We start from the raw sequence: 144,179 nt of genomic DNA, 5'->3' as shown, positions 1-144,179 counted from the left end.
ATACATCCTGGGGCCAACCCCATGGTTTAGCAGTTAAGTGCGCACACTCCGCTACTGGCGGCCCGGGTTCGGATCCCGGGCGCACACTGACGCACCACTTGTCGGGCCATGCTGAGGCGGTGCTCCACATACAGCAACTAGAGGGATGTGCAACTATGACATACAACTATCTACTGGGGCTTTGGGGAGAAAAGGGGGGGGGGGAGAAATACATCCTGAATGCAGGAAAAAAGATACTATCTGAGAAAATATCTGGGCTTCAATATTTGCACACTTCAATATAAAAACACTGAATTAAGAATACCCTCGATTTAGCAGCGTTTGCTCTGAACTTACCAGGTACCTCAGTCCCTGTAGAGAGAGATTTTCTCAGGTAGACAAAGTCTGCAGGACAGGATCATTGAAAAGTATCAATAATTTCAAACCTATTAGCTGTAAAATGCAAATTTGAAGAAAATTGTAGGCATTAAAAAATTTTAAAAACACCATATTTAAAAAGATAAATTCTTCCAAAGATAGCAAGACATGATACTGAAGATAGATAATGTTAAGAAACTGATTAAAGTTCATGAATATGTAGAAAATTAACAATTCTTATACATTTTTACAAAGAAATATTTAATTTTAAATTTTATTTATGCATAAGATAAATATACAACAGAGCAAAATCAGAAGTGTAGAGTTTATTGATTTTCATAAACTGAAATCAGCAATCAGATTGAAAAACACCACGCTCCCAGGACCCCCGATGCCCTCCTCCAGTTCCCACCTACAGCTCTCTAGGCAGCCACTCTCCTGGCTTCTATCACCATCGATTAGTTTTGCCTGTTCTTGAATGCTGTTCATGCATTCTTTTGTGTCTGGCTTCTTGTGCTCAGTATTATATTTGTGAGACTCATCCATGGTGTTGTGTGTAGTTGTAGTTTGTTTATTCTCATTGTTATGTTCCTCCATTGTATAAATACACTACAATTTTTTATCCATTCTACTGTTGATAGACATTTGTGATGTTTTCAGTTTGGGGCTTTTATGAATAGTGCTATAAATGAGTGTATTCTTGTATAAGTCTTTTGATAAATATGTGTACACTTTTCTGTTGCGTATATTCCTATGAGTGGAATTACTGGTTCATATAGTATACATGTATTCATGTTAAGAAGATGCTGCCAAATAGTTTGTCAAAGCAGTAGTACCAATAACGTGCCCATCTGCTGTACCAACAGAGTTCCAGTCACTGAGTGCATCCTTAATAACAATTGCATTTCTTTCCTCCTCCTCCTTCTCCTTCCTTTTCCCCTTCTCCTCTCTTTCCCCTTCTTCTTATACTCTTTCTTCTATTTCTCCTCCTTCTGTCTCTTCTCCCTCCTCCTTTCCTTTCTCCTCTTCCTTCTTCCTTAGCTCTCCTTTCTGGTGGATGTCTACTGGTAACATTGTGGTTTTAATTTGCATTTCCTTGATGTCTGATGGACTAGAGCATCTTTTCACAAGTATTGGCTATTTGGATATTCCCTTTTGTGAAATTCCTGTTCAAGTCTTTTGTCCATGTAAAAAAATTGGGTTACGTGCCTTTTTCTCATAGTTGTGTAGCTCTTCATATATTCTGGATGTGAATCCTTTGTCAGATATACGTATTTCAATCATATCCTCCCACTTGGAAATTATTACTATTAAGTGTGATATGTGCTATACATTTTTTATAATACTCTTTATAAGAAAATGAATTTCCTTTTTAGTCCTAATTTGCTGAAGTTTATCATAAAAGAGTGTGGCATTTTATTAAGTGCCTTTCTTCGTCTTTCAAGTTGATCATATGTTTTTTCTCCTCTGTTCTATTAATGTAGTGAGATACATTGATTGCATTTGGAATGGTAAGCCAACTTCAAGTTCTTAGATCAAACAGTTTGGTCATTATACATTTTCCTTTTCTTTACATTTCAGAATTTCATTTTCTATTATTTTGTTTAAGGTTTTTGCATCTATGTTGTTGAGAAAGACTGGTCTATAATTTTCATTTCTTTTTATATCCATGCCCAGGTTTAATGTCCAGGCTATGACAGACATTATAAATATTCTTTTTTTTATATTCTCTGGAAAACATTATGTGAGATTAATTGTTGTTGCTTCCTAAAATGTCTGGAAAAATTCATGAGTGAATCCATCTGGTTCTGGAATTTTCCTTGTGGGATGGTTTTAAATTACAGATTCAACATTTTTAATAAATATAAAATTATTTAAGTTTTCAGTGTCATTTTTGGGAAGCTGTACTTTTCATGGAATTGGTCTAGTTCATTTAAATTTTCAAATATATTGACATAAATTTATTTATAACTTCTCATTATCATTTTAGTGTCAGTAGGATCCATAATTATGATGTCTTTCCCATTTCTGATATTGTAATTTGTAGTTTTTTTCTTTTTTCTTGATCAATCTTCTTAAGAGTTTATTCTTTTCATTAGTCTTTTCAAAGAACCACCTTTGATTTGTTGACTATTTCGATAATACACCAGTTTTCTATTTCAATAATTTTTGCTCTTTATTATTTCCTCTTTTCTACTTCTTTTAGGTATAATTTGCTGTCCCTTTTCTAACTTCTTGATATGGATACTTATTAATTTAAAAACCTTTTGCTTATTTGAATATCTGTGTTTAACAAAATAAATTTTCTTATAAGCACAGGTTTAGCAGCATCCCACACATTTTGATATGCCCTATTTTTATTAACCATATTTAATATTAAAAATATTTTCCAATTTCTACTGTGATACTTTCTTTGATCCATATTTAATTTCTAAGCATCTGGAGATTTTTAATTTATCTTCTTGTGATTAATTTTGAGCTTAATTCCACTGTGTTGAGAACTTTGTATGACTTCAATATTTGAAAATTATTTGCGGCCTATGAGTAATTTGGGTAACTATTCCGTAGACGATTGCAAAGAAAGTATATCTGCAATTGTTGGTGCAGGGTTCTATATATGCAGGAAAATTTTGTTAATCATGTTATTCAAATTGTTTATGTCCTTACTGATTTTTAATTTGATTATTATATCAGTTACTTAGAGATACATGCTAAAATCCTCCATTATGTTTGTGGATTTATCTATTTCTCCTTTTAGTTCCATAAGTTTTTGCTCTATATATTTTGAAACTAAGTTATTGGATTGGTGATCTAGTGGTTAATCTTCCATGCTCTCACCACTGACTAGATTCGTTCCCCAGTCAGGGAACCACGCCACGCAGCTTTCGGTTGGCATATTGTGGTGGCTGTGTGTTGCTGTGATGCTGAAAGCTATCCCACTGGTATTTCAAATACCAGCAGGGTCACCCATGGTGGACAAGTTTCAGCAAAGCTTCCAGATTGAGTCAGACTGGGAAGAAGGAGCTGGCCACCCACTTCCAAAAAAATTGGCCAGGAAAACCCTGTGAATAGCAGTGGAGCATTGTCTGATAGAGCACTGGAAGGTGAGAGGAGGGAGCAAAAAGCCCGGGCAGGGTTCTGCTCTGTGGACAGGGTCACTAGGAGTCAGAATGGACTCCACAAAACTAACAACAAAGCTATTAGATGACTAGAGATTTAGTATTATGTGTTACAGTCAATTGACCCCTTTATCATTAATAAATGTCCCTTTTTATCGTTAGTAATGATTCTTGCCTTAAATATTATCCTTCTGATACTAGTTTCGCCTTCCCAGTTTTATTTTGGTTAGTGTTTGTATGGTATGTCATTTTCCATTCCTTTTATTCTTATCCTTTCTTTGTTTTTACATTTAAGCTGTATCTCTTATAACCAACATGTATTTGTGGGTTTTAAAAATTATCTGACAATTTTTGTCTTTTACTCAAAGTATTTGTTGTATTTATATTTATTTTAATTACTTAGATATTTAAGTTTATAGTGACCATCTCACTATTTGTATTCTATTTGACCCATCAGTTCTGTTTCTCTCTACTTTTAACTTCCTTTGGATTAACAAAGTATTTTTTTATTATTCAACTTTTCTGCTTAATTAGTTAATTATATACTCTTTTACTATTCTTCTACAGGTTACCTTAGAGACTACAACGTGCATTCTTGACTTTTTGCAGACTAATATAAATCGTCACTTTTACTCCTCTCTGGATAATGCAAAGTCACTTCCATTTTATTCACCCTTCCTGTCCTTTATGTTACTGTTGTCTTGTATTTTAATTCTACACATAAGCTAACCCCCACAAGACATTATTATCATTATTTTGTGGAAATAACGTTAACTTAGATTTACTTCTTCCAACATTCTTCATTCTTTTCTTCATTTCCATGCTTCCATTTAGATCATTTTTCTTCTGCTTAAAGAGGTCTCTTAGTGTTTCTTTTAGTAAAGGTTCTCTCAGTTTTTGTCTGAAAAAGGTCTTTATTTTATTTTCGTTTTTTAAGAAATATTTTCCCCAGATTGTGTGGCAGTTACTGATTATCAACACTTTGAAAAGGTTGTATCTTGTCTTCTGGATTCCATCATTTCTATTGCTAAGTCAGCTTTCAGTATTATTATTGTTTCTTTGAAGGTAATGTGTCTTTTTTTAGTTTTCAGCAATTTGATTATGATGTGCCTTCGTGTGATTTTCTTTGTATTTATCCTGGACTCATAGGATTTTAAAATATGTGGTTTGATATCTTTGGTCAATTTTGGAAAATTATCAAATATTGCTTCTGCCCCACTGTTTTTCTGGGTTCCAATTACATGTATGATAGACCCTTTCAGCGTATCCCATCTCTCTCTTATATATACATTTTTTTTGTATTGTTTAAACCTTTTTTTCTCTCCTTATGTTATGGATCCTGCACTGTGCTACCCACATCCTCCAGTCAGGACTGGAAGCTTATTTTCTCAGCTGCTGGGAGTGTTGGGGCTGACAACTTGCAGGTGTCAGTCTTTTCTAGGAATTGAACTCAGTTGAAGAGAGTCACCTCCCTGAATTTCATGCCCTCTTCATGGGAACAGCCTGAGTCAAATGACTGATCAATGCAAAGGTATAAAAGATGGGCCCTGTTGCCCCCTTGGTGAAATTCTATAGGGCTTTCCCAGCTTAGAGTTTCCCGTGGAGTTGGCTGATTCTATTGAGACCCAATTTTTCCCTCTGCCCAATTCTACTTCCTTCACTTTCTTTGCTTCCCTCCAGATGTTTATCCCAAGTGCTCTTCCCCAAACTTCCTGCATGCTAATCTCCATCTTAGAGTCTGCTTCCTAAGGAATCTGACCTGCAAGACTATGCTTCAGTCTGCAATTTTTCTACTTATTATGCAATTCACTAATCCCGTCTATTGCTGTGACTAGCTGTAGTTAACTACCTATGGAATTTTTTGTGTGTGTGTGAGGAAGATCAGCCCTGAGCTAACATCTGATGCTAATCCTCCTCTTTTTTGCTGAGGAAGATTGGCCCTGGGCTAACATTCATGCCCATCATCCTCTACTTTATATGGGATGTTGCCACAGCATGGCTTGACAAGCGGTGCGTTGGTGCGTGCCCGGGATCCGAACCTGCGAACCCCGGGCAGCCAAAGCGGAGTACAAACACTTAACTGTTATGCCACCAGGCCGACCCCAACTTATGGGGTTTTTAAGTTCAGTTAGTTTATTTAAGTTCTATCTTTTCCTTTAGGTGCTTTTTTTTTCCCTTGCTGAGGAAGATTCACCCTGAGCCAACATCTATCGCCAATCATCCTCTATTTTGTATGTGAGCCGCCGCAACAGCATGGCTACTGACAGATGAGCAGTGTAGTTCTGCGCCCAGGAACCAAACCCAGGCCACCAAAGTGGAGTGTGCTGAACTTTAATTAACCACTAGGCCATTAGGGCTGGCTCTTACATTAATTTTTAATATTTATATAATCAAGACAAATAAGTTTTCAAAATTTTATTCTAATGTACAAAGGTATATTTTATTTTTAAGGGAGAATTTTCTTTTTAAAGATAGTTTTTGAATAGAACCCTTGTACATGTATGCCAATATAATAAGCCAATTTACTGATAAAGTGTGTATATATATATACATATATATATTTTTTTTTACTATTTCTAGTGCCCCTTTTCCCTCTCAACACTGTCCTCAGTTGGAAATACACCATTTTTTAACAAAGAGAATCCTAAATCTTGAAAGCAGAGGCCTAATTTAAATCACTTCAATAGAAAGTCACAGCCTTCGCGCAGTTTCTAGACTGGAGTCAGTCAACTGACTTACAGCCCCTGGAGGATAGTCCCTGCAGAAATGTCACAAGTACTTACTATAAATATGCTTCTTAGCTTTATGGTAGGGAGCGTGAAGTAGAATCTCCTGGAGCTCTTCCTCCATGACAAATAGTAAAAATGAAGCAATATTAATACCATTTAACTCGCTTGTATGACTGTGAAGACCTGGAGCTTGGAGAGTGACAGTGGAATATCATAAGCTTAATCAAGTGGTAGCTCTGCCTTCTTTTATGCTGTACCAGTTCCTTTTTCTTTTTTGGTGAGGAAGATTGGCCCTGAGCTAACATCTGTCGCCAATCCTCCTCTTTTTGTTTGAGGAAGATTGTCCCTGAGCTAACATTCATGCCAATCTTCCTCTGTTTTGTGATTGAGACACTGCCACAGCATGGCTTGATGAGCAGTGTGTAGGTAGGCCCCCAGGATCCAAACCCATGAATCCCTGGCAGCCGAAGCAGAGGATGTGAAATTAACCACTATGCTACCGGGCTGGCCCCTATACCAGTTTCTTTTTGCAACTCAGTTAAAGCATAGCCGCTAATTCAGATTTTAAGACAATAAACCAAGCAAAAAATTAGAATCAATGCTAGCTGCTCTACCTAGTATTTTAAACCTCAAATCTCTAAGTGCATCCACATCATTAAATTCAGCTGATGTAAATTATACCCCTCCCAACCCCTGGCCTTGGTCTACTCTAGCACTGTCCGAGTCCATTTCCTTATGTTTTTACCAGCTTAGTGTTGCTGTTGTTGTTTGTTGTTATACATACAGGGTAGGTTGAAAAAATGGCTACAAATTCTTTGCACCATCTCCATCAGGAAGAGGAGTTTATTTCTTCACTTCTTGAAAATGAGCAGCCTTTGACTAGCTTTAACCAATAGAATACAGAGAAAGTGACAAGTTCTGAATCTAGGCTTCAAGAGGTGTTGTAGCTTCTGCTCACACTGGGAATCATTCCACTACGATGTGAACAAACCCAAGCTAGCCTGTTGGAGCATTAGAGACCATGTGAACAGTCCACTGCCATTCCAGCTGAGGTCCCAGACATGTGAGTAAACCAGCTATGAATAGCTGATCCTAGCCCAGGCCAGAAGGACCACTCAGCTGTTCTCAGGCCAAATTGATAAGCACGGACTCATGAGCTAGATAACATTGTTATTGCTTTAAGCTGCTAAGTTTTGGTTAGGTATGTCATGTAGCAATAGGTAAAATTAATTAGCCAAGTTTTGTAATTTTGAGGCACGTAAGCATTCTCCTCCTGCGTTTGACTTTCGAATTGGTCTCCTGGGGCATGCAGGGGTATAGATAAGAGTCTGAAGGCAATAAGAGGCGGGATAGGTGGAACAGGAAGAGACTTTGAGCAAGAACAGTTTCAGGGAATAAGAGGGTGATCCTGCTGTCAAAGGCTGATCAGCAGAGTTTGGGGAATTCAGAATCATCTTATTCCTCCCAAGTGTCACCATTTTAATTCTCATGGTTCCACTCTTTCTCAGTCAATGCTCTGTTTTCACATAAAATATGTTGTAAGACTTAATTCCCCACCCAACATGATGACACTACATCTAATTTTTAGCTACATCATTCTTGAGATAAAAGATAAGAGATTCTTTTAGGGTCAACTGAGATATTCCCTGGCTCTCTGATCATTACATTTAAAAATTTACAACACCAAGCCTTAAATTTTCTTTCTCTAAGCTCTGAAGTACAGTTAGAAGATCCAACTCCCAGGTCTCACATTTCTTGTGCCTCTCATATTGTGCTCTGAGAGTAGTCCCTGTCTGCCAAAATCATTTCTTCAACAGGCGCTTTCTCTGTGTGGCTGTAAATGATAGTTTAAGTAGCTATTTTGCCACTGCATGTTGTGAATTATGAGTATTCCATTCCTTAATAGCAACTGGGTCTTCACTACCTTCCAACCCAACCAAGTCAGATAACCAGTCCCAGTCAGTCAAGGTACCCCAGTGAGAGTTCAGTAGCAGATGAAGAATCCCTTCAAGCCAGTTTAAGAGGAAAGAGATTTAGTGTAGGGTATTAGGTGCTTATAAAACTTTGAAGGCTGAAGATGCAGGCTCTAGTCTGAGCTGCTAGGAATGACTCCCAAAATGATATGACAGACCGGCCCACAAATTGAGCTTGCGCCTCTGCCACAGTTAGGCAGCTGAGAAAATAGGAAGCTGCCATCACAACTTCTGGTTCTAGAACTGCTCCCACCCCGACCTCTGCCATGATGTGGGCCAGGTATACGGATCCTCTGCTCCTTACTTCTCAATTCTCACTGAGCTAGCGATGATCTTAAAGGACCAGCTTCTCCCCTCTCTGACACAGAAATACCTCCATGGCACTGTTTTCCAGAAGAAGTAATAGAGCACAGCTTCTACCTTTCTAGATACCCTAGAATTTGAATCTTCTAAATCGTATGCAGGTATGTCTGCTTGGCCTAAGCTATGTGACTAGCTGAACTATAAAGGAATCAGGGAAATGTAGTTTTTCACTTTTCATCTCTATTTCCTGACTATACAGAGTATTATCTGTTGCCCAGTGGCATCAGCATCGTCTCTAAGGCAATAGAGATAGGCAAGCTTATCTGTAGTACCTGACCCAGAGCTAAAATGAATGGAATATGCTTTGTACAAGTGCCGGTAACAAAGGTAACACTCAATTCATGGTAACTGTTTCATTGTTGTTGTCGTCAGCCTGGAACTGCTCATCCATGGGAAAAAGCAGACTCCAGCGTCGGGGAGCCTGAAGCTTCTTCCGCCAGAGTAAAAACATGCCTTTACACGGTTTTCTTTTTGCTACTTGTGTTGTGCTCTTATAAAAGGCTTTCCCCAAACACTGATGCTGGAAGGGGGTTAGTTTTTGATGAGTGCTTTTCATACTGTCTCTCTCGTCATTAACTCTCTTCATCAATTATCTCAATGTCCCGTTGAAGAAAATTCCACTTTCTGTCTCTCTTTTCCTCGACTTTCTGTTTCTGCTTCTTGCTTCCCTGGTCTCCTTCCCTCTTTCTTGCTCTTCTCTTCCCTCCTTGTCTCCCTTTCCTGCCCTCAGAATAAAGTTTTTACATTATTAGAAATATTTCATGTTATTCTTTTTCAAGAGTAAATCTCTTTTGACTTCACTATGATGAATTAATATTTGTAAAGCACTTAAAAGAGTTCCAGGCACATAGCAAGCATAGTTTGAATATTCACATTTCTTTATTTACTAATTTTAAAAAAATGGACATACTTTAGGCATACTCTGGGACCCATTTTTTCTTACAGTGATTTCCTTTTAAAACTTCAGGAGTTAAACTACTTTGGATGGGATCCAAGATAGACCTATTTCATAGTGAATCTGGCTCTGGAGGGAAAAATATCAGAGGATGATTTTAGTGTTACCAAGACAAAGATCCTAAATCTCATCAAAGCTGCAGGTAATATATTGCAGGGAGAATAAATTGGTGCTGAACATCAGGTCTAATTTCATGTGATTAAACCTAAATATTAGAAATAAAAATAACCCAGTTGTTTTAGATGCTCAGTTTTGCATTTCTTTTAACATCTGGTTTCACACTTACTTGAACTTCTGCTTAACAAGATTGAATGCTGGTTTTCCAGAAAAACCCAGGAATAATTAAGCGGGAAATACACACCTATTTATCACATACATATTTGTATTGGGGACAGTTTTAATCATAACCCAAATGTAGGTTTTTACAAAAGACTTTGGAGACAGTAAGAAAGAAGGAGTGCGTGGACAGAGAATAAACACTTTCAAGTCTGAGAGGGTGTACTAGAACCTGCATTCTCGTGTCCTGGGAAGCCCATATCCGGGCAAGCCTTGCCTGCAAAGAGGTCATTTAAGACTTGCAGGGTGTGGAGACAGGGATGTGAGTGGGAAACCCCGAGTCTGGCTGCCTGGGCCCTTACAGCTGTTAGCTGCTTGGGTTTCCTGCACTTCAAGCACAGTTGGGTTTAATAAGGCAGTTTGATGGTCTTCTTGTCTACACGTGCTTCCTTATGTTTTCTTCAGCTGTGACCAGCCCGTATGGACACTGTGTGCAGAGCTGTCAGCCTCTGAGATAGCAATTTTATCTCTTAAGTCCCTTCAAAGGAGCCTTTTACAACCTCTGCCTCTCAGCTCTTGAATGTGAGGAAATGATCATTTAAACAAGGGTTGCAACAGACCTCAAATTTGGCACCTTCCTTGTTAGATTTAACCACTTCATGAGTAAACAGGATGGCAGAGTGGAAGGATTTCAACAAGAAAAATGGCCATTAGCAGAGTTTCATTCAAGAACACATAGATCCTGATGTTTGCAAACTGTCCCTTACTTGGAAGTACATATATTGTAATGTAAGTTCTTCAGCAATGTTGATGAACATCCATAAACATTGAGTTGCCAATCAATGCTTGTGGCCAAGCAAGGAGCCACCTGTTTCCTCCAACCTGACAGGGCTATATCAGCATAATCAGTGTGACTGACAGATGACTACTTTACAGGTTTGATGGCCATATATCCCCATTTTTCGGGAAAATCCTGGTTTATACATATTGTCTCTGCATCCATCCAGTTGATAGCCCCATTCACTCTCAAGCATGTCCAGGTTTGGATGATAAACATTATGGACAACTTATTTCTAAACAGACAAGAGGGGAGGAAAAAGTCACACCAGGATATGCAACATTGGCTCTTACCCTATAGAGTTCCTGGAGTTCTGATAAATTGGTGTGATTTCTGCTACTTGAATTGGGAACTGAGTGGAATCTTCATTGACAATGGGAGAGGTGTCCTTCCCACTAATCTATACCCTCCTGAGCACTGAACCCTCCCTCCAGCCTTTCCTTAAAACCATAGAAGACAAGACCATTGGCATCATTATGCCCCTTTCCCATCTCCTGCCTCCTCTCCTTCATTTCCTAGCTGCTGTTGCTGCTGCTGCTTCTTCAGAAACTATTGTTCCAGATTGTTTTTATTTTTTATTTTTTGCTGAGGAAGATTAGCTCTGAGCTAACATCCATTGCCAATCCTCCTCTTTTTGCTGAGGAAGATTAACCCTGAGCTAACATCTGTGCCCATCTTCCTGTATTTTGTATATGGGACACTGCCACAGCATGGCTTGATGAGTGGTGCATGGGTTCCTTGCCTGGGGTTCTGAACCTGCGAACCTGGGGCCACTGAAGCAGAGTGCGCGGACTTAACCACTACGCCACTGGGCCAGCCCCCAGATTGTTTTTAAATTACATTTTCTATTTTGGGAATCTTTGCTCAAAAATTGGAATACATGTTATAGCTGCACTATAAGAAATTATTTGTCTTCATTATATGCTTTACTGGTTAGTTGTTCTATTTCTTCTATTCTTGTTCTATTTCTTGTATCACATGTCCTGCCCTTTCTTGGATTACATTTTTATTTTAAGTAATATTTTCAGTAGGTTATGTGGGTGGCAAAATTTCTAAATTACTTGCATGTTCGAAATTGTCTTCATTTTGCCTTCACGCTTGAATGGTAATTCAGCTGGGAAAAGTTTCCAAATCCTTTCCCCTCAGAATATTTCTCCATGGTTTTCTAGCTTCTCCACTGGCCAGTCAGAAGTCTGGTGCCAGGTTCATTCTAACTTCTTTGTAATTTTTCTTTCCTTCTCCCCTCTCTCTCCTTTGGAAGGTTGTAGTATTTTCTTTTTATTCTTGTAATTCATAAAAATCACCAAAATATGGTGTTTCTTAATATTTGCATAAAGCACATGGTGGGCCCTTTTGATCTGAACACACGTCTTTCTTTAGCATTTGGAAATTTCTTCCGTTATTTGTTTGATTTTATTTTTTCCTCCACAATCTCCGTTCTCTCATTTTTATTGGGTAAATATTAGATCTCTAGATATAGCTCCATATTTATTAGCTTTTCTCTCATAGTTTTCATTTTTCTTTCTTTTTAAACTATATTCTTGGAATAGTCCTAAGCTTAAGCTTCCAGGTTAACTAAGTATGCCTCTAGTTCTCTCCATTCTTCTATTCAGACCTTCTACTGAATTTTCATCTTAGGAACCAGAATTTTAGCTTCCAAGAATTATTTAGTGTTCTCATGCTTCAATTTCATACTATCCCTTCTCATTTAATGGATATGATTTTCTTGAATTCTCAGAAGACATTTCTGTAAATCATATTTTAGGATTTATTTTCTGTCTTGCATTAATTCTGTTTCCCTTGAGGATAATTCCCCGCCTTATTCCATTTATTGGCTTTCTTTCTTTTTTTCTCAAATGTTGGGGCCTGGCTCTATAAGTGGGTAGGCCTGTGTGACAGGTGGGCTTCATCTCAAGGCCAGAGAAGCTTATCTTCTGAGTATGGGGCTCCATGTCCACAGCGAAGCCAGAAGTGGCCTGGGACATTGCCCTATAGCTCTCTCTCTCTCCAGTCCCAGGTCTCGTGCTGGGCACTCCCCAGAAGTAAACTCTACTATCTGGAGAGGTATCCTCAGGGCTGTAGGCTGGGGGCAAATCCTACAGGCAACTGCTTGGAAAGCAGATTCCCACACTCTGTTAGGTTTTGTCAGCGTCCAAGTCCATCTGCTTTATATTGTACAGGAATTCCTTAATATTCTGGTCTACTAATGATACAGCTTTTTGGTTTTCTAGTGCTTCTAAGGATTTCTTCTTTTTTTTTTTTCTTCTATGACATTTTGAAGAGAGCAGTAAGTAGTCCACCCATTTTGAGCTTTAAGGCACACCAAGTTCACCAACTATTCTAATCCCAAGGAAGGTTTGCCCAATCTGAACCCTATGGACTTTATGGTCGACGTTGTACCTCTTATTATATGCTTCCATTTATTGCTTTCTAATTGTCTCTAATTTTACAATTTTTCTAACTTCTAATTCTTTCATATGGAAGGAAATCTTGACAGATGCTACAACATGGATGAACCTCAAGGACACGATGCTAAGTGAAATAAGCCAGACGCAAGAAGACAAATACTGCGTGATTCCACTCAACTGAGGGTTCTGGAGTAGTCAAACTCTTCAAAACAAAAAATCGTAGTTACCAGGGGCTGTCGGGAAGAGGGAAAAAGTTTTTGTTCAATGAGCATAGAGTTTCAGTTTTGCAAGATGAAGAAGTTCTAGAGATCTGTTCCACAACAAGGCGCTTATAGTTAACACTGTATACTTAAAAATGGTTATGATGGTAAATTTTATGTTGTGTGTTTTTTAACCACAAGAAAAAAAAAATTAGAGCTTTATATCTCAGTTTGGGAGAGGCTTTATATGTAAATACTCCAGGAAGAGGGAAACAATTGGCTTAAACTCAGCGGTAGCTATAAATGACCATAGTAGTTCATGAAGTTGTGAGCTCCTTTTGAAGATTAGTTTGTATATGTGAATGTGCTGTGAAAAGCTAGAAATATGCAAGGTAGGTATTAATCATGATGAAATCAGCAACAAGAAATTGTTTTGACCTGCTTTTCTTTATTAAATCCCCAGTCAACTAACTTGCTAAAAGCTAAATTTAAAAAGCCTCCATATTGCAAGAGAATTCTTCATCCTGTTCTAACTGTATGCTTCCAATTTCATGGTAATAAAACACACTAAGCTTTAAGAAGAAGTTATAAAATAACAAAATTCCAAGTGAACTAACTAATTTTAAAGATCAGGAAATACTAATGTTATCTTTTGATGGAAGACCATGATGACAAAAACAGGACACTCAAAGTTTTAAGCTGTAACTTTATTTCGAGCAGGAGAATTTTCCTTACGGAAAGTTAACGGTTTTAATTACCTCAGGAAAAACTATTCAAAAGCAACATTTTATTTCGGAAGAATCTCGCTTAAGTGGTTTTCTGTCCTCCTCTCTTCTCGTTATTATGAATATTTGCTTCATAAATATATTCTCCCTTGTAATCAAATCAGGTGACGAAATTACTATCTGTACTGAGATATCTGAGATCTGAAGACTTGGTTCAGATCATTTTAAATTGACACCAGCACAGTGTCTATAAGAAACTGATAATGCAGATTAATGGGAAGAAAAGACACATTCCAACAGAAAAAATGGGCAAAGAATATAAACAAGCAACTTTCCAGCGATGAAACAGTGGTTATAAACATATTGCTAAATATATAGTCGGATTTATGCTAATTAAAACAATGAAGTACTGTATTTCCCCATCACAAAGCCAACCATTAAATAATGACAATATCAAGGAGTTATCAAATTATAAAGAAATGAGCACTCTCATATACTACTGGTGAGAGAATGAATTGATGCATATACTTTGGAGAATAATTTGGCAGTTTCTATTAAAGTTGTCTGTGTTGTATGACCTAGCTAGAGAAACAATTGTACATGTATACAGGAAGTTATGAATTATGATCTGCATGATTCACTGCAGCATTTTCGTGATAATGAAAAAAGTATGAACAACAAATGACTATTACTTGAGGAATAGTTAAATAAAACGTGGCATATTATACAATAGTTACTGTAGTTAAAGCAATAAACTAAATCCATATGAATCCACAAAAATATATCTCAAAAAACTATACTGAATAAGAAAAAGAAGTTATAGAATAAATATAGTATATAACTTTATGTTTAAAAATGACACAAAACAATTTTATATTTTTATCTATGATATAAAAATATAGAAAAAGGTCTGGAAGGATACACAGCAAACTCTTAGTAGTAACTTCCCCAGAGAGTGTGAAAGTGGAAGCTTCCAGGCCTCTGAAAGACCCAGAGCTTGCGAAGGGTCATTTCAACTACATGCTGTTGGTCAAAGCAAGTCTCAAGTCCAGCCCAGATTCAAGGGGACATCACCTCTTGATGGGAGGAGTGGCAAGCACATGGGCAGCATTGGTGGTGGTGGGATTGATGGTGGCCATCTTTGGAAAATGTCCACCATATTTCCCTTCCCCTATTTCAGGCAATTAGCCTCTTCCAGCTCTCCACTCCTTTGCTTTCTCCTGTCTCTCCCATCAAAGCCTGCTTTTAAGAAAAGATTTTATAGGATTCTTTTACTTTGTGAATTTAAAACAAGATATGCCATTCTAATGGGACATTTACATTTTATCTCTCTCTCTGATTATGGCAAGAAATGATTTATCTCTTCTTCAGGCAAGTTCAGGCATTAACAAGCAGGGGAGGTGCTTTTCAGAGCTTTACTTTTGAGTCACTTTTTGGCTTTCTAAGTGCTTCATCTCCTCCACCTTCTTGAAAGCTGGCTGGGGATAAAAAGATAATGTCACCCCAGAGGGCCCTAGCTCTCTAATCACAGATGCTGCACAGATGCTGGCTCTGAGCTTCTGAAGAGGTGTCCATTGTTATCTGGAACAGAGGTGTTTAATGACGTTCTCACGGCTTTCTGGGCCAAAGTTATTCATTGTCCCTGTCAGATATCAGATAGGAGGAGAGGAACAACAAGAAGTCATCCATTCAAAAATATTTGTGGAGGCCAATGTAGCTGGGTACTATGCGAGGTACTGTTGGTACTGTGTACCAACAGTGGACAAGGGAAATGGTGAATGGTCAGAGTCTGCCCTCATAGAGCTTATAGTCTGATGGGGCATATGGATAAGGAAATAGCAAGTGCAATGTGTGTTAACTATAAATAAAGGGAAATTATAAGGTGATATGGGAAGGCCACAGAGGGATCTAAACAGTAGTATGCTGGTAAGTGTTTAACAACTGGATCTGCCAAAAAGACAAAACAAAACAAACAAAACAACTCCCCCCACCCCTGATTTGTAGTGTTTGCCAATTTCCGTGGTGTAAAGACTCCCACCAATTTCAAACTACCAACATGATGTCACTGAATGGAGTTATGAAGAGAGACGCAGCTCTTGAAAGCCAGTACATACCAACTCAGCACTCCACTGATCTAAACCAGTTGAGGCAGGAGGAGGGGGATGTCAGATGTCAGGCAGGCTTTCTGGAGGGAGAGCCATCTAAGGGGGGAACTGAAGAATGAGGAAAAATGAGCCAGATGAAGAGGGTCACAAAGAAATTTTCCATGTAGAGGAGACAGCATGCGTCAAGGTCTGAAAGGTGAGAGAGGGCATGGCACACCTGGAGGATTACGGATCAGTGTGGATCAAGGGCATGGTGCTGAGCTGTATATTTGTGTGGGTCATGGAGGGAGGGGGCATGTGGACATGTGTTGTCTGTAGTGTGGTATGTATATATGCATGATATGGTATATACATATATGTATCTATCATGTGTATGTGTATGTGTGTGGTGTGGCATGTATATCTGTGTGTGATGCAGTGAGGTAAGGGAGTGTGCGCATGTCTTAGTCAGCTTGGGCTGCCATAACAAAACACCATGGGCTGGGTGGCATAAATGCCAGACTTATTTCTCACAATTCTGGAGGCTGGGAAGTCCAAGATCAAGGTGCCTGCAGGTTTGGTATCTGTTGAGGGCCCTCTTCCTGGCTTGCAGAAGGCTGCTTTCTTGCTGTATCCTCACATGTAAGAAAAAGGGAAAACTCTGGTCTCTTCCTCCTCTTATAAAGCCATTAATCCCGTCATGGGGACCCCATCCTCATGACCTCATCTAAACCTAATTACCTCCAAATCCTATCAAATTGGGAGACGTAGTTTCAACATGTGAATTTGGCTCGGATACAAACACTAGTCCACAGCAGTGTGGTGTGTTACTGATGAGAGAAATGTGGGGCTGGGATGTGAAGAGTTGTAGAAACCAGGATGCTGTGTCCTGATCCTCTTCTTTAACACAAGATTCTGCCCAAACTGTGGGGCAATCCATCTTTCAGGGAGATTTTGAAAATATCACAGGAACCCAGCAATTTTACCACTTTCACCTGGTAAATTTTCCTCTAGCTGAAGGCTCCTTCATAGACTCAGTACTCTGGTACGTAGGGAAGATCCAGTTCAGTTCATCTGTGTTTTCTGTGAGTAGGACTTGGGTGCAGGTAGGGGCTTTCCCAGGATCGCCTAGAAGGGAGTGGTCACTAGTCCTTAGGCCTTCAGAGCCTCAGTTCTCGATTTTTCAACTCTCCCATCAGTAGAGTTGGTGTTAGAAATAAAATAATTTAATTCAGTTAACTCTTATTCTAAACAAGTAGACAAAATACTTATATAAAGCTCTACTAAACAGTGCTTCATTTCATAGCATTATTAAATAGAAAATGACCCATGCGATGAACATCCTTCATGGGTAAATAGCTATTTGATGAAATAGACTATCTTCTTTTCATTTTCCTGCACGGCAAGATGAGGACTACTGTCATCTTAGCAGCTATAGCCTTCCAGCGACCCATCAGCAGCTGGCCAAGATTTGTACCTTTAGGAAAAGTGATACAAGCAGAATGACAACTATTTTTGGCCCTCTTTACGTTGCTGAGTTAGCAGAGGCCGTAGGAAATGCTGATTATACATCTGGGAACCTAGAGGCTTGGGCTGCAGACCAGGTTTAGACAACCTCATACTTCCCAAGTAAACCTCGGTGATTTTCCAAAATTTTAAGTTAAAAAAGCTGGCAATAATAGGAGAAACATGCCCATTACTTTATGGAAACCAGTCAAGTTTTACTTCGGGATGACAATACCAGGAACCTGGCCTTAAAGTAATCAGTCTCAAGTAGCTTATTCACAAAGGACCCTGATAAAATGCTCCGTGAAGCTGTGCCAGGGAGGCTGAGTCATGCTGGACAGGGAAGAATTGGGTTTCTGTCTTTCTCCCTGCACCCTCCCCAGAGCTGGTGGAGAAACTCCAGCTTAGTGGCAATCATACTAAATGTCAAACTCAGTTTAAAGATTGCTGTCTGGGAGCCCTATTGCTAGAGCTACTCACTGCCTGAGCCAGGCGTGGGATGTGCAGAGAGCAGGAGGCCAGTTGCAATGTGGCGATTATTTTGCTGTTACTCCCTCATTCCTGGGTCCTAAATTTCGCTCCAGTAAATTGGATATAATATTTTCTTTCTATGAGTCTACTAAGCTAATCAATTAGACCCGAATCAGACTGATTTGGAAAAAAATTCAGATGGCAGTGAGTTCATGTTTTACTTAGTTACCTTTTGTATCTTCCCTTTGCTCTGACCTGGCCCCCTCCATCCTACCTCAAAACACACACACACACACACACACACACACACGCATGCACACTCACTGCCATCCTAGAATTAGAGTGGCACATGGTGATGGTACCCACCATTTTGTACTACTGTGTACAGAAACTTTAGAAAAAATGGGGCCCGTACTCTTTGGACCACAGAAGGCTAATAAGGTTGTTTTTGTTTTTGTTTTTGTTTTACAAAAAGCATATTTTATTAAATTTAGTTTTTTTTTTGTTTTAAGATGTACATTATCTTACGTACCATTAGAAGAGGAAAACTGCTGCCAATTAGATTGAGACACAATGCTTTTTTTTTCCTCTTTTTATTTTTGTCAGTCTTGCTAGAGGTTCATCAATTTTATTGAGTTTTCCAAAGAACCAGCTCTTGTTTCATTGATTTTCTCTATTTTCCTATTTTTGATTTCAGATATATGCTCTTATCTTTACTAATTTTTATCCTTCTGCTTGCTCTGGGCTTACTTTGTTTTTCTTTTTCTAGTTTCGTGGGGTATATAATCTAGCATTTTCCATTTTATACTGTAACTATCTATATATATGTGTCCCTCCTCTAGACTGTAAGCTCCTTAAAGACCTAGACTACTCTGTATTCTTGTGCCTAGGGTGGTATCTGGCACATGGTCTTCACTGAATAAATGTTTGTCCACTAAATTACTCAGCCCGAGTGGCCAGGCATATTATTCCTCAGAAACATTTGACGTATCTACTCACTTTCAAGACTGAGCTACAGAAATCATTGCTGTAAGGTATGCTTTGAAGCTCTCTGATGATCCTTCATTTATGACTATTGCCAAACATTTGTACTAGAGATGCGACTGTTACAAGGATCTTCCGATATTTCCAATGATTCCAAGCTAAATGACCTTGGGAACTGCTTTACACAGAAATTATTTCAACAAGAATGAAGAAACTAAAGCTCAACAGATTGAATGACTTGCCCAAAACATGGGTCTGGGACTCAAGTCCTGGTCTACTAGCTATGCTACACCATTTTCTTCAACAAGTCCTTCCTATCTCTTCCCAACCCCACCTCTGGCCAGGGTCTGCCCCATCCTTTCAGCTTCTGCTTTAGTCATCAATGCCTGTTCCTTAGTTGTGAATTGCAGTTTCATCCAATTCTGCCTTTAGACTCAGCTGAAAATATAAAAATGTATACGAATTGGCAGCATGCTTTAGTTATTTTTCCAGAAAATATAAATTGGCGGAAAAACTTTTCTTTTTCTTAAAAGTTTTTCCTAACTAGAAAAGGAATATATGGTCTTTGTAGAAAATTTGGAAAATAACAGAAACGTATGAAGACCAAAACTAACATTACTTACTATTTTGCTACCTACAAATATCTACTTCTAACATTCTAGGTCTATTTCCTTTTTTTCTATTCCTATTTTTCTACTCCATGCATTTTTAGTATGTAAAATTGAGATAATAGAGCTTTTATTCTTGTTGTTTTTCACTTAATATCATACCATAGTTTTTTATTTCATTATTGATTATTCAAAAAAATTTTTAATGACTGCATCATAGTCCAGCCTATGAAGGTACTCGAATTTATTAAATCATTCCACAATTTTGGGCATTTGGAGTATTTCAAAATTGTAATCCATTATATGTTGAAAGAATACATTAGTACATAAAAGTCAATTCACTTCTCTGATTATTTCCTAAGAAGAGATTCCTAGAAAAGAGATTAGTGGAACAAAATGCGTGAACTTTGTATTTCATAGTTTCCTCTTGCTGCCACAACAAATTATCACCAACTGAACAGCTTCAAACAACACTCATTTATTATCTCACAGATCTGTAGGTCGGAAGTCTGGCTGGCCCAGCAGAGTACTCAGCTTTGGGTCTCACAAGCCTCAAATCAAGATGTTGGTGCCCTGGGCTCCTATTTAGAGGCTAAGTTGTTGGCAGAATTCATTTCCTTCTCACAGTTTCCGGGTGGTCTCCTCCATCTTCAAGCCAGCAAAGGTAGGTTGAATCCTTCTCATACTGAATGTTTCTGATTGCAGTTGAAGAAAGTTCTCTGATTTTAAGGGATCATGTGATTAGATTATTTGGGATAAGCTCCTTATTTTAAGATCTGTACTTCAATTACATCTGTGAAGACTCATTCGTCATGTAAAGTGACATGTTCTTGGGTTCTAGGGATTAGGGTGTGATCATCTTTGAGGGGCCGTTCTGTCTACTACAAACATTTTTAGGGATCTTTATAAGTATCGCCAGAATGCTTTCCAGATAAATTTAGCCAAGATTTCTGCATTGAATGAGACTGCTCAACTCCCCACACTCACCAGCACAGAATGTTATCTTTTCTTTATTTTAGTAATATAACAGACAAAACAATTGTATTTAATTGTGTTTTTACTTGCATGTGTTTGATTCATAGTGAGGTCAAACTATTTGTAAATACTCCTTCACCATTCATTTTTCTTCTGTGATTTCATGTCCACTGCCCATTCTTATACTAGATTCTTAGTATTTCCCTTGTTGATTTTTATTGTCTCTTCATACATAAAGGATATATGGGTCTGTATTTTAGAGTAGTTTGTGTTTTTTTAATTGTTTATCCTTTAATGTGCAGGATTATTTTTTACTGTTGTATAGTTGTATGTATTCATCATTGCCTTTGTGATTTCTTCCATTGTATTTTACTTTCACGTGCAGCTATCAAATAGTTCTTCCTAAAATGTCTACTGATTTTGGGGCTGGCCTGGTGGCATAGTGGTTAAATTCGGGCACTCTGCTTTGGCAGCCCGGGGTTCATGGGTTCGGATCCTCGGCGCAGATCTATGCACTGCTTATTAAGCCATGCTGTGGCGGTGTCCCACATATAAAGTAGAGGAAGATGGGTACAGATGTTAGCCCAGGGCCAATCTTCCTCAGCAAAAAGAGGAGGATTGGCAGCAGATGTTAGCTCAGGGCTAATCTTCCTCACCAAAAATAGAAAAAATGTCTGCTGGTTTTGGCGTTCATATTGAATTTTTTCATTTTGGTGTGAGGTGTGAAGAAAAGCTCTAAACTAATTTTTTCAATCAGTTTCTTCAACACTATCTATTGAATAATTAGTACAAAATTTTTTATTGGAAAAAGATAGTCATGAGGCTATGCAAACTGCTTTTGCATGTGAAGGAAAATGCAGGGTCAAGAGAAAATGTCAGAACTTCCAAGCTGGTAAGTAAGAACCAAATGGAGTCATTTCTCCTGTTTCATCTATATGTCCCTGTGACAAGAGCAGAGAAAACTAATATAAAGTTGATTACAAGTAGCCAGAAAGGGTTTTTGACGTCCTGGGCCTATCTAGGTAGTACTGGGTTTCCTAACCAGGCTTCAAAGTGACTTAGAAAAAGTTATTGTTAATCAAATATCTGTATAAAACAAGAACTAGATTAGCATACATTAAATAAAGCTAACTACAAGGCAAAAGTGTATACCAACGAAAAAAAAAAAAAAAGAAGAAAAAGAAAGAAAGAAGACTCTTACCCTCCAAATTTGAAAATCCAAACATTAATTATGACAAGACCATTCTAATTAATCTTATCCCAGTAAGACAGGAATTGCAGAACTTCAAGCTATAAAGATCTGGCCCCAGAAAGATGTAATTAAGACACCTTTAGGAAAATGAGTAGGCATATCACAGACTGGGAAAATATATTTGCAATCTGACAAAGGACATGTATCCAGAATATGTAAAGAACTCTGACAAATCCACAATAAAAAGACAACCTAATTTTAAAAATGGGAAAAAGATTTGAATAGACACTTCATAAAAGGAGACATGAATGGCCATTAAACACATGAAAAGTTTATAACACTAGTGATCAGGGAAATGGAAATGAAAATTCCAATGAAATACCATTTCATACACACACTCAAAAGGCTATAAAGTACAAGAGAATGCCAAATGTTGGCAAGGATGTGGAGCAACCAGAACTCATATATATTACTGGTGAAAATGAAAATGGTCCAGCCACTTTGGAGAACTATTTGGAAGTTTCTTAGCATACACTTACCATATGACCTGTCAATCCCACTAACAGTCCCTTTCTACCCAATCCTCGGCACTCCCGTGTTGTTTTCCCTTCTCTCAAGTCTTCCACGTCTTTTTTTACTATTCTCATGTTTCTTCTATTTTCTGTTTTTTTCATTGTAAATGAATTCTCCCAAATGAACAACAAAGAGACTAATTTCTTCTACATTCATTCTAGGAGGTAAATATGTGATGACATAAAATAAAAATGATTTAGGGTTAGCTGTGTATTTTGCCAAAATAAGATGGCAACTATTTTTTGGACAGCTATAGATATGAGTTATATGTCAAGAGTAACAGTAAAAGTGGAACGTATACCAACACAGGAAAGACAATATTTGGATTTAACTTTTTTCCTGTGCAAATAATTCACAGCTTTCAACAATAGAAAGAAAATCACATCTTAGTCATTTGAAAAGTTCATTTATTATATACCAATATACACTTTCTGTAATAAAAAAAAAAGCCTCCCAATACATTGAACCATCTTATAAATGAAATAAGAAAATAAAAATTTCATCTGTTTATAAATGGGGTTAAATTAACCAATACAAGATACCATATGTATGTCTGCCCTGCAGTCTATATGAACTCTAATCCAGAAAATGGCCATGAGAACAAAATGGTGCTTTATTATTTGGCACATATTATTGCTCTTGAATATTTATACAATTACACATGTTGATATTTTTGAGTTAGTCATTTCAAATGTAAAGCATTCAAAATATATACAGATTTTACAGTTTTCCAATTTTTTGGATTAATCTTTGATATTTACATTTAAATACAACCAGATTAAACATTTTTTTAACACTCAGAAGGTACCTTTTTCCCTTTCTATTTTGATACATTCTTTAGATGAAGGAAAATGAAAATATATCTTAAAGATGATATTTGGCAAATTTTTTCCAGTAGTAGTAACTCAAAAGTTATGATAGTTTCTAGTAATGCTCAATTTCCATAGCTTTGCACCATTTTACAGTATTATGCCTCTAGAAAATAATACATAAAACAAATATATGTTTTCTTAAGGCACATTCCAGAAAAACTATTGAAATATGATTTAATATCATCATACTTATATCATACTTGTATTTCATAATTGGCTATACTAAAATATAAAATATACAACCAATGTTCTTGCTACTGATTTGAAAACAAATAGTAGCAAACTCTGGAAATTTTAGGCAGTGAGTACTAATTTTTAAATCCATTTCGTGTAAGTATGTTGTAGAAGTGAGCAAGAATATTAGTTTGCATCTCTTTGTAGTGTTAGCACTTTTATTTTTATGGAGAACTACTCAACATTGTATTAAATGGCAAATGAATGTCAGCTGTGCAAGCTAAAATAAACTAAGTCCTATTTTAGACATGATAAATTAAAAGAACCTTAGTATTGATAATTATTTGCAAATAAAGAATTTATTCTCTTACAGACGATTATGATGTTATTGTAAACATTGAAGAAGAGCATTACTGAACTATATATAACTTAGGTCTCAAATTTAAAATATCCCCAATAGACAGATACATACAAATGGATTTTTGGGCTCATCAACTTAATTCCTTGCCCCCCACCCCAATAATATAAATGTTTTGACTGTGAAAAGAGAAAACTACACATGTAAAAAATAAAAATCAAATGTACCATACATTAAAATTCTGATGACTACAGAATAAAATTATATACATAAACATATAGCAATCACAGTTTCCTGCACTGAATATTTATCAAATAAAAATGTATCAAACAATACTGGGTAGTGTATCTCCACATGAATCGTGGTCTTCTAAAACTTCTGAATGAGAATGGAAGACGAGAGGGAGGGCATTGTTCAATGACAAAGTAAGACAAAAGGACGAGGAATAACATTAAAAAGCAAATGACTCCAGAACAGGCAGTTTAGCTACAAGCATTATTTTTGTTGTTGCTCTATAATTTAAATAAAGCCCCTCTCTATGTTTAGTAAGATGTTTTAACATTTATAAAAACATCTATTGAATGAAGAAGTCACTAATTCAATGTCACAAACAGGATGGGCAAAATATTCCTTTACTGTTGACAATAAGATGTTCTAGCCTGGTGTCCGATCATTCATGTGTCTTATAGGGACAGTTTATACGACATGCCTTTTGCCTCTGCTATTAAACAGACCCAGGGTATTTGGTGTAAGACTAGGAGAAGGCATTTAGTGGTGATAGCTTTGCCACCAGGGAACTTTTGCTTGCTGTTCTGAGAATACAAGTATTTAGTACTTTTCTGGGGGGAGAACAGGGGAGGGGGAGGGTGAAGGGTATTATCTGATGACCATACATGCAGTTACCCTTATTCTGCTTGTCCAGCAGCAAAAATACATCATCTCACACTGCTGTAGTACAACCTGGGGAGAAATGTGCACCACAGATTTTAAACATATAAACAGCCATTCTTGATAAAAATGATGATTTTCTCTTCTGCAGGTGACTGGTGATGTTACTAGTAAACATTTTTGGAATCTTCCTGTTATTACCTATGAATAACATTCCAATAAGGAAACTCAAATGTCTTTTGGAGCATAATTTGCAACCATTTCCAACAGAAAAAGCAAGTATTTTCCCTTGGGTTAGTGATGCTTGGAATTTGGGGGATTGTAAATCCAGTCAATGATAATGAGCGCCATGCTTCCAATCATGAAGATGATTCCAACCACAAGGAAAATTAAAGCCTGTAAGTTAGAGAAAACTTGTTAGGGAACACAGGAACCATACTTAGCATAGTTTGCTTTTATAAGTTGTTTACCTAAGGCTGCAATCTCATTTGCATATTGAATTGTATTATTCTTATAGCTCAGATGCCCATGCCTAGCAGTTCAGTCAATTTAGAACCTTTGTTGGGAAAAGAGGGTGAATACAGTGGAGAGATTTAACCAAAATGTTCAAAATAGAATAATGGTTAATTGACTTGGTACATCAAAATGATGGAATATTCTGTGATCATTAAAATCAAGTGGTAGAAAAAGATTAATGACCTAAACAGTACTCACAATCTTTTAGGTGAAAAAGGGCAGGTCATAAAAGAGTAGTATTAAATTTTATAAAGCAAACAAATAAAAACAAAAGCCCAATATATGTTGCATATTCCTTGAAAAAAACCCAAAGTGTGTATATATGTATGTGTGTGTATGTAATACACAATATTTCAGAATTTTAATGATAGAAGGGGACTTATATATTACCACACAGATCAACCACCTAATTCTATATATGAGGAAGCAATAGCTAAAATTTTTTTCACTATAAAGAATCTAGGAGATAATTTTACTCATTTTTACATCTTGCCATATTGAAAATGGGTCACGAGCAGGACAAGTAATTTGCCAAGGTGACACTGCTATAAAAGTCCAACTAAGATGGACTACATAGACTGGAAATGTGGGGCTGAGATGATAGGAGGAGCTTTTGATATCAAACTGTCCTGAAATCCCTGAACAATCCCAAGAGGTGAATGACTTCTTGAGAAATTCAGGGTAATGCAGTAAGAGGCATTCATTTGAAGTCTTAATATAAGACTTTATTAAGCCGTCATTGATAATATTTAATTACTGGAAAAAAATTATCTCTAGTATATGTTTTTGTAGTACTGCTACAGAAAAGAAACATATACTCTCTAGTTTAATAAGACTGTATTGTATATCTAGAGAAGTTAACTGGAAAACGAATGGTGCTGTTCTGGATCTTAGTTCACACCAGGGGATAACAAGGTACTGCAGAGGGGGAAAAAAAGCAACATCATTTTTCTGGCCTTACAAACCTAACAAATGAGACCAAAATGTTGAAATTATTTCATAACACTGCTAGGGAGCCTAAATCCTTCCTGCATAATTTCCTGTAGACAGTGCAGCAATGGCTTGGCGGGGGTGGAAACTGGTGCGCATGTATGCCTGTGGGAAAACTCCACTAGCATTTGACAGGTAGGAAGGACTCAACCTAAGATATTTGATATTCGAAAGGAAGAAATCCTGGAATCATCGGAATACCAGAAATCTACCCCTCTTCTCTCTGCCAGAGAGCTCCAGCCCACCTTTGATTTTTGGTTCTTATCCATCGATTCATTTTTTTGAATCACATGCATTTTCCGGTTTAGTCTAAGTTGTCAAAGAGCAACTCATAACGGGGGAAATTGCAAGCCTTACTTACCCCGACCTTTTGGGTTGACCTAAGAGGCTCTTTCTTAACAAGTTTCAGATAAAGAACTGCTGGGAGAATGAAAATCAGCATAGTGGCAGAAGAAGCCCCTGAGGAGAGAAACACAGGACAGGTCAATGTCGTACACAGCGGGTCTGGCTCAGCAAGGCAGAGACCAGGGGCACGCTCTTTAAAGAAACCAAATCTAAAGCTACCCCAACCCTAGCAGTAAAAGCTCTATAAGCTCGTCTTGGTGGCTTATTCAAAGAAAATACGTTGATAAAGAAAATTAAAATGCACCTAACTTTAGCTGCAGACTAAGTATACATAACACATAATAAACAATAAAAAGGCTAAATGTTACAAATTTACAGGAAATTAGTAATAGAAATACATACTAAGGAGGCTGAACCCATTGCACACTCTTCCTACCCACTTCTAACTTCTCAAGCTGCTTACACCTAATTTTTCAAAGTTTTATATTGTATTTTAAATTTGAATAATCCCTCAGATCAGCAGAATGAAAAATTAAATATACTAACAGGACACATAGTTAAGGGAAATATGCTTTACAAAGTCAACCTCCTCTTCCTCCTTTAAAGATATCCTTTAATGCTCAGCTGATACTCACAGATCTGAGAGAGCATCTTGTAGGTTAAACCTATCTTCTTTACTTTTTGATGCAGAGTTAAGACCTAAGTCCAAATCCTGGGTCCCCTCCAAGTTGTATGGCTTGACTTCTACGGGGCTCAGTTTCCTCATCTGTCAGAAAAGGCAGCTGGACTAGATGAACTATAAGGTAGCCTAGCGCTAACATTTTCTGATCCTGTGAATAACCTCCAGTGTCACCTGGAAGGAAGGGAAAGTGAGCAGCTGGAGCCCAGCTGGGCTAATAGGAATCCTGTGAGCTGAGATGGACTGGGGATCCTTGATCTCCCAGCTCTGGATTCCTGTCTGCCCTTTAAGGAGGTATCAGCTTGTGTTGACTAAATAAAAGCCTTTCTGAAACTTACCTATGAATCCAAAGATGTATTTTATAGTTGGCACACGGATGACCAAAACATTATTAAGTGCAATCAGTATGGCTGCAATCAGGAAATGTCTTATCCAGCTGAAGGGTCTTTTGGGAAATAATAGTGTGGTCACTGATGTACGAATCTGCAACAAAGTTCAAAGGCAAGGTCACTGCTTTGCTTTTGACTTTATCTACTATTTCAAATATTCTCACCCCTCTAAAGCATTTTCTGTTTTTTCTTTTTTTCCCAGAAAAGATCTCGGTGCTCATTTTTTTCTGAATTTTTTTATTGTAGTAAAACACACATAAAATTTACCATCTTAACCATTTTGAAGTGTTCAGTTCAGTGGTATTAAGCACATTCATATCGTTGTGCAGCCTTGATGCTGATTTTTCATATTTGAGATAGTGCCATTTTTCCTTGGCGATACGTCTTGTGCTTACATTCTCAGCTTTCAGAATTTTTTCTTAAAAATAATCTCAGTCAGAAAGAGGCAAAATAACAGGTAAGATATATAATTCAGAGATACAGTCAAACCCTTGTTGATTTCTAATTATGTCTCATCAGACTGGGCCAAGTATGAAGGGCAAGCACTGAATTGATTTGCACGTGATTGTGAACGGAATTTTTCCAAACTTGGGTTTTTTTAATTTTACATTTTCTTTAACATTTCTGCCAACCGATATTTAAAAAAATATGATACTCTTTGTATTTACGCCTTTCTCTTTCTCCCCTTTACTCCTGCCCCCATCAACAGATTATATATGCACAGGGCAGGGAACAGGACCTGATGATATTAACACTCCTCAAAATTTCTAGTTTGGTGTCTTGCACACAGCAGGCACTCAATAAATGTTGAATTAAATTAACAGAATGAATCTTTTCCCTCCCCTCCGGAGGTCCTTGACAGACTTCAGCCTATTTCAGCGGCTGAAATAACTAGGTGAAGGGTCAAGAGGTTCCGTTTGCAGCAGTGGCTCAAGTTACTCTGATGTAACTGGATAAAAAGATCCCTGTGAGTAGAGAGAGGGAGGGAGTGCTGTTTATGTCTCAACAGCTGAACAAAGTTGAAATTACTCTTATCTTTTGGAATCTTTTAGAGGACACTTTAGTCTATTGGCTTTTCAATAGGTGAGCACGTCAGTTAAGCTAGGACTCCACATTTTTAGAAATGCTGGGGTTGATTTTCACTCTCAAATTTTACTTCTCAAGTGTCTTAATGGTGTGGAATGGGAACTCATTTCAAAGAGAGAAAATGTAAATGATATTTTGAAACACACATACGAATGACAAAAGCTTCAAGCTGAATTGCTTGCAGTGTCTAACGTGTCGTCCCTTTCATACCACTCCACCAAAAATTAAAGCCACCTGTTTAGGTTTAAAAGGCACTTCATTTCCAGAACGGCAAACCAGAGAGTCTCTGGAAATGGTGTAAGAGTGAGTTTGTACACGATTTTAAAAATTGAATTGGCAAAAATTATGAAACTCACTCTGAAAAGTAGACTGAGCAAAGCAAATGGTTTGATTTCGTTTTCCCAGCAGCCTATAAATTCTACGTTATGACCTACAATTAATGCATATTCAGTGTTGTCCAAACTCGTCTAATGGGTAGGCTTATCATAAGCTTTCTATGCTACATACATAGTGCTTAAGGATTTATTTGTCTGAAGTGCTAAACTTATAGAATAAATAAGGAGAATACAGATTATTTTTAGGCAGAGGGCACATGTATGTGCTTTTCAGTCTTTTGTTAAAATACTGCATTTAATTCAGTAAGCTGAGTTAGAGGCAACCGTATAAGTACATGGCCTCCGAATGTAAATGCAACTTCCTAAGGTCTCATGGCTCAGAAAGTCTCAGAAAGAGTCTCAGAAAGACTCAGGTTTGGCCTAATGATGTAAGAATACAGAAAGTTTACAGGAGTAATGGTTGGAGTAATTGGAGAAAGCTTGCTCCTCGGAGTGAATAAGGAATAACAAAATCCAAAATAGAACTGAAGACATATAGAGTTGCCAATGCATTCTTGGAGAGAGCAACAGGGAGCAAGTAGGCTGCTGGTGGTGGTAGGTGGCAGTGGAAAGGAATAGAAGGGAAATGGAGTCTGTTAGGAGGTGCTGTGTTTTAACGTGGGGACCCAATGTGAAAGTTAGAAACGCAGAGGCAGAGTGAAAAGTGGGAGCCTGAGCTCTGAACTCTAAAAAAGAAAAAAAAACAATTCTATTGCTTAGAAGTGAATCAGTTTTATTTTGCAGGATTGCTTAGGACAAGAGTGTTGGAAATACCCATAGATCGCCACTCTATTCCAGTTCACAGCATCATCTGCCATATTTCTATGCCTATCTCTACATCTGCTTCAAAACAGGAGATCTAAAGGCAACATACGTGAAAAGAATGATTTTACTATGACAAAATGAAATAGAAGTAGCTGGAGAGTCTGAGACGTGACTTTTTTTTTTTTTTAAAGGGGTGGCAGGTGGAATTTGAGTCTGTATGTTCTTGATAAACCTGTTAGGATTATTTGGTTTTCTGTTTTTCATGGTGATGTGTGAATTTTACTGCATAAAAGGAAGCACAAACTGAAAATGGCATTATGGGTCCTTGGGAAGGAGGTGCAGTCCCGTAATAGACACCCCTGCCCCACAGTAAGAAAGAGGAAAAAAAATGTTGGGCTGCTAGTGAAAAAGCTGGTCTTAATTCACTTCATTTATTCATTTGTTCAACAAACACTTCAAGCAGTTACTTTTGTGTTTTACATTAAGAAGGAAAAAACTAATCTAACTTGAGAAAAGAAAGATAATAAATGGAGTAATGAAAGGAAAAACTAACCAACCAACCAGACACCACCAATAAAACCTTTGTCATCTTTTCCTGGGCTCCTAAGAAAGCGAGCCCATTTATCATTTGTTGAAAGAAGAAGAATACAAAATAATAACTAAAACCGATAGATTTTAATCCAGATTAGGTTTTGTTTGTTTTATCATTTGTATGTGGGGATATCAAGGCAAAGTCAATAAACTTATTGGTCTAGAGTTTCTTAATTCAAAGAAACCTGTCAGGAGAACTGAGCTGTGACTCAGCATTTGACACATTGAACATTGTGGCTCTAAATTGTAAGAAACAAACAAAAACACTGCTAACAACTTCTATTACTTTAGGGAAAAAGTGTCTGAATGTAGCCTTGTGGGACTTGACTGGGACAAGGAGGCTGGACCCCCTTTAATGTCATCCATCACATCCACGGAGGCTTGGTTCATTTAGCCAGGATCCTCACACAAACCGAAGTTCATGGCAGATGTTGGCAAGGGGAGTAGCCTATGCTTTTGCTAGAAAAGGTAGTTTATATGTCTCAGGAAAAGGCAGGACTCATTTGGAGACCATTTTCCTTAGCAAACATTGCTGGGCTCATCCTGTGCCCATCAGTCACTATGCACATCCCTAGCCTCCAGGGACTTAGAACCCAGAGGAAAAGTTGATACACAGATCATCTCAATGTAAGGCTGTAAGGGTGAAGACAGAATTATGTACAAAATGTTTCATAGATGCTACTGTTGAGTGAAAATACATAAAAAAGGAGAGGTTAGTTATTTTTCTGAAATTTGGTTCTAATGGTCAATTCTGATTCTAACGGACATCTAATGGGAGATGTTTACAAACTATTGCCCTTCCTGATGGTCAGATTTACACCAGGGCCTTATCCGTCTTATAGGGGAAGAATTTCTACGGGGAGATCTGGATTTTTAATGTTGAGGTGAAACGGTCATTAGTAAATGAAAGGCTGACTTTCACTTCCCATTATTATGATGCAGCCATCAGTGTCACGCTCTGAGCGCTGGATTAGTTCAACTGCTACCAACTAGCTGCATGACCACAGCCAAGTCCATTAATCTCCTGAGACCACGACTTGAAAGCACTATATTTAGGGCTTATGAATAAAGCCATATAGAAGCACGTCACAGATTTCTTTTATAAAGTGCTTTGATTCAGCAGTGATGTGAGTGCCTACTGTGTGCCACAATTTAGTTAGTGATATCTTCACACACAAAAACAAGGGCTGCAGATATACTCTTCTCAGAGACGCTGTTTGCTTGGAATTTTACCCCACGATACACTTCCTGTCTACAGCTGTCTTCTGCCTTGTGCCCACCACGGAGCTGATTTTAGGCTAAAGCTGTGTGCCTGTCGTTTGAAATACCTTCAGATATATGAGAGGCAAGACATTATTTAAGAGTAAAATATGAGCTGCCATAGTCATAGGATCTGATTTCATGCACTCATGAGAAAGGAATGTGCCAAAAAATATTTCAGCACACAAGCTGCATTTAAAGTGACCACAGTGTCGTTATATGAGTTGTCCTCATAGGCTAGGCCCTATGGAACATTCTGTACAGGACAGTGCTGCTTACTGTGTTGCTTGTTTTTCCCCCTAAAATGAATGAGTAAATTCAGTGTTTATGAAAAGAGAAGAGTTGGCAGGAGACTGCAGACTTGTGTTTATCCATAGGTGGTGGTTTTAACTCATGTAGCCCAAATATCCGCAACCAGCCCTGCTCTGTGATTCCAGAACAACTGACGCCAACGGCAAATGCCAAGAAGGGGCCATCTCAGAACAAGTCTGGCAGAGGGCACATGTCAGTTTTGGGGGCAATAGAAGAGACATATGACAGATAATGTAACTATTTCTCAAGAAACTTGGTTCTAGTATGTAATTTACTTAACATGAATCCCCTTCTCATTAGCCTTCAAGGAATCACATTAAATAAGGTGACTTTTGGATGCTACTGCAGCACAACAAACTGGGGGGAAAAAGTGAGATATCTTCAAAACTGTGGTGAAAATGCAATATGATTCAAAGGTTAATGTGGTTTTGGCTTTCAAGTTTCAGAAGTTATGTGAATTCCTACTCATTTCTACTGATCCACAAGAGAGAAATTCAAGAACTGCTTTTTGAATTTGAGTTTAAAAATAAATTTTGACCTCAATAAAACTGGAAAATAGAAATAAATTTTGTGACTTTTTCCCTTCACTTTAAAAATACTTAACATCTAAAAATATTTGCTATATCTACATATTAAATGGTCCATTTTAAATGGCTACAAAATGCTACATAAAAATAATAAAGTCCTTGGGCATTGCAACTGTAAACTCATATTATAACTAAATCCACATCAAGTCAGAACTCATGTACTAATCTATGGGGTCAAGCAGGATTCTTTCATCAAAGCTTCATGTACTTACTGGGAACAGGACAATGGGCACAGTTAGTGTTACTGCCACGAGGACCGCCAGGCGTACCATGAGGAGAGGGATGTCAAATGTGTACACTTTGCTGTAAGCATGAAGTAATTCATCTTCAACTTCTCCTACAAAGAGGAAGAAGAGAATGAGTCCACTGGGTGTTGTCAAGTTGGCACTGGTTATCTATGGCGACATTTTACAGAGGGAACACAGTACAGCAGAAAGAACCCAGGTCTGGGAATCCAGACACCTCCATTTTTATCCTGTCTCAGAGCTTATTAGCTGTGTGACCTTTGTTCAAGTGATCAAAGCAACCCTGAAGTTTAAAGTTGCAGGAGCCAATACAAAATTATTAAGATGCTTCTCCAGCTAGCTACCTTTGCTATTCAGAAGCATCGCAAAACAGATAACAAGTGGAAGTGCTCTGTTTGGAGGGTGTGAAAGGCCCAAGACCCACCAGCCTGTCCCTCACATCCTGCCACCCTCCTCTGCTCCCACCTGCCCAGCGATCCCTGCTCCAAAACCAGTAGGGAAATCCTAGAACAAATGATCTCTAACTTAATTTTTTCACGTTCAATGTTATGACTCCAACATGACACTGATACACATACTTTTGGGCTTTTTCAAGTTTTTGCTTGTCTTTTGAAACTCATTAGAGTCAGTATAAGTAACATGCAAGAATGAGTTAATATGATTTTTACAGAGTCTTCCAATGAATATTGCTCTAACATTAAGATGCAGCCCTCCTGGAAAACACATTCATTCAGAATTCCAGACACAAATGACATGGAGGTGCTTATAGAATCAGATGTAGTTTGATTTTCCCACTACTGCCTTCAAAATCAGACAAAGGGGGGTAAAAATACCTTCCATGGTATTGACTTGACTTGCATTAACTTGCAACCAGCAAGGAGTTAATGTCCAATCTAAAGTGAGTGCTTGGTTAACAGCCAAATATTAGTCAAATAGAATAAAATCCAAGCAAATGGTGCCCCCCCAGACCTTTCTTCCCTAATTTGTCTTTCAATCAATTTAATTTACCATATCAGTCAAAAAAAAATCCAAAATGTTAGAGAGTTTTATACAAAAAATATAGTTGTGTTGAGAGCATTGATTAGTGTAAACATCTGCTACCAGGTCAATGTTTGATTCCCTGAAATTAGTCTACAGGGTCATGCTTCATGGAAGGGAATCCTACTCCTTTTGTGTCCTGTTAAGATGCCACAGAGGAAACGTTCCAGGCAAAATCTAATGTGGCCATAGTCACTTTTTGTTTTGGTAGTACATTCTTAGATTGAAGGGAATTCTGTCATGTCCTTCTCTTTTCTGAGGAAACCATTCACTATAACCGAACAGAATGCGATAAGCCAGAAAATTTGCCTAATGCTCTAAGCCCCCAGATTCCATTTGACTGGTAAATAAAAAGCAAGTCCCAGCTTAAGGACTTTGTACTTTTTCTTCCATTTGTTTGGTAGTTAGTTACTCCACCAAAACAACTTTACAACATGCAATTGGATTCACTCTTATTGCTTCTAGCTTGAGATGGCCTAGAGAGTCAAGCCAAATAAATATAATTTATCCCTTAAGGAAAATAATTAAATTTGAGGGGTGGTTTTTATAAAATATGTGTGAATTCACAAACTGTTGTAGCCCGTTAGCCAGGCTAGTTCAGGTCCTATTTTCTTAGGTCAAGTGACAAAGCTAAAACAGTAGGTTAATTGAAAACATGTATCTACAGATCATGCTGCTTATAGAGGGTAATTAAAAGAATTATACCTACCCGGGTTAATGATCAGTCCAACTAGGATTTGCACAAAGAGAATGACTGTGACACAGTGACCTACCATAAAAGGTTAGGTAACCAAAGAGGGCAGCAAGCAGGTACATGACGAGCATCCCTGTGATGGAAATATTTGACACTGTTTGCATCTTCCTCCGGGACCGACTGAAAAGAACAAGAACACTGAGTTTTGTTTTTTCAAACTTATGAAAATATCACTTTTTACAATCAAAATAAAAAAAATAATGATTGTATGTCTCTGTTGCTCATTATAAAACCACGTCTCTAGTGCAGAAATATAGCTTATTTAAATTTATCTTAGAGAGCTGTGGAGGATTTGTTTCCATTTTTCTTAATCACTACACCTTCAGTCTTAGAAACAACCATTTTCCTAGAAGAGGACCAGTTTATTTCATGTTGATAAGTAAGCATGTCTACTGAGGATCTAAGAATGTAATTAACATGAAGATCAAACTGGCTCCTGATGTAGAAGACTTCATATTTCACAGTGAGATGGATTTAATGAGGACAAGAACCTACTAGAATCTGCTAAGCACTACTTCCAGGAGTTCAGACTACCAGGAAGCCTGATATTGTTACCTGGACAGCTTCTGGAAACCATTCCAGAGAGCACTCAGCTTCTTAAATTCAATTGTCAGGCCTCTAGAGTAACTGCTACATATGATTTTTCAAGTAAATCAAAGACATCAAAATACTTGAAAGTGTTCCAAAAATATTTTATGAGGTAAATCAGAATTTACGGGGAAAGTTATTGCTATTTAGTGAGAATAAAGACTGAGGTTATTGATGTCCGGGTTAAAGAAATTGAGAATTATTATATGACACCGTCCCCTAAGGGTAAAAGGGGAAGCTGTTCTAGTGGGCTCAGGTCCATTTCATCCCCAAGTAGATGTCAACAACCTCAAAGGGAAAAGAGTATTAATAAATCATAGACTATCAGCTGGAAGAAACAGGGTTGTCTAGTCAGCGTCTCCATTGTACAGATAAGATAATGAAGGCCAGATATTGGCACACCTCTGTGGTGAATGTCTTGTAGGCAAGGGTTAGGAATTGACCACAAGTGATATCAGTGGCTTAGCAAGGCCACCCTAACTATAATTTTTGGTCTTCATGGGTGTGGTCATATCCAGTTTAGGTAACATCACTTCTTTCCGCCAAAATTCAAATTCTAATTCCCCATGCCTACCCAAATCCTTACAGACATTGGCTCCACCTCCCCCAGTTCTTAACCTCTCCCCTGGACCATTAGGGTGGAAGAATAGGTAATGCAGTGAGGGGGCTGATTCACACCCTTCTGGTTAAAGCACATTACTGATAAGTGGCTGTAGCACAGACTTTCCGTGAAGAGAAAGCTATAAACTATGCTTCTGTATAAAGCACCTTTGAACACATAAGCTCATTTTCAAAGCAAATTAGAGTGCTAAAAGGATGGCTGCCTTACTCTTTAAGTTCACTGTAGATGGGAAGGACCTCAGGGTGGCATACAAAAGCAAATGCTAGGATAGGAATTGCATAGGCGGTCTGAAAAACAAAGACAACACAGCATGTTTAGCATTCCAACACAGATGGCAATCCCAGGCCATCTCAGCTTATGACATAAAAACTCAGAGGCGCATCGCTAGGCTCGTTAGAGGCCCAAGCCTCTCACTTACCCGGGAGTTGAATACAAAGTATTTGGGTTGACACTTGTCATCACTGTGTGCTTTATACTCTACTCCACTGCTGTGAGGAGAGCCCTTGGCCTGGTTCTCATCTAGCCCTGCAGTTTTCTGGTGGGTGTAATCCATCATGAAGTTCACACCACTACTCTCCGAGTTGTTGGGTAGCATGACCACGTGCATTGGAAGTGTGTTGTTGAATGTCCGATTTCCAACACTGTGATCCAGAACAGGCAGAGGGCAGGGTATTTGGAATTTCTTGTAAATCACCTAGACCCAGTCATTAAAAAAAAAAGTCAGCCTTTTGAGAAAAACAATGAAACAAAAATCTGTATGGCTTATGGGGTATAGGTGAGGGGCCTCTGCTGAGGATTCCTATTAGATAAACGGGCAATGGAGACTCTCTCTAGCCTCTGCCCTAAGGAAAGAGCTGGAACCATGATTGGCAGCCCTGCCCTTTAGAGTCCACAGGGGACAGTATTTTGCATGAATCTATCCCAAGCTTCATTCATACTCTACAATGAGAAAGACGAGTATTTCCTCGCTACATTTCAAATCTTTTGCTTCTTTAAATTAGTGATAATATGGTTCACTGAAAATTCACCCCTCCTCTTTTGCCTCTTTGGGTAAATGCTGTACAAATTTTGGCATCCATATTATAAGAAATTCTTGCTTTTGGGGGGTGTTGGGGGCACTAGGGAGAAGAATTTCTTCTTTAATTCCACTGTGGTTGCCCTCTCTGCATGGGTAGAATTTGTAAGAGAAAATGGCTGATTCACACAGATATGGCTAACTCTATAGCCTACTCATTTCTCTTCTGAGACTCCTCACTTCTTCTTCCTCCACCTTTCTAAATATTAGGTTATCATCACGTTCCTGCTTGAAGTATTCCTTTTGTCCAAATATACATTCAGTGTGTCTAGAACATACTATTAGTAATGGCCTTGACGTTCTAACTCAACTATTTTTAAACACATGACTGTTCTTTTCTCGTTCCAAATTAGAATATAGGAAAATTGCTTGTGATGTAAGAACTATTTCATGCTAGTGAAGTGCTTGAACAAAAATGTGGACACTAATTCAGGCACTAAAAGCATCTCATGCTCACCAGGCTAGAAAGATCATGTCAATAAATCACTTACCACACTGACAAAAAACACCATGCAGGTAAGAGAAAATCCACTGGTATAACCAAGGTAACCTAGGAGTTAGCAGAGAAATTCTGGAAGGTGAATATGGCATCTACAATCAGCTTAGCTATTAGAATATAAAATGAAAAGAAAAATTAAAAATGACTTTACCTAAATTTTTAAGAAGAGAAAGTGGAAGAATGATTCCAACAGACACAAATATGACGAGGTAGTTGCCATTGAGGTACCATTCTCTAGAAGAGAAAGAGAGGCAAGAATATTAGGATCAGAAAAGACCAAGTAGAATGAATCACTTGACGTTACAGAGAGAACATAAGACATACCCAGTATTTTCTTCAAGTCCCATGAATGCTCTGATTACTTCAGGTAGTTCATATTTAATGATAAAGAGGTAGCTTGACATTGCTAAAATGGAAAACGTGACAGCTTAGTGGTGTACACAGCACTAAAATCACAGGAAAGTTGTGAGAAGTCCTGGCATTTGAGACATCCATTCTTCTCAGTAAGATGAGCATCTAATCCCCCAAACAGATGAAAAAAAAAAAGCCACCCAATGTGTATTCTGTATCGCTTCCAAGTTCTTTTCAAAAATAGACATTTGGCCCTCTGGCTCTTGCGTCTGGACCTTTGCTGACAGTATCAATGCTGATTCTGGGTTAAATCCAGCTCTGATGTTTTCAGTGAAGCCGCAGTTTCTAAGTTTTATCCTCATTAGCTATAAGTCATCAAGGCCTGTACTGAGTGTGCCAGTTTTAGTGTCTGAAACTTGGGCAAGGGTCTGGCAACCAAAAACATGGGCCAGAAGAGACAGGACAGAATTGCAGGGTGGAACTGGGTAGACTACATGTCCCTCTGGCTCTCTCCAGGTGGGCACTGGTTTAGTCCTCTGTAATCTCCCTGAGGGGCACACTAAGTCTCAGAACACTGATTGTCTAAGCTGGAGTCATACTGGACTGATAAAAGAATACAAGAGATGATACCGTCTCCTTTCTTTGTCAATGGAGTTTATTTTCTATATCCTAGTCTCCTTTTGGCCAAATAACAAATTATGCAAAGTGGCAAAATTTCTTGAGCGTCTAGATAAGTGATATATGTGTGATCATGTATTCTTCCGAAAATCTGATGAAATCTATAAACTATCTCTCTGGAAAAATGCATATGGATACATATGCATAACACACAATTTTGCCTACAATTGTAGGGATTTATGCAACATCCCTTTCCTCAAGTCCATCCACTTAGTGAAGTGTAATATTAATTTGTTATTTGACACATGGTCAAAAGACTCAACTAAAAATTAAACTGACAGGTGTTACATCGCAAGATTTAAGCATGTGCTACATCCTGCTGGTGAATTTTTGCTAACAGACATTTAAAGCAGGTATCCAAGTTGTAAATTGAACTATTAATAGTTTAAAAATAAAAATTTCCTTAGCCTCAAACAAAAGTAATAATGGTGAAAATAATTCCCCACATTTGTTTAGTTCCTCAAATTACTCCATTTGACCAGCTGAAAAGCCATGTGAAATAGCAGCATGTATAGTATTATCTTCACTCCACAGCTGAGGATACAAAGATTTTGAGAGCTTTCAATATGTCCAAGATCATACACAGCTTAAAAATGACAGACCACATCCAAAATATAAGATCCCTGATTTCAGGCCAGTATTTCTTCTCTATTGTGAAGTGAAGTGATTTTTTACAATACTTGATGTGTCTTCTGTAAACATTATTTGGTTAATCTTTACAAAGGCCTTGGCTAACGCTAAATCTTACAGAGCGTAAACAGAGGAGATATTTCTGATGAACTGGCTCAGCGCAGTACCATTCAATTTTAGAGCTATTAATTGCTGACTTTCAGTGATGTCACTGCTGTTAATGTGTTTGGTCTTTGAAATTCAGAATAATCCAGACTTGTCTGAGTAATGTCAACATTATTCTGCTAATAATGGTGGTAAAGGTTAATTTTTCAGGGGAATGAGAAAAACGTTCTAAGTGTGAATTGCTAAATACAGAAATACAAGTGATTTGCCTTAGGTCAAGATAACCACTAATCATATAGAGTAACCAAAGTGAGAGCATTTTCAGGGAAGGTGTACGAAATTTCGTCTTACTGCCTCTTAAAGCCACACTTTTTTCATTTGTGTGTGGTTTGATCCAGAATCCACTTTTCAGTTTATTTCATTATTTAGAAGCATAACAATAGCTACACTTTGAGCAGCAGACAGTGCTGTTGCCACTCAGCCTGTCGGGTTCAGGGCTAAATACGTGTATGTCCCATTATTTCAGTTGTCCAAACAAGTAAATTACAACAGTCTATTTGGTGGGGGAGGGGATTTATATGCTTGTGGCCCTAAACCAGTAAAATTAATGAAACAATCTTGGTGTTACTGTCAAATTCTACCCAGGTATTACAGTCTTAATATATAAAAATATGAAAAGAAATAAAAACAAATCATTAAGATATGGCTGGATTTTATTTATCTGCTTACCAACTATCCATTATCAGGAGCAGGAATAGTTGGTTATCAGGATAAAGGTTATTAAAGGAATTGCTGCATTTCAGAAATTCTAGATAACTCCAGTGATTTTATTTATCAAAAAGGGTTACCTCCTTGCAAGATCTCTGTGCAAGTTTATTTATTGCAGCATCATTTGTAAAAGTGAATAACTGGGAACAATCCAACTGTTCATCACTGAGGGCTTCAGTAAACCAATTACAGTACATTTGTACAACGGAAAACTTGAAAGCCATTAAAAAGAATAGTATGCAAATACACTCAAGGCATATTGTTAAATAAAAAAGTAAGCTGCAAATCAGTTTTATAAGATGATCCAATTTTATCAGTAATAGTATATTTGTTAAATTTGGCATAGAGGAAAACCTGGAGTAGTTATTTCTAAGGGTGACTTACATAAACATTTCTTTGTAACTTACGTATTTACGTAATGTTTTAGCTTTTCACAATTAGCAGATTTTTGTTTTATAATTATAAAAATACCCATTTAACAAATTATCAGGAAGGCTCCAGAGACATGGATATTGAGTCCGAGAACCAGGGAGGAAGGAACCATGAACTGAACCCTTATTATGCGCAGTATGTTATCGTGTTTCATCCTCATAATGAACTTCTGAGGATGAGATATTACTCTCATTTTCATAGGTGGAAAAATTAGGTTCGGAGGAGTAAGCTGATTTTTCCAAGGTCAGAGATAGTGACAGAAACAGATTCAAGTTCAGGTACATCAGCCTCCAAAAGTCTATTCTCTATTCAAGAGTTTTAACATATCTTTTTAAAAACAGTAACAGACCAGATACATACCAACAGGGCCAAGGGAGCCCAGAGGAACTGCTACCTACTTGCCTAGAGAAGTGATGGATTGTGTGAGCAAACAGAAAGTGCGTGCACGCACCCATGAGAGAGAATGTGTGCGTGTGTGTGTGTTAGGGATGCAAGACACAAGAGCAGGGGAACTGAATACAGTTTGTTATGGTATGACACAGGACACATAGGGGATAGATAGATAGATAGATGATAGACAGAGAGAGATGATAGTGATAGATGATGGGTAGAAATAGATGATAGATAGATGGATAGATGATAGATAGATGATACATAGAGAGAGAGAGAGAGATAGACAGATAGATAGATGGATGATAGACATGGAGGTTGGTAGGAAAGGTATCAGAAAGGTAGGGAGAGGAAAGATGATGAAGAGCCTTATGTGTCAGGACAAAGAGTTTAAATTTTACTAGAAAATAACGAGGATACACTCAAGAATTTTACGCACAGGAGAAATGAGAATTGCTTTGAATTTGAGAAAGTGAATCTGGAAGATGAATTAGAGATGGGAGCAGGGGATGTTCAAGGCAGGGGGACCAGTTGGAAGGCTCCTGCAACAGTCTGAGCTAGAAATGGTGATCACCTGAACTGTAGTGGTGAGAACAGAAGGAGAGGAGAGATTCAAGTGACAAGTACAAGATAGAATGGACAGGAGTTGGTATTTGACTGGATGTTCAAGGTTAGGGAGAAAGGGAAAAGCTTAGGCTGACACCCAGATTTCTGGCTTAAGAAACTGGATGCTGCTGGTATCATTCACTGAGAGAAGAAAGAACAGAGGAATAGAATAGCAGGTTTGGGGAAGAAGCAAGTAGTTGAGGAAATAAGTGCCACTATGTGGGGATACAGTCTGGCTTCTGCAAGAGGATGTAGCCAGTGGGACATCTGAAATATGGGTCTAGGGACTTCTGATGCCTAGCTAGATCTTTGCCTTAGCCAATTCTAGGGACAGTCTCCAATGGGTTGGCTCTGTGCAAGCTCATGTCTCAAGTACCCCAAAATTTGGCTATGCCCCTCAGACACTTAATTTTAAATTTTATGAAATAAATTCAATCGTACATATGACACATCAACTGTTCTGGCAATGACAGAAATAAACACTAATGCTTTAATTTTGAAAGGTAATAATTAAATCCATAATAGCATTTGAAATCCAGAAAGGTTTTATTCTATATTTTAATTCTAGAATTCAATTGGTTGGGTTTTATAGAGTATTTCATTCATAGATATTGCTATTTTTAATTAAGGGGAAACAGAAAATCTATTTAAGAAAATTTATTTCGTAAATTTAGGAATTGTAAAGCAGATATTTTCCTGTATTTAAAGTGCTTGTTTATTACCATAACAGTTTTCTTATTTATTGAACATTCTTTAGGAAAGTTTAAGCAGTGTATCAAAAGCTATATCCCCTTACCTCCAATGTTCTGCATTGTAATGGAAATAAAAGCTCCAATTTTCCCAGGCCATCCAAATGCTTTTTCCCCTAATTTTTCATAAATTAAAGACCCTACAATCAAAGATAAAATATCCTTGTTAAAAAGATTATTTTAATGACTAAAGTACTTCTCTAAATATAATTCCACACTGGAGTCTCAAACGTGTAAATAAAGACCATACAGAAATTATAATCCCAGAAGATCCAATCTCAAAAACCAGTATGAAAGATGTTAAAATATTCTCCCAACAAGAAGCAATGGCTTCATTCATGTTAGCTCCATGCAGCAAGTCAAAACTGTTATTTGCATCATCCACCAAAAATCTCTTTTTCTATTTGGCTTCAACCTGAGCCAGTTGACTTTCACTCCTCTCAGTTGCCCAAATAACTAAAAACATTGAGAGACCATGTCGTTGGGGTCAGAAGAAAATGAGAAGCGAAATTGACAAAATCATCCTATAGTTATGGAGCTGTAGACTGAAATCCCCTTTGACGAAAATCAAAATAGAACATCTTGAACTTAAGGAGTAGCGTACCTCCTTCCTTGGCAGTCTTTAATAAGAGGTGAACTGAATAGAGTGATAATATTGCCACAGCAAGCAGCATGATTCTGTGGAGGGAATAGAGAGTTGAAAATAAAGTTTCTATAACAAATAAGACATAATAATGTTAGATGTTCCAGTAGAGTATCACATTGATCTTTTCAATCATTATCTTTCCAAAAGTATGTGGATTTAGGGGAAGCTGAGAAATTCTTTTCGGAACTCCACACATCTTTAATGTCACAAACTGGAATTTGCCATATTTTATGTGCCAAAAGCTACTACCTGAATTTCCTAACATATCTTTTTTTTAGCGTGACCCAGTAGTAGCATCTGGTTCATAATTTAGACGCTAAATGTATAGCAAATGAGCGAACACTGTATCTACTTACCCAACCTATTGGTATATGCCATCATATTTGCATGATATATGCATCAACATTTATAATTGAAGGACTTTTCAATAGTCTGACTAAACCTTAATCTAAAATCTAGAAATACAGAAGCCAAAGCATGCAGAATCTGAGCTCCATTACTACCGATCCTTCACATTAGATGACAAGACACCTTGTGAACCAGAGGGTCAGGCAACCGCCTGTGTAACAGAGAAGCAGAGAGAAGTAAATATAGGATGCAGGAAAATTCCTTTGTTGTATTCAGAAAGAATCATTTCTGGTTTGGGACCCTCCACGTGTCCATAGGCAGGTGTGGTCTCTTCACGTACATGGCGATCAGTGTTTCTCCAAAAACAAGAATTGGAGAGCAAAAACAAAAGTGTAGATAGAAGCATCTATATAATAAATTTTGGAACAATACTAAACTTTACCTGAAATTCAAAACAAATCTTATTCTATGTCTGTTTTACATAGTGAGAGCACGCTAAACAATTTCCCCACAATCGATCTAATTCTTTGGTAATTCCTGATGAAGTCAATGTTGTAAATGTACATTTGGACCAGGAGTTAAAAATTTTATAACTGTCCTCGCTATATTGTGCTCTTATTTTCCATAAAATATGTTTGCCGGAGCTGTCTAATCAATGACTTATTCATATATTTTTCCATATGCCTTATGAATTTACCTGTTTTTAAAGAATTATGTAATTTAGATTACATAATTTTGTTCCCTGGAAAAATAATGAGTATTCCCTGTATTCCAAGCATAGACTTGCTTTGGCAGAAAATACTAAAACTAAAACCAATCAAATCCTCTGTCACTTGCTATGAACTAAAAGAGATAGCTGATCCAGTCTGTGCTACAGGGATATAAGACACATATCCATGATGTCTAGCAATTTAATTGCTTGGGCCAAATTAATGTGCTACATGGTTATAGGCCTGAAGTAAGGCCCTCGGTTTTAAAAGTGGAATATTCTCCTCCCATGAGAATGATCTGTGGCTCTATGATTGGGGGAAGTGTATTTTTTTCTATTCATCAGTGACCTATGATAACTCCCTAATTATTTGAATGGTATGTATAATTAATAAGGAGAAGGCAGTCTTTTTGTCTGAGAGATAATGTACATTACAAAAGGGTACAAATACATATATGAATACATCTTTAGCTATTAAGATTCAAAGAAGAAAAAAAACTAGCTTATTTCAAATATGGTTTATAAAAGCAAAGTTGATATAAAAACCCATTCAGCTAAAAAATATTATACCTAAAACACTGAAAAAGCACTGACACAATATAAAGCACTAACACAATATAAATATTTATAGTCCTGCCTAATCCTTAGCCCTCAAATAGCTGTGTGATTATCTAATCATAAGTGGTGCTCAGAACATAAATAGTGTACATTTATAATATAAATGCTGCATTCTTAGACAGTTATTTAACTCTCCAGCATTGCATTAGGGATTGTGATCTGCATTCACACAGATGCCTAACATCAGACTTTATTTCTGTGAAGAATTCCACTGCTGCCAACTGTGTCTTGGAAAATACCAGGCCATATGTAATGCACACAAATGTCTGTGCCTGTCTGTCACAGACGATGCGGCATCCACCCTCCGGGTCAGCTATGTGACGCTGCTACCCTTAGGCAACATTTGACCGAGTTTGGTTAAAGTGCATAGGTTTAGGAATAAGCTTCCGCCACTCTGCAAATATTCTCTGTGCCAGGCACTGTGCTAGGTCTTAGGGATACAGGCATGTGGTGAGTAAAAACAGACATGGGCTCAAATCTCTGGAGATTATAGTCTGGCAAGGGAGACAGACATTAACCAAATGAATCAGACAACTGCACTAAAATATTAAAACTAGTGAGTGTAGGGCTGGCTTGGTGGCACAGAGGTTACGTGCGCGCACTCGGCTTTGGCGGACGGAATTCGCAGGTTCTGATCCCAGGCGTGCACCCACGCATCACTTGTCAAGCCATGCTGTGGTGGCGTCCCATGTAAAGTATAGGAAGATGGGCACGGATGCTAGTGCAGGGCCAATCTTACTGAGCAAAAAAGAGAAGGATTGACATCGGATGTTAGCTCAGGGCTGATCCTCCTCATAAAAAAAAAAAAAATACTGGTGAGTGTACAATAAGGTGGTCTGGCCCAGTCATGGAGGTCAGGGAAGGCAGCACTGAGGTGAGGCTGAGCTGAGGTTTGAGGAGTTAACTAGACGAAAAGGAAAAGGAAAAAGGATTCCAAGATCATGTGCAAAGGCCCTATGGTGCAAGGGAACATGGCACCTGCACAGGATGGAGAGAAGACTAGTGTGCCCAGCATGTCTGGTGCCCAGGGACACAAGGGATGGGGCATGAGATGGGATGAGGGAACGCAGGGATCTGTAGGCCTGGTTTGGGATAGGGTCTTTTTCCTAAGAGTGGGATAATGTCAGATTTGCTTCTGGGAAAGATCACCATATTATTTTAAGCATCCACTGAACAATGAATTACTGTGTAAAATGGTTCCTATGGCCTGGCGGGCAGGGGGCGCTGCTCCAGCACTTCTGGTGATTCAGCACATAGACTTTCTGCCGTTGGGTTAGGGCCGGTTGGTTGAACAAGTACTATGATTAGACTGCTTTGACTATTCCTCAGGTTGCTGTTTTATCTGAAAGCAAGAGCAATATGCTAATACTTTCTCAGATTATTCCTGTTCACAAAGATCAAACTTCAGATTGTGAGTTGAAAGAACACCAGATACGCACAACCTTTGAATCAAATGCAGATGTGTCCATTCACTTACATAAAAAGTATGATCCCTGTGTTGGCCATGGCGTAGGACAGGCCCAAGATTCCACTACCCATGATGGCATTACTCAGGTTGAATGTAGACATTCCAAAGGACGTGGTTCCAGGATGCTTGAAGAAAAAGGGATGCATTATAAACAAATATTTGCCAAAGGATGAACCTTTTTTGGGTTATTCTTTTTCTCACATTATCTCTTTTAGAGGAGATTATGGTCTAAAATAGAAGACTAAGATAAAATCACAGTGACTAAAAGCCATTACTCAATTTCAATAAAAGCGTGTGATTTTCAATGGAATGTAGCTCTTGGTTTCAGCAGGGATTTTGGTAAAAATAAAAAATACAGGTCAAGTAACACAAAGAAGGGAAAGCATGTATGATTGCAGATTACATTTGGGTTAGAATGATTTCTCCAAAAAAACAAATAAATTTCATAAATGATTTATACAGCCATATGGCGAACAGGAAAAACAAGCCCTTATTCCAGTAAGGGCCTGAATAAACAGAGAATGTGCTGATGAAGGCTTGGAAAATTTCAGTGACATTGTTTTCCTGCAGAGACCTAGGTAGATCAGACACCCTCAAGTCCTGTTTACTGCCCGACAGCAGAGATTCACTTACATGTTCATCATCATAATCTGCCAGCTTCTTTTCCCCCAAAAATCCATTTGTCAGGAACTTCTGACTTTCATCATCTTCATTAGCAAATTGACTGAATGCACACACAAAAAAAGGAAAACAAGAACATAAAAACATCTAAGTAAATGCTCTGAATTATATTTATGTTTCAGGTGATCTAAGTAACTGAATTAGGGAAGGAAAAACAAGACACCTAAAACTCTTTTTTCTACATACTAGTGTTCCTTCCAGACCAACACCTGAGACCCATTTATGAATGTACTTTGGGAGGAAGGGTTGGAGGAAGTAATGAAGGAAGAAAATATTTTTTTAGTTGGGATCATTTTTAAGCCACTTTTTCTTCCCACATTAACTACGCCAGAAAGAATAATCAGAGCTAATTTTGTTCCCATTTTGAGCCCTTCCAAAGAAAGGGTACAGAGCAGTGACTGAGTTTTCTCAACTACTAACACACCATAATCAGATGATTTTATTAATCCAAGAAATATTTATTAAGTGCCTATGTGCTGTGATCCTCCTGTCATTTAATGCTCAAATATCCCCATGAGAGGAACTCTACTCTAAAGATGAGGCAACTGTGGCTCAGAAAGGTGAAGTAGCATGCCCACACCCACCAGACTGCAAGTCTAGGGTCTGCCACAGCACCCTGCAGTCCCAGGCAGGGCCCTGTAGCTGGTATTTTCCCCTTTTTTGGCTCCACCTGTTTATTCACATATCACTTGCTAGAAAGTAGTTCAGTGGTATCTCTGTATTATGTTAGGTTGTTTTCGTACGTGAGTGTGTGTTTTTTAACTACTCTGAAAGAGTACTTGGGTTATTAGACAATGGAGAAAACCAAGAAAAATATTAAAGAAACCCAATGAATTAGTAGAGGAGTTGGGATGGAAGTGAGACTTTAAAATGTCACTATCCACGGAACCCCGTGATCGTGGTCTGCTTGGGCAGAGGCTGGAAGCTGTGCACTCCCTTTCTGTACTGGTCGGCTCCCGCAGCACGTGCCAGGCGCTTTGAGGATACGGATCTAGCACCAGCCACACTTCCAAAAGGCTTGACTAATGAGTCCCGCTTCCACTATTGCATTCTGACACTGCAAAATATCACACAGGCTTTCTTTTCGTTATATGAAATGTTCAACTATGTATGCATCTTTAAAGTGCTTTATAATTAGATAGATTGCAATTTTTAGGGCATTTCTTGCGTGAGAGAGTAAGATCAAATAATTGGAAAGTGTTTGATTAAAATAACTCTTAGGAATAAAAAAGTGGAAAATAATTGTTATAAGAGATTTGTACAAATTATCTTTTATAATAGGAGCTAATCCTGAAAATATCTTGTGAGAAAGAGGGATAACAAGGTTCCTTTTTTGAGAATAGAGAATAATACGAGTTGTAGACAGAACCAGCAGACAAAAATCACAAAATTTTATGTGCTTTTCTAGAACCCAAGCAGTGGGTTTCTAGAACCTGACAGTGTACAAGTTAGGCACATTTCCTGACATTCTCCTCCTATTTCTGGTAGGAAGCATAAGGCTCTCAGATGCTGCTTTCGTCCATCTCTGTACTCCACTCCCCCTTCCTTTTTGTGCTTTATTTTAATAGTCTGTAGTTAATATACTTGCTATGTGGAGACTGGTACTTAGTGTTCATAGTGGACAATAAGATGAAATGGAGCCTAAAATAGGCCTAAGGATTATAAAAACAAAAATGTCATCTGGATTTAAACTCTGGAATGTTCAACATTCTCTTTTTTACTTTAATCAATAAACTAGAATCCTTTAGTTCATGAGTAGTTTTGAAAATTTAGAATGTGAAAGTAAATAGATTTTCTTTTTTGAGGCATTTGCATGTTCTTATTTTGGCATGAGATGAGTTGCAGTCATAAAACATGCCAAGATTGTATAAAATACATGAGGAATGTCCCCAGTGTCTGAAATGTTTTGATATCAAACCCAGCATGTATTGAAAACATAAGTGTAATGATTCCAAATAAATGCATTATGTTGAATTTCCCAAAAATTTACATTTTAGGGATCAATCCAACGCAAACATAAACAAAACTCATTTTTTAAAGTGATTATAAAATTGCAAAATGATGACTCGTGTTTGAGTGAGGAGTTAAAAGCTAAGTGACTGTAAGTGATCCAGAAAACATTACATGAAGCTTAACAAAAGCATTCTTGCTCTTTCCACTGTGGCTTTTAGAGGACCAAATCAAAGACTGTAAAACTGTTTTGGGGACAGTGTCCCCTTCAGCTTGGCCACTTCTGCAGAGCTCATATCTGTATGCATCCTTCTCAGAAACAAACGAGCCCTCAGATTCGATGGATTTACTAGGGGTGATGAAGTGGAGGAGAGAGAACAAAAGTTCACTGAGTCTCCTCTGTCCTCCAGGTACTCATTTAATCCGCAGGGAAGTAGGTACTAGTTTGTGATTCTGCGTTTTCCACTGAAGCCCCCAAAAAGATAAATAACTTCTCCAAAGTCAGGCAACTACTCTGAAGATTCCAGAGCCCTGGGTTCTACCATATTGTGCCTCCTCAAGAGTCGCCCAACCTAGAAGACGACGTGATTTACATCTCCACAGTCTCTCTAGTCCGACTACACTAAAGTTTACTGCATTGCTCCCTTGGAGGAAGAACAGTGCTTCCTCCTGATGGGCCTTTCCTGGATGTGATGAATGAAACGAGACGTCCTTGTTTGAGGATAATATTCTCAATTTGAGGTCTAGATTTGGTCAAAAATTCACTTCTGCACGTCCTAAGTCATGCATAATTTGTGTTACATAACATTTTGTGAGAAATTAATTTACTTATCAAATAACTATCATGCACCTACTATGTACCAGGCACTGTGATATGTGTTGGGATCACAGAGGCCATTAACCTGTTGTAGTGACATGATGAACATCTGGACAGAGAGAGGGTGCACAAAGGAGGGAGTGCACCTGGAGGAAGGCTTAGCAGGAGACCTGACATTAAGCTGAGTCTTGAAGGATGAGAAGTGTTAATAGAGAGAAAGGGGAAGGTGGGAGAATGATACTAAAAGAGGGCACTCGCGGCAGACAGAGCAGAATGAGTGAAGGCGCAGAGAGCTGTGAGTGGCTCCACAAGGCTAGAGAAGAGGGTACAAACAGGGAGCAGGGCAAGAGGTAGGAGAGGAGAGCTAGGTCAGGCACAGAACATGAAGGGCCTTACATGCCAAGCAATGGATAGTCTAGTCTTTACCTTAGAGTTAATGGGGAGCCACTGAAAGGCTTTACCCAGGGATGGAGTACGAATCAGTTTGCAGTTATGAAAGATTACTTTTGTAGGGATGTGGAGGTCTAGTTGGAAGAGAGCAAAAGGTAAGACAAGGAGACAAATCTGGGCTGTTCTAATAGACAGGTGACAGATGATGAGGGCCTAAAGTAAGATGGCAACAGAATAGATACAGAGAAGAGTATGGATTTGAAACACTAATGAGGTAGAACGAACTGGATATAATCAAACAATAGACGTGTGGTTTGGGGGAAGGAATGAGTCAAAGTTGACACCTAGGATCTTTTGAATGAGTTGCTGAATGATAGTGGTGACTTTCACCAAGATGAGGATTACTGGAGGAGGAGCAGATATTGAAGGGAATTATAGGAGCTCAGCATTAGACATTACAAGTTTGACTTTATAAATGAGGCAGTTCAGACACACAAGTCATCCAGTAGAGATGTGTAGTAAACAGTTGGATATAATGATCTGAAATTCAGTTGAGAAGTCTAACAGGCTGAAGACATGGCATATGTTCAGTGGGTGAAGCCATGAGAGTTGTGAATGAGCTTGCTCATAGGACACTTCCAGTGAGAAAAGAATCCCTACAGAAGAATGAGATGCAGCAACATTAAAAGGGCAGTCAAAGGAAGAGGAAGCTGAGAGCGAATAGTCCAAAAGGTAATACGAGTGATAGGCTACTAAAATTAGTTAATCTACATTATTAATGGGGACAAGAATCCTGTAACCTCGATTCTAAATTAGTCACACAAAGGATTGACATGTAATAATGATATAATAACGTGTACATCAGGATCGGAGAGTTGATGTGTTAACATCAATGTCATTGTTCTCTCTCCGATTGGTAATAAATCCAATTCTTCCTGACAAAAATCTTGTTTTTCACATCCAGAAAACTCTCTTATTTTTCCATGGAACCTTGTCATTTTTAACCCCATACCTGCTCATTGCTGCCTTTTCTAAATTTCCAATCCTGGTGTAGCTATCTTGAGCGCTTTCTCCGCCGATGCTTTCATCATCAGGTTCGATGTTGACATTTCTCAGTTCCATGGGATCCATTTGAGCTGTCAGCGCTCTCTTGTCCACACACAAGCTCCTTCAGTGTAAACAAGATACTGTACCTTCAGCTTAAGGTTCCTGCCACGTTGTGTTGATGTTCAGAACACTCTGTTCTGCAAACAGAACACAAAATAAATCATTATGACTTTCTTTAAATGAGATAAATGAATATGAATCACCTACTTTGAGTATCGTCTCTGTAAAAGCACACAAAGGAAGTAAACTCTTGAAAATTTCACATACATATGTCTGGAAAGGTTCCTTTACCCAATTCAAGAATGGAAAATGGAGAAGAAGGAAAATTATTAATAAATTGCCAAGTCAGCAGATATTTGTAGAGTGCCTATGTATAGGAACATGGAAAGTACTTTGCTAGTCACCATGGGGAGAAAAAAAATAAAACTTAAGACCTGGCAGCAGTCTTCAAGAAGCTTCAGGTATTTGTAAGCAGATTGCATGAATTAAAAGAAATGGCAACAAAAGTAAATTGTTGATTAAGGAAGATCTGCCAAGACAGAATCTATCAGTGTCTCTACTAGCAGTAACACAAGAGAATTACTACTTTAATCCGTTAATTGGGCATGAAAGAATTAACACCACCACAATGCTTGATAACATGCAACATAGGGTAGGATCAGGCTTAGGGAACCACCTTTAGGCACTTGGGTCATGAAGCCAAAGTTAAAAATAGTAACAAAAGGAAGTACAGGTTTATCTTTGAATCAGCGTCAGTCACCATCCATATAAAATTAAAATGCATTTTAACAACAAAGAGATCTAGATTTTAGGCTCTGCTTTGTCTAATTCATCAGATCTCAGCACAAGTTCTTTAACTTTTTTGGATGTCATTTTCCTCAATTGTAAAGGGAGAAGGGGTGGACTGGCATTGTGTAAAAAAAATTCTTTGAATCCATTATATTTTGTTGATACAATTTTTTCCAAAATTTTTACTATTAAAATCATACAATTCTTGTTGAACCATTATACAGTAGTCCCCTCTTATCCATGGGGGATATGTTCCAAGACCCCCAGGGGATGTCTGAAACCACAGATAGTTCCGAACCTCATATACACTATGCTTTGTCCTATACATACATACCTATGATAAAGTTTAATTTATAAATTAGGCACAGTAAGATATTAACAACAATAACTAATAATAAAATAGGACAATTATAACAATGTACTGTAATAAAAGTTGCCGTTGATCTGAGCAACCTCAGGATACAATTTTTTTTCTTAAGTTGAGAACTTTCACTTTTTCACTTGAAGTAAGCATTTTATGGCTAATCTTTGGCATATCTGAATTGTCAGCTTCACGACTCGTGCACTTTGGGCCACTATTAAGTAAAATAAGCATTACTTGAACACAAGCACTGTGATACCGTGACAGTCAATCTGATAACCCAGATGGCTGCTAAGTGACTAATGGATAGTAGTGCATACAGTGTGGATATGCTGGACAAAGGGATGATTCATGTCCCAGGTGGGATGGTATATGATTTCATCATGTTACTCAGAATGGTGTGCAATTTAAAACTTATGAATTGCTTATTTCTGGAATATTCCATTTAATATTTTTGGACCACGGTTGACCACAGGCAATTGAAACTGCAGAAAGTAAAACTGTGGATAAGAAGGGACTACTGTATTCATAGAAACACCATCATTCTTGGAAGGTATGGTTCTGGAATGTGCACTACCCATTTGGTAAGGAAATCCTGAGCAGAGAAATTAACATAAAAATTGCTCTGTAACTCATGAAATCCACAAATCCCATGACAAATATGAAACAACTGCATGGGAATGCCTCCACAATCCAGTGCTGCAGCAGCACATCTATGGAGGGCAACTCACACTTGAGATGAGCTCACACTCTGAATTACAAAAGTTACAAAACACACATGGAAACTCATTAGGATGAGTGTCGTTAGGCATAAGAAATGATAAGATTCATGCCTGAGTAACTACAGATAGCGAAGCAATTCAAAAGGGACTAAAATTAATATAACAAAGAGTAATAAAAAGATTCAAAATAAGAAATATCCATAGAATAAGAACATTGTAAAAGAAGATCAGGCTAGCTTGAACAAAAGCCAAAAAAGGAATTCTAAAAAAAAATATAGTCATTGAAATAAAGAAAACTCAGCTAAAGGGAGAGTAATGAAACTGGAAGACAGATCTGTGGAAATCACTCAAATTATATCACAAAGAGAGAAAGAAAGAAAAATATGAAGAAGTTAAGAAACATGGGGAGGGAAAGAACAATAATAAGAAGTTCAGGGGCCGGCTCGATGGCATAGTGGTTAATTTCGCATGCTCTGCTTTGGCAGCCTGGAGTTCGAAGGTTCGGATCCCATGCTCGAACATATGCACCACTTACCAAGCCATGCTGTTGCAGGCATGGCATATATAAAGTAGAGGAAGATGGGCAGGGATGTTAGCCCAGGGCCAATCTTCCTCAGCAAAAAGAGGAGGATTGGCAACAGATGTTAGCTCAGGGCTAATCTTCCTCACCAAAAAAAAAAAAAAGAAGAAGAAGTTCAAATATACTCTAATAGTCTTTCTAATAGAACAGAACTGTGAGACTAGGGAGACAAAATGGAAAGACAGAATGGCAAAGAGTTGTCCAGAATGGGAAAATGTTAGTAATTCTCAGGTTTTAAAAAAAGGGACGCAATGCTTCAAGTGGGAGGAATAAAAATGAATATATTTATTAATACAAGGTAGTGTAAGTGTATAACCTCAAAGATAAAGAGAAAACTGTTAAAGCCACCAGAGAAAATAGAAGTAAGACATGCATATGGTTAAAAGAAAAAATAGAAACTTGTATTAAATGGGTACAAAGGTTTCTCCCACCCATCACCTAGCACCAGTTTCACTTCCCAGCAGCAACCGCTAATGACAGTTTCTGTTTTTAGTTCTTCAAAGTTAGTCATTCTAAATTCAAATTATTCAGTAAAACCTCTGACTTGGTTTATCAACTCTATGGTACCAATGAGAGATAAGAAAATTAGCCTGCTTCTTTCTATCCTTCCTTCTCTCACACTTCTAATTTTAGTTTTAGTTAATGAAATATTTTCACAATGCTGAGATTCATAATATTTTCATCCTATTCTGTAAAATAATTAAATTTCTCGTAATTTGTCTATAGGTTGTTTCTAAACACTAAAAACCAATAATCAGCATTTACAACATTATGATTGTGTAAATAGTATGCTCTAAAAAGCAAGTGGTATATTTGACTACATAATAAATAAAATATAATCCTATCTTACTAAAACTTTGAGAGTGAATTTTCCATGCCCTTTTGCTGTCAGTGTCTTCTCCACCCTCTGCGTCTCACTCAGCTACCAATGTTTCCTGAATGCCATTCCATCCCCCTTCTTCAATTCATTTTGCATTGTGCTAAAATATTACCTCGAATAACTTTTTTCACACAATAAGTCCATGTTTGTAAATAAAATTTCTGAGTTGTTTCATGTTGGAAAACGTCTCTACCTTGCCATCAAACTTTGTTGATTGCTTGAATTTTAGATTCAAAATCATTTTCCTTCATAATGTTGAAGACATTTTTCTTGATTTATAGCTTCTACTGATGAGTTTGATTTTCATTTATTTGATTTTTTTCTTCTAAAGGATTTTGGAATTTTTCTCTTTCTCATTAACTGGAATTTCTCCAGGATGCAACTAAATGTGAGTAGTTTTTAAAATTCATCTTACTCAGCACGTGGAGAGCCCATTCAGTCAAAAGACTTATATCTTTCTTCTGATCAGAAAAATGTTCTGTTATTTTTAAAACTGTTTCTTCTCCTGTATTTACTCCTTTTAAAACTTTTATTAGTCAAGTTATTAGACCTCTTGATCTATTTTTGCTAAAATTTTTCCTTTATTTTCCATCTCTTTGTCTTATTACTCAATATTCAGGGATATTTCCTCCATGTCATGTCCAGAATAACAAAGATGATTTTCAGCTGTGTGATACTGTGATATGATAAGAAATACATATTTGGTCTTCATCCCTGGTTCCTGGCACAGAGTTCCTAATGTAATACAATAAATAAATATTTGGTTTTTGTCCCCAGTTCCTGAAATAGCTCTAGAATGATAAAGGTCAAAGGACCGTCTTTTGTTATTATTAACAAACCTCTTTCCACCATACCTGAGTTTCTGTTAATGCAGCGACTTCTGGAAAGCCCCTAAGGTTCTGGGGGCTGGTTGCCAGGGGAACAAACCAGGTGATTAGAGAGTTGAAACTTTCAGCCCCACCCCTAACCTCCAGGGAGGGAAGAGGGGCTGGAGGTTGAGTTAATCAATGATTTAATCAACCATGCCTATGTAATGAAGGTTCCATAAAAAATACTAACCAAAGGAGTTTGGAGAGCTTCCACAATGGTAAACACAAGGAGTTGCAGCAAAGGTGGCACACCAGGAAAAAACTTGGAAGCTCCATGCCCCTTCCCCCGTACTTTGTCCTATGCATTTCTTCCATCTGCCTGTTCCTGAGTTGTATCCTTTTATAATACACCAGTAATCCAGTAAGTAAACTGTTTCCTGAGTTCTGTAAACTGTTCTAGCAAATTATCAAACCCGAGATGGGAGTTGTGGGAGCTCCTGATTTATACAGCCAGTCAGACAGAAGTACAGGAGATCTGGACTTACCATTGGCATCCGAAGTGCAGGCAGTCTTGTGGGATTGACCCCTTAACCTGCGGGATCTGACGCTAACTCCAGGTAGACAGTGTCAGAATTGAATGGAATTGTAGGACACCCAGCTGGTGTGGGACAATTGGTCTACGTGGGAAAAATGCCACACACTTGGAGGCAGAAGGAAGCATCCAGAGTAGAGTAGAAAAACATAGTTTACTTTTAAGCTGTATCCATTTTATTTTTCATCCTGTCAACTAATTACTTTTCACAATCATGTTTTTAATTTCTAATTATTTGTTCTTCCTCTTTTTCATATCACCTTTTTTGTTTGTTTTACACATGAAATATTTTCTCAAATCTTCCTGAGGATATTGAAGTTTCAAAAGCTCCTTTTGTTCCCTAAATTATGTATTTTTTCTAGAGTTATTCTGTGTGTTCATCTTGGCCCTTCTCTTTCATACGGCTGGTTTTCCTTAAATTCTTAGCAATCCTATGTTCATATTTATGGATGAAGAGCATATTGGTTAGCGTAGACGCTAGTACTTGGGGTTTCTCTGAAATGGTGCAGGCCCGTTTCTCTAATGGGTTGTTCCCTTGTGGGTCCTGTGTGAGTGGCTTCTCTGCAGCTTGTCCGTGTGTGGAGCATCCTGGAGAAGCCCGCTCCCGGACACAGCTGTCTCTAGGACACTCTAGGAGAGGTTCCTCTGGGAACAAAATGCTGTGATCTATTTTCCTCTTGGTGGAGCTTCCATTCCTGCTTGTTGTTCCTCTTTGTCTGCTGTGAAGGCCCTAATACCTATTCTGGAGTCTGGTCGCAGGCTTTCTTTATAGACTAGATCACAGCCTTATCCTATGGGCAAAAATTGTGCCCAAACAGAACAAGATGTCCCCCAGCTGAGGTTCCTTGAGGAGTACCCGGTCACTGGTTTCCCACGATCCATGCCTTCTCTTTGTCTATGTTGACTTAACTTGGAGCTGCTCCCGGGCTCCCTCTGGCAAAAGCCCACTTACCCTGGTTTACCTTGGCTTTATCTTTCACAGATTTTCCAGCTCTATCTGCTTTCTGGCTTCTAGAAATTCTTCTAAACTTCTGTTTGTTGATGACACCACTATTATTTTTCAGAACTTTTGTGGTTTTGTTCTTTGAAAAAGTATCATTTTGTTTGAAGTTCTATTGCTTAAATTCCTCAAGGCTAGGTCCCAAGCCCCCCTGCTTCCTGTCTACTCCCAAGACTTCATATACCAAAGACTCCTCAAGCTACATCTTTGGCCCAGGCTTCTCCTAACAGATGTATAGTCTTGCATATCTCAAAATCAGTTTAAATTCAGTGTGCCCAGAATCTAACCTGTGACAGTTTCCTTTTCTTCTAATATTTCCTATCCAAAGAATGTTGTCACCATTTATCCAGCTACTCAAACCAAAACCGTCTTCTATTATAAATTTTTCTTTCTTACCCCCACATCCAGTCTTTTTTTTTTTTTTTTTTTGTGAAGGAGATCAGCCCTGAGCTAACATCCAATGCCAATCCTCCTCTTTTTTTGCTGAGGAAGACTGGACCTGGGCTAACATCCATGCCCATCCTCCTCTACTTTATATGGGATGCTGCCACAGCATTGCGTGACAAGCGGTGCATCAGTACGCGCCTGGGATCCGAACCGTGAACCCTGGGCCGCCAAAGCAGAGTGCATGTACTTAACAGCTTGAGCCACCGAGCCAGCCCCCCGTCTTTTTTTTTTTTTTTTTGGCTTGATGAGCAGCGTGTAGGTCCTTGCCTGGGACCCGAATCTGCCAACCCTGGGCGGCCAAAGCATAGCGCGTGAACTTAACCACTACGCCACCAGACCAGTCCCTCACATACAGTCTTTTACAAAATCTGGTAGATTTTACAACTAACTAAAGTAGTTCTCAAGTTAGTCTACTTCTTTCCATTTCTTCTCCCATCACTCTTGTCCATGCAACCATCATTTCTTACGTTGTCAACTGCAACAATACTAATTGATGTCCTTGAATCTTCTTCTGCCTACACTCCCCTGGAATTATCTTCCACACAACAGCCAGAATGATCTTTTAAAACCAAACTTAGATCATAGTATTCATCCCTTTAATGTCTTCTGTTTACTCTTAGGATAAAGTCTAAAATTCTCAACATACCCACAAGGTTCTATATGATCTACCCATTTCTTTGGTATCATCTCCTTCCACACCCTGCCCACCTCGCTGTTCTAGGTTCACTAGCCTTCTTTCCATTTCAAGAGCTCACTGTGTTCTCTACCACCTCAGGCCATTTGAACTTTTGGGTCACAGTGTCTGGAATACTCTCTCCTTCCTGCTTTCTACACTTCACTTCGTTAAGCCCTCTGGGGGTTACAGGAATAGACAGTAGTCTTGAGGGCTTCAGTTAAAGTCTGTCTCACTTTGAACTTATTCATAGGAACCTCACTGATTTCATTCACAGTAAGACATGCTAATCCCAGGATCAAAAAAATATATATCAAACACTCATATGGCACTTACCACACGCCAGACACTGTTCAAAGTGCTTCACATCTATTAACTCATTCAATGCTCCCAACAGCCCTCTGAGGTAGGCACTAATTTTGTCCTTATTTTCATTCTACAGACTAGATAATGGAGGTGCTGAGAGGTTAAGTCACCTCCATGCCATCCACCTCTGTACTGCTGTCTCCACTACAGAAAACTAAAGCCTGAACAGGATATGGAGACTCTGGCTTTAGTGATAAATAAAACTGGGTGTAAATCCTGACCAAATTAACTAACTTCTGACCTTTCTGTCCATTTGCAAAATGAGGGTAATATCATTTGCCACAAAGCAGTATTGCGAGGGTTTAAATGAGATGATGTGTGTCAAAGCTTGGCACATAGTAGGCCTGAATAAATTTAAATCCCTTTTCTCTCTTCTAATAATCAGAATTTGATTGCCACCTTCTCACCATGCAAACATATATAGTATTTTATATGTATATCTGCATATACACATAATTTAGCTTAGACAGTTATACAAGAGGACTTTACAGTTCTCGAAATTCTCACAAACATTGTAAGCAAGGCAGATGCCCCTTCACAAATAAGGACATTGAGATCTAATTGTATGCTATTTTTACCGTATATAAAACACTTATTCCACTCTCTTTTGAAGGTGATACGATATATCCCATGAAGGATGAAATAGTGGTTTCAAACCTGGGCCCCTAATCCTAATTAGAATCATAATTGCTAAAATTTACTCACATGATTAAACTTCAGTATGGAAGAATTTTACGGATGGCATTTATTTATTCATTCCACAAATATTGAGAATAAAATATGAGCCAGAAACTACGAAAAATAAAGCACGAATAAGACAGAATTCCTGCACTCGATGAACCCTGCTTAGTAGACAAAATAGATTATTTTTTTAATTTGGTTTTCATATTTACCTTTTTTTTTTTTGCAGGGAAGGATTCGCCCTGAGCTAACATCTGTGGCCAATCTTTCCTCTTTTTTTTTTTTTTCTTCTCCCCAAAGCCCCAAGCATGGTTGTATATCCTAGTTTAAGTCCTTCTAGTTCTTCTGTGTGAGCCGCCGCCTCAGCATGATAACTGACAGATGGGTGATGTGGTTCCACAACCGGGAAGTGAACTCGGGCCACCGAGGCAGAGGTGGAATTTGAACCACTAGACCAACAGGGTTGGCTCCAAAATAGATGTTTGAACAAACTATTTTAGTATAACAAAATTAACATTTTTACTTTTTTCTCTGAATCAATACTTACTGAACTAATCAATGAATCACTGTATGGTTAGGATGGAAAAGAATGAGGCTGGCAACCACTGTGATAGAAAAGTATAATTTTCATAAGCATAGATTCTTCTGCTGCTCCCCATCTCGGTACATGGCACCTCCATTCATGCACTGCTCTCAAGAAGAATCTGGCTGTCAGTCTGGGCATCTCCCATTCTCTATCCTGAATCCCCCTAGCCACGTTCAATCTATCACCAAGTCCTATCAATCCTTCTTTCATTTATTGAAAATTCATCCACTTCTCTCTCCATGACCATTATGTTATTCCAAACGACTACTTGCTAAAGGCCCTAAAATGATTTTCTTATCACTTTTTAGAATAAAGTCCAATTTCCTAATAGGCTGTATGGGTCCACATGCTTTTAACCAGACATAGCTCTTTAGTCCCAGAATGACTTGCATCTGCCTTCACTCACTGAACACACTTGGCTTCTTTCATTTCCCCATGGCCACTGCAGGACCTTTGATCCTGCTGTTCCCTCTACCTGAAATGCTCTTCTCCACAATCTTAACCCAGGTGTCTCCCAAAGTTCACTAACAGAACCTGAAAATCTTTAAATGCCACATGGTCAGAGAGGCCCCACATGTAATCTAGATTTTCTCTTATATATGCTCATAGCATATTCTCCTCTCCCTCACAGTACTTATCATGCTTTGTCCATCCATTTTTAGTTGTGTGGTTATTTGATAAATGACTGTCTCCCCCTCTTGGCAGAAAGCTTCATGAAGGTGGGGCCAGTGCTGGGCTTGTGGACTCTACATATTCCTAATGTCTAGCACAGTGCCTGGTGTTATATTCTAATAAGACCGATGCAGCTTTACATCTCCTTTATAGATCCAAGCATGCATTCTCGTGACAGTTTGATAAGTTAATATTATAATAATTCTTTTTATAGTTTATAGTGAAATGGAAGAGTTCCCCTCTTGTTACCAAGAGAAAGAACAGCTTTGTTGCACAAAGACTATTCAAAATGTTTCTAAAAGAAAAATCAAATTTGGTTTGACAGAACTTTCTGGAGTCTAGCCTTTCTCGCCAATAAAGTTAAGTTTCTCTGTGCTATGAACAGATTTTGCAGAAACAGACTGGATATTCCAGTGAAGTAGTCTTCTGCATTGTTGCTTCAATTCGCTCATTCATGAAAATGCAAAATCAAAACACGAAACAAAGGTATTTAGAATACTGTCATCATTAGAAGACTTCATTTCATCACATTTGTTAAGAGATATCGAAATGTCCTAATTAGCCAATTCCTTATATCCAAATTCTAACTATTAAACATTATGATGTCTCCTTCTTTGAATAGATACCTAAGAAACTCAGGATGGGAGATTCTCAAAAAAGCAAATTTATCAAATTTTTACTTATGTAGTTCAACTTCAAAGAAAGACATCAAACCTGGGAAGCAAAACTGTCCTTGAGTCAAGAGGCAAAAGTTATGACCCTCCCTAGTTACTGCAAACATTTATTTTACCTGATAAGTGAAAGTGAAAAGGGAGCTAACATTGTCAGAGCATTTCCCATCATAGCTATCTGTTTTGTCTTTCATGCCAACCCAGTTCTGACTAATATACTCTGAAATCTAGGTTTAGGTAGCAGACAGCCCACAAGTCATTTACCCTTTGGTTGAGCAAGTGAGAAGTAATGGGTAACTTCTAAAAGTCAAATTATCTTGCATCCAAAGAACTGATTTAAATCCACATCCAAAATTTATCTTAGATAAATGAACACATCTTTGACAACGAAATCAATCTAACATTACTTTTATATTAAATTCTCTTAATTTCTCCAACAACGCCATTCTAGTCGCACATCAATAGTTAGACGGCTTGTTAGTCTGTGGCATGATTTCTCACAGAAATCAGTCTCCATAAAAAGCATTCAGTATCATTGCCTGAGGTCCACCTTAGAAAGGAAACTGCCTATAACAGCAAAACGGTATTTACTTGACTACTTCCTATGGCTCATGCTAATATTTTAGCATTTCCATTTTTCTCTTTTACTCAGACATAGCTTAGAAATATCCAGGGAGAACTGGAAAACTTAAAGTAAATAACCCTATGTTGAAGTGTTTTCTCTTTGCTAAGAAGATTACATGTTTGCTAATATAAGAATTAAAGCAGCCATTTGATGAGGTATAAAGAACTATTCATAAAACCTGAATATGTTATTTTGCTTACAAACCTTCTAGCTCTGTTCTTAGAAGACTTAGATTCTCCAGTCATCTTAAAAGTTAAGAAACATCTTAAATTTATGCATAAGTTTTAGTTCCTATTTTCCCAAACAGTAGTTAGTTTCCAGAAAGGTACAGAGATATGTAGCACATATGATATCAACATAGTGAACTCTTTATGCTACACATGTTAATGCATGATATTTAATAACATTTATGAAATGTAGATGCAGTAAATTCCAAAATGTCTACATTCTATATAATATATATACTGGACCACCCCCAGAGGTACTTTTTTCTTCTTAAAATAAATTATTTCCCTTTCTTTAAAATAACTCATATATTAAAAATAATAGCTTCAATAACTCATAAAGTATACTGTATAATGTGGTTAAAGAGAAGTCAAGAATTTAGCCCTCAAAACTATGTTACTCAATATTTAAATGTTACTGATATACTTCTTGGGAGTACATATATAAAGACTTAAAGAAAATCCCAAAACATTATCTAGATATAAATCTGAACGACTGGAGATCTTGACCCGTAAAATAAATGGCAATCTTTTCTAAAAAAACACCTAAATTTCTTTAGTTTGTCAAATATAAATCCTCTTTCAGCCAAATGTCTATGAATATGATATGTATCATCGGTTCAAATATTTTTTCACTGAGTTATAAAACACTCAGTTTTGTTATTGCCTTGGCATTTAATTAATACCATCACCATATACTCTATAAGATGCCCAAAATACAAGGATACTTAAATCTACTGAGAATTCTCCCCCTGTCTGATTAATAAATTTGAGGAGTACAGTTCTATTTTTAGATAATTGATTCTAGTCCTTCAAAATCTAAAGCTATGTTTATATTCTATATAATTTCTCAGTTTCTTCTAGTAAGTTTGCTCTAAAAATATTCTTTCATTAAAATGGTCACATAAGAAGGCAAAGTAAGACGATTTTTTTCTTTTCCATTTGACCATGGTGGGGCCCCAAGCCTCAGCCTTTCACCTCTGCTGCAGTCATGTGATGTTCCCTCTGCTTAGTCTAAGTTTTTGTGGGTAATTTTGTTTCCAAGATAAAGAAAATCTTTAATGTTAGAACATTGAGAACGTACTTCTAAAACTTTATATTTTTCCTGAGACAAATTACGTCAACGTTTCACTCCATTCAGCGATTAACCAGGAGACGTAAATAACTAAATACTTGTTACTTGCTGGTTTTGCAATGTTTCACTTTCCTATATCCACTGTCCTAATTTTATGCTCAAACCTAAAATTATCTGCAAAAGAAAACTGCAATCAGGATCTGGGTAAATAATTTCAATGTCTGACATTATATTGAACTGATCTTTTTTAAAGTGAGAAAAAAATTACCTGAGTAGTATTTTTCAAACATTTTAATTTGTAGTGAATAAACAATCAACACTATAAAGAGAAGAAAGGAAGCCTTATTTTAACACTACAAATATTTATGTAAAAACAGCTTTACCTTAATTATTTATCCAGTCCTGTGCAATCTTTCCAGAATTGTTTGGAACAGCAGACTCCTGTAACAGAGTTGACTTTCACGAACCTTTGGGGATCTAGACAATGATTTAAAGACCAGTGGGCGTGAACGAGAGAAGCCAATCACCACCACCACCTTGCCCCAACACCTCCCTCTGTCTAACTTGCGTCAGTTCTTTTAAAAAAAAAAAGAGAAGCTAAATCAGTTGACTGTTGTACATTTGGATTAAACATCGGTTACACCAATTTCTATTTGCTTTTAGAAGTCTGGCTTTTAAGCAAAATACTCACTTAATGAAAGTTTTACCTTGATTGGCGTCACTCTGTATCAAGATTCTATAGGTCGAGTGACTGATAAATCTAGAAATGTTAATTTTTCCAAAGGTTTATGAATTGAAGTCAAAGTAGAACAACACAGTAACAATAATAATATTCATGGAGTCAGATTGTTTAAGGAAATATTATAATCAGAATGCGTAGAAAATATTCATTATATAGTGGAAGAGTTATTCTCTTTAGAACTGTTGACGCATTCAGAGGAAACGTTACAGAATGAAAGAGACTTCCAAATGGCACCCAGTTACTCAAGGTGACGTGAGCTCGGAAATCATAGGTTGTTATCAGCCACCGCTACCATTCCAAGGGCAGAGTAAGCAAAAGGCTGTTTGGAGTTTTTAAAGACTTTCTAAACAGACATTTTCCTCCTTTCAAAAAAATCTACCTGGCTTTCCACATATCAGAGGAAGAGTTCAAATGTGCTGGCAAATAATTAATTCTGTTATGAAAATGTGTCAAATAGACTTAACATTCTGAAAGTGAGGTGAGAAAAACAGTTTAAAAATCAATCCAAAATTAACAGTTCTTTGCCTTTTCAATATTTATAACATTAACGAACAATCTGATAACCAATCAAAAGAAATGCTAGATTACAACAGTTGTGTCAATTCGCTATTTCTATTAAAAAAAAACTAAACTTTGTTCTTTGAGTAAGAAATTCTTAAGTTGATGCAAGACATTAAACATTAAACAAAATGTCCAGTTGCCCATTTTTCTTTTCCTTTTCAGATGTGCCCATTTGGGCTGTTAACTTTAATATGGTATTTTTACTTTTATTTGTCTCTTAGTTAGCTTGTTCTTTATTTTCCAGATTTAATCTGTAGTGTTGTCTTTTATCAGATGAAAATTATTATGGTCTAGGGAAAAAATGATAACAAATACACTAATTTTAAGTCAGGGAAATTTAAAGAATGTTCCTTTTCAAATTACTTCCATCATTTAATTGTGATCTTTCCCACTTAAGATTTCTTTCTGTTTGCAAAGTTACCAGATGAGTATAAGATTAAGCAAGCAAAAGCCTGCAATAATTGTTAGAAAATTAAATAATCATATTGTAGTAAAATTCCATTTAATAGTGGGTCAACTGAAAATGAATGAATGTACCCCAATGTGTGAATTCTTACAATGATATCTTCATATAAAATAGGGTGGAGATAAATGTACAAATACCTAAAGTTTTACCTCTCTTAAAATTTTAAGTTTTGGCTTCCTTATAATTCTGATCTTGTTTGAGTACACTAAATAATTATAGTAAATTAGAATGTTGGATTAAAATAAAAAGCACATGTAAGAGACTTCTATGAAGGGTCTTGTCATATTTCTTTTGAACCTACTCTAATTGCAAAATTCTTATCACAAACTTTCCTAACACTGACTCAAAAATCAAATATACACATTTGAAATTTATTTGACAAAAGTTAGCTTAATTAAAATAGTTTAGGAAATTGTTTGTTGGACTATTTTCTTCCCTCGATATTTGACATGTTTAGACATGCCAAAATTAATGAAGAAATGTGTGGTCTGGTCTTGACAAAACTCACTGTAACTCTCCTTTCATAAGAAAAATACAGACTTAAACATTACAGTTTAATGTCCTGAACATTTCTGAAAACCATATATGATGTAATTTCACATACATTTGGTAATAAGTCTATGCTCTTTTGATTTTTAAAACATGGCCAATGTACTATATTCAGTTAGTCTCTGATTTGGCTCACGTATCACTGTAGAAACAGGTAATGAATGAGAATATGTACAGACTTAAAAAAGTGAATGAAATGAAAAATATGTGGATAGTGAATAACAAAGCTAGTCTGAGCAAGGAGATAAAAAACATTTTAACTAATCCTTCACATAAGGAATTCATATAAGTGCCGCCATGTACAGGTATATGAGACTTGATCTGTGTGTGTGTGGGGGGGGTGCCTTTCAGGGGGTAAGATATATCCACATAAAGGGATACCTGGCTTCCTAGACTATAACGTAATTAATGTCAGCAGAATTGCGCGATATGCCCCAGGACTCCAGAAGACAAAGAGTCCCCCGCGGCTGAGGCCATCCAAGAAGGCTTCAGGGAGCCCACGGACTTTGAAGAGGGCCTTAAAGTCCAGGTGAGATTCCAATAGGTAGAGAGAAAAGAGAAAGACATCTTGGATGAAAAAATGCAGACACGCTAAAGTATATTCTGGCAACAGTGAGAACCAGTCCGACTGCAGTGGAGACTTTCTGGAGCAAAATAGAATAGAATGGAATAGTCCAGGCTATAAAAGGCATTAAGACTAGGGACCTCAGATTTTTAGCAATGAGGATCTCTTGAAAGCTTCTGAAGAAAATCATAAAATCACCAGGGAAGGGATATAGGTGGGATGACAGGGTGGAGATGGCGGTGGGGAGAAGGAGAACAGTGAGGAAGTTGACTAATAGTTTGGCTTTGGCGATACTTGCCTGTCTAGAATGATGGCAGAAGAAAAGGCAGATGGAAAGGATTTAAACTGGAGTCAGTGGTAGTTTGCCTCTTTCTTGTACTGCTGTATCTATCACTTTCACTAGCTTACAATACATGCTATGAATTTTATGTGCTCATTCTATGAGAACCAAGAAACTTGCAATAAAATCTTCATTTTTCTTTATATAGAGAAGGAGAATATATGGTGATAACTCATCCATTTCAGCACCCCTTCCATCAATCTGTAGCTATCATTTTCAAATAGTACAGAGGAGGTCCCTAGAATGTATATCCCAATATAATGTTACCTATTGAAAATACAAAATTGTTGGCTCAAAATAAAGTAAGTGATTCAGATCATACCTGTGCATTTAAATAGGGTTTTTTTTGCCTCTATTTAAAATCATTGATCATCTTGTTTAAAGTTTCTACCTTCAACGATGTCCTCAAAGAGAAAGTTCCAGCTGGATCAAGTCAAAACTGGTCAACAATTAAAAAAAAGTCCCTTAGCCAGACCATCAGGGCATTTTGCAATGACACTGGGAAAGATAACCTCTTGTTCTCATCACCATTGTACCCAAATTTCTAATTTTAGTCATGGGACAAAATAATACTTGGAAATAGAATCTGGTTACAGCCAAATTGGAAGAAGATGGGTAGAAATAGTAATGATTAAGAAACCAAATTACCTAATTTTTAGTAATTTCATATGGCCTTTGTATCTGCATTCACTTGCTTTTCTTTGCTCCTACTTCAATTTCCCTTTTAGGTCACCTATCTTTTTTCTTGCTTCTGTTTCTTTTTAACTTTTCTATACTACACTGTTTTTATGATGCCTTATTCTCCAAGAAGAGTTACCTTTTATCATTTTCAGCCTTTGGATTTGTAAACTCAAAATCTAACAAAGTAGATCAAGTCCAAAGACTATACGTGTGTCCTCATCCTAGAGCCAATATTGGGGCTTCCAAATACAAACAACAATTCCATTAATCCAACTGCTCTTTATAATACTGCAGGGAAATGTCTATCTGACCTACCAAGTTATTCCTGAAAACAGAAGACACTAGCATAACTGCAGTTAGAAACAAGATTTTGATATGTCTTTTTAATGTAGGATTTACCCCCTGGCTTTTGAGTCTCAGGCTTACAGTGATGAAGAGAATTTGTGATCTTTTTTGATGTCACGTTTTGGCACTCCAAATTCTTCATTTTATCTCTCTTAGTATGGATACATGCAAAAAAGAAAAAAGAAGAAAATCTATACAGAAATGTTACAGAAATATTTCTAAATCATTCAAATAGCAGAATTCCATGTTATTCTGAAGATGACTTGAGCACTATATTCTTGTGCTACCATAGTCTGTGCATCACTTGTGGAGTGATGAAAGATTAGATATGCTACAGGCATCTCTCTTCATGATTATGTAATTATTAACCTCAACTTACGTAATAAGAAATAAAGAATAAAAGAGGGAAAAAATGAATATAACCCCCAAAAGCCACATAGCAAGTTAACTGTAAACACAGAAGTAAAGATTAATAATTTTCTAATACCCCTTTGACAGATCCTCTCAGATATCCATGGAAACTTAGGCCACTTCTATTTTTTGAGGCTCTAAATATATTTTTAAAAATTTTTAAAAATCCAAAATAAGGTTGCTAAGTTGTAGTACATTTTCAGTGTTCCTATTTAACAAAATAACACCTTAACCATAATACAAATGACTTTATGAATAGCCTCATTTGATGATACCTTCAAAAAGTCTAAATTTGAGACCTTCCTGAATATGAGGCCCCAAAGGGGTTCCCAGCCTAGGCCCCCAGGAGAGGCTTTGCTTTTCTGTTCTAAAAACCACCCTGACCGAGAGAAATGCAGTGACCCAGGCATGGTGAGGAAATGATGTAGTCGATGGCATTCCCTCCTCTGCAGCCCCACCTAAACCACCTTTACAGTACAATGGAGCACTCTGAAAATGTTTGAATAGTCAACGACTATGTTGCAATATTAGCAAACAAGTTTGGTGCAGATTGACAAACTTACTGACTTTGCCGCAGACCTAAATAGGAAATTCCTTTTAGCCTCAGCTGACGGAAAAAGCGTTAGGAGACAGCTCATGGTGTTGATGATATTTTGTTCTCTGCGTTTCCTCATTCAAGCAACTCAAATCCTTCTGGTCCGTTTCATTCCTTGATCCCACATTGAAATGATGCAGAGAAAAGGGTATTACAAGTTCACTGCAGGCTTCTGCCTAAGCAGATATATCATGGTGAAGAAGGATGACAAGTTCTGTGAGGCTTATGGGTGATTACAACTTAAATAACGTACCGAAACTCTAAATGTTAGATTAGAGCTTTTAAAAGATTGTTTTAAAGAATGATTCTTATGCTTTAAAATGCCTGCTTGAGAAAGAAATAGCACTGCTAAGAGATGTATAATTATAATGATAATTATAACAACACTTCCTAAACAAATAAATCACCATGTTAATTTAAGTTCTTCATATAGAATGCAGTATTAATACAGTGCTAGGTTGTTGACTGCCTTTCTAATTAATAGCAATTGATGGGTTAAAAAATTACATTCTTGGGCCAACCCCGTGGCCTGGTGGTTAAGTTCAGTGTGCTCCACTTCTGCAGCCCAGGTTCACGGGTTCAGTTCCCGGGTGTGGACCTACACCACTCATCAGCCATGTTGTGGCAGCGACCCACATACAAAATAGAGGAATACTGGCACAGATGTTAGCTCAGGGTGAATTTTCCTCAAGCAAAAAGAGGAAGATTGGCAACAGATGTTACCTCAGGGCAAACCTTCCTCAGCAAAAAAAAAAATTAGATTCATTTTGGGCTGCAGTACATTAATTTCCCTTGCTCTCTTTCATATTCCCACCCATCCCTTTCCTTTAAAAGCAAATTCCCTCCCGGAATAATTGCTATGCAGTTGGATCTTGTAATTTCATCAGTGATTGGACTTTGAAAACCTGGTGTCATCTTGCTTGAATCTGGACTCCCAACAGTTTCTCGAGCTGTGACCCAGTAGACTGCCTGGCTAGACTGGAACGAGATAGAGGAGAAAGGAGGCAGAAGAGCACTCAGCAGGATTTTTAAAGGGAAGGGGCTCTCTCCTAAAAGGTGATAACACAAACCCATGCTGTACAAGAATCAGTGTCTCTAATAACAAAGACACGTTCAGGCTGGCCTTTTTGGTATCCTCTCCCAAGTGTTGCAGTAGGAATTTGGGCAGAGTGAGATGTATGATAGTGACATTGACATTTCCTAGTGGACTTTCAGTGAATGCAGAGGATTTCCTGAGTCAGGTCTGCTCTTTCCTGAGTCAGTAATTAGGGGGCAGGTTTCTGCCTGAGGATCTCATCTCTCCTGCTGGGCTGTAAGCAACTCCAGGGCCGGGCCATGGTGCAGTCAAAGCTCTTAATAGGGAACTTGTTGACTGATGTACCGTCCTTTGCTATGAGGGTCACCAGTGCCCAGCATGGCAAGATTAATTGAGCTTTTTGTACTTTATGTGTTGCTTGAGTTAAGAATTATGATTCCTGGAGGGCTGGGTATGAAGTTGGTAGCACCCATCTTTCTTTAAATATAGGAAAGCTGACTCAGAAAAAGTAAATGTCTTGACTTCATTCGGCAGGATGGCAGCAGAGGGGGGACATTCAGGCAGATGGTATATTTAGGAGGCTTGGAATGCATTCAAGCACGTCTAGACAGCCAATTTAGATTAACTGTAAACAATGTCTTGTTTGTTTACCTCGATTAATATTAGCCTATGCCTGATTCATAGTAGGTACTGTATAAATGTTAAACAAATGAAAGCCTCTGTTAAAGGCACTGATTCAATCTGTGTATTCAAATCCTTTCTTTAGAACTGATGAGGTTGCAACAGGAAACATTGTAACAATTATTCTAATTGATGGATCCTGTGATATATTAAAATGCAGTAGTTCCTTCCTATGTTCAGAGCCATTGTGAGAGGGTAAGTGAATGCTTATGCTGCATGCATTAGTCCCTTCCTAGAGAGCTGCCTTCCTGGAATATGAAGCAGTAATTACCAACCATGTGTTCAAAGAATATTCTAAGAATCATAAGGGTATGGGAAAATTATAATAATAATAAGTTTTAAAAAGCAAGATACAAAATCTAATAGTAATATGATCCCTATTTTGTTTCTAAAATTATGTATATGTAATATGGGAAAACATATGCAAAGAAAAAATGCTTGAAAGAACATATGTCAAAATATGAATAGTGGTTATTTCCAGATTGTGGAAATGTAGATAATCTTTTCTTTTTCTCATCTATATTTGCCAACTAACCTTTAAAAATTATGGATTACTTTCACTATGTGAAAAACAATAAACATTATTAAAAACAAAAGCAACAAAAACAAAGAGCTCCTCTCTTAGGTTTTGCAACAATTATTAATCAACCCCAGATACTAGCTGCTAGCTAAATCTCTATTTTTAGTGAGAATATTTTGCATCCTTAACCAGCAAAAATCAACTTTCTTAAAAAATCTTCTATCCTCAATGGGTACTTACAAAATTTTGTCTAGACAAAATCATGCATGTCCAGTTTGTTCTGGAAGGATGGATTGTTTCTTCTCCATCAGCAAGAGGTACTCCAATGGATCTCAAAATATTGTTGAGAAAAATGGAGATTTTTGAATACATTTGGACCCTCAATATTTTTTCCATAATGCTGTGAGATAGTCAGTTTCTAATACAGCATAATAAGGAGCCATCTTCATTTATTCTTTCAATAAATATTATTGAACACTTATGTGCCAGACTTTATGGTAGGGGCTAAGGCAAGAGAGACAATAAAAAAAATTAGACCCAGTCTCGGCTCTCAAGAAGCCCTGGTCTCTCAGAGGAATCCGTTGCTTAAGTAGGTCATGATGCTATAATGTGGTGGGCGAGATGCCTGTGGGAACTGAGGGGTAGGAGAAGTGTGGCACCCACCTCGGCTTGAAAGGGACAAAGAAGACTTACTGGAAAAGGTGACAGCTGGGCTCAGACTGAAAGAATGAACAGGAGCTGGCAAGGAGCAATGGGATGGGGGACAGACTGCAGGCAGAGGGACAGCATGAGCAAGGGCAAGAAAGAACACCTCCTGGCGACCTGGTGTTCCCGGAATACCAGTCCCATTTACTGGAGAGGTCACTGGTGTGATCACATGGGGTTTCCGTGCTTTGTCTTTTCTTTCTTCTGTTCAGTTCAAATGAGTTCATAAAAAAAAAAGCAACTGAGCAGTGCCAAAATTTCAGATATGTGGAGAAAATGTGCTTTGTTAGGAATCGTGTTAATAAAGGTTACCACAAAGAGTAAAAACCACCAGGGGAGCACAAGGCAAGTCTTGCCTGCATTGCATCCTTGGAGAGAGTGTTCATGTGGGCTGGGGCCTCTGCTTTGGGTTTGGACCATCAGGATCGTTGTGTTGTAATTGGGCTAAGAACAGAAAAGTTCAGGTTCATGAGGTATTTTGAGAAAGGAGCCAATTGCATGTTTTAAAGAAATTGAATTTTAACTACAGAAATTTTGACTCTCTATTCTTTCCTAGATATCTTAAATATTTTAAAATACATTTAAGTAAAGATGATGCTTAAGTAAATTATATAAGTAATTTACCCAGTAATATTAATGTCTTAATTTGCAAGCATCTATAGTCTCTAATTCTTTTTTTATAGTGTTTAGTGTAGGTGTGATTGGAAGACTGATAACTTGCTTTTTAATGATGGATGATTTGATTTTTACATATGCATAAAAGAATTGTATTCATGCAAATAATTTTCCTTGTGCCCTTTTCTCGACTTTAAAAGGCTGATGGCATTTCCTTTGAAGCTTGCTTAAAACTTTTAACATTAGCTTTCTCAGAGGAAGGCTGAGAGGAGCTCATTTTTTCTTGAAATTGCCCTCTTCATCCTTTCTAATCTACAAGAGAAGGCTTCTGACACCCTGAAACATCTGAATGGCTGAACAGGTTCTTCCTCCTCTGTTATACAAGCATTTAGCATTGGATTTCGATTCTGAAGATTTGGGTTCAAGTTCTAACTCCAACATGTACTAGCTGTGGAAGTACCAACAAGTCAGTAAACTCTCTGGGCCTTCATTTTCTCATTTATAAAAAGTATATGATTCCTAGGGTGACAACAGGACCACTGAGAGGAGCAAATGAAATTCACCAATTCATTTATTGAGAATCTACTATGTGCCGAAAATACACTTATGAACATGACAATAGTTTAAACTGGCAAAATAGTTACTTCTTTCTTCCCATGGAGCTCCTTTTGCCACTCTTTGGACTACAAAACTTAGAAATGTAAATAGATGGTAGCTACACTTATGTAGCAGTCAAAGAAATAGCAAAGTGGTTGTCCAATAGAAACATGTTGGGCATAAAATTCTGACACGTTGACCTAAAATCCTGATTCTAAATATTTCAACTTAACTAATTCTCCTCATCCAAATTTTTACCAAAGTTGAAAGGTAAATGATGAATTAGTTGTCTTTAGTCTTTTTTTTCTCTCCTGTTCCTGTTTTTAACCTGTCAATCAAGCAATCATTCCATCAGGGAGTAATCACTGAAAATCTATAGTTTACCCCAAACGATGTTCATCACTGTGTCCTCGTCTTTAGGCTTTCCTTCTACTTCCAAACATCTGGCTCTGTGTTTCTCTGAGTGACCACAAGCCTTAGAATAACTGGGGAGCTTTACGGTTGAGTTGATATACACAAGAGTTCTGATGGTATCTACATATGTATTAAATTATGTATTGTATGTTACATATATGAAGACAGAGATCTGTATACCTGTATCTATTTTTACATTTGTATCTAGTAGGAACCATAGTGCTTTTTTTCCTATTCAAAGCTCAGTTTTTATCCTTTGCTTCATATGCTATGTTCCTATAAGAGCATTGTTGTTTTCTCACTGTAATTCCAAATTCTTTTATCAAATATGGGACTGCCCTATGAAATGGAGAGCCTATTGATTCTGAAGTTCAAATTCAAGGATTCAGATGTGATCCCCATTCTGCTGCCTACTAGCTAAGAGACTTTAGACAAAGTGGAGTAAATGCCTCCCTCCTCTGTGCTGTCTCTGCTTCCTACAAGCTTTGCTGTTGAGCTTATATGATATCCTAATAGATTTGTCTACATCTGCCCTTCTAGACTTCGTAGTCCTCAGGAGCAGACACTGTGTCTTGTTCAGCATAGCACAGGGTCAACTGGTATAGATTCTGGAGCTCGACTGCCTAGACTTAAACCCAAGTCCTGTCACTTATTAGCTGCTTTGACTTTGAGCAAGTTGTTTGTCATCTCCGTGCCTCAGTTTCCTCATCTGTAAAAAGGAGATAATAGTGCCTACCTCACACTGCTGTTATGAGGGTTACCTAAGTTAATATTTCTAGAACATTTAGAAGAGTGTCTGGCACATAGTAAACATTATGTAAGTATTGTTATATATGTATATTTAAAGAATTGTCTCTAACTTCAAAACCTAATATGGTACCTACTTAGTAAGTCTTTGTTGAATAAGCAGATAAGGTCATGTAAATATTCTGGAACTCAGTTTTCTCTTTAAAACTGGGTCTGTTACTGCAATAAACAAAAAATTAAAAAACAAAAACAAAAACAAAAAAAACTGGGTCTAATAAAAACCATTATACAAGCTTACTGTGAGGGTTAAATGAGATAATGGATATTTAAGCACTATAAACATAAAAGATATTTTTATTGCTATTCATTTATAAGGGCAATGTGACATTCACAAAATTGATCATACAATTCAATTCGTTTCAACACCTTTTGCTTTGGAATTGTCTTGTCACTGTTTATCAGACCATTATTTCATTTGTTAAACTATTGATTAGCACTGTCTAAAAGCTAGAAAACGGCAGGTTTTAACCCTGACCCGTGGAATCTCAGAAAACAACCTCGTAATAAGACACGATTTGCAATACGTGTTTAACATTAACCAACCTGTGAAACTGAACAGCACCATGGTACATATTTACCCCTGAACCTGTCCTCAGAGCCAATGTTTAAACATGCAAATGTCCTGGTAGATTTTAGGGGTTTGGTTAGGCTTTGCTTTGGGTTACTTTTCTTTTTGGTGAGATTGACAAAATATGAAGACCCAAAGATGTGCCAAGACACATTTTCTAAAGGCCAAAGTAAATGACCTACCTTTTGCTTACACTCCAGAATTTGAGATTGCTGGGCATTTTAGTACTAATTCTGAAATTGGCCAGCCACACAGTTTTCGTCTAATCCTAGTCAGTTGATTCAAAGGTAAGACCCCTTTAATCTTGAATCAGTGCATGGTCAGCTGGTGACATGAATGGAAGACTGGCTCTCTTCGAGGCAGCTTCTTGATCAAACAGGACCCCATAACTTCCATCTTCACATCTCTTAAATACAAGGAAGTCTTGCAAGCACACATATATGCTACTTCTCATTAATTGAGGTTAACCAGGACAAGACTGCTTAGAATTTGAGTTGAAGTCGAAAAGACTGTGGTGTCAGGCCGGCCCTGTGGCTTAGCGGTTAAGTGCATGTGCTCTGCTGCTGGCGGCCCAGGTTCGGATTCCCGGCGCGCACCGATGCACCACTTCTCCGGCCATGCTGAGGCCGCGTCCCACATACAGCAACTAGAATGATGTGCAACTGTGACGTACAACTATCTACTGGGGCTTTGGGGAAAGAAAATGAGGAGGATTGGCAATAGATGTTAGCTCAGAGCCGGTCTTCCTCAGCAAAAAGAGGGGGATTAGCATGGATGTTAGCTCAGGGCTGATCTTCCTCACAAAAAATAAAATAAAATAAAATAAAATAAAATAAAATAAAATAAAATAAAATAAAAAATCAAAGACTGTGGTGTCAAATCCTTTATTAGGTCCAGTTCGATTCACTCTTTGAGATTGAGAAATGAGGAAACACACATGCAGGTGTTTTCAAATAGAGAGCTTTATAGAAATTAAAAATAACATTATTTAAAAATCTTTAGTGTTCTTATAAAATATTCTTATGCTATTTGAGAACTATGTCAGTTTTTTTACCCATTAGGTGCTCTGGGTATAATGCTGATGGAAGCTAGTCATGTCCACTCTGGTCATTTACTTGCTTTCCATTTCTCCCTCTTTCAAACAGTTGGTCTTTCAGTTGCTGAGATATTGAGAGCCGTTTTCCCATGAGTGTAAATATACGGACATGAATACGTTCCTGTTTTCCTCCTAAATTGAAGTATATTTGTTACATAAATATAGATGTCTTTAGGCTTAGTACCTATTCAGACTACTGAGATTCATGGTCTCAACAACCCAGTTTAATTTTTATAAGGTAAATTTAGTCTTTAAAAAAAAAATCAGTCCCACTATTTGCTGGTAGAACAGCAATAACTAGTCTGCTGAATTATTCATTGTCCAATGTGTAGTCACCTAGGCTGGTTTTCCTGGGGCAATCGTTAAGTAAACAAGATTTTTATCACTCTCATGCCCAATTATGGAAAGAATCAACAGGAGCAAGATGAGGCTGCAGGGAGCTGTCGAAAGACCTCCTAGGATTTTACTCAGTGTTTTCTGGTCATGTTTTTGTCACAAGAAACATTATTTAAACATTTCTTTAATATCCAGTATAGCTTATTTTTATTACACGAATATAAGGATTTAGGAATATGTGGCAAAAAGATGAAACACATTTTTAGATGCTTTCTCAGCAGAGAAATCTCCTTATGATGACCTCAATAAGCTAAATCACTCCAGCTATCGTGAAAAATTTGAGGCTCTGTTTATTCTTTTTTTCCTAGGATTTCAGCATAAAAGTACTCAGTTTCTATATGCGTTATCACAAATGTTTATATATACCCATGAGGAATATTTGAGAGTATATATAGATTCATTTTCACTGTGCAGAAATAGATGAGGTCACAGGGCTTTGTGGCACATGCATTTTCACCTAAAGTATTTAAAAAACAATTTTCTTTCAAAGCTTTGCATGATCTCATGGAATCACACTTTGTTATTCTACGTTGTGACTGCTGTAATGACTTGAGAATAATTGACACAAGATGTACATGAGACAGTATGCTTGTATTGAGTAGATCCGGGTGGGGGGAAATAAGTTTTCAAGGATTCTAAGTGTTTAGAGAGTTCCTATTTTGCCCTCTCTCTCTAGCTCCACGAATCATGTGGAGATGGCCTGTGTTTTATATCTTGAGTAGACTGGTAAATTAAGGCCTCTTTATTTTTTAACCCGTTATTCCTTCCTTCCTTCTTTATTTTTGCATAGAACAGTAACTTATTAAAGAAAGCATCTGTATTCTTTCTTTACTTTTCTGCAAGTGAGAAAATATGTGTGAAGAACTTAGAACAGGGCCAGGGATACAGTAAGAACTAAATAAATATTAATCGTTGCTGTTGGTTGTACATTTTTAAATCAGAGAGCCACATAAAATTGCCTAGGTACTTAATATTTTTATGAGAAGCTACTCTTCTACAGTAGATGATTTTTGATTCAAAGAATCATGCATTAACTAAATCTCAATTCAAAATCTCAATTCCATTCTGTATTCTCGGCTGAAAACCAGATGGCAAATTTAATTCCTAGGCCTACCGGCAAACTTTCCAGAAATGGTCCCCAAACTTCTGTTCTTTGCAATATTCACAGATCCCAGGAGAAACAGCTTCCATTAGTGGGCCACTTAAAATATTCAGCTACTTGGGCATTAGCATGCGTTGCCTTGTGTTAACTTGTTATGGAGTTAACTTTTCACATGTAGGAAATTCTGAAAAATGTATATTTATAACAGAAATGCTGAGGTCTTAATGCCTCCAGCACTGCCTCAGTCTGCTGCAATGTCTGTTTACTCTGGTCTGGTATTTAAAAAAATATACAGACTTGCCATAGCAACCACTGCAACACAAAGCATATACGTGTTTCTAAGATAAGGAGAATTTTTTTTTTTTAAAGAAACATACAGAAATATGTTAGTTGTACAGGTACAGATTAGATATTCTGCAAAATGGAAATGTGTGAGTATAGTAATAACATTTTCATATGAAACAAGAATATTTCTAAATACTTAGAATAGTTCTGAGTACTTATTACTATTATTATATTTAAGGAATTTTTTAAGATTAAGGAATCCTAAAAGTGTAATGTATTTGGATACACAACAGTGACTCCGGCAAAAAAGACACAACCATAGCCACATAAGAATTGAAGTTGATGACTATTAGTTTATGAAAACATGATATGTAAATGTAATGCCTTGTTATTATTTTGCTTGATATTCTCTACATATGCTTGAAGTTTATTTGTTAAAAGTGAACCTTGAAGAACCTGAAAAGAACTACCCTATACCTATTTCTAAAGAACGTGTATAAACATTTCTTCTATTTTTATTGTGAGAAAATGATTTGTGCTTTACTGACAGAAGGACAGGTGATTGGGCCTTCTTTTGGCCTCAATAATTGATATATTTGGGGCTTACATTGCATGGAATTTGAAACTCATCACACTTGACTATCTCCTTACTGTCACTATTCAAAAGTGTGCTGCCCTCATTTGTTAATTTTGGTGGAGAATAAAGGAGTAAAAAATGTACTCACATGGGCTATTGAATTATTTTTCTAAATTTCTTGCAAAACAAAATATTCACAAATCTAGAAACTCAGAAATATATACATGTATAACATTAGTTTTATTGAAAGAATTACAAAGGGGAACCAACTGGCTTTTTACTTCAATTCTGATCAAAATTTTTAAAGAGTGACTATGTAGGAAGTAACAGCTCCGAGGGATTGGGGGATCTGGGGATAGAATAACCTTTCACCCGTTGAGAGGATCAAATTCCTGAAAAGTCCATGACAGAAGAATTCCAGGTTGAGTAACTTAATAGCTTACAAAGAAGATATGATTTACGCAGTTGGGGCTAAGCCTGCATGAATCAGTAAGATATTTTTATACTCATAAAAGTAAAAACATCACCAATGAGATTATTACATATTTAAATTGGTAATAATAAATTTCAACTTCTCACCTTTTGCTCACTAAAATGCTTCTAGAATCTTAAATTTTGCTATTGCATAGCTGAATACAGTTAAAATTAATTACTAGTAAATAAATTAATTAAATATAATACTAATGAAGTAATAGGAAATTGTTATTAATAAAGGCTAAATGTCCTTTAAAAAGTATTTTCTAGTATATATGGCTAGTAGGTATTAAATTCTGTTATCTTTTCAACAGTTAAACAAAATAAAGAGAAATCAGACTCAAGTTAAAAGCTGAAAGGTTTTGGAAAGGTTTGCTTTTGACTTGCACATTGGAAAAGAGGACTGCATGCTCGTCTAGCAGAGTAGCCCAGAAAGCCGGTAAGTGAGACCTTCATAATCCATCTGAGCATCTTTTCTTACGAGGTAATCAAACGGCTTGTGTTGCTTCTTCTTCCATGCATCTTTTGTCAGCTCTTGGTACCTACAGAGGCATGTCAAGGAGTTCTGCCACACTAGAGTCTTAAGAAAGACAGCTTAGACATATCAGCCAACCTATGAAGCACCTCAGCATGACTCACATTTTCAATCATTCCAAACCATTTCCCTATTTTATTTAAATATTATTTATCTGCTGATTTTTTTTACTTTAAAACTGACTTGTTTTTAGGCAAACCATACTTGCAGAACAAGAAAAGCAGCTGCATTTTACCTTAGAAATGATTTTTTGGTGACCTTTGGCAAAAATGTTACAATATATAGGCCCCCAAATGAAATGCTTCATTCCTTAGCTTAGCTAATATAGTGAATTTCATTTTTAATTCTTATTATGGAAAATTTCAAGTTTATACAAATGTAGATGGAATAATATAGTGAAACCTCACATATGCATTATCGGGCTTCAACAATTATCAACCATGGCCAATCTTATTACATCTAAACCACCACTCTCTCACCCTGCTACTTTAAAACAAAGCCCAAATATATAATTTCCTGTTAAATATATCTGTGTATATCAGTAATAGAGAAGTACTTCTTAAAAAATAGTCATGTTGGGGGCTGGCCCGGTGGTGTTGTGGTTAAGTTTGCGCACTCTGCTTCAGTGACCTGGGGTTTGCAGGTTTGGATTCCGGGCACAGACCCGCACACTGCTCCTCAAGCCATGTTGTGGCGGCGTCCCATATACAAAATGGAGGAAGATGGGCACGGATGTTAGCCCAGGACCAATCTTCCTTAGCAAAAAGAGGAATATTGGCAATAGCTGTTAGCTCATGGCCAATCTCCCTCATGAAAAAAAAAAGTAGTCATGTGGCACAATTTTTTAAATCAAAACAACCCTTCTTGTTTACTGGCGATGTCTTGCAATCTTAGAGAAAGTTGTGTAAGCACCGGGGTGAGTAGACCAGTGCATACTTTGAAACCTGATTGAAAGGGCACCACAGGTCAGCCAGGTTCTATCAGGAAGTAGTGTTAGGTAAACCACGGGTATTAAGAGGAAAGATATTTGAGCAAAACTGGGCAAAATGTAGGCTGGAGGATCCTCAAGGAAACAGGCAAAGAAATGACAACAAGGTGCAATTTTTTTTAAAAGAGAAGCAATTTTATGAGGGTTGGATTGAAGAAGGCAGAATATTGGAGTTTGAGGATGACAGTCATGTAAATCAACAAAATTCAGAATATAGGAAATTCTATAGGACAAATGACTGGGTTTCGTCATCAAATAAATTTCAAGGGGAAAAAAAGAGATGAGAAGTGGTTGAACCTATGGATTAAAACAGACTTAAGAGACATATCAACCAATGTGTGTGAACTCTGGATTTGGCTTCAAACAAACTAACGGTAAAAGAAAAAAGAGAGACAATCAGAGATATTTGGACACTGCCTGGATACTTGATAATATTAAGGAAATGTTGGTTTATTTAAGGTGTGATAATATTTTAGTTATTCTTAAAGACTTTTATCTTTTTGAGATACATACTGAATCACATATGGATCAAATTATATGATGACTTGGATTTGCTTGGAAATAATCTAGTAATGATTGTAGTGGGAGTAGCAGGAAGGAAAAGTGTGGGTATAGATGAAAAGCAACAGACAAGTATTGACAGCTGTTGAAGCTGGGTAAAGATGGGGTGTCATCATACTATTCTCTACTTTGGAAAATGTTAGAAATTTTCCATATTAAAAAGGTTTAATTTTCCCGGTTTAGAACGACTACCTGTATTTTTCCTGATATTCTTCCCAAAAATTTGCAAGCAGAAGGAAGATACTATAAATTCCTTCAACCAAACAGAAATTTCTATTAACTAGCACTTTTGAGTTTTTCCGTTATAGATGAAGTTAACAATGGTAGCCTATGGCATTCTGAACATTGAAAGATTAAATTATGTTCAATAGAATTTTGGTTTTAAAATGGATCTTGCTGTCTTCTAATTCTTTAAAAATTGACAATCCATGGCGGGTGTAATTTCCTCTTAACCAGAACATTGCATTCTCTAATCATGCAACAAAGAGTTTTTCCATATCCTTAGTTAGACAAGTGAGACTTCTGAGCAGAATTTTCCTCTTTTGTGCCTGTGAAATTTATGCATATCCATGTGCACGTGTGCACCTCACCCAACTTTTGAGAACGTCTTTTGGGAGGGGGGTGTTATTTTGAAAAACACTTGTACACACAGAATTCCAATTCCTTAACAAAGAGTAATTATGTAAGATATGGCCCCAGGAGCAGGATAAAATCAGAATCTGCATGTGACTGTATCTGTTCTCTCAAATCCAATGTGCCTTGCTATTTATTTAAATTATTTTCTGTTCTGTTTATAATTGCATGCTATGGTCTAAACACATCATATTTAGATCTGTAACGCAAAACACAAAAGAGGTTTGCTTAGACATCAGTGTAACCAAAAAAAGTGCTAATGGTTATGCCCTTGATTTGATTGAAGCCATGCTTCAGTGAAACATCAACCAATTTGTAGAGGAATATCAGAAAACCTAATAGTTTACATCATGTAGCTCAAACAACCAGTTAACTCATTGAAATTTTCACTTTTCTATGGCTCCAGGTTGTGTTATAAATAGCTTCAAGGATAGATGACTCATCATGAGACTATTTTTATTACTCTTTGAAGCTAATGTCTAGCATTTGTTCCCTTCTTCATAGAAATTCTTCCATCATTTGATTACCTCTTGCCAAAAATAAACTCTGTGCCAAACCCCACATATACCTATTAGATCTGAGAAGGGAAGACTCGTTCTGTTTCAATCTCTTTGTGTCCAGTCTCAGTGGGTGGGCAACTGGGGATTCTTTCCTCTTGGTTGATAGGCATAGAGGGACCCTATCCCGTCTTATGGCAGCATTAGGGTTGAGAGACACAGAGAAGCCTAAACATTCAACTTTTGTGGTTTGCATCCTCCACTCAGACCATAATCCTGTTAATTTTGTAAAGTCTGAAATCTCGTTTACTAAAGTCCTCATTAGCAATAATCATATTCGTGGTAGCCTAGCGCAGTGCCAAGCACTTCACATGTATCAAATCAGTGATACCCTCGCCTTTGGGGTAGGTGTTATTATTATCCTCATTTTGCAAGGGAGGCAACTGATGCTCAGAAAGATGGGGTAACTTACCCAAAGACCAAAGCTGGTGAAGGAGTGGCTGAACCAGGACTCAACCCCACGTCTGACAGCAGAGCCTGGCTCCTAATGACGTTCCACTACCATTGGGTACCTATTTTGTGTCGGACACTATTCCTAACAGGATCCAAGTCTTCCAGACTTGGGACTGAACTGGAGAGCTCAGCATGGGATCTGGCGCAAATAGAACAGGTTCATGGAAGAAGAACGGTGTGACGGCAGAGAGGGGAGGGGGTTCCAGGCAGGAGAAATGGGATCAGAAGTTTGGCCCCAGTAACACCAAAACAACTAGAGTCCACTTTAGCTCAAATGCAATGTTTGTGTAGAGCCTGGCTGAGGTTGACCCTGACTGCCAGGTTAAGGAGTTTGTACTTTATGAAATTCTGGTATAAAAAAATAATGTAAGCATCGTATTTGGTTTCATTCTTCAAAGTGTAGATACTGCTATAGTATTACAAAATTGTTCAAGAGTAATTGTACAGCGAATGCTTGCTTTTTGTCTACATTGATATAGTACATGAGGCATTTCTATCTGATTTTTTCTTCAGAGAAGCTCTAGTTCTTCTCCGTAAAGACAAAGTTTAAAAAACAAACCCTCCCATCACCTCTTAAAAAAAACAATGCCTGCAATGTTGGGAACCGCAGTCCCTGCGTTTACATTTCATGTCACACCCCCTAAGGACTGTCATCATTAGTCAAATAAGTAAACAGCACAATGTAAGAGAGGGAAACAAAGTCCAGTGGGCCTTTTGTTCAGTCTCCCGATGTACAGAGAAGTGTTCTCTCCCTCCAGATTACAGGCCTGAGTTACCTGCCCTCCCACACACTGTGGGACCCTATTGTCCACGCACGGGAGATGAGACCCAGAAGAACAGCCTGCAAAGTGACATGAGGTAGCTAACGTTTACACAAAATAAAATAAATCACAAAGACAGCACAAACGATTCTATTCCGTTTCCAAAGATTCAGTAAAGCAGATTTGCCTATAAAAGGAGCTATAAGTTACTTTAGTTATGACGGTCTTTCGTATGTTTAGGCTTTGAAACCAGCATCTCCTACCTGCCCTCCACCCTCCTGCAGGGTTTGGGAAAAGGAATATTTTTCTGGTAACAGAAATCATTAGAATGGAGACTCAGGGCAGCGCCCTCAGTTAGACTCGGGTCTAGTCAGGGCTCTGGACTGATAGTTTGTGTTATTTTGTGAATTGACAATATGTCTCTGAAAGCCAAAATGTGATATTCTAAAAACTCAAAGGGGTATTTACACCTTCAGAGAGTAGTGGATATTTTGTTCTCTCCTCCCCTTGGGGGGTGGAGAGGGGTGGGGGGAGAGCTCTCCCATAGGTGCTGGCTGAAGGGAAGGATGCTCCTAACTCCTCTAGGGAGTATTGAGAAGTGATGCACTTCCCTTAGCTTCTTACAGCCGCCAGTGCCCAGGTTCCCCATGCTGGTGGGCATTCAGGTGAAAGATAACATCTTCATTTTAAATCAAACCTGACTTAAGCAATGTCTTGGAGAGGCTCCTCCCCCCAGCAGGTGGGGTGAATGCCAGAGTAGTATAAAACTGACAATCTCTTGAGAGTTGACGGTTGCCTTGTGCCCAAAGATGCTGTTTTGACTCTGGGTGACCCTGTCAAACTGAACAGCCACTTGCTGTCATTTCCAGCCATGCCTCTGTCCCTGAGTTATCAGCTATGTGACTGAGCAGAGACTGGCAGGGAATTCCCTATTGCAGAGGCATTGTTTTTATTAGTTTCAAGAAATCTGAGTTGTCTTAATTAAAGGCAAAAATCATGGGATAGATTATCATATGGGTGTGGAAATTTTAAAAGGTGCCCAATTTTATACTTTATTGTCTAAATACACACTTTTCTCTGCCCTATTCTTTTTCTCTCTTCCAATCTTCCAGTGGCCTCTGTCTTAAATGATGATGTAGTTTATCCATCCTTTTGATCTATCACACACAAATGTCATTTTGAACAGAAAAATTTATTCAAATTTTGTCCTCACACTTTTCACCTCACCAGGCACTCTCAGTATCTCTTTAATCCAACTGAAGTTCTAAATAAGTCTATCAACAGAGAGGAAAAAACATACCACTAAATATAGTCAAGCAACTGAAATATTACTCAGCAACAAAAAGGATCAAACTATTGATACAACTCAAATGGATCTCAAGAGCATTATGCTGAATGAAAAAAATCAGTCTCAAAAAGATCACATATAGTACGATTCCATTTATGTAACATTCTCAAAAGGAGAAAAATATAGAGATGGAAAACATCTGGTTGCCAGGAGTAGGGAGAAGGAGGTGGGTGTAATTATAAAGGAATAGCACAAAGGAGAGCTTTGTAGCAATGGAAGTTTTGTATCTTGGTTGTGGCAATGTTTGCACAAATCTATGCATGTGATAAAGTGACATAGAAATGATACACACATATTGTACCAATGCCAACTTCCTGGTTTTGATATCCTAAGAAAATTAGGTCCCACGTAACCATTGGGAGGAAACTAGGTGACAGAGATATGGGGCCTCTCTATGTCACCTTTACAACTTCCTGTGAATCTATAATTACTTCCAAACAAAAAATTTATATGTAAGTCAACCAACCATATGGACTCCTCTGCAGAGCAAGTATAAATATAGCAGAGTGACACATGCCAAAAAAGCGTCAGATATTTTTTAAAAATGTGCTGTTACTAAAGAATTGCTTCCAAAAACAAGAAGGAATAAAATAGTGATGAAATGTGTTCTCAGGACTATAATAAAATCGCTCCATTTATGTAGCGCTCTGAACCATTCGATTGCTTTTCAGGCGTTCACAAAGCAAGACTGGAAACACAAACCCTTCCAGTTAGATCACTTTAACAATCAAGGGCGGTTTGGTCCTAAAGGTTACAAGTACATTCTGCATGCATGTACCACATTCCTCCCATTTGGAAAAATTCCAGGAAACAAGACCATAGCATGTGTAGCCCCAGGTAACACGTAGGAAATGTTTCTTAAAATAGCAAGGGCCACCACAGCCTCTCTCCTTAATGAATTCCTCCCTCTCCTTTCTTTTTCAGTTCTTTAATACTTGTCCTTCCAAGTTCATCTCACTCCCACGCGGGGCCTCTCTAGCAAAGGCGGAGCAAAGCAGGCAAACCTGTAAGCAGTGCGGTGTCCCGAGGCAGTGGCTTCCCGAGGTCCTTCCTGCGAGCCACCACCCAGCTCATGCTCCTCGCGCCCCGGCGACCACCCAGGACCCGCGCGTCACCCGCGAGCCGCGAGCCACGAGCCACTAGCCACCAGCCGCCGTGGGAGATGCTGCTGGGCGGCCTGCCCCGGTACCAACACTGCAAAGAGAACAACAGCCTCACCAGCTGTCAGCCTAAGCTGCCTCTTGGTGCATTACATCTTTTTTTTTCTTTTGCTTCTTTAACATTTTTATAGTACCCTGAGTGTACCCAGTGTTATAAAATTATGCCAAAACAAAGAACAAAGTCCTTGTCCTGAGGAGTATGTAGTGTAAAAGGCACGAATGACGCAAGGCAAAATGATAAGGCAAACACAGTGTGGGGAGAAAAAGTTAGGAGTGAAAGGGAAGTTAGAATCAACAAGACTTTCAGTGGACCAAAAAACAGAAAGGGTAAGCCAGGGCCTTTACTGCTCACAGCAGAAAAAGAAATAAAGATGTGCAATAATTGCAATAGTAATAGTAACATTTTTTTGAGTGTTTCTTATGTGCCAGGCAGTATCATCGAACCAATTCTATCAGGTAGGTACTATTATTATATCTAATTGGAAAACCAGGGTTTCTTTTAACTGTTTAATTTAACAAACACCTCTAATGCTTACAAAGTGCCAAATATGGTTCTAAATACTTTACACATATTAACTCATTGAATCCTCATAAAATCTTTATGAAGTAGGAACTATTTCCCTCATTTCACAGATGAAGAGAATGAAGCAGTCAGGTTAAATGACTTGCTCAAGGTCACTGAGGTAGAAAGTGGGAGGGCCAAAATTTGAACCCAGGGAGTCCAAATGATAAAGCCAAGATCTGAATCCAGATAGCTCAAATCTGATGGCACTCGGCTTCCTATCCACACAACCTGACGCACAAGCCTGCGTGCTTAATCACAGGCATCAATGTACACTGAATAAATAATTTAAATTTAATTTGAAAATACTTATATTGACTATCAACAATGAACAAATTCACTTTGCAAAAGCCTTTAATATTGCAATGAAAAAGTGTTCAGTTGAAGAATAAATCCTGTTAAAAAAAAGAGAAAGATACAGGTTTTCCTTCATTTATTCAACAAACATGCATGAGTGTCTGCATATGCCAGGCACTACGTGAGGCACCAGGGCAGCAGCAGTGACCAAAAGACACGAAAATGAGAGAAAACAAGGGAACTGGAGCTGCTGTTCATTTTAATGATGGATACACACTAGTTTTATCAGGAGTAATAGGGGCCAATAGCCAACAGGAAATAATGAACTTTTCAATCTTATTATACAGGGAATGAAGTTATTCTGGGCTGGCCAGTCCTGCATCAGTGTTACATACTTAGTCCTTTCTTCATTTCCTGTCTTCTATTTCCTTCATTTTAGTTACGACAGTTAGAGGAAAACACATTGTCAAAGAACATTTAGTATAGACATTTGTTAATATTTCTAACAATGCTTTGCGTGGCAGATAATCATAATAATAACAGCTATCACATATTGAGCGCTTACTCTGTATCAGGCATTAGTCTAAGCATTTTACCTGTGTTAACTCATTTAATCCTCATAACAATCTCAGGAGGTAGATGCTATTATGATCCTGATTTTATAGGTGAAGAGACTGAAGGTCAGAAAGATTAAGAAACTTGCCCAAAGATATAATGCTAAAAAGTGGTGGATTTAATGTATGAACCGAAACTAGGTTTTAGATTCTTTGTAGATTTCATTTACCCTTTGAATTCCCTTCCTCATAACAGTATGAGTAAGAGTATTTTATAAGTGTGGAAATGGTGGAGAGGCATGCAGACCTCTGATCCTGGAATGAAAAGTTGGTATAAAAGATTCCTAAAGAAAGAAGAAACACGGGGAATTAAGTTTTCAAAGTCCGTTATCAAAAGCCAAAATCTTAACTGGCGTAAATATCTACTTTGGAGATAGGAGGGACAGTCCATTCCCCTAACTCACCTTATTTTTTGAAAACACATTTTTATTTCCTGACTCCTTATAATATAGTAAAATAAAAAATAAAACCAATAAAAACTAAGATAAAGAGAGAACCCTCTCCCACCACCAGCATTTGTTTGGAAGTCTTCTTCACAACTATGTGGGTTGTATCTATGCTAAAATAAGCTATCCCCTTGAGAACAAGAAACATAATTTGGTTTTCCCATACAGGGGACAACAGAGTCTCGTCCTTCCATTTGAGCTTGGATTTTAAAACACTAACATTATAAGGAATCTAAAAAACTATAGTTCACTATTATAGGGCCATAATAAAACGATAAAATAATAAAATGAATTGCTAATTCCTGTATTCAGTCATTTTGTCTACAGTTCACTTCCAAAATCCAAGGGAGGGGCAGAGAGCTATGGGACACTTGCAGAGAGAGTGTGCAAGAACCTCCCAGACCACGTCTTCCACCTCGTCTACCTTCTAGACCACACCTCCCTCCCAGCCCCTTCCCTAGCATTCCCCACTTCCCAGAACTGAACTCTTAAATTCCCAAGTGGCTCCCACCTTCTCCTTTCTCGGTTCAGGCTGGTCTTTCTGTTGAGAATTCTCTCCCACTTCCTCCACTTCTTTGCCTGGCTAACATTTATTTCTGCTTCAAAACCCAGCTCAGGCATCACCTGGTCCTGAAATGTTCTCTGACCCCTTTCCTAAGCCAGGTTCAGTGGCAGAGCGTTCAAATCTGATCTTTCCCTGGCCCTTAACATGCTGTTAATGCAACTGTTTGCTTATTTATTCTTCCCCCCACTAGACTAATTCATTTATTCAACAAACATTTCTTGAGCACCTAGTCTTTGCCCAGGACAGTGGTAGGTGTTAGGGAGACAGGCATAAAAGAAATTCCCTAACACGGTTCCTGGAAGATAATAATACTCAATGATGGTTTGTGGAATGAATGAATGGAATTAGGTCATTACAAAAATAGTGAAGGAAGTCCAGAGGAAGATTAGCAGTCCCATGAAAGTGATTTGGTTTTTTCCATTCTCCTATCTCTCGCTTCCTTCTTTGTTGTGTAACATCTTTCTAAGTCTCTTCTTTCCTTAAGTTTTTGTTCTCCTAGTAGTCTTGATCTTACTGCTGTCTTTACTGGAAGGAAGAACTTGGGTGTAAGAGGGACTGTCACTTCCTAGCTGTGTGACCCTTGGCTCTTTCCTTAATTTCTCTGAGCTTCAATTTCCTGCTCTGTAAAATGGAGCTAACAAACACCCATGGTATGGAGAACTGTGTGATGATGAAATGTGATTCACATATGTAAAGGGCTTAGGTCAAAGGCTGGCTTCGAGAGTCCTCCTTTCCTTTCCTTTGTCTCTTCCCTACTCCCACCCCTCACCCTTCCTACAAGATGTCATCAGGGCGGTGGTGGCACGCCAGATGATTTCAGGTGATCCATGGAAGTGCATTTTAAAAAACTCTATTATTATTTTGATATATATTAAAAATATGTAACTAGTCATTAAAACCCATTAAACCTTTGATTTTTATAGAAATCATTGCTTTGATATGTAAAAAGTAAAAAAAAAAGGAGTTTAAGTTTTTAAAAATAGTTAGAAAATAATAATGAGTCAGTACAAAGGATAAGGGGGAAAAAACGGAATAGGTACCTGAAAAACACTGCAGAAATGAACAAAGACAATGACATAGAAGAAGAAAAACATTTAACACAGAAGTCCACATGGTGCTATATTTATTATGCCTGCCCTCAGCGTTTGATAATCTCATAGTAACCATAGTTATACTATGCATTTCTCAAATGTCACTTATTAAAAAAATCCAGTCCTGGGGCTGCAAAGATTCAGTCTTGAGCTGCATGATCATGTCTTTGGATAGGATTAGTCTGTAGTAGATCAAGAAGTCAGCTTTGGGTCCCTAGAAGTCACCTGTGCAGTTCTGCCCATGAAAAAGTGCAAAGTGAAAGAGAACTGTTCATTTACATTGAAGAATAATGAATGTCCAAATAGAATTTTCCAAAGATGTTCTGTGTCCCCACACTGTGTGTCTCCATTTCCTGATCTATAAAATGGGTATCATAATAGAATCTCTCTCATAAGGTTGTTATGAGGGTCAAATAACATAAAAGAAGCGCTTAGTAACACATAAGGAATATAATAATTGATATGTATGGGTGAGCCATTATTATCATTAATCTAGTAGACGCTAGCCTCCTGCATACTCTGGCAGAAGAGCTCGTATCCCTGCAGCCTCGAAAGTTATGTATCCCCTTTGCCAGTCTTCCTGCTTTTTGATGTTTTGTGATAAAATTAGCCCAAAAATCTTCCTGACTCTGAACACATGGTATTCAGTAATTTGGGAAGATCAGATATTCTCTTTAGTGTCTCTGTCACAAACTTCTACCCAGAACACAGATTTTCTGTAGATTGATTTTTTAGAATTTGAGAGAGTACATCACACACACTCAACAATTTCTTGTGTTCCGTATGGGAGAGTCCACTAATATCACCGACTCATTAGGGACTTGTTTGGGGTGGGGACAAAAAAAAAAAAATAAGAGAGAGAGGACTAATTTCCCCACCCCAGCCCCCACAAAAAAGTTAAGGTCTGTAAAAGGCAATAACCAAAGTTGAAACACATGGAAGCTGTAGCCCTAGTTACCAGGCCCTGGAAATTGTGATCTAGGTGTAGGATGCTCTCTTTACAACATAAGACAACTCAGTCATCATGATTATGTCTGCGCTGCCTGGAAGCAAAAAAACATGGATATAGGAAACCAGGAAATTGGGAAACAGGCCATCCACGGTGAAGTCCGCTGCCTCTTCCCCTTAAGGGTGAGAAGCTGTGCAGCTCCCAATGGATAACAAAGAAAGCAGGTCCGCGAGCCTCGGGGGAGGGGGCTGCGGTGGGAAGAGGGCAGCCAGGGTCCACTTACACCTCCAGGGCCCCGCTACTTCCTTCATCTCTTTTCTCAGGATCTCAGATCCCCCTGAGACAGGTAGAGATGCACCTTTCACATTGAGAAATACATATCAAGAGCCAACCGGTCCTCCTCCAGTGAAACCAGGCCCAGGTATCTAAAGGGTCCGCGGAGGACTGCGGCCCGGGATCTCCCGGCCCTCGCCAAGTCTCTCAAGGCCCCCAACCGCTACCCCCTCACTCCCCTGATCACGCCCTGGCACACTAGCGACCAAGTCTCCCGGGCCTGGGTTCCCAACTTAGTTCATCCCCTTTCCTCCAACCAAGTCAGCAGCCCGGTGCGCATCCCTGGGCTGGTCCCGGCGCGCATAGAAGGGACACTCTCTCCACCTCTCCCTGCTGCATCACTGAAAGGAGCTGGGGGACTCACGGGTTCCCTCACTCCTCGCCTTTACCCCCAGCCGGCGCCGACCGGGGGCGCAGCGCCCACCTGTGCCACCGACAGGGGAAGCACCTCTCCCTGCTCGCTGCCCCCGGCGCACGGCTGGCTGGTCCCTGCGTTCAGCTCTCTCTCCTGGACTCCGGGGTGCTCCCGGCTCACCCTCCCAGCGATCCCCTGCGTCCGGGCTCCCTTCTCCCTTCTCTCTTCCCTTCATTCTCTCTTCTCTCCATTTTCCCTCCCACTCCCACCCTCTTGAGGTCTGGCCTCTTATCATTCTTCCCTTCTCCTCTCCTCCGTGGGCTTCTCCTCTCTTCTCCGACGCCCTCTCTCCTTTCCCTGGACGCCACTCGCCTTTCCCGCTCCGTATTTCTGCACCGTCCCTCCCTTCTTTCCAGCGCGCCCCAGGCTTCTCAGTCCGACAGCGCGGGACGCCTCCCTCGGGAGCCGGGCTCAGCGTTCGAACCCGCCCACGGCCGGGAGCAGAGGCCCCCAGACCCAGCACTGCTCTCGCCTGCCTCTTCCCTACAGGAGACTCCCCGGGGGATCCCCGGGCAGAGCCTCCGACCCGGGGAACTGTGCTGGCCTCCCGGGCTGCCCAGCTGTCAAGGACGACCGCTCTATTTTGAGTGCTGCACCCAGTGTCCCCGCCCGGCCTGGGTCCCGCGACTCGGGTAACACCTGGCCAGCAGGATCCCGAGGTGACGCAGAGCCAGCTCCCGCAGCGAGGTCGGGTCCCCTCCACCAGGCAGGCGGCGCCGCCACGGCGGTGGAAGCGGTCCCAGTACACCCAACTCGAAATCCAAGCGCCGAGGGAATCCCGGGGCCGCGGGCGGGGGTGCCCCACGCCCCAGCCACCCCCCTTCTGCCCCCCGGGAATAGGCTGCCTTGGCATAGCCACCTTTCCTTGCAAACGGAGTCACACATGAGCCTGCCCAGCCGGTCTCCTTTCCCTGCGAGTGCTCTGGTTTACTTAATTTCTAGTCAACCTGGTCATTAGCCTGCAATAACCCATGCAAAGTGCGATCCTTTAGAAAACGGAAAGAATAAATAGGGACCATCAACAAGGTATGACCAGCAGCAACGCCTAACCTAAGCCCCAGACGGTTGAGGGACTGGGCTGCACACGTGTGAGTGTCCCCGTGCGGGCACACACACACACAAACACCCAGCCCGGCTGGGATCCAGCCACAAGTTTGCACATTGACGCGTCTCTAAAGTCCAACAGAAAATATACAAAGCTCCACTCACCTGCCTCTTTTTCTACTCTCTTCCGATTAGGATCCAGGGGAAGTATCGGAAAAGGGTGGATAGAGGGACCCTTCTTTCTTTTCTTTTCGCCTTCCTAAAGAGTGGAAATTTCCATCGTATGATAGGGGGCGGCTTCCCCAGTGTCGCGTTTCCTGCGGACCCTCCCTTCGAGCCCAGCCGCCAATCGCCAGGCGGCAACTTGAGATGTAAACAAAAGCATCCTCCCAGGTGGGGCTGAGTTGTCCAGCTGTCCCTCAAGAGGGAAGCCTGGGAGCTGCGAGCCCCTGCGCTTCCTTCCTGGGTCCCCAATAACAGAGAAAGTCTTGGTGTGAGTGAGTTGGTTATTATTATTAGTAGTAGTATTTTTGACCATTAAGTTTCTTCATTAGTCAAGGTTGCTCTTATTGGATCTGTCCTACATGCAGGAATACAGGTTGATTTTCATTTGGAGGTCTGTAAAAGGGTCTCTCAGGTTGGTGACTCTAAACTTCCTCCAGGTTTGTGGATGTCAAACCTCAACTTGACATAAAGGGAAAAAAATAAACATTTGGGGAAGGGGTACAAATGAAACACCTGTCATTCACGGTAAAAGTCACTTTATGCAAGAGCCAAGCAGGGAATAACTTGCTACCACCTAGCCGCGGGTAGGGGTCTTTGTGGTGATTTTTTTCCCTGGGATTTCAGTTTAAGCATAATCCTCAGATATATGAAGAAGGAATTAGGATATAATAAGTAGCACTATAATTTTAATTCCTTTTAGTAAAGGCACTACCTACCATTTTAAGGAAAACTTTATATTAAAACCATTTTCAGATGTTAACCAGAATTCTTGTTTCAAAGAAGGCCCATGTTCACAACCTCCTGTTTATTTAGTACTCATTTGTCATTCTTTAGGGAAAAAAAATCTTCTCTTATGGAGACTTGACCCTACAGTTTAGCAAACTCACCAGGCAACACAAATTCCTTTCTGAATTCTCTAATATTCAATTGAACTTGATTCACAATGGTAAGTCTCACTGTTTGTTCATACCATGAATACCCAGAACCATCTCATTTTACAGTTCCCATTAGCTAAAACACCAGCAGCACTTTAGCACCCTAAAAAACAGGATAACAACATCAAAAATCCACCCGGATGATGTATAATAATCAGGAACATTAAAAACACGACATTAATGCATACATCCACACATCAAATTGTACTAAAACCACCCAACAAGGAAAATTCACTAGAAAGATGATGCAATAAATATCTTCACTGGAGTTACTATTTTGGAACTTAGAGAAAATAGATAAGAAGCAGTATATAAGAAATATTTGTTTTATGAAAGCTGATTATCTACTATCTGACCAAATATGGTATACTTCTTTAGTTTCTCATAACTACAAGTTTCCATTTTGTGAAATTAGAATACATCAGAATAATTTTAAAGTGCCTATAAGCTTGTGGAAACTAGATTATCTTTACAACATCACACTTTTCCATTGATTCTTATTTAATAAATATAAGCAGCTTTTCCTAAGCTACTAAAATGTCAAAATTGGTAGGATTGGGAGAGGGTTACTGAGAGATCAAGACAGGTATATATTTCTCTCTGCCTAACCTGAGATTTAGTAAAAGCAAAACCCAGGTATCTAAAAGGAAAAGCCACTCCAGAGAAAGTGCACCTGAAGATGGGATCAATGCATTTCTCAGCCAGATACTAGTTTACTGTGCAACTGCTCAGCTTTGTAAATGAACTGCTTATTTAATCAATTCTTGACATTTATATCTTAGCTAGTACAGAAAAGATCAAAAACAGTGATTTATTGCCTAATTTATTAGAGAACTATGGGTTACCCGTCTATATATGCTGTTAATACTAATCAGATCATAGGTTGAGGTAAAATGAGTTGCATTCGTCTATAAAGCAAGGAAGTGCTGAGTCAAGGTCAAATTTGTCATCCTTTGTAGCTGTTGCACATCATTAGAGTTTTAGAAGAGCTCAAAGCAATGTCTGGGTGGTGCGAGTCAACTGACAGCCGTTATCTCACATGCTGCAGTCAAAAACTTGAGCTATTAATGGCTATGCTGAATTGACTCAACAGTCCTCAAGGCTGTGTTTTAAATCAGTATTTGAAAGAATATGGAGCAGCTCTCACTAGCAACATGAATATCTCTGCCGGACCACATTGTGAAACATATTTTGATTTATCATCAGATCGTTGAGTCTGGAGCAGACTGCTTGAGTCTGAATCCCAGAGCCACCGCCTACCAGCTACGCAACCTTGGCCACGGTGACTATTTCAGTTCTTAGTGACACAGATCCTCCATCTGAAAAATGGAGAACGTTTCTTGATACATTGTTTTCCTGACTTATGTTCTTTTCAGACAGTACTACACATTCACCTAGTGATAGAGGAAAACCAAATGTTTGCAATCCAGAACAAAGCTTACAGAGCAGTTAGAATTTACCAGCATTTTGACAAAGCTGAATTGATTGAAGCTCTCCACTCTAAAATTATATTAACACACTGGTCCTAGAAATGGTTATTGGTTTTGCTGTGGATGCTTTTGTTTTAAGAAAAGTCTGTATAAAAAATATTCCCCAAATATATTCTTTTAACTCAAGCTAAAACTTGAAAACAGAGTTCTACACTCCAATAAGTTTGGAAAACACCATGTTAAAGTTTTGGTGGGGTTCCTCAGAGGTTTGAATCAGTTTCTTTAAGTTGAGATGGAGCATGCAGTATTGAGAAGGAGCATGAGCCCTTTTTGGAGGAACATCTCTAAGATCTAATGATCCAGAGAACAGCCACTACTAAATTTTGGTATAAATGAATGCCTTAGGAAGGAAACAGAACACAATTATTATTCAAACATGGTACGTGTGAAGTTTCTTGGTTTATGTATTATCATTGTGAAGTTTGATAGCAGTGATTTTAGTAGGCTTTTGTATATTTTTCTTTGATAGTACTTTTAACATGGATTAGTTTTCTAGTTAATAATTATTATGATTAGTAAAGTGGCTTTAGGTTACAAAGCACCATAGCATATGTTATGCCACTTGATACTAAAATAAGCCAACCATGTAGGTATTATTATTTTCCCCATTTGGTGGGAGAGGAAAGTGAGGTTCAGAGAGCTTAAGTGACTCTCCAAAGACACAGAGCCAATAAGTGACAGACTAGAGCATGAACAAGGTTTTCTGCCTTCAAATTCAATGTCTCCCCTTCCACAGCTCACCTCCCTTTTTTTCTGAGCATTTTCTTTACTAAAATTGATTACAGTTTTCCTGCCTACAATCTAGCTAACCCTAAATGGCATGCTTTGCCATAAGCTTATAATTTTTAAAATAATTACTATAAAAGTAATGATCTGTTTTTTTATCATAATTACATGAGCCTCTATAAAGTTTTAATGTCAGTATAATGATTTTATTTTCTATGAATTTGAATTGATTTATGTGAGAAACTGAGTAATACCATGAATTAAATCTATGGTTGAGTTTCTTTAGTGTCATGTTCTCTAAATGGGCTACTATTTCTTACCGGTAGTAGGAAAAAGACACTTGAATAGATCACTCACTGTCACAGTTTCACACGTGATGAAACAACTAGATATTGGATCTCAAAATAGAATTATCAAACGAGATCTAGGATCTTAGAAGATCCAACTCTAGTGTCCAAATCGGGATGTCAGGCCCAGACTCTGAGCCCATCCATGAGGTGAAAAGGGAGAGCAGAGCCCACGCTGCACCCTGACTTAGCTCAGAGGAAAACATGCATCATGTGGTCAGTATTCAATACTCAGCTGCAGGGAGGTCGGCCTTTGTCTCTCTGGTCTGGACATGGCACTACATGCACACAGCTGACCAGTCATTCACCTTCCTTTTCCAGCTTGACACTCACGGCACCGGTCAACTACACCCCTCTGTATACCCCCTGTTCTAAACACTCACTGCCTCCCAGCTCCCCAGTGCCATGGTCTTCCACGCATTGGTGCTTTTGAACACACTGTCTCCACTTCCTGGAAGCCCTCGCTCCCAGCTCTACCTGTCAACTTCACCTTTTACTCATCTTTCAAGCCCCAGCTCATATGTCACCACTTAAGTGAATGAAACCTTCTCCAACTCCTGTAGCTATTTTTTTTTTCTTGGTAGGCTGGGAACATGGGGTGATTGGGAAGCTCGAAGAAAGGTGGGAAAAGAGAACTGGGATATTTTGGACAGAGAGAATTTAGTACTGACAACCACCCTGTGAAGTGAGTGTTTTTATCTCCACTTTTCAGATGACAAAACAGAGAATGAATGAGTTAAGGGGCTTGCAAGAGGCAGAATTAGGACTCAGGTATATGTGATTCCAAAGCTGTCCTCATTCTGTTCCATCACTAGACTTGCCTTCATTTGGGTTCCAGAAGCACATCATAGTACACTGTTGTGGCCCCCACCAGATTTCAATCCCTTAGCAGCCAGCCCCTGTGTCGTTCTTCTGTGTTCCCGGCATTTGCCCCAGCATTTGGCACATAGGTACTCAGTGGATATGTGTTGAACGAGTGAATGAACAAATGAAGAACACCCCTATGATTTGCATATTTTAACAAACACCATCTGTGCCTGAGTTATTTGTTAAATATAGTTACCTGTGATTTATACCTAATTATATTTTGTATCTTCTATATTTTTCTCTAAAGTTAAGAGGCATCGTGATTAGGTGGCCAGTTATAATTTTGGTGCCCAGAGAGACAATCTGCGATTGAGTCTGCCTGGCTACCAGCTACTCTGACCTGCTTTGCACAACTGGTGTTTGAACAGAGACTGACATTGAGTTGATATTGCCAGGTAACGCAATAGCATGGCAGCTTTCAGAAAACGATATTAAATTACTCTAAAAGCAAATGTTACCCTCTGTGATATCCCTTGAGAGTTAGAAACTTATTCATGTCAGTCTTAACTTCATTCTTCCTTTATCTGGAAAAATAAAAGGAAATGGCTTATCACCAAAAACTAGACCTGTTTAACGAGAATTATCACATTAAAAAAATGTGTGTGTGTGTGTGTGTGTGTGTGCTATGTTTACCAAATGTACAAGAAGTAGAACATGTGAAGTTAAACACTTTGTTTCTGATTTCTGGAACCAGCCTCCCTAGGTTTGAATTCCAGCTCTGATACTTTCTAGCTAATAACTAGTTGTTAGTTTTACAATAACTAGAAAAATTAACCTCTTTATGCTTCAATTTCCTCATCTATAACTTGAGGATAACAATTGTACTTATTCATAGAGTTGTTAAAAAAATTAATTGAATCACTTAAGGCACCTAAACCACATATCCTTAATCAAATGGAAAATGCTGATTATAGTCACATCATTTGTTAGTAAAAAATTCTTATAATTACCCCAAAACTTCATTCTATTCCCCTGGGCCTGCTTCCTCATCCTCAGTACAAGAGGGCGGACAGTCTGATCCTTGTATCCCGTGCGATCTTAATGTTCTACAATTGCACAGCTTCTGGGTGTTTATTTCTTCCCTTGTTGCCACAACAAAACTTGAGCTTCCTTTTATTTGCCTTCTGAAGAGATGGAGAACAGGAAAATATTATTAATCTATTTTCTCAAGAATAAAATTTTCACAAGACTAAATCTAAAGTTTTCACAAGACTAAATCTAAAATAAAACAAAACTTGCAAAGTTCCATGAAAACATTTAGCTTTTAGTCTTCAAATGCAGGAGATGGATGGTATGAAAGAGGTCAGACTTATGAGCTTATTTCTCCTTTGTCCTCCAGCATTTGGTTGTTCCAACGTTACAGTACTGCTTCTTTCTCATTGTATAACAGGTCATGTGCATGGATCCTCTTGAGACTGTAAGTTCTGTAGATGCTTTGTCAAAATGTATTTGCTGAATAAATAAATGGATGGATGGATGAGTAAATCAATTGATGCTTCTCTGTTTTTCCAGAAGCTTGAAAAGTTGAGTAATAAGTTCCTTAAAGATAGGAATGGAATTTTATCAAACCAAAACGTTTCAGGTTGAAATATTACTGTGAAGAAGACTTTGGAATTTATTGGTTTTAAAATTATTACCTAGTTTTACTGGGGGCCTTATGTTACGTCAATGTGGAAGGGGGATATTCCTAACCTACATGGTCCCTTGGAGAAGTGGAGTCTTACTGGGGTCGTCTTCTGTGCCACTCCAGGCAACTGCCACTGACCTAGGGGGATTCTGCCTTGTATTCCTCTTGAGGGGCCAATGCTCTCCCAGCCCCTTCTCTGGTGGGGCTTTCGGCAAAGTAGGAGGTCTGGGATCTTCTCTTTCATGGCCATCCTACCTGGTCAGCCTTCAACGGCCTACAAATGCAGGAGTATGTAGATATGCCAAATTCTGAAGAGTGAGACACATCTCAGAAGGGTATTCCAAAGTGGAAGGAAGTTTGAAGGTTGACATTCTGACTAATTTTACTGCACAAATGAAGACTCTGACACAAAGCCTCTTGAACGCTGCCTTCACTTGCGATGTTTCTCCCCTCTGGATTCTGCCTGAGCACAGGTGGCTCTCTACTCAAATCTGGTGACCCAGTCTCCTCCCTCAAGAAACCCAGTCTTGTCCACATTTGCTCATCCTCTGGCTTAATGATTTAATTGGGTACCTCCTTAGTGCTAGGTGTTAGGGACAGAACCGTGAGTGAAAACAGACATAATCCCTGTCCTTGTGGAGTTTATAATTTTGTAGGAGGAAATATTTTAATCAAAGTGTGACACAAATAAATATAAAATGACAAAGACTGCAGTGAAGGGAGGATGCACAGGGTCTAGAGGAAGACTTCCGTGAGGAAATGACTCTTGAGGATGCGTTTGAGGAAAGTTTTTGTTTCTTAAGATGGTAGCAACTTTGGCATATTTATATGCCCACAGGAAGCCCATGCCTGCGGTTGAGACAGGATTCGAACTGGTGCTTCTGAGATGGTGGGAAGGGTGGATCTGTCTCAGGTGGAGTGATTGCCTTAGGTAGCAAGAAGGATGCCTCAGTTTTCTCTACTCTTTCTCTCCAGAGGCAGACAAGCTCTTGTCTCCAAAATGGGATAAATGAGGGGCCCTGATCCCCATTCTGTCTCCCCACCAGTGAGAGTCAAGGGCTGGCCGGCCTGTGTTACCATGTCCCCTGTGAATGAACAATTCTCACAGAGACACGCATTACTCATCTAGAGATAAGCAGAGTTACCCCTCCTTTTGCCTGATCCTCTAGGAATAACAGAGAATCCCACCCCACCCCCAGTATAGAGCTTTTGACTCTTTTTCTGCCCTGCCTTAGGCCAGCCACGTTGCACTAAAGATCATAGTCCACTGGTTCTCAGTGTTGTTCCCTTTGCTGTCTGAAGGAATGATCCAGCTTGACGGAATCTTTTTGATACCAGATCTTCTGCTGATGATTGATGTCAGAGAGGGAGGAATCTGTTAGTTCAACTTGCTGCAAGGAGTTCAGAGGGAAAAAAGATTCTTGTTCTTATAATAAGCCAGACTGTAAACTGGAGAGTGCATCTGAGTGAGTTGGTAAGGAATGAGCTTCAAATGCGTGGACATTGAGTACCACTATTTTGAGGAGGGTCTGGTACATGAAACAGAGAGAGGTTCCTTTAAATCTTAAACAAACAAACAAACAAAGAGTGGGAAAGTCGTTTGAAACTGAGATTTACAGTCAGTCCCCGCATTTCTTCTTAAACTTATGTTGACATATTGCAGCACGTAGTATGTTAGGAAAGATGTGTTGCAATATTTAATGTGTAAAGGACAAAGTCACACCTCAATCCTAGGTTCTGGGTTTTGTGTTTTTTACTGTAATAAATTTTCATGCTAGCAGTTTACCTTATAATGTAAAGGGAAAATCTCCCCAGATAAACTTGGCCACCCCTATTCAAAGGTATGAGCTAGTACAGAAGTTTGTCAAGATGATCACGGCAATTGGTTTCCAAATATAAATTTCAAATATCCTCATCAAATTGAGTCATCTTCTCATAAACCTGTTATTTTGTTACTCTGGCTCTCACTTTAAAATCATCCCACTACATAAGGTCCCCACTCTTTACCTAAGTACACCTCTCCTTAGGTTGGCCTTAGACAGAAGAGTAAATTGGATGGAATGTGACTTGGCACACTGTCCTACTTTCCCCTTTGAGAGTCCTCTGGTCCCTACATGCCTCTCTATAGTCCTAATTCCTATTTTTTGTGGAACGAGAAAGAGCTTGCTGTCCATAGGGAAGGCAAACTCCCTACTTTGCTCCCTGGTGAAGTGTCCCAATCTCCAGACACCCCATTAAAACCAATGCCCTGGGCTGGCCCCGTGGCTTAGCGGTTAACTGTGCACGCTCTACTGCCGGCGGCCCGGGTTCGGATCCCGGGCGCGCACCGACACACCGCTTCTCTGGCCATGCTGAGGCTGTGTCCCACATACAGCAACTAGAAGGATGTGCAGCTATGACATACAACTATCTACTGGGGCTTTGGGGGAAAAAATAAAATAAAATCTTTAAAACCAATGCCCTTTCTCTTGTTTTATCAGAAGCTTGTTCTTATTTAGGTATCAGAAGACTGAACATTTAAGGCAAACAGGTCTTTAGGTGCCACCTAAACCAAAACCCACAGAGAGTTACCTCCTCTGCTTGCTTGCTGAGTAAGCCTGGAAAAGAGCTATATTATGGCAACCTCAGAGGCGTCCTTATATGAGAGAGGCGTCACCCTTTCTGGAACTGACCTCAGCACAGAAAATGAATGTTTGGCATCTGTGTAACGTCTTCAGCTTTCTCTCATCCCATGAAAGGTGGGGATGTGTGTGTGTGTGGGGTGTCCCAGTGCCCTAACACTCTCATCCTTCTCTGTATCAAAACTTGCTCAGAGAAAAAGGCTTTATAATCCCACTGGCGTTAATGTGTGAGGACTTAAGCTACTATCTTTTGTTTATTAAGCAACAATTTATTGAACACTTACATGCTGCATAATGTCTAAGATATAGAGAGAAAAATTAGACATTCTCTGTTCTTAAGCATTTATAGTCCAGGGGCTGGCCCCATGGCCTAGTGGTTAACTTTAGCATGCTCTGCTTCAGCGGCTCAGGTTCAGTTTCCTGACACAGACCTACGCCACTCTTCAACAGCCATGTGTGGTGATGACCCACATACAAAATAGAGGAAGATGGGCACATGTGTTAGCTCAGGGCGAATCTTCCTCGGCAAAAAGAAGATTGGCAACAGATGTTAGCTCAGGGCAAGTCTTCCTTAACAAAAAAGAAAAAAAAAAAAAGAATTTACAGACCAGCAGAGGGGAGCACACATGTAAAAATAATCATTCTAAATAAGAGTAATTGTTGGGGTGGGGTGGAGAACAGCATTGAGGAACATGTATGGAGGAAGAAGCAGCCTCAAGTTTCCAGTTGGAACATTGGGGAACATACCTCAATACTCTCCCAAAATCAACATGGTGGTGTTTAATGTTAATTATTCCTATTTGGCATTTGAAGGGGCTGTCTTTCCTAAAGATGTTTAATATTAACAGAATAACAAAACAATCTCTAGGCCAAAGGGCCTAGAATCTCTAACTATGGAATTTTAAGTACCAGGAAGGAACATGCTATATGTTCCCGATTGCTGACAGGTCCATGCACAGGTTTGTACTAGAGTCATCTGGGGCATAGGGTAAAGCAGAACCTCCTAGACTCCATTCTGGAGAAGCTGATTCCACAATATCAGGCTGTGGCCCTTGGATCTATATTTTAATCACATAGCCCAGGTCATTTTAATGTGTGGCCAAGTTTGGAAACTACTGCACTATCTCTTGAAGTACCTGAAATTATACCAGGTCAGGGCATGTCTATTTTGAAGGCCAGCTCTCATCCTTTCCTAGGACTCTAGCTTAGCGTCAGAGAATGACTTAGGCACCAGGCAGATTGGGTTCTTTGTGTTTCAGTGTCCACACTTGTTACATGGACGCTTCTTGCTCTGGGATCCTGGTCCATAAACTTCAGCAGGATAGGACCAAACAGCATGGGGTCTAGGACCAGATCAATGTTTTGTCAAGCAGGGTCCCTGGGTGGCCACCAGAATGAGAATTCCCTGGGGTACTTTTGAAAAATTCCCTAATCCCACCCCAGGCCTGTTGAATCAGAATCTCTTGATTGAGCAGGAATCCACATATTCAACAGGTTCCTCAAGTGGCTCTTGTTCCTACTAAGACTGAGAACATCTAGACCAGGCTCACCCACTGAGGATACGGCTTTGAGGGCTGTGTTGGGAAAGTCGCAGGCTCAGCAGGCCAAATACAGTATCTAAAGGGTGTAGTGACAACCTGTTGCAGTGTGGAGGAGCAAGAGGGCCAAGCAAGAGGAGCAGCTGAGGAGGAAATTCTAGGGGGTGGTGTGGGGAGGGTGAGAGAGGCCCTGCAGTAGGAGACTCAGGAAGCACTTTGGTCATGGGGTTCTCTGAGCAGAAGGGCTCTGATTATGGCACTGGGAATTGGGGGCAGGACACTGTCTTTCCAAGGAAACTGGTGTCCAAGGCAGGCTCCCAAGGAAGAATTTAGAGGGAAGAAAGAATGTAGGGGACTCGATGTCAACTCTGGTATAACAGTGACTCAACGTGGAGTCCCTGAATGGAAGATTCCTCTGAACTGAGTTGAAATTGATTCTGCAGCTGGGAAATCAAATGACCTCTATGAGTAACAGGAGGTTTAAGGCGAGGAAGGGCAGGACTTGACCGTACTGTGTTACCATAAGGTGGTGGTGCAGAGGAGGATGTCTCAGCATCCTAACTGCTGGAAGACAGTCCTGTACCTGAACTCCAGGGTAATCATTCTAGAGTACCATCTTCTCATAATATTTCAGTCTTACAATAAAATGATTATAAAGAGAATAGAACCCTGAGTAACTGCAAAAAAGCATTCATTTCCATTTTCACTTATGAAAAGCAGTTGCTTTACATAGCCAATAAAATTAATTTGCATAACTTTTGCCTATTTTAATAATAATAGGAAATGAAATAAGAGAATGTAAAGGATAGTACATAACTAAGAGAAGTAGACAAATAGCCTTTAGTTAAAATGATCCCAATCTGGAGGTGCTTTTTAAGAAAATAGTATTTTATCTGCAATTTGTGTTATGTAAATTGGAATAAATAATAAATTTTTAAAATGTGAAATTAAGCAAAAGGATAAACTCACCTATTGTCTCTTTCTGCACGTCTAATGTATGAAGGCATTATACAGAACTTTAGCATCCTAAAAATGCATGTTCTGGGCCAGCCTTGGTGGCCTAGTGGTTAAGTTCAGTGAACTCTGCTTCAGCAGCCTGGGTTCAGTTCCTGGGCATGGACCTATATCTCTCTGTTAGCAGCCATGCTGTGCTGGTGACCCACGTACTACAAAGATAGAGGAAGATTGGCACGGATGTTAGCTTAGGGCAAATCTTCCTCAGCAAAAAAAAAAAAAAAAAAAAACCATGTTCTTTCACTTATAAATATTTATTGCCTATCTATTCTAAGATACAAAGTTCTACCACTATATAAGCTTAAACTTAACAGAGGATTATATAATATCATATGATATGATACAATATGTAATATATATAATGTAAAATGATATAATATTTATATTATTCACATACTATATATGCTATTTACATTGTATATACATATACATTGTATACTTATATTATTGCTGTATATACTATATACATATATACACATATATACATATATACACACATATATATTATTACATATTATATATATATATATATAAAACGCCCGATCAAAGTAACATGAAGGTCTGGTTCCTCTCTTTCAAAGTGCCCCAGTTATTTCCAAGTATGTCCAAAGGGGACACCCCACACATGCCCTCAGACCAGCCACTGCAGTCAACCACAGTCACCATCCTGTTCCTCCTCCTTGCTCTGGCACCTACTCCGCACCGGCAGTTCAAAGAGCCACTTGGAAAAGCTCCGAGAGGGACATCCTGGCCCACACCTATAGTCTGGTCTCCAGATGCTCAAGTGTCCACCAGGGCCTGGATGGGCTGGAACAGTGGTGGGGAGAGGGACTTCTCTGTTCTGTGGGCCCTGGGCACGAAGCAGAAGCCACACTGGCCCCTGCATCCTCCCCCTCCTCCTGGCTCAGCCTCCAGTCCTCCAGCCATAATGCCTTCCTTGCATGTCATTGGCAGGAAATGAGTCGGGGGCAGGGGAGGGAAAGGAGCTGGGGCCTGGCAGCTCCTAGATTGGCAGCAACCGAGCCCCAAGTGTGACTTTCTCAACTGCTGAACCCCCTCCTGGGCTGTGCTTTAGCACTGGAGAGAATAATCATGTTTTCTATCAGCTTTTAGGACAGCTACCAAGGAGTATTGCCTCTCATTCCTATGGTCTTTGAGGCAAACATTGCTTTTAGGCTAATGTTGTTTTACCTCTATGTAGGATAGGAAAAGAGGCAAGTATATAGGAATTGTTTAGAATGCTAATATTTAGTTAACTAAATTTTGCTCTTCCAGTGAATTATCTCTTATTATTGCTTTGGGAAACACACACAAAGATCTGATATTAAAATTCCTTTTAAAGTCACAGGGGATGTGGCTTCCCATGACTGCACATTACCAGCTCACAAATAAGTATAGTAACTAGTGACTTCACTCTAACAAAATAATCCGGACCTTTGTGGGGGCTGTGCTCTGTTTATGTTGAGAGAGGGCTGGAGAGAAAGGCATCAGCAGGCCTCAGGCCTTCACTCTAGGAACCTGAGGCCCCCAGGCCCTGCGTCCTGGACAGAAAGTTGCCCTCCCCTTCCCCTGGGCCAGCATGTTAAAGGCCAGCGGAGTGATGCTGGGAGGGGTAGGACAGAGGAGGGAGGGTGGGAGGATCTGGGGCTTCCCTGGCCTCAGGCTGGGGGCCTATCGGGGTCTCACATCCCCGATACCTCAGTTTCTCTTCTCTGTGATGACCAGGGACAGACCCTCATGCTGAATCTCTAGGAATGTTCACTGTTTTCCACACCGGGGAGCCCATCCTTCTGCACTAAACTCAGGTGCAGCTGTGCCCCAAAGTTAACATGAAGACAAGATTCATGGCTACCAGAAAAGAGTGATGGATATACAGCCCTGCTCTTACATTTAAAAAAGAGAGAGCTCTCTAGGCTCTCCTGACAAAGAAAACACACAAGAATCCCATGATTTGCCGTATTTCCCCAACTTCTGCATCCCTCTCATGTAGCCACCAAAAAGAAGTTTGGAGATTTTCTCTATCAGTAATACCTTTGCCTAAGTGCCTGGCCCCTGTGGTGAAAGATGCCTCAGAAACGCAGAGATGGAATTTCCAAGCAGCCATCTCAAACTCCTGCATAACTCCTCTCGTGGAGCTATTATTGATGACACTAATATACATGGGAGAAAAGGGAGAATCTGAGGAACTCAATGAGGTAGTTCTCTTTTACTTCCTCCTTTTGCAAAGTGAAAAGTTGACAAAAGTTTCATTCATTCAATGACTATTTCTTGAACATCTGTCTTCTTTATGCCATAACACAATATAAACACGAGGAGGGAGTGCAACCAATAAACAGTTAGCCATTGACGATTAGGTAGCTAGTAACTAAAGTTTTTTTCTTTTTTGCAATTACTGATTATAGTTTTTAGTTGTTCACCTGCCCATTGTTAACTGTGCTGCTTAGGCAATAAGGTACCTGACTCCAGCTAGGTTCCTATAGATAACATCTCTGGGTTGCCATGGTAATGGGTGTTTGAGCTGGTTTTTCAGGAATTAGGACCCCCTTGTCCAGTTCAGGCTGGTTGAGACCACCAACCCATCAACTGGGCCCAGGCAGATGCCTGATAAGTGACATTTTGATGTCAAGAGGCCAAAAACTCCACCCTCAGATCATGCTAATACCACCATTTTGTGAATATGTGTCCCTTGAAGAGGCGTGAAGTCTGACTAGGCTTGCGCAGATCATCAATTACCTCACCTCTCCTCACCTCCAATCATCTATCTCTACACTTCAGACCACCTTGCCCCCTTACCCCATAAATGTCCCTGAGTCCCCATTTTCAAGGAGGCAGATTTGAAACTCATTCTCCTGTTTCCTCACTTAGCTGTCTTGTGATTAAAACCCTCTCTCTGCTTCAATCTTATGGTCTTGGTGTTTGGCTTTCTGGGTGACAGGCAAAAACGAACCTGGTTCATTAGTTTTTTTATCTACAGGACCTAGCTCAAGTGTATTTTCTTCTTTGAAGCCTTTCCTGACCCAAACTCCCTCCTGAGTCATAACTATGCTTTGTTAAATATGTCATTAATATCACTTATTGCACTCATTACAGTTAATTGCTTGTATGTTTATCTCCCTAATAACTATGGGGTCATTAAGACCAGAGACCATGTCTTATTTAACCTTTTAGGACATTGCTTGTACATTGTTCAGTACATTGCATGTATATATCCAATTAATTTTAGTTAATGAATGATGATGGAATTAACAAGGCTAGACGGATGACTATTCATTTTTAAAATTTTAAAATATTTTTAATATTCTATTATCAAATTTAATAATTAAATAAATTTAAATTTAATAATTTACTTAAAAATTGAAAAATTTTAAACTAAAGTCTAGACATCAGAGTGGGAAGGGATCTTAAAAATAATTTTGTCCATTCCTTCCATTCCCATCATCCCTTTCTTTAGAGATGAGGAAACCGAGATACAAAGAAGTAAGAATTGCTTAAGGTCACACTGATAGTAAGTGGCCAGAGTATGTAAGTAAAAGTGCTTGGTCCTTGGCAGACAATCAGAATTAGTGGTCAAACAAGAAACCAAAATATAAATCCTATGTCTTCTTTTACTATTTTTTGTCCCTTTCATCAGTAGTCATTGTATTAGTGAAGATGTTCTCAGCTATGAGTAACAGAAAATACAACTCAAATAGGCTTAAATAATAAAGGCTCTTATTGGCTCCTATAATTGGAAAATCTAGAAGTAAGGTAGACTTCAGGGATGGTGTGATTCAGCAGCTTAGTAATATCATGGTTTTCTTTGTGTGTCTCCATGTTACCTCCTGTAGTATCAGCCTTACACTAAGGCTGGTTTCTTCTTAAGGTGGCTGCCAACAACTCTCAGGGCTACATCCTTTGACATCCACATGCAGAAGAGGTTAAGAGAGAGAGAGAGAAGGAGAGAGACAGAGAGAACAGCTCTCTACTGCTCGTCAAAACCAAAATCCTGGACTTTTCCCTGATTAGAAAATAATAGGTAATTTCCTTCTTCTTGAGGCAATCAATCTATCCAAAGCAATTAACGTTCCCCAACTGATTACCCATCAGAGCCTCTTCTCTGCATCTTGAAGTTAGGTTAATCCCAACCAAAACACTTTGTCGTTATCAATGATGAAGCGATGGAGTGGATGCTATAGAGACCATTAAAATGCTAATTGCAATCTTTATTTCCTAATATCTTTTGAGCTCTGGGTAGCTGTTGTTCAGATGCACAAGTAAAATCATAGGAAAATAGCTGAGGAAATACATGTGAGGACAAATTATGTAACAAGTTTAGTGAATGATTTTATTGGGTGTTCCAGTTATTTATTGCTGCATAATAAATTATCCTAAAACTTAATAGTTTAAAATTAAAACAATAATTTATTTTGCACAAGAATCTGCTCGGCAGGAATGACTCATTTCTGTTCTACAGAACATCAACTGTGAGAAATCACTTCCAAGAAAGCTCGCTCACAGGGCTGGTGAGGTGGTGTTGACTGTCAACTGGCAATTCATCTGGGGCTGTGGTCTGAGAGCTTCAGTTCTTCTCTACATGGGCCTCTCACCTGGACTAGCTTGAGTGTACTCATAGCCATGGTGACTGGCTTCCAAGAATGAATGTTCCGAGAAGCAGGAATTGGAAACTGCTAACCTCTTAAGTCAGAGCCTAGAAAAAGGCATAGTGTCACCTCCACCATGTTCTGTTGATCAAGCAGTCACAGGACCCTTGTCCTCTTCATGACAAAAGCATCAAAACTTTGAGACCACATTGAATCTACCACAATGAGAATGAATTGAGTTAACAGGAATAAGAAAAATTATCTTCAATATAATTAAATGTATAGCATTCTTAGGAAGATTTCTACTGAACAAAAGTTTAAAAATAGTGCTAGGACTTATTTCTAGAACAGCAACTTGAGGTGCTCTGCTAGATCTGCTCTTCAGAGAAACAACCATTCTGGCTGAAATTATTTCAAAAAAATTTAAAGTCTCTGGAAATTGTCCTAAAAGCATACAGCAAGTGAAGAAAGATTTACTCAAAAAATCTACTAAATCTCAGTAAGAATAGCAAAAGTCTGTGGCTCTTGAGCCCTGATCTGCTCCCCCTACTCCCCAGCTCAGTGTAATGGAAGCTCCACTCTGGGGGATGTGGCTAAGAAAATGGAGCTCCCTCTTTCTTCAGATCACGGTTAAGGAATATGATTTCTCATTAGGAGGGCAGGCTGCCAACATTTCTCATTACTCCTGTCTCCCAGTTGCAGAGGCTAAATTCCTGATGAGTGCAATCAAGAGATCAGGAGTTCCCTCCTCCATCCAGCCTCCATTCATAAGACAGATACTCACATCAAGTGTAGTAACAAGAATACTGGGGACTGATTGCCCTCACACCAGCTCACTCACAGAGCAGAAGTTGCACACCAGGAGAGGCAAGCAGAGACTAGAGGCTATCACCGTCACCCAGCACCCTGCTCATAAAACAGGGGTGTCACTCAGAGAGAAGTAGACAGCTATCTCCATCCATGGTTCCAGAGCAAGGTCTCAGAGATTTTGCTTAGGGACAGAGGCAGTTCACAGGAACAGCTCAAAGCTCTTCCCAGAGGAACTGATTTTATTTGAAACATACTTTGGGGAAGTTCAAGCCCAAACATTCTTAAAAACAATGGTGGTTTTGGTGGTAAGCAATTAAGAGGAGGCTGATATCTTTATGAGGGTAACAATCTATACCGTAGGCCAGCTAGTTTACCAAGAGAACCAGGGAAAGATACCACTGAGAAGATCCCTTCTGGAGTCAGAACAAACCTCAAAGACTGGCTTCAAAGATTACCCTTGCAAAGGAGCCTGAATTTAATTGCAACATACTGTGGAACAACGTATGCTCTGGGGCATTGTCAAAACAATAGAACAACCAGCCAGTAATTAGTGGAGCCTAACGTCTGGATGTGATACGAGCAGAGGCGGTCAACTTGATAGATAAATCAGGAAAAGAGACAGGCAAAGAGAACCCTGCTAAAACCACGGTACTCCCAGGGTAAATGTGTGTGTGCCTATGGCTGTGCCCTCTGAAAGATGACATCAGAGACTTTACATGGCATGGGAAATAGACTTCATTTAAAATATTCCAGCAAAGTCACTAAACAAATGAACAAGCAAACAATAAAGAAAATAAACCCTAGGGGAAGGAGAGAACAGTATCTAGAATTACTATAATATACTACCTAAAATGTCCAGTTTTTAACAAAAAAATTATGAGATATAAAAGATGAAGGAAAGTATGACCCATAAACAGGAAAAAAAGTAGGCAACAGAACTGCGTGTGACAGGGTCCAGATGAAAGAAATAAAGAAAATTATGATGACAATGTTTCATGAAATAGAGAATGTAAATAAAGAGATATAAATTATTCAAAAGAACCAAATGGAAATTTTGACAACAAAAAGATAGAAGAACTGAAATGAAGAGGAGCTCATTGGTTTATTTTCACTGGCACAAGAAGGAATTAGTGAACTTGAAGATAGATCAATAGGGATTATGCAGTATGAAGAACAGAGTAAAAAAAATGAGAAATGAACAATGCCTCAGAGAAATGTGAGACACTACTAAGTATACCAACATATGTGTAATGGAAGTACCAAAGGGAAGGGAGAGAGAGAAAGGAGCAGAAAAGAAAAATGCTTAAAGAAATAATGCATGAACACTTACCTATTTGATAGAAAAGATTAATCTGCACATCTAAGAAGCTCCACAAACTTCAAGTAAGATAAGCACAAACAGCTCCAAACCCTGACACATCATGGTAAAAATTCTGAAAGCAAAAGACAAAGAGAAACTTTTGAAAGCAGCAAGAAAAAAATTATTCATTACGTACAAGGGAAAACTAACAAGATTAACAGCCTACTTCCCATCAGAAACAACAGAGGCCAGAAGGCAGTGGGATGACATAGTCAAAGTGCTCAAAGGATACAAAAGTCAAACAAAAATTTTATATTCAGTAAAACTATTTTTCAAAAATGAAGGTGAAATAAAGACATTCCAAGAGAAATAAAAACTTTTCTACTTTGGAAAACCATCTGGCAGTTCCTCAAAATGTTAAACCAAGAATTACCATAGGATCCAGCAATCACACTCCTATGAAGACATACATCCACCCGAAACTTGTACACTAATGTTTGTAGCAGCATTACTTATAATAGCCATAATAAATTCATTATTCATGAAGTGGAAACAAGCCAAATGTTCATCAACTGGATGAATAAAATGTAGTCTTTCCATACAGTGGAATATTAGTTGTCAGAAAAAAAGGAAGTATTCATACATGCTACAAGATGGATGAACATTGAAAATATTATGCTAAGTTAAAAAAGCCAGCCACCAAAAACACATATACTGTATGATTCTATTTATATGAAATGTCCAAAATAGATTAGTGGTTGCCTAGGGCTGTGGATGGGGGTGGGATTGAGGATGTGTGGGAAAATGATGAGTGACTGCTAATAGGTATGGAGTTTCTGTTTGAGATGATGAAAATGTTCTAAAATTGATTGTGTGCAAATTATAACCCCAATGAGATATCACCTCACACCTGTTAGAATGGCCATCATCAAAAAGACAACAGATAACAAATGCTGGTGACGATGTGGAGAAAAGGGAACCCTTGTGCACTGTTGGTGGGATTGTAAATTGGTACAACCACTATGGAAAACAGTATGGGGGATCCTCAAAAAATTAAAAATAGAACTACCATATGATCTAGCAATTCCACTTCTGGGAATATATCCAGAGGAAACAAAAACACTAACTCAAAAAGATATCTGCAGCCCCATGTTTATAGCAGCATTATTTACAATAGCCAAGACATGGAAACAAACTAAGTGTCCACTGATGGATGACTGGATAAAGAAATTGTGGTATATATATATATATATGGAATGGAATATTATTCAGCCATAAAAAATGAGGAAATCTTACCATTTTCAACAACATGGTTTGACCTTGAAGACATTATGCTAAGTGAAATAAGTCGGACAAAGACAAATACTGTATGATCTCACTTATATGTGGAAACTGAAAAAAAAAAAAAACCTTGTAGAAAAAGAGATCAGACTTGCAATTACCAGAGGCAAAGTGTAGGGGGAGGGGGAATTGGAGGAAGGTGGTCAAAAGGCATAAATTTCCAGTTATAAGATGAATAAGTACCAGGGATGTAATGTACAACATGATGACTATAGTTAACACTGCTGTATGATACATAGGAAAGTTGTTGACAGAGTAAATCTGAAGAGTTCTCATCACAAGAAGAAAATTTGTTTTTCTTTTCTTCTTTCTTTCTTTTATTGTATCTATATGAGAAGATGGATGTTAGCTGAACACGTTGTGCTAATATCTCACAACATATGTAAATCAAGCCATCATGCTCTAGGTCTTAAACTTATACAGTGATGTATGTCAATTATTTCCCAATAAAACTGGAAAATTTGGTTGTGGTTATTGTTGCACAGGTGTGTGAGTATACTAAAAACAATTAAATTGAACACTTTAAATTAAGTGAATTGTATGGAATGTGAATTATATCTCAATAAAGCTGTTAAGTGAAAAAAATAGCACTTCACTTGATAGCTCATTCTCTGACAATACCCAAGAAATTTTGTATGACATTAATTGAAATTTAAGCTTGCTTTATCCCAAATTGGTTATAATCTCCAGGACAAGATGCATGTGGACACAGGTGAGACGTAAAGCTCTGCCAAGCACACAAGTCCGAAGGTCATCAGGAGAAAAGAGGAGAAGAGGAGATCAGGACCGCTCCTGCGATCTGACGGGAGATTCTAATGGAACCTGAGCATCAGTTTTCCCCTCTTCCTTTGCATTACCTCCCTCTAGCACGGTTGGAAAAGTGGAGGGGAGTGGCCTCATGTCTGTTTCTAATAGTCTACTTGACAGCTGATCCTTAAGTTTCGTGTTCCACTCTGCTCCACTACTCTCTGCTGCGGGCCACTGCTTACTCTGCTTCTGTTCACAGCCCCAGACTCAAGAATTCCAGTCACTCTCAAAGAAACACCGCCACCTTCACAGGGGGCTGTGTGGAGGTGTATTGGTTTGTTGGTGCTGCCGTAACCAATTAACACAAACTGAGAGGCTTAAAACAACAGAAATTTATTCTCTCACAGTTTAGGACGCTGGAAGTCTGAAATCAAGGTGTCAGCAGGGTTGGTTCCTTCTGGAAGCATGGAATCCATTCCATGTTTCTCTCCTTGCTTCTGGTGGATGCTGGCAATCTTTGATGTTCCTTGTCTCATGGGTCTCTCTAATCTCTGCCTCTGACTTCACACGGCCTTTTCCTCTTCATCTCTGTGTCTTCCCCTTTTCTGTCTCTTATAAAGGACATTAGTCATTGGATTTACGGCACTCCCCAGTCTAGGATAATCTCATCTAGAGATATTTACCTTAATGATATCTACAAAGACTTATTCCAAATAAGATCACATTCTGAGGTTTCAGGTGAACGTGAATTATTGGTGGACACTATTCAACCCACTACAAAAGGTGAATGAATACTTCTATTTTCGGCCTGTCTTTTTTTCCCTCTACAGTGTCACTATGTAAAATTATGTGGGTTAATCAGATTTTGCTGAAAGTTTGGTAAAAATAAAAAGGACCCACAGCATGTAAGGGAAAAACAACTATATGATAAATGTGATTTTCTTGGACCAAATGAAAGAGTCCTCAAGAAATTAAACTTTTCATAGCCATCACCCCATGAAGAACAGGTCTTCTACTTCAAGCCCATGAGCCCGTAGGAGGGCTACCTTCTTCAAAACTTCACAATGCAACTGGTCCCTTCAGAGACTGGCCTTACCCTGGGGAGCTTTCCTTTCCCCACCAGGTAGCCCATGGGTCCCAGTCATCATTAACCATTTCCCTAAGGCTAAGTTATTGGCTACAGAGTAACACCACAGGGATGAGTCCAACAGGATGGCCCAAAGTGGGCTTGAGACCCCCCTAGCACTGTAGAAAAATCTGGGCTAGGTCTAGCACTCCATGCCCGTTTCCTTCTGAAATAACATCACCATTGTGAGTTATAGTAGTTATGCCTCTTTCTTTTTCTAGTTGTCTCCACATCTCTTAAGGATAGTTTCTGAAAACAATGGAGTTTGTATTCTTTTAGGAACTATGAGAAAACAGGCCCATGACTGTGTTATATATCCCTTAATATAAGGACCAGAGTAAGTTCCTAGAGAAAGCACCCTTCTAAAATCATCCATTACCCTCTCTTGAGGGGAGAAGATAGGAAGGGATGATGGTGGTTGTAGTAGTAGGTGGTACTGGGGAAGGAGACAATGGTTTCATTACTCTGTTGTATTACCAAAGCCATTTCTGATCAGAGATTGCTTAAGGATCACTACTCTTGTTTCAGACATAATTTGCTTCCAAATTCTAAATAATATTCCTGTTTATATAGTCCCACGAGAGTAACATCCATTCATTAAACCAGACTAACGACTTTTACGTGTAGCCAAAGCAAATAATGTTGACCAACATCTTGCTTCTCATTATCCTGAAATATAAATAGAGCCAAGATTTTACTTGCTATGGTGTCTATAACATTGGAAATTCCTACAAAAGTATCAGCAGAGTCTTTCAGGGTATATCTTATTAGGTTGGGCCTAAAATATTTCCTGGCGGGGCCAAGGGGCTCTTTGGCAATATCTATGGTCCTTTATTTTTCCTTTAGCTGCTTCTGGTATTTAATTTTCTGGCCTGAGTTTTTATTGGCTTAGGCTTTATTTCCTGGAATTTTTTGTTGTTGCTATTGTTGTTTAATATGAAATAGTTCACTTATACAAAAAGTACAGAAACATATAACAAACACCCATGTATACACCCCTAGACTTAAACAATGCCAATATCTTGCCTGCTTTGGAATTTTTTTTAAATAAATGAAAGATTAGAGAGTCATTTGGGGCCAGATAGGTGCATTTTTTTTTAAACCTTCTTATTGATGTTAATTTTTTTTTATTGGTTTATAACATTGTAAAAATTTCAGGTGTACATCATTGTACTTCTATTTCTGCATAGATTACATCATGTTCACCACCAAAATACTAATTACAACCCATCACCACACACATGTACCGAATTATCCCTTTCACCCTCCTCCCTCCCCCCTTCCCCTCTGGTAACCACCAATCCAATCTCTGTCCCTATGTGTTTGTTTATTGTTGTTATTATCTACTACTTAATGAAGGAAATCATATGGTATTTGACCTTCTCCCTCTGACTTATTTCACTTTGCATTATACCCTCAATGTCCATCCATGTTGTCACAAATGGCTGGATTTCATCATTTCTTATGGCTGAGTAGTATTCCATTGTGTATATATACCACATCTTCTTTATCCATTTGTCCCTTGATGGGCACTTAGGTTGCTTCCAAGTCTTGGCTATTGTGAATAACGCTGCAATGAACACAGGGGTGCATGTACCTTTACAAATTGGTGTTTTCAAGTTCTTTGGATAAATACCCAACAGTGGAATAGCTGGATCATATGGTAGTTCTATCCTTGCTTTTTTGAGGAATGTCCATACTGTTTTCCATAGTGGCTGCACCAGTTTGCACTCCAACCAGCAGTGTATGAGAGTTCCCTTCTCTCCACATCCTCTCCAACACATGTTGTTTCCTGCCTTGTTAATTATAGCCATTCTGACGGGCGTGAGGTGATATCTCATTGTAGTGTTGATTTGCATTTCCCTGATAGTTAGTGATTTTGAACATCTTTTCATGTGTCTGTTGGCCATCTGTATATCTTCTTTGGAGAAATGTCTGTTCAGGTCTTTTGCCCATTTTTTAATTGGGTTGGTAGTTTTTTTGTTGTTGAGATGCATGAGTTCTTTATATATTTTGGAGATTAAGCCCTTATCAGATGTATGGTTTGCAAATATCTTCTCCCAATTGTTAGGTTGTCTTTTCGTTTTGTTGATGGTTTCCTTTGCTGTGCAGAAGCTTTTTAGTTTGATGTAGTCCCATTTGTTTATTTTTTCTATTGTTTCTCTTGCCCTGTCAGATGTGGTGTTTGAAAAGATGTTGCTAAGACCGATGTCGAAGAGCGTACTGCCTATGTTTTCTTCTAGAAGTTTCATAGTTTCAGGTCTTACATTCAAGTCTTTAATCCATTTGGAGTTAATTTTTGTGCATGGTGTAAAGTAAGGGTCTACTTGCATTTTTTTGCATGTGGCTATCCAGTTTTCCCAACACCATTTGTTGAAGAGACTTTCTTTTCCCCATTGTATGTTCTTGGCTCTTTTGTCAAAGATTAGCTGTCCCTAGATGTGTGGGTTTATTTCTGGGCTTTCAATTCTATTCCATTGATCTGTGTGTCTGTTTTTGTGCCAGTACCATGCTGTTTTGGTTACTATAGCTTTGTAGTATATTTTGAAATCAGGAAGTGTGATACCTCCAGCTTTGTTCTTTTTTCTCAGGAATCCTTTAGCTATTCGGGGTCTTTTGTTGTTCCATATAAATTTTAGGATTCTTTGTTCTATTTCTGTGAAAAATGTTGTTGGAACTTTGATAGGGATTGCATTGAATCTATAGATGGCTTTAGGAAGTATGGACATCTTAACTATGTTAATTCTTCCAATCCAGGAGCACGGAATACCTTTCCATTTCTTTGCGTCTTCTTCAATTTCTTTCAGAAATGTTTTTTAGTTTTCGGTGTACAGATCTTTCACCTCTTTGGTTAAGTTTATTCCTAGGTATTTTATTCTTTTTGTTGCAATTGTAAATGGGATGGTATTCTTAACTTCTCTTTCTGTTACTTCGTTGTTAGTGTACAGAAGTGCAACTGATTTTTGTATGTTGATTTTGTATCCTGCAACTTTACCATATTCGTTTATTACTTCTAAAAGTTTTCTGGTGGATTCTTTAGGGTTTTCTATATATAAAATCATGTCATCTGCAAATAGTGACAGTTTCACTTCTTCCTTTCCAATTTGGATCCCTTTTATTTCTTTCTCTTGCCTGATTGCTCTGGCTAGGACTTCCAGTACTATGTTAAATAGGAGTGGTGACAGTGGGCATCCTTGTCTGGTTCCTGTTCTTAGAGGGATAGCTTTCAGTTTTTCACCATTGAGGATGATATTAGCTGTGGGTTTCTCATATATGGTCTTTATTATGTTGAGGTACTTTCCTTCTATCCCCATTTTATTCAGAGTTTTTATCATAAATGGATGCTGGATCTTGTCAAATGCTTTCTCTGCATCTATTGAGATGATCATGTGATTTTTGGTCTTCATTTTATTAATGTGGTGTATTACGTTGATTGATTTGCGAATGTTAAACCATCCCTGCATCCCTGGAATAAATCCCACTTGATCATGGTGTATAATCTTTTTAACGTATTGTTGTATGCGATTTGCTAGTATTTTGTTGAGGATTTTCGCATCGATGTTCATCAGTGATATTGGCCTGTAATTTTCTTTTTTTGTGTTGTCCTTGTCTTATTGATGTTAATATTTTAAAATTTGGTTAAAAGAAATTTTATTTTAAGAAGTACATAAATTTCTTCAGAAAATGTCTTCCGTTTAAATGGCTGGGCATCCTTCCTGGGCGCCTCCAGCAGGTTCTTTACACTGTAGCCAGAGTGAACTTTCCAGTATGCAAATCTGATGATAAGACCTCATCCTGCTAGACTATGATTCTTTTTGTTTGTTTGTTTGTTTGTTTTTGTGAGGAAGATCAGCCCTGAGCTAACATCCATGCTAATCCTCCTCTTTTTGCTGAGGAAGACCGGCTCTGAGCTAACATCTATTGCCAATCGTCCTCCTTTTTTTTCCCCCGCAAAGCCCCAGTAGATAGTTGTACGTCATAGTTGCACGTCCTTCTAGTTGCTGTATGTGGGACACAGCCTCAGCATGGCCGGAGAAGCGGTGCCTCAGTGCGCGCCTGGAATCCCAACCCGGGCCGCCAGCAGCGGAGCACGCGCACTTATGCTAAGCCACGGGGCCGGCCCTAGACTATGATTCTTAACATACGAAGAATGATGCATGATCTGGCCCAGGCTGCCTCTCTTGGCCAATTCTGATACCCTCACTCTATGCCCCAGCCGTTTAGGTTTTGAAAGCATTATGTTTCCTCCTCTCCTCAGACTCTTTGCTTGTGCTGTTCCCTCATCCTGTTGCTCTTCTTCACCCATTTATGGAGTTAACTTCTATTCATCACTCAGATCTCCACTCACTTCTTTAGGGAAGCTTCTCTCACCTCCCAATTTGGGTCAAGTTTCTTTGTTATTAGTTCATATTTAACTGTACTCTTTTTCTTTCCTGGGACTTTTCTCAGATATAATATTATATCCCCTTGTTCATTTAACTGATTAAAATCTGTCTCCCTACCTCCCAGTCCCCTACTAATATATCGTAAGTTCTAGGGGAATGTGAATAAATGAGCGAATCTCAAGCTGTGTGATTTTTAGGTGGCCTTGTGCGGATCATGTAGAAACAAGTGTGATAGTGCTGATAACAAAGTGGTGGAATTCTGGGTCTTTATTGCTATGAATCTTTCCCTCCTATGTTTCAAAAATAGCATCATACTATAGACTAATGATCTCACTGGTATGATAAGGTGAGAGAGGGGAAAGCTCCCGGCATAAGATGCTCAGCAAAAGAATAATTTTTTAGGTATTTTAGTGAAATGGAAAGAGCTGTGAATTCAAATCCCCGGTCTGCCTCTTAAGTCTTCTTAGAGCTTTAGCCAAGATGGACGACTCCCAGTCTGTTTCATCATCTATAAAATAACAATATGCTGTCTCCTAAGTTAGTTGTAATAACTAGAAATTATATATCTACAGTGTCTGCACCATAGTAAGAGTCAGTAAATAGCTGCAGACTAAAGAAATAATTGAATGAATGAATAAGTGAAAATGAAGAACCCACTGGAGTCCTGGCAAGGAGCAAGTGCTCAGTGAATCATAACCATGACTGACAAGAATGCTTTCTTTAATTTTTAAAATTATTTTATTGAAGTCACATTGGTTTATAACATTGTGTAAATTTCAGGTGTACAGTATTATATTTCGGCTTCTGTATAGACTGCACCACCAAGAGTCTAGTTTCTATCACCCTACATATGTGCCCCTTTACCCCTTTCACCCTTCCTCCACCCCAAGAATGCTTTCTTGTAAGAAAAAGGGATTAGTGAGCTGATGTAGGAATAGAAGATTGAAAGTAGGTGGGGAGCAGTCCTGGACAATAATCCAAAGCAGGTCTTGTTTCAGGGCTTGGTGCCTAAGCAGGTTGACTCTGTTAACTGCTCAGGAATGGAAAACACATACAGCTAGCTGCCTACCACACAACGTTCCCTGATGTCCATAGGCAGCTATAGATAAAAATGAGTGGAGAAAAAGGGTCTCACAAAGAAAATGAAAGGATGAGCCAGAGAGAGAGAAGCAGACCAGTGGAGGGGAGGGTATGTCAGAGGGGCCAAGGAGGAGGCAGCGGTCAATAGCATCAGACCTCTAAATATCAGTTCAGATGGGAACGAAAACGTGTCACCTAGAGCTAAGGATAGCCATACGAAGGTCATTGATGACTTTAGCAAAGACCATTTTCAATAAAGTGGTGGGGCAGATGGCAGAATCAATTGAGCAGGGCAGCAAGTGGAGGTGGGGAACAGATAGTGAGCTGATAGTATTCTTTCAAGAAATTTGTCTAGAATTGGCTGAAGAGAGACTGAGTGGGGGAGTTTGAGGGGGAGACAGGATTAAGGGAGACGTTTTTTGTTTGTTTTGTTTTGTTTTTAGGTGAAAGAGGCTTAGCGCATATTTATAGTCTGAGAAAGAGAATTAGAGGACAGGCAGATGTCCCATGTACTGGAGAGAGGATCATTAACAAAGATGAAGTTCTGAAGAGCTGTCAGGATGCCAGCCTAGCCCTCAGTGACCTACTGTGCACCCCTTAGCAAGATCCCCCAAGATTACTAAAAATACATTATTCTCAGTATCCCTCCTCCATCCATCTGCAGGGCCCTGGACCCTCTCACTTGGTCCTGCCTTGCATTTACATTCTTGACCTGGTGCATTCTCCTGACATTTTCCTTTGCCTCCGATTTTCTTTAGGTGGCACTCACTCTTAAGATCTGATGACTGATTTAGCTTCTCTGGCTCCCGGCCACTGTTCTCCTTGGCTACACTATCCGCCTCACCCTCAGCTGTTGCAACTCTTAGCCACCCCGGGTAACCAAGTAACCGTAACCCAGTAACCGCCTGCCAAGCCTGGCTCCCTGACTTGTCCACGTGGAGGAGAAGTGCTTCCTGGAGGAGGGCTCCACAAGAGGATGAAATCTGAGGCCCAGGGGAAAAGTTAGCTTCTGAGGCAGGAAAGAAGGAGGTGAGGAAGGAAGGCGGTGGAATTTACCGAGAAGGGCAACTTTATCATTTCCTTTAATGTAATTCTGTAGTATTTTGGGTTTTTACTGTAATAATATTGTGTATTAAAAATGAAACTTTTGTTTTTAAAACAAAAACTTATAAATGAGGGGAAGCAAGTATGTTCATTCAATTATGCAATAGAGGCCTATGGAGCGCCTGGCAGACCATGCGCTGGGTGCTGGGGACACTGAACTGGCTCCGTCCCTGATCTCATGAAACTTTCTATTTAACAAGAGAGATGCGCAGACATTAAGCAAATAATTACACACCTATTTACATCAGTACGAAAGTTGGGACTCTGGGAGAGTTCAATCCTGGAAGCTTCTGTTTTGACGGAAAGGTAGGAGGCAAGGTCATTTGCTCAGAAAGGGGGTGGAATTGAGTAGGGTGCTTGAAAGGAATGATGGGGATTAGGAAGAAGAGTGGTAGGGAAAGTGGGGAGAGACAGACCAGGAATGTAAACAATATGTAAGCAAGAGCAGAGCCGGGCATCCTTTTTGCTTGAATCTCTCCAAATTCAAGTCCCAGAACTTGATTTTAAGCTGGCCATGTGTGTCACATATTTGCTTTAAAAAAGCAAATCATTTTTCTTTCAGAATCTGTCACTGCTGTCTTTTTAACATCGCCAACAACAATCTTCTTTTGCAGAAGTATCTTCAATTCACAGTAATTGTACTAGTAATAGCTAATCCATGTCTTTGGGACTAAGTGACAAGATAAATGTTTAGATTAAAAGCAAGACAACTGTGTTCTTATTAGGTTCTTAATTAGATTTTAGCACGCTGTTCTTAAGAGTCATTCAGCCCTCCTCCCCTGGGCTTTGGCAAAGTTGGAACCACTGCCTTCCTGGGACATAGACACCACAGCCCTCGTTAAGCTTCAAAAGCATGTTACCAATAAATTAACTCCAGTTGTATCTAGCATATTTAAACGATAACATCTTAATTAAATTCTTGTAAATTATAAGTGCCTCAGAACACTTTTTTCTTAATCTTCAATCCACATCTTATTATCGTTCACTATTTTATGAGAATATATTTGCTGAATATTGGAAAAGAGAATTAAAAATAAGATAGGCATCTCTAACATTTTTTTCTTGTATGAAGTATGCGTTATTTAATTTATCCACAGGTTTTATCTTCTATGTAGTGAATTTGTAAATACATTTAGAGTTTACTGTTGAGTGGTGTACTAAAATCAGGGCGTTTTCAGATATTAAAGAATAACAACAAAAAAGAAGTTGTGACAAAGTATTTTACTGCTATTTTATGGAGAACTGATTCATTTGTTTGGTGTGTATCTTGCCATATCCCTCCGTTCATCTCATTGATTTTTATAGGGTAGCTATCTGGGCAGCTTGGTCTGTTACGAGGTGTGAGGAGGGAGACTATGAGAGAAAAGATATGTTGCTGAATTGTTAATAATATCTGTATATGTTGCATTATAATAGGCAAATAATAAATATTTATTGAATTGAATTAAATTGAACCAGGATCAAGGACATGTGGCTGAAGGTTGAAATACATGTTGCTATGGTATCAAGTTGAATCAATAGTCCTGGGGAAAGAAAGGGAAAGAATGGAAGCAAAATACAAAACAAAGTAAGAAAACAGGAGCAAAGTGAAAAGAGACTGATAAGAAGGATGGGGATTGGTACATATATATATTATATATATATACTCTTACATTCATATATATAGTTACATTCATATATCTATACTGTTACATACACATGTCTATGCTATTACATACATATATCTATATTGCTACATACACATGTCTATATTGTTACATACACGCATATATATACTGCTACACATATGTATATATGTAGCAGTCTCCATCCGTGTGTGTGTGTGTGTGTGTGTGTGTGTGTGTGTGTATAGCAATAACATTACAGGGTCAAATTTTAATAAATATGAAATGGAGTTAAATTTAACCATATCTAGTTCTTTCACTTTAAACTAACACCTCAGTTTCCACATCTCCTCATGTTGCACAGCAATCCATGTGAACGGAACGCATATCAGTAGCCTGAAAGATAGTATAATTCTTGGAAAAATACTTTCTCCTTTCAGTTAAGGTCGTCACTTATCCATGGGCTGATCCTTTTTCAACTTTGTGCTGATTTTCTGTAGCCTTCTACTGCATTTAGGTGCCATCTCATCTGTCTGTGTTTTAGAATGCCAGGGTAAAGTTAAAATAAAGGTTAAAAAAAAAAAAAAAAGACAGGAAACTACAACAACAAATAAGTGTTGAGGCATTCTTACTAGCTGCCCAGCATGGGAACCCCTTTCCTGAGTTGGGGGAATTCTTCGTCTTTTTGAGACTGGGTGGGTGGCTCCGACACTGCTCGTCATTAAAGCTGAATATGTATGTGGGGACTTGCTTTCTCTGCCTCCTTTGAAATGAGGGACAAAAGTAACTCAGATGTCGCCAACTCACCCACCCTGGAGCCACCAAGACTTGGAGGGTGCGTTCTCTGGCAGCAGCGCAGGAGTGCCGGTGGTGTGGGCTGAGCTCGTGCTTGTTCCGTCACCCTACAGGCTGTAGTACTCAGGTAGGTGGCAGTGATGGCTTCCCTAGACCAGTCCTCTGGTGTGATCAGGGCGTTTTCTAAATCTGTCACCCTATACTAAATTCTCTACCCAAGGCCCTGGTCAGCCTTTTGAGACCTTTGTGTGAAAAAGGAAAAGGTGCCCCCTCCTGGCAGGTACAGGGTTCTGCCAGCATATGGTGGCTCTGCCTCTGTCCTTTCAGTAAGTCCCTGAGATATCCATGCTCCTTTGCATAAATTTCTTTTCTACCTAAATCAGCGAAAGTTTGCCTTGTTGCTTACAACTATAAATCCTTGCTGATATAATAAGGTTACTACACCTGTCCAGTTATATCCATAAGCCTTTTCATAGTGTTATGTGCCTTTTAAAATAGATCAGAATTCTTTTATTAAGGCATACTATCATATTACCTGGCATTACCATAGGACCTATTATATCCCCCCAAAATAACACAACTAGCAAACGTTTGCTATTCAGTCAGCCTTGATCTACTAACCCAGAGTAAATAATTAGCTGACTTATAGTTTTAAATGTTTATATTCAAGGTTAAATGGCTCAACTTCTAATATTTAAATGAGATAACTTAAACGTTAAGTTTATCTTGCCTTGGGGAAGAAGGTAAGGACAATAGTTATCAGCTTGTACATGGAGATCCCATTCAAGTACACAAAACACAAACCCACTCCCGGGAAGAGTAATCTGCGCCACCTGGAGCGCCACTCCCTCCTCCACAGAGAGACTACAGGCTCACGATTACTGTTGCATCTTCTCCAATCTTTCCATGGTCACAGTACCTACCATCGCCAGAGAAGGTATAGCAGCGTCCAATATCACTCTTGTAACCCAACCGCCATGACCTCTGGAATTCCTGCACTGTCATCATCAATCTTCCCTATATCTTCAACCTCTTTCCTGGACATTTGCTCCACCTCCTTGACGTCACTGAAATAACCTGCAGGCTATTTCCCCTGCAGCCTTGTCATGTGGGGGCTGGTCCCTTCTGAACCTGCCAGAGTCAAGGTGGGTTGTTCCTGATGGTTTCCAGTGCTACATCAAGATTATTGTTTTTCTTCCCTCTCGTAAAATTCTTGCCTTTGAGGCTCATACTCTCTAGCTACAACATGTTCTTCCTTTTAATCACCTTCATCTCACAGCATCCTAAGCACTCTTGCTCGCTGACTAGACAGCACCTGGATGACAGTCTTCTCCATCCCAATCCAGAGGGTTATTGTGCCTTCCTCCTAACGGACATCCATACCCACAAAAGTGTGCTGCCCAACATCCCAGCCTCTTGTTCCTGGACCTCCAGTGACCTCCTGTCCTCTAACTCAGACACCCACTTGCTTTCTCCCTGTGCCTTGCCATCACCAGAGGCAGACCTTCCCTGAAATCACTAATTCTGACATTCCTCTTCTATTACAACCCACTGTCTTTCTGGTTCTTTGCTCATGAATACTCACTGATATAGTGTTTTAACTTCATTGAGATTTCCAGTTCATTGACCTTGCCAATTTCTATCTATAAGTCTCCTTCAATCTTCACCAACTCCTTATCTAGCCTTGATTCCATGGTCCATCACTACAGTTTCTCTCCCTTGGTAATCTCCATTCCCTTCGTCAGAACTCAAATCCTGTTGCTTCATCTTTAAAATGAGAATAACAACAATACCTATCTCATAGGGTTGTTAGGAGAATTAAATGTTAATGTGAAGCACTTAGAAGTTTACCTGAAACTGAAATAGTGCTAAATAAGTGTAACTGAGCAAAAGGGGGCTCGTTCTGCTCGCCACAGTCCAGTGCCAACCAATTGCAAACGAGTCAGTGGTTGAGAAAGGAAAGTTTATACAATTAGCTAGCACAATTGGAAGGTGGTGGACTAGTGTCCTGAAGAACCACCTTAAATAATCTTGAGGCAGTTATATAGGGGACATGGGCAAGGAAGGAGGGGGTTTAGGGATGGCTAGCATCTGGTGTGACGAACTTCAAGGCACCTCATTATCTCTTTCTTCTGTCATTTGTGATGGGTACCAACACATAGTTTTTCTTTCTGGAGGTCACCATGTTCCTTGGGAACTCAGAGAACGAAGTTATCCTTATTACAGCTGGAAGATATACGTAAGCAAGAGTCATTGAACTAGCAGATCGCATGTTTTGCAAAAGTGAGAGGTGCTTAATCATCTAGGCTACGTGCAGGCGACAGTGCATTCTCAGAGACTAGTGAGTCAGAATCACGGTTACAATATTGACTCCTTTCCCTAAGATGGCTTCCCCCATGCTAACTTAAGATCTAGCTGTTACATAAGTATTATTCTGTCCTGCCCCTCTGGAAAGACCCAACCCTGGATAAACCCAATCACCAGCATTCTCTGAGCATGTATTCAAAGACTGAGCATTAGCGGAAAAATTTTCATGTAATTGTGAAAAATAGTAGCTGTAGATGCTCTTTTTTTTTTTTTTTTTTGTGAGGAGATCAGCCCTGAGCTAACATCTGTGCCATTCCTCCTCTTTTTGCTGAGGAAGAGCGGATCTGAGCTAACATCTATTGCCAATCCTCCTCCTTTTTTTTTCCCCCCCAAAGCCCCAGTAGATAGTTGTATGTCATAGTTGCACATCCTTCTAGTTGCTGTATGTGGGAGGTGGCCTCAGCATGGCCGGAGAAGCGGTGCGTCGGTGCTTGCTGGGGATCCGAACCCCGGGCCACCAGTAGCAGAGCAGGTGCACTTAACCGCTAAGCCACCGGGCGGGCCCTGTAGATACTCTTGATCATCAAACTCAAACTGGCTCTCAATACAGTTTGAAGTAAATTTGTTTTTCCTTCTACAAGTATTTCCGTATGTTCTTCCCTCATCTTTAACCTTGCATCTGACTTCCCTATACTTACATGACTAGCTTATGGTCACCTCATAAATTATAAAGAAAATGGAAACCATCACTCAGGAGCCCCCTTCTTTGCACCAGCAAGTCTACAACTATTGCTGTAGCTGTACTTCTCTTCTTTTTCATCCTTTCTATTAAGGGACAAGTGTTTCCACAGTTATCAAAAGCAGGTGTCTCCTTGAGTGCTCAGATCTTTTCCTGCCTTCCCCAAGACCTTGATCTATTAATTATTGCATACCTGCCCCTTGCCTTCCCTTTTCAAGAAGGTCTTTCTCTAAGAAGTAGGTCCTTGTGATGACTAGGTCCTTCTCATCTTAAGAAATCTTAGTTTCACCCATCTTATTGATGTGTTATCAACATCCTCTCCCGGTTTGTGGGTTGTCATTTCACTCTCTCTGTGATGTCTTTTGGCGAACACGAGCTCTTAACTTTAATGTAATTAAATTCAGCAATCTTTTATGGCTTATACTCTATATTATATTTACAACTTTCTTCCCTACCTTGAAGTCATAAAAATATTCTTTTGTAAGTTTAATAATTTTGACTTTCTCATTTATATTTCTAATCCATCTGTGATCATTTTTTGTTTGTGGTGTGAGAAAGGCATCTAACTTTATCTTTTTCTGAAATGATAGCCAATTTCCCAGAATGATTTATTGAAAAGATCATTTCCCTATTGATCTGCAGTATTACTTCTGTCTTATATTTTAATGGGTATATTTTGGGAGTCTCTAATTTGTTCTACTGGTCTATTTTTCTCTGCCTGCACCAACACCTTTTAGTTTTAATTACCTTCGCTTGGTAATATGTTATGTAAAGAATGTCTGCTTGAGGTGTCACTCCATTTTAGTTATTCTTGGCTCTTTGCAAATATAAAATTTACACTCAGCTTATCAATTTTCAAAAAAGAAAAGAAAACTGTTGCATATGTGGTTAGTATTTCATTGAATCAATTTAGAGAGACTTGACCTTTTTAAAATATTGCATTTTCTAATCAATGAATTATCTTTCCATTTATTTAGGCTTCCTTAAACATCATTCTGAAAAGTTTCATACATTTATCCAGAAAGCTCTTGCCTATCTCTTATTATGTTCATTATTAGGTAGTTATTTTTCATGTTATTTTAAATAATATGTCTTTAATTTTATTTTTCAACTGCTGCTGGTTATGTGAAATGCATATCAACATTTATTTGATTTTATTTCCAGCAACTTTGATAAATTCTCTTGTTATTTCTACTAATTTTCTAAAGTGCCTTTTAAAGCGTTTATGCACAAAATCATATCATTTGCAAGTAATGTCTGTTTTGTTTCTTTTTTTTTTTAATAATTTTATTTATTTATTTTTCCCCCAAAGCCCCAGTAGATAGCTGTATGACATAGTTGCACATCCTTCTAGCTTCTGTATGTGGGACGTGGCCTCAGCATGGCCGGACAAGCAGTGTGTCGGTGCTTGCTGGGGGTCTGAACCCAGGGCACCAGCAGCAGAGCGCGAGCACTTAACCGCTAAGCCACGGGGCTGGCCCATGTTTCTTTCTTTCTAATCCTTGTAATTTTACTTTCTTCTTGTCTTCTTTGCATATAGACACGCTAAATTCAAAAGAAATTGTGCTGTGTTGTAAGTAGATGTATTACACAAATTCTGCCTTTATATGTATCCATTTGCAATAGTTCATTGGTGCTAAGTGAAGAGGTCAATATATAATGAAGAATGTTCAACAAAACTACTAAATGTCATGTTAATGAAGATTTCTAAGATGTTGCAATACTATATCATCTTGATGTCTGTAAAGTACACCTTACAGAACTATCAAACTGTGCTTCATTAAAAATGCCATTTAAAGATTGTCCATTGGTGAATTCTTGACTAATGTGATACTTGATTATCTTGAACTAACAAGCAAAGTTTTGGTGTTAGTAACATCGCTTTTTACAACACATTTGAGAGCAAGCATTGGCATTTGTATTGTGGATGTTAAAAAAAGATAAAAGAAACAGTCTGCATCTTTCAACTACTAAATCAAGCTTTGGCAATTTAGTTTCTGCAAAATAACATCTTCTGTAATAGTATATTAATGTTTTAAATTTGAGTTATACATTTCCTAGTGTTTAATTTGTAAATTTATTTGGTTTTACAGAAGTATAAAAACTATAATTATACGTTGTTTATGCCTAGTTTTATTATGTATTTAAGTAACATTGTAATTAAAATAGTTTTAATAAATCCTGCTGGCCTAGGACGATTTTTTCCTTTGAAATGGTCTCTCATTTTATTACTTACATTTGAGAAATTCTGTAATGAGGTAGGAGATGCTTCTTCGTCTCACTTTGGAGGACCCTGGCTTTGCTGGTCTTCCTAAATGTGTAAGTTGTCTACTCAGATTGGGTGGACGTACGTCACTACATCATTTTCCCCCCTGTAAGGGCTCCTGAGCATTTTTTCTAAAATGCAAATCTGATTCTAACCTTTGCCTACTTAAAAGTATTCAACAATTTTCCTTTATTTTTAAGATAATGTTCAAAATTCTTAACATAACTCAGAGAGCTCTGTATAATTCAGTTCCTACCTACCTCTCTAATTTCATCTTTGCAAACTGTTCCTCCCACAGTTGACTCTATTTCCATGGAAACTCCATCCTTCCAGTGCTCAGACCAAAAACTTTGGAATGACCCTCAGCTCCTCCCAATCATACACCACATCAGGCTCTACTTTCAAAATCTATACAGAATCTGACCACTTCTCATCACTTCCAAACTTTTGCCTGGACCACGTCACCATCTCCTGCTAGAATTTTGCAATAATTTCTTGATTAGCATTTGTGCCCTTATTCCTGTATTAGTTTTCTATTGCTGCTGTAACAAATTATCAAAACTCAGCATCTAAAACAACACTCATTATAATCTCACAGTTTCACAGCAATCCAGTAAACTTGGTGGCTTTCTGATCTGGGACCCACAAAGTCCACAGTGTCAGCAGGGCGGCATTCCTTTCTGGACACTCTGGGGATGAATCCACTCTCAAGCTCCTTCAAGCTGTTGGCAGAATTGAGCTCCACTGGATAGAGACAACACAATGTTGCTGTCCTGAGAAACACGTGCAAGCTGAGGGTCTTTGCAGTGTGGTGGTAGTGCACGATGCTCCAAAGGCTGAGCTGGCTCTCACTGAGCATGGGGGAAACACACACACCCACAATGTATATTGCATACCTATAATGTAACGTGTGTGTGTATCTTTTAAGGAAAATGTTTCAAATATGAATGGTGTTATAACAAATCAATGCTGCACACACAGGCTGGCTTTGAAGGAGTTGTGTGTGTGCTTGTATGACTGTTTAACATTAGCTCTTTCCCTGCTAGACTGTAAGCTTCCAGAAGGCAGAGGCCTTGCTTATGTTGTTCACCACTCTATTCTCAGTGCCAAACACAGTGCCTGGCACAGAGGAAGTGCTCAGTGAATATATGTTGAATAAATAAATGAACAATGATTTTGTATTCGCCAGTAAAACCGTGTTACAAAAATGTTTTAAATCCCAGTATTAGTTAAATGTTATCTTCATAAGCAAGATAAAACCATTGAGCCTATACTCTATTTCTGAGTGAGTTTAGGAGAAAATAAGTCTATGGGGAGTAGATTTCTGCTCTTGATGCAATAGCCCTGGTGCAAATCAACCAGAGATAAGCAGGTCCCACTCCGATGGATGGATGTGGGGTGAAACCTGAGCCCTGGGGTAGGCTGGGGCTGCTGCTGTACCTAGTTCACTGGTTCAGGTATTGCTTTGAGACTGACCTGTTCCCTATGTCTTCTCCCTCTGGACAAGCATGCAAGGATGGAGACCCAGCAGCAATCAAGCCTTGGCCCAAAAAGGAGCCCTCATACTACATTTGTCCCAACAACAGCTGCCTCAAGGGAGATTATATAGAGTTTCAGAATATACTATCTTGGAATTAAAAGAGTGGGTTATATGGGGGATGGGCTGGTCAGTCATCTTCCTGCATTTTCTTTATTGTATACTATTCCCTTTGAGTAGGCTCTTCTTCCTTTTGCAAGGGCCTAGTATTGAAGGGTCAAATTGATCAGACAATGTGGGTGAATTACAATGGATATTGTTAATTCCACTCAATTACCAGAGAAGAGGTCCAGATTCAACTGTGCAAAATAAAGAAAATGTGTTAGTGTCATTTGTGAATATTTTTCTATACTTTCAATATTATAGAAGCTGTAGGAATGATTATACTAATTTGTGGAGTATGTTCCATAAACCAGAAAATATGCAGTAAGCTCATGATGAGCAGGACTCATCATGAGCTTACCTTTTTAAACAGGAATATTAGTTCCTCATTCAAAAAGTAAGCGTGTATTTGTTCAATTCATACATTCAACAGAAATTTAAAATAATCATCATTTGATTTTTGTTAATGGTCCAAAAAGGGAAGTTGTATTGAATAAACCCCTCTGGGTGTCCCCTGGGTTTCGTGGATTTCCCCAATACAGTGATCAGTTACACGTTGGAATCAAAGTCAAGGAGAGAAAGACACTTTGTGCTGAGGGCTAATGATTTGCCATAAGATCTTAGATGCGGCTTTCTGCTCTCTCTAGGCTCAGTTCCCTAATCTCTGAGAGAGAGTGAACACTTCTCCTTAAGGGTTTTGAGACACAATCTACAAGCTAATTATAAAACACTTTGCCAAAATACTGTGCCACACAAGTGCTCCCTAATAAAGGCTGCTTTGTAACTGCAGAATGTTTTGAAAGCTGATCAGAGATGAGGAGGGTGACGTGAATTCTGGAGCTAATGTTTTGGCTAGATTTTGTTTTCTTTTCTTGTAGGGTGGTCCTCTCAGGACCTGCAGATTGTGGTAGTTAGTGACTTAGGTCTAGGCATCCATTGCGGTGGGCATTTCAGCAAGCAACAGAAAGACAGCAAGGAATAAATAATTCTTACCTTCAAGGAGCTTAGAGAAAAGGAAAAGCAGAAAAATGTGCATTTACAACTCCATGTGGTTAGTGCTTCAAGAGTATAGATGTTAGTGCTAAGAAGTATATAGGAGGGGAACCACACACAGCTAATATCTGAAAGGATTTGTGCGGGGAGGGGAGAGGATAGGAGAATATGAAGAGTGAAGAGAGAGAAAGCCAGATGTCTTAGAGGAACTAAAAGTAGTTCCCATTTGGCTGAAGTGCAGAGAAGAGTGGCCTCACAGTGGGATAGTGGAGGACTTTAATCTACTTTAGGGATTTTAAGCTTTATCACTAAGGGCAATAGGTAACCAATAAAGGCTTTAAATAGGGAAGCAACATAATCAGGTTTGTGTTTTAAAAGGTCACCATGTTATGTATATTTTACCACAATAAAAAAAAAAGTCAGTATGGACAATTTTTCCATAAAAGAAAAAAATTGGACCTCATCAAAGATAAAAACTTTTTCTCTGTGAAAGCCTATATGAAGGGGATGAAAAGACAAGCTACTGACTGGGAGAAAATGTTTGCAAACCACATATCCAACAAACGATTAGTATCTAGACTATATAAAGAATTCTCAAAACAATAGTAAAAAGAGCAGCAACAACAAAATAATGCAATTAGAACATTGACAAAAGACATGCATAGTCATTTCACTGAGAAAGATATACGGATAGCAAATAAGTGCATGAAAAGATGATCAATATCATTAGCCATTAGGGAAATATAAGTTAAAACCCCAATGAGATATCACTCCACATCTATCAGAATGGCTAAAAAAAAAAATGGTGAGAACACCAAATGCTGGCAAGGATGTGGAGAAACTGGATGATTCATCCTTTGCTGTGGGAACGTAAATGATCCAGCCACTCTGAAAAATAGTTTGGGAGTTTCTTATAAAACTAAACATGCAGCCACACACCACACAGCGATTGCATTCTTGGGTCTTTATCCCCAGAAAAATGAAAACTTATGCTCACACAAAAACCGATACATGAATGTTCACAGTCACTTTATTTATAATAGCCAAAAATTGTAATCAATCTAGGTGTCCTTCAACAGGAGTGCTTAAACAAACTGGGGTACATACTAACCATAGAAACTACTCAGCAACAAAAAGGAACGAATTATTGATACACACAACTTGGATGAATCTCCAGGAAATTATGCTGAGTGCAAAAAGCCAATCCCAAAAGGTTCCATACTGTATGATTCCATTTATACAGTATTTTTGAAATGACAAAGATTTAGAAATGGAAAACAAAGTAGTGGTTGCCAGGGGTTAGGGATGAGGAAGGTGGGGGCTGTTTGAGAAGGATGTGGGTATAGTCATAAATGGACAAACGGAAGGATATTTATGGTGTTAGGACTTGACTGTGGTGGTGGATGCGTGACATACGCAGGTGATAAAACTGCAGAGAGCTTGATACATACGCACACAACATCACACACACACACACCACATCACTACAAGTAAAACTGTGGAAATCTGAATAAAACAGGTGCATTTTATCAATTTTAAAATCCTGGTTATGACACTATATCATAGTTTTGCAAAATGTTACCATTGAGGGGAACTGGACAAAGTGTACAAAGAATCTCCCCATATTATTTCATACAACTACATGTGAATCTACAATTATCACAGTAAAAATTTCAGTAAAAAAAAAAAAAAAGGTTACTCTGACTGCTTTGTAAAGAATGGATTCAAAGCAGTTGTTCTCCCACTCCAGTCCTGGGCTCCACCTCCAGGGGCAGCTGGTCTGGGGTGGGGTCTGAGAATTTGCATTCCTAACAAGTTCCCAGGTGATGTTGAGACTTCTGCTCAGGGACTACACTTTAGAGAACCACTAACTAAGAGGGTCGATGTGGCTTTCCTCCATTTCTATTCAATTCAAAGGGAGAAAACAGAGAGTTTGGTTTTTCCTCAGTGTTTCTTTTCCCAAAGCCCTGAATCTTCAGGCTGGGCTTCTGCAAGGCTGGGTCATTGAAGACCGCCCAGGCGTTAGTCTCTTGGGGCAGCTTTGAAGTATCTAAGTCAGAGCAGTAGAGCTCCAAGTGTGGCCCCCAGCCAGCAGCATCAGCATCACCTCAGAACTTGCTGGAAATGTACCTTTTGGGAGTCCACCCTAGACTTAGTGAATAGGAAGCTCTCAGGGTGGGGCCCTGCAACCTGTGTTTTAACAAGCCCACCAAGAGATTCAAACTCATGCTAAAGTTTGAGGACCACTGGATTAGAAAGGCAAGAGAGGATGGTAGAAAGCCATTTAGGACCTTTTTAGTTAAAATTAACAAGTGTGAAGGGCCTTTCAGGTGTACCTGATTTCAAAACAAGATGTGGCAAAAGAGAAATTGAGGTGTGGTCTCCGTAGGACAGTGTAGGACGTCTAGTCTCTTTCCAATAGAGGCAGAAGGCAACGCTAACTCACATCCTTCGCAGCTAGTGCTGGTCTAATTAACCAATTAAGGACTCATAAAGTGCACAGAAGGAATAAAGCCCATGATTAACACTAAGTGGCAATTAGTGGTATTAGGCAGTGCCCATTATATGCTCATAAACCTATCAACATGTTGATCTTAAAGGGACTACAACCAGACAATGTTCAGTGAACTGCCAGGCTCTCAGGGGCCTCTTATTTACTGCAAGTCATAGGATGAATTGCCCCTTGAACAATTACATTTCAGGTTGGTTAATTCCTCCATTCCAGAGCTCAATCATTCAGCTGCCTATTGAAGACCTGCTCTGGTTTTTCCATCATGCTGCTGGAATGGTTCTGGAAGTGCAGAGCAGTATCTGGTTTCTCAGTCCCCTTCTATTCCTAGCAGTGATTTTAGATGTGGCTGGCTGTCAACATTCAGAGACACAGTAAGTCACTGGGGACCACGGCTCAGGGTGCATGTGTGAGTGAGTGAGTTTCATACGAACTCTACGCATATGAGTCATCGCTGCTCTATTTGTGGAACAGGACAAAGATGCCAGGAGATTTTCAATGCCTGACTTGGCTCAACAGCTAACTAAATGGATGTTAAGTTGGAGTAATTCTACTTATTTATTGCTCTGTTTGCAAATTAACCAATAAAATGTCTAAAACTTATAACACTTTTTCAACACATTGGGGAAAAGTGACAGCTCTTGAAAACATTCCTTTATTGAGAACTTTGCCAAGGTCTTCTGAAATTTCTCACCAACTTCTGACTTCATAAGGAGATAGTGTGGTGTACAGGAAAGAACCTGAGTGTTAGAATGAAACATTTATGTTTGACTAGCAGAACTGCCACTTAATGGCTGTTTGGTCAAGTGACTTAAATTCTCTAAGCCTCGGTTTCCATCCATAACATGGGCAAAAATGCCTGCCTTATGGGATTGATTTGAGAAAACAAAACGACACATGTACAGTGCCTGGCACGTATTTGGCACAACAACCTCGTGGTTCCTTTCTCTTAGTATTGAAGATAATTGCTTGGTCTTGGTGTAAGCTCCCCCCACCCCCATAAGTTTAATAGTATATGGGAAAATCTGAGTGGTTCTAGGACATGTTCACTCTGCTTTCCCTTGTTTTCTTTTCCCCAGGGCCCCAGTCAGCATAAAGTCAGCCCTTCTGAGGCTCAGTCAGCTCTTCTGAGGCTCAGTCAGCTCGAGTCCATTTGCCAAGGATCCTATCACTCCTTGTATGGTCTGAAAAGTGATATTTGTATCTGGAAAGCATCCAAATCATAATGATACTCCAGCTCATGTTTGTCAGACAGGGCTACAAAAAACAGACCATAAAATAGTAAAAGGAACAGAAGTATTTTCCTATACCCTCCAAAGAACTGACCAAGAAACAACTGAAAGCTTAGTCCAGTATGACTAAAATCATACTATGATATATGATTATAACAAAATGATAAAGTAGAACACAAGTTATTAATATTCAACTCCACCGAAACAGTAAACTCACTCTCTGTGGAGTGTATTAGGCCTTCGGTAAATCTGAAAATAAGTTTTCCTTTAAAATAAACATTTAAAATATTTTGGGGGAGTGAAAACCAACAGACGTAGAATCTAGCTGAAAATCAGTTTTGAGAGACAGTATACTATTTTGTAAAAGTTAAATGCAAAGACATTTTGGCTGGGCATGCCTTCTCCAGCTAGCCACAGTGCCTACCGCCCTTGTTGTTTCACGCTCTCCAGCCCACCTGCTTTGTATATTACGGGGCTTGCCGTGCCCTGAAGGCATTTAAGTTTGTAGACCCCAGTCCCAATCGTTTACATCAAATTACTGGTTTCTGCTCAGGGAACTGGGTTCCAACAGCAGGAGCCTTAGCAGTGCATCTGACCCTGCCTTTGGGCAAAGTTTTGGCTCTTCAACACAGAGATGGGAGCAGTTTCCTGTAGTTACTAATCTTTGAGTGACTTGACCTCACTGTCTTTTGCTTCTCCAGAATTTCCAACAATCTTGTAAGGTATCCCTGTATTAAATTTGATCCGTACTGATGTTTGAAATACCTAGTGTGGTTTCTGTTTTCCTGTTTGGGCTCTGACTGATATAGAGCCAGACTGAACACAGTTACAAAGGAAACCTAAGGTCAGTACGTGTGCTTTCCAATATTCACAAACACGAAAAGGAAATCAAGGGTCACCAGACATTTGAGGAAAATCAACACCATGGAAGAGAAAGACCAAGATGAACAACAGAAAAACTAACCCTAGAGAAAAGGAGATAAATTGGTGAACAAACAAGAACTTATACTTTTAAAAAACACTTGAGATTAGAATTAAGAAGATTTTGCAGCTGAAAATGAAAACAGGCCGCTATGAAAATGGGCAATCAGAAAATGGGGAAGACTTTATGGCAATTAAAAATACAATTGCCCAAATGAAAGAAATTAATGAATGGTCTGAATAATGACTTGGACAACTAGAAAAGTTGATGATATGGAAGGTAAATTCAAGGAACTCTTTAGAATATACAGAACAAAGAGTCAATGAGGTGAAAAGTAACAGTAGCACTTAATATGTGCCAGACCGTTGTAAGTGTTTTAGTTATAATAACTTATTTAATTTTCCGACCAACTTTCTGAGCTGAGAACTATGAGAGAGGTTAAGTAACACACCCAAAGTCTCACATCTAATGGGGTAACAGGAATGAAATTCAAATCCAGGGAATCTGATCCCAGAGACCTTGCTCTTAAAGTATTCTACATTGCCTATTTAAAAAGTAGGAGATAAGTTAAGAGACATGGAAGATATATTCAGGAAGTCCAATAGCCACCTAATTGAAGTTCAAAAGAAGCAAACAGGATGCATAGAAAGAAGGAAATAATCAATAAACAAGAGTAGAAACTGTACTCAGCTGGAGAAAGACTTGAAAGACCCTACTAAGTGCCAAGAATAATAACAAAAAAAAATAACATTTCTAGACACATATTGTGAAATTTTAGAACTCCTGGATAAAGAGAAAAAGCTTAGAAGCCTCCAGAGAAAAAACAACTAGCTACAGCATACTATGAATCAGGTTAACATCAGATGTTTCATATATAGCAATGGAATAATGGTTTGTAAACTCTGAAGTGTTGGATTTAGAATTCTATACCCAGACAATATTAATCAAATGGGCAGGCAAAATAAAGACATTTTTGGACATGTAAGAATTCAGATAGTTTAGCATCCATTGCTATTCAAACAGACAAATTAATAAAATATAAAATGTGTCTTAGTCAGTTTGGGCTGCTATAACAGAATACCATAGTCTAGGTAGCTTATAAACAGCAGATATTTATTTCACACAGTTCTGGAGGCTGGGAAGTCCAAGATCAAGGCACTGGTAGATTCCATGTCTGATGAGAGCCCGCTTCCAGGTTCATAGACGGCTGTCTTCTCATTGTGTCCTCACATGGCAGAAGAGGTGAGGGAGCTCTCTGGGGTCTCTTTTATAAGGGCATTAATCCCATTCATGAAGGGTCCACCTCATGAGGGCTAATCACCTCCCAAAGGCCCCACCTGCAAATACCATCACATTGGGGAAAAGGTTTCAACATCTGAATTTGGGGAGGGGGGACACAAACATTCAGTCCATAGCAAAATAATTCTAAGAAATAGAAGGACTTGAGATATAAGAAACATCAGCAGTTGAGTATAAGGCAGAAATGAAAGATTCCAGAACAAAATTAAAAGTGAACTCATTAGGCTGGGGCTTGTGAAAAGTTCTCTTTAGAAAAATATAAATGAAAACAATATATTTACTTCTCTGTAACTCCAAGCTGGTATTTGGTTTCACTAGCAAAATATTTACGTAATCAGAGTATAAGTAATGTAATGTAAATGACTTTTCAATTTATTATTATTTGAGTTTTTAAAAATGATGTTCATATAATTTGAAAAATATTGAATGAATAATAACAAAGAAAATCAATGAATGCCCTAATTATAAAGAGATTTAAGCCAAACAAAAACAAAAATGCAAACAAAACAGATTGTAATGATCAAGCAGAGCTTAATTGAGATCAAACAACTTTTCTCTGCTTTGGGGGGGAAAACACTTTGTTTCTACATTTTTTCAGAATAATGGGAACATGTTCTTTTCTTGATCATGTCTCAACTATTCTTGAAAAGACAAGCAACAACACCTTGCAGCAATCCTAAAGAAACTGCTAGGCAGCAATCCAAGACATACGCAATGGGTTGAAACCAGTTTGACAATTTAGATGTGCCGTATCTAAAAAGTTATCTGAAACTTTCTCAGCAAGCTAAGCATTTTCAGAAGTCAATTCAGTAACACCTCTTATTTTGCATTCTCAGAGTTTACTAATAGATTAAATTAAGGGGTAGCAAATATGGTGAGTAAAACTATACAAAATTATAACCATATATTACAGTGTTCTCTGCCTATGTTTCTCTTGCTTCCTCAACTTTGAATAACTTACGTTATTTACAGCTATCATGGCATTTGATGACCTCATACAAGAAAAATATTAAACTCAGAGCAAACGTCTCTAGATGGAATGAATCTAAATATCTTTTTAGAATTTTCTCAATAAAATAAAACCAAATCACACTCAACAGAGACATTTATTTCATCTCTTATATATCTAAATAGGCTTGAAAAGATAATTTTGAAATAGCATGGTAATATATTAGTATCCTGTTACAAATTTAGGTATCTTTTTATAACCATCAAAATGGATTGAATTTAATGGATTCAATTTCAGAGTCAAGTTGGCAAACAATGACACTTTGTCTTTTGGAGTTGGTGGTAGGAAGAATGTGGGAAGATTGATTTCAGAGGAAATTTAACTTGCTTTCAAGTCAGATTTCTTTGAACTAGGAGTAAATTCTTATACCTCATCAGTCTGTGTGGACTTGCATATGAGTAAAATACAGCCTAGCTTTTGAGCTATGGTTGAGAAACTAACGTACTTCATCTACCTCCCCCAAGTCAGGATGTAAAAGTCAGACAAAACCAGTGCTGTAAGTGCTGAAAAAAATTACTGTATAACAGGAGGCTACTAATGGTAATTGGAAACTCTGATTGGTGTCATATGATTGCTCATTAATCCTTCCATTCATTTACAAAACATTTATTGAGAGCTCCCTATGCATTAAACACTATGCTAAACTATGAGAAATCAATGGTGAAACCAAGAGACATGGTGCCTGCCATCAAGGGAGGTTAGACTTGTCAATGGAATAGCATCTAATACAGAATATAGACTCTAATTTAGAAAGATTATTCTGTCATTTTCTCTTTAACTGTACATTTACATTTGTTAAATCAGATTTCCCTGCTGAAATGAGCTATACTCTGATTTGAAATGAAGTTCTCTTGAAAGCCGAGCACAGTCAGAACTGAAGAGCAATTTCCTGTTAAACACTGTACTTATCACATGGTTATCTTCTCTTGCTCCCGAACACCATTAAAATGATAAATGACCAAAACAAGAAAGGGAGATGAGTCCTCAGCAGACAAAGGCTTTCAGTAGATTTTCAGATGATAAAATTAAAAGGAGGAATGGTAAGTGACTTAGCAGAGTGGAAGAAGCTAAAACTGAAGAGCCTGCTGAAAGGGACGCTGATGAAGAATGAATCAATTTGCTCCACTGAAACTCATAAAAAAACTCAAGACTTGGAGGCACCAAGCTGTGGATACAGCGAAAGGTTAAAAAGAGGGGAATAAGTCAGAAGTCTGTGTCTGAAGCAGTTGCACACCCCCAGGTCTCCTCCTCCAACCCTCATTGGACAAGTGACAACCTTTTCCTACCAACCTACCCGACACCTCTCTCTAAATGACCACAGGCTAATTCTTTGGAGAAATTAAGCAAGAGATGTTCTGGGCCTAAAAGTAGTAGGTGCAATGGAGTAAGGAGCAGGGTTGAGGACAGAGTGATATATCTTTGAATATTACTTTCTCAGGGAACTCAGGGAAAAAGCCAGCTCACTGCCCAATAACCACAAAGCAAAGCCTGCCAGTTGATTAGCCATTCTCAAGCACAGGGCATTTCCAATTAGTCTTTTAGTATTTCACTCTTAAATATGATGGAGAAGATTTTTTAGCCAATGTTGTTGGGACAATTGTATATCCACATGCAAAAGAATTAATTGGACTGTTTCTTCACATCAAACACAAAAAATAACTCAAAATAGATCACAGAACTAAATGTGAGAACTAAAACTATAAAACTCATAGAAGAAAATATAGGATTAAACCTTTGTGACTGTGGGTTAGGCAAAGCCTTCTTAAATATGACACCAAAAGCACAAGCCACAAAAGAAAAAAAAAATAGATAAATTGGACTTCTTTAAAATTAAAAACTTTTGGGGGCGGGCCCGATGGCCTAGTGGTTAAGTTCAGCATGCTCTGCTTCGGCAGCCCAGGTCCGCAGGTTCAGATCCGTAGTGTGGACCTACACCACTTGTCAGCCATGCTGTGGTGGCAACGCACATACAAAATAGAGGAAGATTGGCACAGATGTTGGCTCAGGGCTAATCTTCCTCAAGCAAAAAAAGAGGAAGATTGGCAACAGATGTTAGCTCAGGGTGAATTTTCCGCAGCAAAAAAAAAAAAAAAAAGGAAAATAATTAAAAACTTTTGTGCTTCAAAGAATACCACCAAGGAAGCAAAAAGAGAACCCACAGAATGGGAGGAAAAACTTGCAAATCATATACCTGATAAGAGACTTGCATCTAGAATACATAAAAAATCTTTTACAACTCATAATAAAAAGACAAATAACCCAATTAAAAATAGACAAAAGGGGGGCCGGCCCCGTGGCTTAGTGGTTAAGTGCGCGCGCTCCACTGCTGGCGGCCCGGGTTTGGATCCCGGGCGCGCACCGACGCGCCGCTTCTCCAGCCATGCTGAGGCCGCGTCCCACATACAGCAACTAGAAGGATGTGCAGCTATGACATACAACAATCTACTGGGGCTTTGGAGGGGAAAAAATAAATAAAATTAAAAAAAAAAAAAGAGAGATTATAAAAAAAAAAAAAAATAGACAAAAGGGGGCTGGCCTCGTGGCATAGTGGTTAGGTTTGTGTGCTTTGCTTTGGCAGCCCAGGATTTGTGAGTTCAGATCCCAGTCATGGACCTACACACCACTCATCAGGCCATGCTGTGATGGCATCCCACATACAAAATAGAGGAAGATTGGCACAGATGTTAACTCAGGGACAATCTTCCTCAAGCAAAAACAGGAAGGTTGGCAATAGATGTTAGCTCAGGGCTAAGCTTCCTCACCAAAAAAAAAAAAAAAACTGGGCAAAGGATCTGAAGGGACATATCTCCAAAGAAAATATACCCATAAGCAATAAGCACATGAAAAGATGCCCAAAACCATTAGCCACTAGAGAAATGCAAATCAAAACCACAAGATACCACTTCCTACCCACTAGGATGGCTATAATCAAGAGGACAGATAATAACAACTATTGGCTATTGGCAAGAATGTAGAGAAATTGAAACCCTCATACACTGCTGGTAGGAATGTAAAATGGTGCACCACTTCGGAAATCTTTCTGACAGTTCCTTAAAAAGTTACACATAGAGTTACCATATGATCCAGCAGTTCCACTCCTAGATATAAACCAAGAGAAATGGAAACACATGTTCATATAAAAAGTTATACATGAATGTTCGTATCAGCCTTATTCATATGAGTCAAAAAGTGGAAACAACCCAAATGTCCACAACCTGATGAACGGATAAGCAAATATGGTATATCCATACAATGGAATATTATTTGGCAATAAAAAGGAATGAAGTACTGATACATATTGTAACATGGATGAATCTTGAAAACGTTATAAGTGAAGGAATTGAGTCACAAAAGACCACATATTGTATGATTCAATTTATAGGAAATGTCCAGAATAGGCAAATATATAGAAATGGAGAGTAAACTAGTGGTTTCCTAGAGCTGGATCAGGAGAGGGCAAGGGAGAGAAGATTGACTGAGGGGAAATGGGAAATGAATACTAGCGGGTACAGGGTTTCTTTTTGGGGTGATGAAAATGTTCTAAAGTTTAATGTGGTGATGGTTGCACAACTCTGTGATTACACTACAAGCCACTGAAGTGTGAACTTTAAATGGGTGAATTGTATGGTCTGTGAAATATATCTTAACAAAGCTGTCAGAAAAATGTGAATGGACAGCCACAGATTACCAAATATCTGTGGAAAGCCACCAATAAGAAAGACAGTAATGAAAACAAACCACAAAAATGAACTCGCAGAAAAAACACATGATATAAGAAATAGAAGAAAAAGTCAAATTAAACATATTTTATTAGTATCCTCAGAGAGATAAGAGAAAATATTGCATCTCCATATTTTCCTGGCAGACCAAGCTGCTATGGGGAAATAAGAGCCCCTGAAGATAAAAATATGATTCCAACCAAATCAAAGGAACTATCCCAGAAAGCGAAACAAAAAGACAAAGAGTTGTTACCCAATAGAGACAAGATAACAAAATTAGAGGATCAACCCAGGAGTTTCAACAATAAGATTTTCTAGAAAGAAAGAGCAGAGAATGTGGAGTAGAGGAAGGTAAAATAGAAATAGCAAGAAAAATTCCTATGACTGAAGGACACCAGCTTCCAGATTTAAAAACTCCACAGAGCACTCTGAATAATGAATTTTTAAAAAATTTATTTCAAAGCATCTGGAAATTTAAGAACACCAAAAAATATATATAAAATTCTTAGAGAAGATTTAAACATCCTGAACATATATACATATATGAGCATATGTATATATATGAACATATATATGTGTGTGCATATGTGTATATGTGTGTGTGTGTGTATATATATATATATATAAAATCAGGGGCATAATATCAGATCTTTCCATTGTAACACTGGACGCTATAAGACAATTAATCAATGTCTTCACAATCTGAGAAAAAAACCTTTTAGGTCAAAAGTTCTGTACTCAGCCCGACTATCAATCAAGTATCAGAGCAAAAGACATTTTCAGATATGCTAGGACTCAGAAAAATAACCACCCATACACCTCTTCTTAGGAATGTACTGGACAATGCTTTAGAAAATGAGGAAATAAACCAAGAAAGAAGAAGTTACGTAACCCAGGAAACTAGGGGCCCACAGGAAGACAGCAGGAGAAGGATCAGGATGAGAGCTCCACTCAGGAGGACTAGCAAGTAATCCATGTCAACTGGAGAAGGATAAAAGAAAACACGGGGTGGAGATTGGGGGGCTGGGGCTGGGGTGACAATGAAATCAGTAAATATCTGATGCAGGCTTTTGGATAATTTGATAAGTATTTGACAGATCTCATGGAGCAGTTGGATACACACAAGAGAAACTGCAAAAAAGAGAAGGAAAACTAAAGAGTTTTATATACAAGAAAGAAAACGTATCAAACTGCAATGTTTGACTCAGCAGTGGCCAATGTTTGCATAGCTATAATAGTGCAATCACAATTTTAGGAATTGTGATATAGCTGTATTGGGAGAAGGGGCAATGGGAAATGACTAAGGAGGTGGGACTTGTAAGAGAGAGAAATAATCTCAATGATAAGTATTGGCTAAAGTTGAAAAAAATCAAGATAGAGAAGTTATGATTTTAAAACATAAAAGTAAAACCCAAAAGAAATAGTTAAAGAAATTGAAAGTTGTCTGGGGGTAGTGATGGAGAGAAGTGGTTTAACCAACTGCTGATTTTTGATAAAAGTGCTTTAAGACTGCTTGGATTTTTAAACCATGTGCATGCATTAATTTGGATAAACTATTTTTTAATCCATTTTTTAATGATAGACTGAAAAAACACTGTGAGGCATGGACACAGGCTGTCAGGAATTTTACAGAGTATAGAAAAGACGTGTTCTTTTCTTTTGAAGACCACCATCAAACAAACAATCAAACTGCAATAGTCTAAGTTTTAGTTCTGAACTATCTTGGAAAAACTCCCTAACCATAAGATATATAAACCTTTCACAGATATTGGAAGGAAGCCCAGGAAAAAAGAAAGAAGGGCAATGTTCAAGTATTAATCTCGAAGCCTGGGCTGCCAGGTGGAAAGATAAGCGAGATAGAGTGCGAGTTTTCTGGGCAGTTCTGAAGAATCAACTGGGAGTGTTGCCGGGGCTGTGTGTTACAGACACCAAGGCATCAGGACAGAGGCTGACATCATTCCCTCTGAACCTTGCAAGGCCACCAGCCAAGGGACAATAGAATTCTCCTCTTTAAACCGAATCTTTGAGACCACTTTGGATCAACAATCAGGTCTCATCCTCTCAGTTCCTGTTTTCATCCTAAATCCCAGCACATGAACAGAGTCAAAGTCAACTCCACTACAACATGAGGAATTCTGTGGTGCAAACCATATTCAGCTAAGCAGAGCACAGGATAGAGAATCTGGTGTTCGTGTGAGCTAACACATTTATTTGCCTCTGTGGCCACGTCAGCCAGTTCTCGTAGTTCTAGAACTTGATGAAGTCAAGTCCATTCTGTCTTGGCCAAAGAGCCTATTATGGGTTCTTCTACGGCTCCCAAACTAGAAGAGGAGTTGTTCACATTCCTATTCCTTAGTCCCCTGGATGGCACACTCTTTGAAGATCTCTTTCTACCTACCCTTGTCAGGGTCATATCTTGTCATCTCAGGGCTTCCTACATTCTTAGTCTTGTGCACTTATTAATCTCTTTTTATCAGAAGAGTAAATTTCTTACACCAGGTTCCCACTTTCCACTTTCTGCGGCTCCCAGTTTCCCTCTTTCAGACGACCTCTGTTTACTACATTATTAATAGATGTCAAAACTCTTATGTCTATAGAACTTCATAGCATGGCTCTTGTCTAAGTGGAAAGGGGCAGAATTATAACATATGTGTAACTATCCAGCGAAGTGGAGCACAGGGCTATTAAGAAGCTAACTTAGGGAACATAATTAAGGAATGGATTTTTAAAAATATACTCTTTAGGATTGTGAATGCTCTGACGGGAGTAGATGTCATTCCCATCCATTCATTTCAACAGATATCTTCCAAGTGCATTCCTTGGAGGCAGATTTTGTGTGTTGCACATCAAATAAGGCTCGTAACATGAACGACTTTGTAAGCTGTGGGGAGAGACTGGGCAAAGATGAGAGATCAAAACAGTAGAAAAAGAGATAAAGTAAATTATATAAGAGAAGTGCTAAATGCTGTCATGGTTTGAGGAGAAATAGATTATCTCTAGTTGGAGGAGGTGTGTCCAGAGTGTATTAAATAATTGTATGCAGCATTTGCAACGCATCTGCTGTGTGCTGTACTAGATGCTGTGTTAGAGGAAACTAGAAGTATAAAGACAGTGTTATGCTACAAGAATGAGAAAGTGCTGGGAAAGTGCAGAAGAGGGGGTACTCCATTCTCCTGGGGGTGGGAGAAAGGGTGGAGGTGTCAGGAAAAGCTTTATTGAGGATGTTGGTTTTTGAACTAGACCTTGAAAATAAGTGGGATACTGGCGGGCAGAATGCTAAAATGGAGCTCTATAGGCATATGTCACAGCATGAGCTAAAGCCTAGCCATGTACCAGTTGCTATGTAACTTGAGGCAATTTTTTTAGCCTCTCTGTGTCTTGACTTCCACGTCTGTAAAATGGGGATAATAATACTATCAAGCTTGTTGGTTTTTGAGAGAATTAAATGAGCTAGTACCTGTGAAATGCTTAGAATAATACCTGCTGCGTAGGAAGTGCTCGGTAAATGATGGCTATGGTTATTATTGTTGTTATTCTGTCGTAAAAACATCAGTGCTGACAAACTCAGTAGCAGCATATATTTTTAGGGAGAAAAGCAGAACACTTCCAGAAAAAGTTTCAGTAGAACCATATAATATTTCTGAAAAATGTCACTCAAAAATTGAGACTTTTTTGGGTGGATAATAACCCATTTTCTACGTTTCTGATGCAGTAGTTTGCATTAGTTCTACCAGGCATATTTTCAAAACTATAGACAAGTGTAGAAGGGCTCGTATCTAGTAGACTTTGTGGAAGTTTCCGTTGATTAAGGTGTTCTTAGGATCTGAAAGATACTTTGACCTTTGGAAGTGGCACTGTGTAGATGTCTAATCTATTATCTGCTTTGTAGAGTTTTACATGTGACAAAAATATTAAGTTTTTAGCATCTGAAGCTGTCTATTAAACACTTGGTTATTTCATTTCTTCAGTATGTTGGACAAAATACGTGATAAAAATATTGCACTTAATGCAAACTGGGAAGACTGGCAGATTTTCCCTCCAGTTCATTTTATACTGGCTCATTACGACAAAGCCCTAGTGGCCTGGTGGTTTCCTAATTCCAGGACATCGTAATTTTGAACTAGATGCCTGTCTGTGTGACTCTGTTAGAGGCTTTGCCTGGAAAGTGTTCTCTGGTCCTCTTCTGAGTGTGTCTCCTTCTTTCTTTGTTTCTCTCTGTCTCTGTCTCTCTGTGTCTCTTGCTAACTCCTTCTCCTTATCTCTTCTCATCACCAATTTGCTCATTATTTCCAAATAGTTTGAAA

At 38.7% G+C, this 144,179-nt stretch overlaps 1 protein-coding gene across 2 annotated transcripts; it reads right to left on the bottom strand.

Moving 5' to 3' along the window:
- Positions 1-22,722: 22,722 nt before the first annotated feature.
- Positions 22,723-91,249, bottom strand: SLC38A4 (solute carrier family 38 member 4). 2 transcript variants are annotated; one of them, XM_087442514.1, is made up of 17 exons: positions 91,145-91,236; positions 62,923-63,016; positions 50,692-50,923; positions 46,475-46,565; positions 45,851-45,966; positions 42,657-42,730; positions 42,100-42,192; positions 37,668-37,749; positions 37,495-37,577; positions 37,336-37,394; positions 36,188-36,463; positions 35,977-36,056; positions 34,579-34,679; positions 32,735-32,859; positions 27,497-27,641; positions 26,496-26,593; positions 22,723-25,024 (listed from the first exon to the last, which is right to left on the bottom strand). In XM_087442514.1, the coding sequence occupies exons 3-17, from the start codon at positions 50,808-50,810 to the stop codon at positions 24,923-24,925; spliced, it is 1,644 nt and encodes a 547-aa protein (XP_087298640.1). In that variant the 5' UTR covers positions 50,811-50,923; positions 62,923-63,016; positions 91,145-91,236; the 3' UTR covers positions 22,723-24,922. The 2 variants fall into 2 exon arrangements, with proteins under 2 accessions (XP_087298640.1, XP_014641878.1); XM_014786392.2 differs by lacking the exon at positions 62,923-63,016 and having other exon boundaries at positions 91,145-91,249.
- Positions 91,250-144,179: the final 52,930 nt, after the last annotated feature.

The sequence above is a fragment of the Ceratotherium simum genome, chromosome 17 (assembly GCF_057802395.1).
Source record: "Ceratotherium simum simum isolate JZ-2026a chromosome 17, ASM5780239v1, whole genome shotgun sequence".
In the NCBI taxonomy this organism is placed as follows: Eukaryota; Metazoa; Chordata; class Mammalia; order Perissodactyla; family Rhinocerotidae; genus Ceratotherium; species Ceratotherium simum.
Note: the sequence above shows the minus strand (reverse complement) of the source record. Positions and strands in the feature narration are given on the sequence as shown.

Excerpts from the sequence above, each read along its gene's own strand:
- SLC38A4 (XM_014786392.2), bottom strand. The coding sequence starts at position 50,810 with ATGGATCCCATGGAACTGAGAAATGTCAACATCGAACCTGATGATGAA. Across the intron at positions 42,193-42,656 it reads AAAGACTGCCAAGGAAGGAG|GGTCTTTAATTTATGAAAAA; the intron begins GTACGCTACTCC and ends CTTTGATTGTAG. Across the intron at positions 37,578-37,667 it reads GGACTTGAAGAAAATACTGG|AGAATGGTACCTCAATGGCA; the intron begins GTATGTCTTATG and ends TTTCTCTTCTAG.